Raw genomic sequence first — 144,179 nt, forward strand, 5'->3', positions numbered from 1 at the left:
AAGGCACTCTTTAACTCACCACACGAGACCCCAAGCGACTTACCACCTCCAAGTTCCCACGGTGAACCGGTAAAGCGGCCCGTGAGTGCACGAAGGGCAGCAGCATATACCCGCGAGAGCATGCGGCCTGGTATGTGCCGGGCGGGAGAGGCGGCCGACCTCCCAACCTGGAGCCATCCGGAGACTACAAGCTACGAACGGGCACCCCGCAACCCCCCCCCCTGGACCGGTGGGGGTGATCCCGGTCCACCCCAGGGGGTCTCCCCTGACACAGCGCTTATGCCAGAGAGAACAACTAGAGAGACGAAGGGCTCACCCACAATGGCGGAGACCACGAGAGCCCCAGGCAAGCAAGGGGCCAGGCCCGCATCGGAGTCCAACCTGGACCGCATCTTCATGGATTTCTGGCTGAAACTTGAACAAGTGCTGCAACTACACGACACTCGTCCACCCAGCTCAAATCATTCACCTCGACAGTCGCCCCCTGATCCTCAACGGCGGGGAGCTGAGCCAGCGAAACACTCGACAACCAAAAAATGGCGTCCGAAAAGAAAGCGTGTACCTCGTACAGAACAACCCCACAACAGAAATCAAGCAAGGGCTCGCTCCGGGCACCCGCAGCCGCAGGGACAACCCCACGAGGACACCAAGGTACCAACCGCCCCCACCCACTCCCGATCACTTACCGCACCCAGGGGGAGATCCACGGGCATCCACAGCAGGGAAAGACGAGGCATCGGGTGAACCAGCCAGGACGCACGGCAAACCGAGATCCATGACCGGGAGACCAAATAGGTCGCATGGCAAGGCAAACAATCTTACTGAAGCCGACCCGGCCAAAGAGGGACTCAGTCCTGGGGAACCCCAGGGGACTTTATTGTATTAACGTGCCCTACACTAGACACACACAAGTTTAGTTAACTTACTCAATATCACATTATGTATTAATTGTTCCACCGAGTATGCAACGTGGCATAGTGCTGCATAAATCAACAGCTAGAGATATATTTTAACTTGTTATATGCCTAAGCCTGTTTAACCCTCACAATGCTCTGGACTTGTATGAGCCCACCTAAACCTTACTAAACTGCTTCACAAGCCTGTTCCACCTATGTTGGACTTATATTATACACATAAAAAAGTGCAAGATTTAACATATACCCTACTGTTTCAAATGTTAATGAAAAGCATGAGGAATGCCGTTGGGGTACCACATGCTCGCTTGTTATTTTTTCACGCACTGCAAAAATAAAGAATTAAAAAAAAAAATATATATATATATATATATATATTATATCCTAAAATGAATGGCAATTAAATATTTTTATTATGGTAAAATTATATGAAATACTCTAAACCAATGAATTAATGCAGTTACAAATCCTTAAAGGAAAGATATTACACAGTGTTAAAACTTTAATTAAGATAAAGATTTAGGTATACCAATTTTACTTTTAATTATCATGGATATCAAATGGGGGATATATAAATAAATTATATATATATTGGCCCCATATGAAAAAAATATGTTTATATAAAGATGATTTCCATAGAAAATATATTTCACTGATTTTTTTAAAATGTAAAATTAAACCTATAGGGCACGGATAGGCAACCTTCGGCACCCCAGATGTTGTGAACTACAACTCCCTTGATGCTTTGCCAGCATTATGGCTGTAACAGCATTATGGGATATGTAGTCCAAAACATCTGCAGTGCCGAAGGTTGCCTACCCCTGCTATAGATAGTGTTTCCATTTTCAAAATCCTTTGAATTTCCAATTTGCTCAATTCTTTCAAATTGTCTCTCTATAATTGTTTTCTTTTTATAGCTAACCATGAATGAGAAGGATCCCCCTCATGCTCTATATCATATATGAGCTGGAACACTGTGACTCATATACTTTTTTTATATTGCCCATGTGCTCTACTTAACAAGCTTTTAAGCTTCTAATGGTGATATCTATATACTGCAGATCACATGGGCATCAATGGAGGTATACTATAACACGTTATCTCTTTGCGTATTTTACATGTTTCTTTATTTGAATCAGTTCTAAATGTTTTCTGAGGAATCTTGTTAAAATGAGTGATTCTCCAAGCTGCAGATGCTTTACAAGAAAAAACCCCCCCAAAAAAACCTTTTCTTGATTAAAACCCGTATCCTTTATTACCACTTATTTTTTTGTTTCACTTTGGTAGCACTATGTGCACTTAGTTTTGTCTTGTATTTTTTGTAGTCTTAGGGATATTTTGGTTCAGATAGACACTAGCCTTGTGTGGTATCAAGGTAAATTGGGCTAAGGTAGCTATTTTCACCTATTCTGACCCTGTGTCCTTAGATGGGATATAGGATTTAGGCTAGCTGATATTCCTCTAGATTTCCCTCCAGTTGATCAAAAGTAACCTCACACACTCACTTAAGGGCTTGATTACATATCCAAATCCAAAGAGAGTACCATTTTATTACTAAACTAAACCGTTATAACAATCCTCTTTGGTTATTATTTAAATAATTTAACAACTCATTTAAAGTTCCACACTGCCATCTTATAAAAAATAATGTCGATGTATCTGCGTTAGAGGACCAGATTTGACGCCCAGTCTTCACGATGCAAAATCACACAGCACAATGCCACAGATGTTGCAAGTTTTGAGGGAGCGTGCAATTGGCATGCTGACTGCAGGAATGTCCTCCAGAGCTGTTGCCCGTGAATTGAATGTTCATTTCTCTACCATAAGCTGTCTCCAAAGTCGTTTCAGAGAATTTTGCAGTACAACCAACTGGCCTCACAACCGCAGACCATGTGTAACCACACCGGCCCAGGACCTCCACATCCATCATCTTCACCTCCAAGATTATCTGAAACCAGCCACCTGGACAGCTTCTGCAGCAATCAGTTTGCATGACCAAAGAATTTCATATTTTAGAGCGGCCTTTTATTTTAGCCAGCCTAAGGCACACCTTTGCAATAATCATGCTGTGTAATCAGCATCTTGATATCCCACACCTGTGAGGTGGATGGATTATCTCGACAAAGGAGAAGTGCTCACTAACATAGATTTAGACAGATTTGTGAACAATATTTGAGAGAAATTGGCCTTTTGTGTACATAGAAAAAGACTTAGATCTTTCAGCTCATGAAAAATGGGGGAAAAAACAAACGTGCTGTGTTTATAATGTTGTTCAGTGTAATTGTATAGAGACTATTAACATCACGCTACAATTATATAATAATCATCCTGCTGGGCAACAGACATGGCCGGTCGCACACTTTAGGAGCTCCTGCAATGACAGGCAAAAGAAAGATACAACCGGGTGACCCAAAAGCGCCAACGGCAAACGGTGACCGGGTACGAGCAGAGCATGTCAAGAGCAACTGAATGGTACATGACCGGCATCGGTGCGCCGCTGATAAACCTGCTCCGGCCATTCGGTCAAACCCGAAGCCTGGTGCCCAGGGGAGACGGCCGATCTCCCGGCACTGGATGAGCTCCTAAGCGAGAGCACACTACAGCCCTGCTATCTCCTCCTCTGTACCGGCGTGGGATATCCCGGTCCTCGCAGGGGACGAATAGCCCCATAAATCTAACTGCCCAGGTGACACACTCCCTGTCCACATGGGACCACCAGGGCCCAGCTAAGATGGCGGCGCAGACGCAGCGCAGAACAAGGCACACGATGTACAAGCCACCCAAACATATAATGGTGTTCTTCGACCAGCTCTGCGCATACCTTTGGATGAAGTGTAAGGCCAAGAGACAGCCTTCCAACTGGCGGTGAAATTGGTGGTGGCATTGATCCGCCCGGCGGTCCGGCGCTGCCTGCAGGGAAATCCCCCACATGGCCCCGGAACAGACTACCGACAGCAACGAAACCGGGGAGCGGAAAGGCGGGAGATGGCGCAAAGTCACCCGGATGACGACACAGGTACCCGCCGGCGACCACACAAAAACGGGCCCTCCACAAAATCGGCACCTAAAAAGGCATCACCAAGCCTCCTTCCCAGCACCCGGCAAAGCAAGCCCCAGCTCCCAGCAGACAAAGCAACAAAGCTAGAAAACGAGCGGCTGCATACTCCTCAGAGTGGTATTGGAGCTGGCCCCTGTCACAGAAAGACTATGCCCAAGGGATCGGAATGTGCTGTGCCCCTGGCTGGCATAGGCTGACCGGGGCTCCGAAACTGAGCTGTGAGTAAGGCCTCTGGCCGCTCGCTATCACAACATGGCAGCGCTGGGGCTTATCATATGTATAAATTGTCGGAAACCCCAGTATTATCTACCAGGCTTAACTACCACACGCACACCTAACGGGGGGGGGGCCTCCTGGGGGCATACGCTAGAACACATCTGACTGTGCATACTGTTTAAACCCTAACCTTAGGCCTACCAACCTATTACTATCAAATGGGCAGACCATACACACCAATCCTCAGCCCATCCGCTATATACATTAACTCTTACAAGCCATATGACCAATAATTTAGTCAGTTCAATGCATATCAAAAATGATGACACTTAAGCATAAATGTGTCTAAGACAGGATGTAACCTTTCATGCAACTACCATGTCTTATATCTTGTTCGGTTAAACCATTACAGTTAAATGTTGAATGATCTACGGGCAGTAATTGTTGAACCTTGTTTGTGCATAGAAAAAAATAAATAAATGTGCGACTACGCATGCCACTGTTAAACTCTTTCATATGTCGATATGTGTTGATAAACACTGTTGTGGCGTTTGTGGAAACTTTGTACCTACCCGCACAACAACAAAAAAAGAATTAAAAATAAAAATAATTATCCTGCTTTAGATTTTTTTTAAATGTTTGGAATCTTTTAACCCCTTAAGGACCAAACGACTGGAATAAAAGGGAATCATGACATGTCACACATGTCATGTGTCCTTAAGGGGTTAAAACAGCCCTGTCACTTTGTATTTTTAATGTGTTGGCATGTGCAAAGTCACCCCTTGGCTGACTCCTTTCTTTTTATTTTACGTTTCCTCATATATAACGTTTAGGTTGACAAAGAGTGGACCTTTAGAGCAGCTCCATTGCCTTCAAGATCAACTTTGTCATTGGCTGTCCTGTCCTTTTATTCACCACCATCCAGTATCATTTCACTTCAGGGAGCATTGTGTCACAGATCTTCTGTGTTGACTTTCACTCAATCATGAGAGAAATAGGCCTTCTACTTTCCATTCAATCAATGACTAGTTTTAGTAGCAACATTTACTATCCTATTTCTAATGTATATGTATTGTTTATTTGTTTCATAGCCTCTTGATAAATATTATTGGATTGCCAAAAGCAAGGAGTATGGACTCTGACTTTACACTCGGTTTTTAAGTTATTTTTAGTTGTTCATTTTATTATTAATTCCAAGTTTACTCCAACTAGCGAGTAAAGTTTGCTTCACAGAGCTATTTTAACATAATGATTGTTCTATAAAATAGACTTTTGATTTTTGATGTATAATGAAAGACAGCTTAATAATGAGCAAAGAAAAAGACAGGAAGAATACTGTATATCTCAAGGTCGAATAGTGGGAGTCGATTAATATCTAATATATACCAAGGACAAAGTGGAAGAATTGTTCCTTTAACTAACAAGAAACTGAATATATATAAAACTTAGCTTTTAATACATATAATAAAAAGGTGAGAATGATCACCTAGTAACGAGAGGGAAATAAAGGAAGTTACATGAAAAAATACAAAACATAATGCAAAAAATATATATACCAGGTGTAGGTCAACTAAATGGTGCCAAAGTATATTAAGGAAAGATTGTTTATATACTAATAATAAGGCGATCAGTGAAGTATATATGTAGTAGACAACCTAACACCCCGATTGAGTATAAAATAATATGGAGGTATCTAACCTCTAAAAAATCAGATCGCCAGTAGAGTTGAACGGACATCAGGATGTTCGGGTCTGGCGGGTTCGGCCGAACTTTGAAAAAAAGTCCAGGTTCGGGCACAAAAATGGCTCTAAAATGGCTCTAAAAAACTCCTGGAAAGGGCTAGAGGGCTGCAAAAGGAAGTAAAATGGGGGTAAGAGTAGGACAAGTGCCCTGCAAACAAATGTGGATAGGGAAATCATTTAAAATAACATAAAATAAGCAGCCGCTTAGTAGATAACTCCCTAATTCCCACGGTATTAGAGAGCTATCTACCAAAAGGCTGGTCTTTTAGCCACATTTACTAATACTAAGTAAAGATTACTTAGTATTAGTAAATTCAGCCCCTACTCGCTATACCGCTATACGAGTAGGGGCGTGTCTAGTAAACAGTGAGCAGCCAGAAAAAAACCTATTGCCCCCACCCCTGTGCCACGGGTGGGGGCCCTAAAAAGGAATGTGGAGGGGGGGACCTACTGTCCTCCCCCCCGGCTCCCAGCCCTGAGCGGTGGGGGGAACCTACTGTCCTCCCCCCCGGCCCCCACCCCTCCGCGGCGGGTGGGGGCCCTAAATAATAATAAGGGGGGGGACCTACTGTCCTCCCCACCGCCCACCACCCCTGCGCGGCGGGTGGGGCCCTAAATAACAATAAGGGGGAAGCCGAATGTCCTCCCCCCCCGACCCCCACCTCTGAGCGGCGGGTGGGGGCCCGAAGTAAAAATCCCCCCCCCAGTGACACAGCGTGAGAAAGTTCTTTGGAATTTTCCCATGCTGTGTAATTTGACTCATAACACTCTGATTGGTTACTTAATCCATCAATCCGAGTGCGCTGTGTCATTTTACACAGCGTGGGAAAGTTCTTTGGAATTTTCCCACGCTGTGTAAAATGACACAGAGCACTCTGATTGGTGGATTAAGTAACCAATCAAAGTGCTCTGTGTCATTTTACACAGCGTGGGAAAATTCCAAAGAACTTTCCCAGGCTGTGTAAAATGACACAGAGCACTCTGATTGGTTAACTTGAAATCCAGCCAATCAGAGTGCTCTGTGTAATTTTACACAGCGTGGGAAAGCCACAGGCTGCTCACTGTTTAATAGACATGCCCCTAGTAGCTGGGTCACATTAGTAGGCATGGCTGTGATGGCTTCTAAGGGCACACAAGTCAAATGCTTATTGTTTGGCTGCCCTGCAGCCTTTCAAAACGCACGAACATGCAGTGATATGTCTGTGTTCGGGGTCCAATAAACTTGATGTTCGGTACGAACCCGAACTTTTCAGTTCGGGTTCGCTCAACTCTAATCGCCAGTGTTGTGATCGAATTTCTCAAAGCTCACTTGAGCAATGCTTGGGCTACAGCTGCAATCCGTGGGATTCTTATGTTTACAGGGGCGATACTGTTGCTTAACCTCGTATAACAATGTATCTCTAATGATATTATGTATCATATAATACCTTGGTAGAATGAACGTCGGAGGGAAAAAACAGGGTAGCGTTAGTACGATAGGCCTACTGTTATATTGTCCTGTTGTGCATTCAAGGGCATCCCTTAAAAAATATACTGTCCCTGAAAAGCCACCCAACAGATCCCCCTACTTGCAGTGACATGTGGATAAGTTGAGCTATTGAGCCCCTGACACACGTTTCACCTTTCTGCTCATTTAAAGGAACACTGTAGTTCACTATAGTCACCTAAATTACTTTAGCTAACTAAAGCAGTTTTAGTGTATAGATCATTCCCCTGCAATTTCACTACTCAATTCACTGTCATTTAGGAGTTAAATCACTTTGTTTATGTTTATGCAGCCCTAGCCACACCTTCCCTGGCTATGATTGACAGAGCCTGCATGAAAAAAACAAACTGTTTTCACTTTCAAACAGATGTAATTTACCTTAAATAATTGTATCTCAATCTCTAAATTGAACTTTAATCATATACAGGAGGCTCTTGCAGGGTCTAGCAAGCTATTAACATAGCAGGGGGATAAAAAAATCTTAATTAAACAGAACTTGAAATAAATAGGGTTCTCTTTACAGGAAGTGTTTATGGAAGGCTGTGCAAGTCACATGCAGGGAGGTGTGACTAGGGTTCATAAACAAAGGGATTTAACTCCTAAATGGCAGAGGATTGAGCAGTGAGGCTGCAGGGGCATGTTCTATAAACCAAAACTGCTTCATTAAGCTAAAGTTGTTCAGGTGACTATAGTGTCCCTTTAAGGGGTGCACTTGAAGGCACAACAGGGATAATATAACACTAGGCCTATCGTACTAACACTACCCTGCTTTTTTCCTCCGACATTCATTCTACAAGTCTAAAAGAATGATATTTCAGAAAACAGATTTTGGACACACTCTGACACTCCTGAGCAGGGCCAGTGGAAGGATTTTTGACGTGAGAAATTGAAGCGGCTTCGCACTGTTGCGACAATGGGAGTCCCAGTGGGGGGCCTGACTGAGCACGCTGATGTGGATGCTGCCGGACCAGTGTTACACTGGGCGCTAGTCAGCAGCCATGTAAGTGCTCCCTGGCAACCGGTTACATGGCCGGCGGCACGATTTGTATAATTATTCAAACATAGAGGGGCAGCCAAACGAGCAGAGCAGTAAAGCTCCTGCCGGCGCCCCCTTTAAGCAGCGCCCTGGGAGGCCACCTTGTTGGCCTATAGTAAGCGCCGGTCCTGTTCCTGAGCCATATCTTAGAGCAGGGTTGGCCAAACAGTAGATCACCAGATGTTGTAGAACTGAAATTTCTATAATACTTTGCCTTTGTCAAGGCTGACAAAGCATCATGTCATTTGTAGTCCTGTAACACCTGAGGATATTTTTTGAGATTAATAAATGTTAATATCTTATGTGCAAAATTGGGTGGTCTTATGCTACATTTATAGATTAAAGGGTTACTCCAAGCACCATGGTTATTTCTCTAAATTAAAGTGGTCATAGTGCAAGACCTGATATATGCAGAAGGTTAAATAAGATATATATATATTATATAATATATGATATTGCTAGGTCACCTTTCTGGTAGCTGTACATAATAAAGGCCTTCTGAAAATTAAGTGGATATCGAAATTTATTTTTTTATCACTGTGTGCCTTTCTGCATAATATCTATGTAATAACTTGGTGTCACATTATAATATAGCTGCAGCAGATTACAATTTTCTTCATGTAATTTAAATAAAATTTAAGTTTGCATGTCTAAAATCAACAGCATGCTACCACATTTGTCCTTATCTGAAACCATGAGAACATAAGAAGTTAAAAGTAATGAGTTACTCCATTAAGCAGTACTCTATTGAGCCCCTGGAAAAAAAAAGTTTTAATTGAAAAGTTAGTGCCGATACACTATTCTCTTGGAGGCTTTGTATTTATAGCCATACATATGCCATTTTCTATCTGTTGGTCTTTTATCTTTGCTGGCTATTTGTTTTTAATGTTAATAGTGGTTTCCAGAGAAACAGATGCTTAACTGAAGAATATAAAAAGAATAGCAGGCACCACTTAAGAATGCTCTCCCGCTGCAGGACCCCTTCCCCCCCCCACCCCCTCCCCCTCTCTCCCCCCCCCTTTTTCCCTGCACTCTTCCTCTACTCAATCTTCTCTTCTGCCCCTTACTCGTATACTTAACTTCCTACTCTTCTTAATTCTTTCTCTATATACTCATGGTGACAACATAAATTAAAATATGCTAAGCAAAAGTAGGTTATAAGCCTACCTGTACACTATATTAAGCCCACGTTCGAGGTCGGCAAATGTGACACATTTATTGATTTTCATTGTTTATTATACATATTAATGATAAAGCGCTTACAAGTTATGTATGATATTATTCAGTTATTGTTTATTTAAAAAAAAAAAACCTTGACACGGAGACAAGAGGACTTACAGCTACACAGTTTAAGGTTTATATTATGGAAAAGCACATGCTGGTCAGAACCGTGATTACTTCGGCTTCTGCGAAAGCCATGATCCAACTGTGTGTATCCATGTTGGCAAAAGCCATATTGCAACTGTGTTTTATCTATGTCGGTGAAAGCCGTAATGCAACTGTGTTCACCTAAGCTCTGTCAAGAGGTCCAACCTCTTAAAACCAGAACAAATAATTAAGTTTGTGTGTAAACAATATGTTACAGCGACCTGCAATCATGTTATAAGTTGATATATTAAGGTTCCTTTTATTTTCCACAAGGCTTGAGACAGTTCCAGTTGAGTCACCTAAATTATTCCATTATTATTCCAAGTGCACAGAGGTTCACAGCCAGCTCAATACACTCTAACTTCAGTACTGCAATCTGCAATCTGACAGTTTATGCATTTACAATTTGAAACATTTACTGATGTATTTGATACATTCTATAATTTATGCCTATTACAGAGCCTTTTCTTTATCGTGTTAATCTAGGCTCCCTATATTTAGGTACTATTCAACATCTCCTCTCAATATATATATATATATATATATATATATATATATATATATATATACATTTAGGACTTTTATCCTTCATATTCCTAAGCATTTCCTTTTCCAATACCAATCTTATCCTTCCCCTAACAATATTCAATGCTTATCAGATACAGCTTCCCGGTGAGCACAGACGTGTGCTCCAGCGCCTAATATATACAGTGCAACTTTAGAATTTCTTGATTTCGAGTTATCAAGCCATGCATTTCTTTTATTACATTTCTAATTATTTATTTTAGGTTTTTCACTATTTATTTAGTTTGTGTGCAACACTCTGGGTGATTGCTAATTTTTTGGCAATTTTTAACATTATACTTTATTAATAAATTATTTTTTTTTTTCTTTTTAAGCCTTCCATTGGCATTTCAGCAAACTTATAGTACTCCTTATGTGTTTCTAGTACCCTTGCACTGGTACACTACCTCTACACCTTTTTGTACATAAAATGGTGTTTTAACATATGTCACTATTGTGGCTTTTTCTTTCCACAATTTTAAAGCATGCTGTGTTATATTGTGACTTTAAAAACATTAATAATGCTATGTTTATATTAATGGATAATTAATTTAATAGAGAGAGAGAATACACCACAGTGAATCATGTGTTATGGGAAAATAATGCTTTCAAGCAGCTTTGCAGGCATAATGATAAACTACTAGGCTGAAGGTCAAGTGCTTTGTAAATGTCTCCAGTATGCTACTGTGAAATTATTTTCCCGAATACATATTTCACCACTGTGTATTTTTTATATCACATGTTTTTTTTTATTAATGCTAATGTAAACACTAAGGTTAAGGCTAGAGTTCTTTTACTCTTAGGACAGCATTGGCATAAACATGTACTGGCCATACCAAGATAACTAGGAGTTCCATTCCAGTGCATCTGCTGCTATCAGCTGCTAATGTCTTTAACCTCTTAAGGACCAAACGTCTGGAATAAAAGGGAATCATGACATGACACACATGTCATGTGTCCTTAAGGGGTTAAATAAGCAACTCTCCATTTAGTGATATGCACCGAGAGCAGCTGGAGAGATAGAATCATACTGTCCTTGTCTTCCCAACTCCTCTGCTGGTATATATATATACACCGGTATATCCTTATTGTGAAAGAGCTAATTGAAAATTGTGAAACTATCCTGGGAAAATAACCAGCAGATCATATACTCTCTGTCTATCTTCTTTTGGCCTTTGTTACATATTTTGTAGTCCTGTTCTTGAATTTACACATCAAAAGAGCAAAGTTAATGTTTGCCAATGGTGCCCAGGCAAATATGTAGACAGAATATGCGTTCATTCAGTCCCCCTGAGTATAAGGGAATAAGTTTGCATTAAAAGAGGCTTGGGGGGTATTTGCCCTTACATTGCTTCCCGGTGCAATGCTAGTTACAACCTGAAAGCAATGGCCTCTGCAAAATAAAAAATAAAATAAAAAATCAACATGTTTGCTGTGAAAAGTAGTTTTAAACAAATTGAAAAAAACTTTAGAGTCTCTCTTTCAAAATGGAAAACATTTATGGTTTAAAAGTGTAAATCAGTAATAAGAAATGGATGTTCCTGTATTACGTTAGCATTCAATCCAGTTAGAGAAAAATCTATTTTCCATTTTTGTATACATGCTTGGAAATGATGCATTTTAATGAGGGTGGAGCATTTTTATTAAAATGAGTCATTCTGATGCAGGCTTACAACATTTTGTGCCCTACATATGTAAGTAGCAGGAGCAGACCAATCAGGTTGTAAGTTAAGAGAAATGTAATTACGTGCACTGCTCTCGCAATGTGTCCTGGGCCGATGAGCACTGTACTCAATAGTAAAAAAAACTGGCCTTATCGTGACCAAGGCTACATTGTGTAAAATGACTCAGACTTTTGTTAGAAAAAGTGAAAATGAAATTGAAAACAAAGTAGTGTCATATGAACTTGCAAATTATGGAATGATCAAGGCTTGTGTCAGAACGATGGAGTTAAAATAATATACACACCCTTTACATAACAATACTTTTCTCGGAATATCCTTAGAAGGCTATCAAGACTAGAGTGATGGAGATATTAACTTTAAAAAAGTTCTCTCAGTAGAATTGTAGCTAAAATTGTCAATATGCAAGGAGACCAAGACACACCAGAGCTTAATACGAACGTAACAAAATGGACAGGGCTATTATTTTCACAAGTGATCTGTACTTTTCCATTTTCACTTTTCTGACTATACTCACACCCCGGTGGATTTGGGGAGCCCTTGAGCAGTTTGCAGTCTGTGAGTTTGAAAGACATGTCACTTATAACCTCTTTGGGGCCTATGATGTTAGAGCACAACTCTTTGATTTGTATACCATTTGTATCATGGATAAACGTGTTCCGTCGTCTACATTCGTTTCGAAACTTGAGGTTTCGATCCTTTATGGTGACATTACAATTGATTTTGGCATGGTCTTGTACAATATGTTTTTCCATGAAGCTTTTGAGATTCTGACACTGACAGAAAACAGAAAAACTGAGAATTATTCCAAGTGTAATGAACGAAAATGGAGACATCATGAAAACCAAGATCTGGAAAGAAAAATAAACAGAGAAAAAGGTCAAAAGTCATCCATTTGGTCTCTCTGCATATCCTGATTAAGATACTAAAGTCATCTCAAAGTGGTTTGGGTGTAGAGGCCCTATAGTTTTAACCCAGAAATGCAAAACATTTTAGTTTTGTAGAATTTGATGGTGCTTGGTGAAAACATTTCACCTGGTTTCTAATCTTTTCTCATTTGAGTATTTTTGAATAACTCATTTGACTATATATTCACATATATGTACAGCTGTTATTTGCTATTCATTAGTACAGATTTTCTCCTACTATTCATGTATTTTTTTAATGGCACTGTACATATACTTTTGTTGCTGAAGTAATTCATATATATTTCCAGGGCTGGCGCGTCCATAAGGCGGCACAGGCGGCGGCCTTAGGGCACACCGGCTCTGGGGGCGCAAAATTCCAGTGACCGGCAGTGCTCCCTCCTGCCTGGTCACCTCCTGGATCCCCAGAGCGGCGCGGCGTGCGGCTGAATTGGATTAGGATGCAGCGAGGGAGCTCTGATCTCTCTGACCGGCTCCCTCGTGCGCCTTTTGCTGATGCCCGCAGCATCAGAAAACAGCCTGCGAGGGAGCAGATCAGAGAGATCAGAGCTCCCTCACCGCCTCCTAATCCAGTTCAGCCGCACGCCTACCACTGGACCACCAATGAGAGACCTATGCCAGCTCTCCAGGTAGGGAAGCTGGGTGGGAAATTTTAATTTAATTTAGATTATTACTGTGTATGTATGTGTGTGTGCATGTGAGTGTGCATGTCAGTGTGTATGTGTGTCTGTGAGTTTGTGTGTGTGTGAGTGAGTGTGTGTGTGTGTGTGCGTCTGTCAGTGTGTGTGTCTGTGAGTTTGTGTGTGAGTGAGTGTGTCTGTCGGTGTGTGTGTGTGTGCGCATGTCAGTGAGTTTGTGTGTCTGTCAGTGTGTGTGTGTGCATGTGAGTGTGTGTCTGTCAGTGTGTGTGTAAGTGTGTCTATGAGTTTGTGTGTGAGTGAGTGTGTCTGTCAGTGTGTGTGTTCGAGTATGTGTGTCTGTGAGTTTGTGTGTGTGTGTGCATGTGAGTATGTGTGTCTGTGAGTGTCTGTCAGTGTGCGTGTCAGTGTCTGTCAATGAATGAGTGTGTCAGATAAGTGAGTCTGGCTGTCAGAGGCGTCTGTGTGTTTGTCTTGGAGTGTGTGTGACTGTCAGTGTTTATACACCCCTGACTGTACCGTGGTACAGGAACTTCTGTTTCCTGTACCTGGCAGGACTGACAGGAAAAGCTCACAGTACCGGGATTCGCTCCGCTCAGCCACGCTACAAGAAAGGTAGGAGGCACACCAGGAAGGGGAGGGGACCACTATGGGGGTGGGTGGCGCACCAAGGGACAGGGAGAGGAGGGGAGAAATACCCTGAGGTACAGGAAAAGGAGGGAGGGGGGAAAGGAACACTAAGCGACAGGGAACAGAGGGGGGAGGGGAGAGGAACACTAAGGGACAGGGAAAGGAGGAGAGGGGAGAGGAACAGTAAGGGTCAGAGAAGGGAGGGGACCATTAAGGGACGGGGAGAGGGGCTCGATGTGAAAGAAACACACATCGGGGCTTGAGAAGGAAAGAGACACACACAAAGGAGCTGGGAAGAGTAAAAGACACAAGGGCTGGGAGAAAAGGAGTCACACAAAGGGTCTGGGAGGAGTAAGACACACAAAATGTGGGAGGATGTAAGAGTCCTACAAAGAGGAGACATAGGAGACACACAAAGGCAAAAATAGGAGATAAAATACACTAAAGGGAGTCAGATATTTAAAGACACAAACACAAAAAGGGAGGTTAAGAGGCACACAGGTGCAGATGTTTTTGGGGGGGCGGAAAAATGCATCTTCGCCTATGTACCCAAAATTCTTTGCACCGGCCCTGTATATTTCTATTCATCATGATAGGCATTCATTGATTATATATGCATTGTGTAAATTTTCCTTTGATTTACTATCGGTAAGAGATTACTAGTTCTGACTTTTTTTTTCTCCTCATGTTTTTGGATTGATATTATGAATGGGTTAATCCCGTCTCAATATGTTTATATTACCTCCTCCCTCTTTTTCTTTGCCTTTCATTAATTATATGCAACTGTGTATATAAAATGGGAATTGAATTATATTGTGTCCAGCCTTTGAAAAAGCAAGAATACACAAGGAATGCATTAAACTAAGGAGGTCATTTTTCTGTAGAATTTTCTCTCTCTCTCTCTCTCTCTCTCTCTCTCTCTCTATATATATATATATATATATATATATATATATACACATACACTGATCAACCACAACATTAAAAATGCTTGCCTAATATTGTGTAGCTGCCCCTGGTGCATTTTATTCTAATCACAGTGGGCCAGCGAAGGGGGGTGGACCAGATAGCAGTGATGCTTGTCATCACCAATGACAAGCATGGCAGCTCTCAAAGTGTGAAATTTGGTTCAATGCTCTTCCAGATAGGGGCGGATCCAGAACCAAATCTCAGGAGAGGCACTGGTGGTTAGCTGCAGTGGAGGGATAAGGGGCTCTAGTGTAGGGGATAGGACGCTGTAAACGTATGCGGCCACACACAGGGACATGGAAACACAATAACACACAGACTCACACTGACACATACTCAGATACACAGTGACACACACAAATACACACATACACACAGATGTATACTCAGATACACACTGACAAACATCAGTACTCACAGATACACTGACACAAACACACATATGCACACACATACTCATAGATATAGACTGACACACACAAACACACTTACACATACACACATACTCATAGATACACACTGACACATACCTAAACATACACACTGGCACACCCACAAATTGCCATTAACATATTGTTAGCCACCCCCCTGATTCCATACCTTTTGAATGAGATGGATGTTCCTGATGGGAGTCTGAGCTAACTGCATGCAGAGCTCCCTCCTCCTCTCTAAATTGCTTCTTCATCATTCCTTCCAGCACGCGTGGTCTAAATGCTGGGAGGAAGTAACAGTCACTTCCTCCCAGACACTCCCTGCAACATTAAAGGGACCCAAAAGGGGCTGCAGCACCCGACCCGGCCCCTGATAAGGTAGTTCCTCTACAGGGAGAGAAATAGCCCCATTACACCCCTACCCCTCCCCCCCACCCTGGATCCGCCACTGCTTACAGGGTAGACCATGCGCAGAGCCCTGTTAGAGAGCTCTCACATGAGAAAAAGGCCATGTATTTGTTTGCGCTGTGTTTGCTTGTGACGTTTCTCTGGTGTTTCCATAAGTGGAATGTCAGAGTACAAAAAAGGTCCAGTAAAGCGTATTGTGCATGTGTTTGGAGATCTTGTTTGTTGGATTGCGTGTGTAGAGAGCTGATTGTGGTGTGTCATTTTCTGTAAATAGGTCGGTTTCCGTCGTGTTGTGGTGTTATATGTGTAGAAGAATGTTACACTGTATACAATTTAATAAAAAAGTATACAAACATAGACAAGATTCAGCTGTAAGCGTTTGCAACACTTACAACAATCAAGTAACACACATTCATATAAAATGTAAGTTACTTAGCCAGTCAGTGTAATGACAGGAATGAATAAGTAGATAACTCCCTAATTCCCACGGTATTAGGGAGCTATCTACTAAAAGGCTGAAAGACCTAAATTGGTCTTTCAGACAAATTTACTAATACTAAGTAAAGATTACTTAGTATTAGTAAATTATGCCCCTACTCGCTATACCGCGAGTAGGGGCATGTCTATTAAACAGTGAGCAGCCTGTGGCTGCTCACTGTAAAAAAAAAAAAAAGGTCCTATTGTAATTTGACTCATAACTCTCTGATTGGTGGGTTAAGTAACCAATCAGAGTGTTATGAGTCAAATTACACAGCGTGGGAAAATTCCAAAGAACTTTCCCCTCGCTGTGTAAAATGACACAGAGCACTCTGAATGGTGGATTTCAAACCAACCAATCAGAGTGCTGTGACAGGTAAATGTAGAGACTTACCTGTCAGTCTCTTCATTTACCTGTCAGAGCACTCTGATTGGATGGCTTAAACCCACCAATCAGAGTGCTCTGTGCCTAATTGCAGGGCAGGGCAAGGCTTTATAAGCCTTCCCCCGCCCTGCAGAGCTCAGTCTGCGCGGAGCCCTCACCGGGTGAAGAAGGATTTATCTTTTTGCGCTTGTTTTTTGTTTTTTTTAATTGCGTTGGTTATTATTGATTTTTATTTGGCCTTTTTTGGGGCTGAAAAAAAGAAGATTTTAGAAGAAAGAAAACATCGAATGGTAAGTTTATTTTTATTTTTACAGGTACTTAGTTAAATGGTCCCCCCTCATTATTTTAAGGGTGAGGGGGGTAGGTAGGAGTTTATTTGTTTGGGGAGGGGGTGACTAGGGGTTTGGGGACCTCTAGTCACCTGGGGGGAGGGGGGTTACATTTTCATTTAGGGCCCCCACCCACCGCTCAGGGGTGGGGGCCAGTGGGGAGGACAATAGGTCCCCCCCTTATTCTTGTTTAGGGCCCCCACCTACCGCTCAGGGGTGGGGGCCAGGGGGGCAATAGGTTCCCCCCCCAGTTTGTATTTAGGGCCCCCACCTGCCACTCAGGGGTGGGGGCCAGGGGGAGGACATTAGGTCCCCCCCAATTTGTATTTAGGGCCCCCACCCACTGCTCAGGGGTAGGGGCCAGGGGGGAGGACATTAGGTCCCCCCCAATTTGTATTTAGGGCCCCCACCCACTGCTCAGGGGTAGGGGCCAGGGGGAAGGACAATAGGTCCCCCCTTATTCTTGTTTAGGGCCCCCACCCACCGCTCAGGGGTGGGGGCCAGGGGGAGGACATTAGGTCACCCCCTTATTCTTGTTTAGGGCCCCCACCCACTGCTCAGGGTGCTCACTGTTTAATAGACATGCCCCTACTCGCGGTATAGCGACATAGCGAGTAGGGGCACAATTTACTAACACTAAGTAATTTTTTACTTAGTATTAGTAAATTTGGCTGAAAGACCAATTTAGGTCTTTCAGCCTTTTGGTAGATAACTCCCTAATACCGTGGGAATTAGGGAGTTATCTACCAAGCGGCTGCAACAAAAGTCCCAAAATGCCGAAGTTGGCGAAGTTCCGAAGTGTCTAAGATCCGAAGTGTTCAAGTGGCGAAGTTGCCGAAGTTCCAAAGTGTCAAATTGCTGAATTGCCGAAGTCCCGAATTGATGAAGTCCCGAATTTCGGAATGCCGAACCGAGCCGAATATTTTCCCCATGCACATGCCTACGTGTGAGGTTGTAGAAAGTGTGTGTGTACAAGCGATCTAATGTGTGAATAGGGGATTCAGAGTATGTATGTCAGGCACGCAGTGTGTTTAGGTGATGTAGTGTGTGTCTACAAGGGATCTTTTGTGTGTGTACAGGATCCTGTGTGTATAGGGGATCTAGTGAGTGTGAGTGATACAATGTTTGTGTGAGGGGTGCAGTGTGTGTGTGATTTTTTTATTTATTTGTTTTTAACTCGAAGGAAAAATATTAACTTTGAAATGCAGTGATGTCAAATATATATATGTTCTTAAAATATTGGAAAGGAGTAGGCACTCACAGGACTTTTTTAATGAAAAAGTAAAAAAGTTTTTAATTGTGCAGCGTCAATGTTTCGGACCCACTCGTGGTCCTTTTCTAAAGAGGTCTGGCGCATACACCTGAATGCTTCAGATCAGCAAACTGCTAAACCTTTGGCTTTTATAGAGGTTGTCACACTTGCTGATGATCAAGTGTATCAGCACCTGTCTGCTTAATTCCCATGGAAGCAGTAAGAGTCTACTTAGTTTTCCGCACATGGCAGCGACGTACATACCGCGGTCGCAGGTGTCGCAGCTGCGACCGGGCCCGCCACTCCAGGGGGCCCCCTGTGACCGGGTATCTGCCGCAATCATCGTCTGCGGCCCCGGCCCGTGCGACATACCACTGGGGCCGCCATCCAATGGGTCCATCGGGTGGCCCATGCTGTCTGGGCCACCCATGCTGTCAGGGCCACCAAGTGGGAACTCTGACTCCCATCCACCTGAGCCACCACTGGACCCCAGGGAAAATCACCCTCCTGCACCTAAAAGGTAGGAAACAGGAGGGTGACTTAACCCCTTAAGGACACATGACGTGTGTGACACGTCATGATTCCTTTTTATTCCAGAAGTTTGGTCCTTAAGGGGTTAAACATTTTGTGTGTTTGTGTGTGTGTGTGTGTGTGTGTGTTTGTATGTATGTATGTGCCTGTCTGTCTGTATGTGTGTCTGTCTGCGTGTATGTATGTCTTTGTATGTATTTGTGTGTGCTTGTCTGTATGTGTCTGTCTGTATGTGTGTGTGTGTCTGTATGTGTGCCTGTCTGTTTGTATGTATGTGTCTGTGTGCCTGTATGTGTGCATGTGTCTGTGTCAGTCTATATGTATGTGTCTGTGTGTGTCTATATGTATATATGTGGGCCTGTCTGTTTGTATGTATGTGTATGTGTCTATGTGTGCATGTGTGTCTCTATGTATGTGTGTGTGTGTGTCTGTCGGGGGCCCACGGATCATTTTCGCACTGGGACCCCATGGTTTGTGTGTACGCCACTGACACACGACCTCTCTATTTTAGAGATAGAGATATAGATACGCACATATATATATATATATAAAAATAGAAAAAAAACCTGCACTCACGCTTTAAATAACTCCAATACCAGGTACATACGCCAAAGCTCCAGCAGACACAAATAGCAGAAAAAGATGGCTGCTCACCGGATTTTTTAAAAAAAACCAAAAAAATGTATTGAGACATATTTAAAAAGACCAACGTTTCAGTCCCAGCTCGGGACTTTCCTCCGGGTCTAAATGATCTGCTATTTAGACCCTGAGGAAAGTCCCGAGCTGGGACTGAAACGTTGTTTTTTTTAAATATGTCTCAATACATTTTTTTTTTTTTTTTAAATCCGGTGAGCAGCCATCTTTTTCTGCTATATATATATATATATATATATATATATATATATATATATATATATATAAAGCGAAGTGAAAATGGAAAGCACTCCAAGGACTTCTTAAAATATTACTTTTATTCGGTCAAAATAAAACGGTCAACGTTTCAGCCCGATATACTCAGGCTTTCCTCAGGACACAGCACACAACAAACAATAACCCCATGTTATATAGCATAAAACATAATGCTTACTTACCCCCACCTGTGTTGCATCCGACTCTCAGGGCGACCGGAACGAGACTGCCGCGGGCTGATGACGCGAGTCGCAAGCCACGTGGTGTCGCGCTCAATGACGCAACCCCGGAGTCGTTGCCATGGATATCTGTATATACAAATAATAAAAACTTTAAAAACAACCCTGTAAATGAAATTATGATAGAAGCTGCAACTGTACTGTCGATAGGGATCCTAAACAGGCAAAATTAGATCTTTAAATATATTCAAGATCGAAATGACCACATTCTAATACTCATCAAAGAAGATAGTCGTAATGATACTGTGCGAGCATACATAACGGTTAATGCAAAACAAGAGATCCAAATACATTGAATAATGATTTAGTGCACTATATAGATAGTGAAATAATTTAAGGAAAAACTGTCAATGTTTTATACTGGCTGTCACGATGCTGCAACCAGACCAAACCACGGACTCCTACTCCCATGATTCCCATCATCTCAAGAAGTACTAATTAACTATCCATTAATCCTCAAACAGTTATCCTAGAACCACAAATTCAACGTGAACCAGTAAATACAGACTGCATATCAATACCAGACATTGGTCATTACCATATAGTGGCAATATCCTTGTAATGCATACTAAACACAGATAAATATACATCCTATTCCATACTCTACTCCAAAAAATTAAATGTAGAATGATCCAAATAAATAGACCATTCTATACAACTCTTAACCAATTTACATGATATGAACAATATGGAGGATTGTGTATTCGATATGGTCTCACAAGGACTACTTGATAATACTATTATAAAGAAAGGTAAATCTGCATGACACATATTCTTAATGTCAGACAATAACGATCAATATCACTACTACCAAGTCACTAAAGGTAAGTGATCGGCCTCTCCCCAAGGGTGGGCTCACAATCACCCCTTACTCGTGACCATCAATCCTTGTATATAGTACAAACAGGTACAGTGGAGACATTTAAACATGTATGCCTATCCCCCAGGGTGAGCATCACATGTTGTCCACATATTATAGAAATGCCGATAAGCTGTATTTCTCATTAAGGCCGTTTGGATATACGGTTCTCAGAGTCCTTATCCAAAAAAGTTCACGTTGGAGCAACATTTTTTTCCTGTCCCCTCCTCTCCGTGGAACTGGAACGTGATCAATGGCCATCAATTTTAAAGTTGGTAACGTATGTCCCTGTTCCAAAAAATGTTTAGCCACAGGAAGGTCTGACTTCTGGTCCCTATATGCCACTCTGATACTTGACCTATGATTACGGATACGTTCACGTAATGGTAGGTCGGTTTTTCCAATGTACGTTAACCCACAAGGGCAGCTTAGTTTGTACACTACAAAGTCGGTAGTACAAGTCAATCGATGCCTGATAATGTACTTTTTTCCAGTGTGGGGGTGGGTGAAGAATTTCCCGGGTAGCATGTGTCCACAAGTGACACATCCTAAACATCTGTAACAACCTGGGTTCATCACTTTTTCTTCTTGTAGGTAACAGTGCGTGGGATCCGTTCTGACCAATAGGTCCTTAAGGCTTTTGTTACGCTTGTAGCACATCATTGGCGGGTGCCGAAACTGCTCCGGCAGTGTGACGTCATTTTTCAAAATTCTCCAATTTTGGTTAATGATTTCTTTAAATTGTAGGGAAGCCGTTGAATAGGTTGTTGGGAACACCAATCTTTCCATGGTCGATTTATCCGATGTAGGACAAATTTGTTGGCATTTGTCCAATGCCTTCTGTAGTGTGTAGTTGCTGTAACCACGTTGTCGGAACTTTTCCCACATATCACTCAATTGAGCTTCAGCCTTCACTTTGTTGGAGTTGTTCCTTAACACCCTAAGGAATTGCGAATATGGTAGAGATTCCCTCAATGCTTTGGGATGGAAACTACTAGCTTGTAGAAGCGTATTCCTATCCGTAGGTTTTGAATATAGTGTATAAGCCAACTTATTGCCTTCTTTGTAAACTCGTACATCCAAAAAGTCTACAGTCAACGGATCGACGGTCATGGTCAATTGCACATTAGGCGTACAGGAGTTGATATTTCGTACCATACTCTCTGCGGTACTAATGTCCCCCCTAATGATCATGAAAATATCATCGATATATCGTCCGTATAATATGATGTTGTCAAGAAAGGGTTCCAGAATATATCGTGATTCAAAGCAAAACATATAGCCATTGGCATACATTGGAGCCATGGATGCTCCCATGGACGTGCCCGCTATCTGTCTATACCAACTTGACTCGAAACGAAAGTAGTTTTGAGTGAGGACTAATTCCAAAATTTCCAACACATAATCAATGGAGGGTCCCTCGTATTTCGTTGAATCCTGAAGTATTTGTCTCATAGCTTGTATCCCCCCCATATGGGGTATGATGGTATAGAGACTTTTAACATCACATGTTACCAGAGCAGTCGGTTCTATTGGTAACTCCACAGAGGAAATGAGTTTAATGAAGTTAGGAGTATCCTTAATGTACGTTGGTAACAACTCTATAGATTCTTTAAATAGAAAATCCAGCCATCTTGCCAAAGGCTCCAAGATGCCCCCAACCGCCGAGACGATTGGCCTTCCCGGGGGTTTTTGGAGGTTCTTGTGGACCTTCGGGAGTGTATAGATCACTGGTGTTCTGGGGTTGGACTGATGCAAAAATTCCCAGAGATCCCTGTCAATTAATTCATTCTCCAAGCCCTTCTGCAGAGCATTTTCAATCAACGTGTTAACTTGAATGGTAGGGTCTCCCTGTAGTTTCAAGTAAGTGTTGGAATCAGATAGTTGGTCTAAAATTTCCAATCTGTAGTCACTGTAGTCTTGGATGACGATCCCGCCACCCTTGTCCGCTTGTCTGATGACAATGTTCCTATCGGTAGCCAAGGACTTGATAGTCTCCCTATCCTGTTTAGAGCAGTTGGAACGGTATGGGTGTATGGTTCCCAAATGGTCTGTAGTTTCCTTGCATACTGATCTCAGAAAGGTTTTTATAGTGGCTTGATTGGGCATAGGGTCAAAGGTGCTTTTCTTCTTGAATGGTACCGTTGGATTCACCAATGGAGTTGGTTTATTTTTGAAGTAGTCCTTGAGTCGCATTGATCTTCCGAATTTATACAATTCAACTTCCCAATCTAATGCATTCGGTCTGGCTGTGGGTACAAACGACAACCCCTTGCTTAATAATTTCATTTCTGCTGCCGTCAAGACCCTAGAGGATAAATTGAAAATCGGTATTATCTCCTCTGGCGTGGAGGTTTGCCTCTTGCCCCAGAAGGTTCTCCCCTTCTGTCCACGTCTAGTGATCGTCCGTCTTCTGAGGTTGTGATTCTGTTCCGATAACGTGTTTGTATGCCCAAGTGATCTTGGACTGTACTTTCTAAAAAAGGTTGCACTTGTGATGTTCTTGCAATTCTCTCCTCTCCAATCTCCCTGTTGTGGTCAGATTCAGAGCTGGATTCCCCAGAGGTTTTGTCAATTGTAAATTGTTTAGGTTTCTGTATATATCTTTTCTTTCTCGCAAATCCGGGACGGTCACTAGTGCCGCTTCGCTTATATTTGTATATACAGATATCCATGGCAACGACTCCGGGGTTGCGTCATTGAGCGCGACACCACGTGGCTTGCGACTCGCGTCATCAGCCCGCGGCAGTCTCGTTCCGGTCGCCCTGAGAGTCGGATGCAACACAGGTGGGGGTAAGTAAGCATTATGTTTTATGCTATATAACATGGGGTTATTGTTTGTTGTGTGCTGTGTCCTGAGGAAAGCCTGAGTATATCGGGCTGAAACGTTGACCGTTTTATTTTGACCGAATAAAAGTTATATTTTAAGAAGTCCTTGGAGTGCTTTCCATTTTCACTTCGCTTTATATTTCCATGTTTGGATTTAGCACCGGGCAGTATATCGTTTTGGTTTGGGTGGAGTGCAGGAATTTTTGGTATTTGGATTTTTATATATATATATATATATATATATATATATATATATATACACACACACACACACACACACACACACACACACGGAGGAATGAGACACATGAGGGGTCTGGAGGAATGAGACACATGAGGGGTCTGGAGGAATGAGTGACATGGAGGGACGGCTGGGGTGGGGAATGAGTATGTGGAAGGGTTTCGGGGGAATGAGACATGTGGGGGAGATGGGATGCATGGAGTAGCTGGGACAGAGAGGCTGGGGAAGGGGCAAAAGAGGCTTTTGCTAAACCCATTTGATTCTAGTCATATCGACTAAAATCTACTGAAGATTTAGTTAACTTGACTAAAACTAAAAACAATTCAGATGCTTAATACGACTAAAACTAAAATGAAATTTGACATCAAAATTAATACTGTATTATAAACACACACCCAGAAATAAAAAATGTATCGATTACACACCAAAACACATTGTATGTTTTCCTTACTTACACACACTTCATCCCACACACAAACACTACACTCCCTACACAAACTGGATTCTCTATACACTACATTCCATAAACACAAATGACATTGTTTACATTAATAACGCTCAACACAAACTCCACTTCCTGTGAACAGACTCAGGTGTGGTCTCTGTGGGTGGAATCAGTGGCAGCAGGCCCAGGCATTGAGCTGTGTAAAGGAACCCTAACATTGATTTGTACTACCACTATCAGGGCTCAGAATTTTCAGTGGCCACTAGCCATAGGCAAGTGAAAGTGAGTAGAAATTTACCCCTGGTGGGCATGCTATGGAGCCTCCAGGCTTGCAGTCGTGTTACCATAAAGGTCTTGAAATTTTAAACATTGCCATCATATGCCAGAAATATCCCAAGCATACATGGCCATCATATCCCCACTATCCTCTGAATATGCATGTGCTGAGAACCATGGGGTTTTATTTTGCTTGGCTTTGACAAAGCTGTCCAGCATTTGATCCAAATTCTGTTTTTAGTGTTGCCTGATAATGCAGACCTGCATCCTGGATACTTTTATAACAGTTTTCACACACACGTGGATAGCTGCTGGGAAACTACTCTGCTAGCTTTTCTAAAGAGTTGAACGTATCAGTGAGGAGGAGACGTGATGGTGTCACATAGAGATAAAATGTACACTTCTGTTACATGTAGCCAAGTATGCTGTTAGTAATCAAATAACAACTTCCATATATGGCACTCACAACGTTCTAATTGTAAAGCAGGATAGAACAAAACGATATTGAATGTTAGAAGAAAGTCTGTGCTCTGTATGGAAGTCACCCACACATTCCGTGGCGCAGTACACTTACTGGAGACTCTGTGCAGGCTGATTGTTGCAGTCTAGGCCACTGGGAGTCAGGAGGATCTCTGTTTATTATTAAACTGATATGACGATTTCTTTGGTACAGCCCTTCAGTTATCCCCCTGTCCAGGACAGACTTAGATCCAGACTTCACAGCGTTACTGGTTGTTTTTAGAAGGTCACTTCCCGGTATGGCTTCAATATGGCCCCTTTTACTCTATACAGCTCGCTATTATTATCTCACCATCCCAGCATTCCCAGTCCTTCTTAGTATATACAGGAACACAGCAGGGATTTTTTTTTTACATTTTGTTTTATAATTCCCATTCTCCCTCTAGTGGTTGTTTTGAGGCAGTGCAGAGAGAGACCAAACAATGACAGCTGTATTACCCATGTACAGTCTAAGAATCTATTAAGTTGTGATTTTGGGATACAGATAAAGCGTATACAGTCTTGTACATTATAAAAAAAATCCTATACGTAAACCTAACATGACACATGATGGAAAATTTCCACCAGGATCCCCCAGGTTGCCCAGATATAGTTGTGACAAGTGGTACAATTGTCTGGGACCTAACTGACTCTTACTAAAAATGGGATCTTGTTCAAAAAGGCAAATGCTGAATTGAAGTGTACATTTCTGACATTTCAGTTGATTTTTAGGCAGCATGACACAGTGAGAAACCATCAGTGGGGTTTGACAGCACTAGACTTGAGGCAGGTCACTTCCCGAAAAATAAACAAGAAAAGTTGCAGGGTGTGTTAACAGATGGACAGAAGAACCAAAACCATTTTTTACTGCCCTGATTGCCCCTCTTAGCCTGGCCTTTACATTGGGAACCGTTATAAAGTTTACCACACGCAGAGTAAATAAGTTGTGGCACTGTATGCAATTAATTTATTTTAATTTTGTTGTTAAATTTCTTCTGTTTAAAAGTTATAGATGCTAAGAACGTTAAGGGCGATGGAGGCTGCTAAAATTCTAAACGCTTACTCTGACTATTTTATTATTATATTTATGTACATATTTGAAGTGGGAGGTAGTGTGTGGGTAGTTGGAGAGTTTAGTGTTATGTAGGGTTAGGAGCTAAAAGACAAAAAAATGAAAAAATATTTTTTTAATATAGAAAAGAATTTGTAAAAATAGCTTATAGCATTATTTAGATAAAGTTCTTGTGTATATAGTTCAAAGCCGAGGAGGCCTACAGAATTCTGACAGTGGACAGAGGTGACAGACAGTGCCTCAGAGTTTGACCCAGGTTATTGCAATGATTACGTTTTGCCTGATTCTGCAGGGTTCACAGCATAAAGACAAGATTCCTCTAGTGGTGCCTGTGATGCAGATGATTAGGCAGTCCCTAATAATTGTATGCAAAATACCCCCCATTCACAGCAAATAGTAACATGCTCGTTTGTAATTTAAATTGACGAGCTGCTTATATTTAAAAATAGATGGGGTATTTGGGAGGTAATTTGCAATTATACGCCGTTAAAATGCTCTAAAATGAGACATAGGCATAGCATCAAGTTTGGAAAAATATAGAATTAGTGTACCTCAAACTTTTCTTTTCAACGTCTATATGTAACCTATTGTTTCTACTGTAAGAAATGATAGGCCTTTTGGGTAGTTTGAATTAGCAACTAACTAAAAGAACACAGACCTATAAACACCATCTATGAAAATTCACACTTAAAAACCTGAAATGGTCTCATCTCACAAAATGATCATATATTGGGTATATTGTTTTACTCATAAGATATAACTGAGCATAATTTGGGAGTGGTGGTGGGGGTGAGAGGGGTTATAACAGTGGCATGTATCAAATGTACAAAATACCCAGCAATAATGCAACAGGTATGTGAATGCCATTTTCTTTTACCACAAACTTTGACATAACTGGAGAAAAAAATGGTGGTAAGTTATATGCCATGAGATATCCTGGAGTGTCTACTTTCACAAATGGTAGGCCTTTGTGGGGTTATCTGAACAGTCAAACTGCTATAAAGCATCAAAATGAAACATAGGCCCATCAAATCCGTCTCTCAAAATTCTACTGTAAAAACTGAAAAGGCCAGGTCTCCTATATGGCATTCTAGTGCCACGAAATAATGCCAAAGGAGTACATGGGGGATATTGTTTTACCCAGAAGAGTAAGTTGAGCATAGTTTGTGGGTTTGATCATATTGGTACATGTTAAAGGGAAACTCCAGTGCCAGGAAAACAATCCGTTTTTCTGGCACTGGAGGGTCCCTCTCCCTCCCACCCACCAATCCCCGGTTACTGAAGGGGTGAAAACCCCTTCAGTCACTTACCTGAGGCAGCGACAATGTCCCTTGTCTCTGCCTCCTCCTCCGCGCCGCTCCTCCCTGTGATTCTGTTGGACGGTGGGCGAGACTGATCCCGCCCACCGGCCGAGGAGACCTAATGCGCATTAGCGCTCCCCATAGGAAAGCATTGAAAAATATTTTCAATGCTTTCCTATGGGGATTTGAGCGACGCTGGAGGTCCTCACACAGCGTGAGGATGTCCTGCGACGCTCTAGCAAGGAAAATCCTTGCTATAATCCAGGAAGTGACCTCTACTAGACAGCCACTAGAGGTGGAGTTAACCCTGCAAGGTAATCATTGCAGTTTATAAAAAACTGCAATAATTACACTTGCAGGGTTAGGAGTAGTGGGAGTTGGCACCCAGACCACTCCAATGAGCAGAAGTGGTCTGGGTGCCTGGAGTGTCCCTTTAAGGCACAATATATGCCATATGTCAACGGAGTGCCTACTTTCACAAATGGAAGGCGATTGTGGAGTTATTTGAACAGCTAAACCGCCATAAAGCCCCAAAATGATACACACAGTAATGGCAAAAATAAATTATACCCTCTTTGAATTCTGTGGTTTTACATACCAGGACATAATAACAATCATGTGTTCCATAGCAGGTCTTAAAATTAGGTAAAAACAACCTCAGATGAACAACAACACATTATATATTACACCCTGTCATGATTTATTTAACAACATTTAAAACAAAATGGAGAAACCATGTGTGAAAAAAAGTACACCTTGTGATTTAATAGACTGTAGAACCTTCGTTAGCTGGATTAACTAGAACTAAGCGTTTTCTGTATGACTTTCTCAGTCTCAATGTCACAGGTGGCGGTCTGAAGACCGGGACCCCTGTATGACTGATAAAGATGGGAGTCTCAGCGTGGAAATTGACAATCAGGGTCTGGTGCAGGGTCGCATACAAAAGCCCTGATGCAGCTAAAGCGGTTGCCAGGAGCTGATAATAAGCAGATATGTATCCAGTAATAGAAACAAGGTAAGACTAGAGCAGGCACCAAACAAGAAAATAAGACAAGACTAGAAGAACCCAGAACCAGAGCAGGACAAAAAGCAGAACCCAGAACATGTACACAATACATGAGGGAAACATGAACAGGACATGGACAGGGCAGGACAGGACTGTTCATGAACTGGGAATACAAGACACATTAAAACAAGACAAGAGATACAAGGCAAAACAAGAAGAGAAATAACTAAGTGTGGCGAAACCAACTTCGCCACTGTGAACTGGAGATGCCTGGTTGCTAGCCTCCTGCCCTGTGACTATGGCCCCTGGAAAACTGGTACATTTAAAGATTTATATTTGGGCATGTTGTACTGTATATTGCTGCTGCTGGCCCTTTTAAGATCATCTATGGACATATTGGGACTTTTGGGACTACTGTCCCTTTAAGACTGTGGAACACATTCCAGTATATTGCCTTTCATATTATATATGTTATACTGTGGTCAGTTTTACCTGGGATATGTATGCAGCATTCATCTGATTGTTCGGTAGAATCACTCCATTCATTATATTGAGGGAAACTACCGAACAACCAGACCACCCAGGAATAAGTGTGCCTCCAATTACCATTTGCAACAATGTTGCAAACGGGTAATTGGCAATCCGTGCAGTGTGGTCTTTGTCCTCTGGGTGGCCGCCATTCGGGAGCCGAACACGTGGCGGCGGCCATCTTAAACTACCGAACAGCGGTGTTTTGCCGTCGAGTGTCTGGAACTAAAATCGGACACTCGGGGGCGTGGCCTAGCAGCGGAGCGGAATGGCTGCCTAATCTCTGAGCTCCTCCGTACTCGCCCTGCAAATCGCTAGAAAGCTGCCCCAAACGCAAATATGGGGAAACACACTAAGGCTGGGGGTACCCCCAAACCAGCGGCCACCCGCCCACCTGCAATCCAGGCATCGGTCAGGCAATACATGACCACACAGCCGGACCCATCATCCCAGGCCTCCGCTGAGGCCTTCCTGTACTCGGAGGCCTCATCCATGAGCCCGAACTCCCAGGCCGGTGACGCGAGTGGAGAACCCACAGAACACCCGCCGACAGACTGGATGGCCCTGCTGAGAGCACTGCCTACCAGAGCTGACCTGACCCAAGCCACATCAGCCCTCCATGCCTCGATCCGGGCCGACCTTCAACTAATGAGAGCAGACATGCAGGGTATGGCGGACCGCATGGCGCGGCTGGAAGAGGAACAGGACAACCTCACTGTGGCCCACACCACCACAGAGTCCACGCTTCACAGCCACACTACCCACTTGCAAGCCATGGCGCGCCATGTAGAAGATCTCGACAACAGGGGCCGCAGAAATAACCTGCGGATCCGAGGCCTACCTGAAGGCGAAGAATCCTCAACCCGGCTCACTGACACACTTACCATCTTATTTAACGACCTTCTAGGCCGTCCTACGGACACGCCGATTGACTTTGTCCGTGCACACAGGGCACTAAGACCCAGAGGCCCTGAAGGAGCGCCGCCAAGAGATGTAATATGCTGCTTAACTATCTTCTCCCTCAAAGAAGACATACTACAGGCGGCTCGCAATGCGGGATCCATCACCCATGAGGATCGCCCTATCCAGATATTTCCTGATCTTTGCCCGGCCACATTGGGCTACCGCAGGGCCCTGAAACCCCTCACTCGAGCCCTGACGGCTCAGAAGGTGAGATACCGATGGACTTTCCCGACCGGCCTAATTGCTCACACTCCTAACGGTCCCATGCCGGTACGCAACCAACAGGACCTGCAAGATCTCACTACCGAGCTCCAGCTACCACCCTTAAACATGCCTTGGCCGGACCCGCTAGATTTCTACGTTGGCCCACCGAGGCCGGCACGAGACGACCCGCTGCCACAAAGAAGAACCAGATCCAGAATGGAGACGGCGCGACCAGCCGGCAACACTCGTTGAGTTCCGCGGCCCTCGAGAGACTCTGAGTCCCACAGTTTGAAGTACCTGCCTATGAACTATGACCCGCTGGGGAGCTTCCCATAAGGTATCCCACACACCACACTGAACTGCCGGACTCCCTCTCTTGTTTCACTTTTGGGTGGGGGGCTGAAACGGGGGATTTGACGACTCTGCGGCTCACGCTGTGCCCCGACTACCACTCGGATGGGGAACATTCTTTTCACCAGCTGCGCTGCCATGGAGGGATTGACATTGCTACACCACCAACCACGAGCCGCAGAGACGTGGAGACTCGGTGCCACCGACATTTTGTGACTACCAGTAACGGAGATATAGGGTCTTTTTCGGAGGGCCCAACCTCCCCCTTTATTGAAGTAGATGGGTATATACCATGAGGAAGGGTAGGCAGGAAGGGGTCACAGCCACCACACACACGCCTGCCGCTAGAGCTCAAGGCCACACCACGACACGCCACACAACCTGACACGCCATGATGCACACACACACACACTCACGACTCACAAGGCTCGAAGCCTGGTCCATACGACACACATAATCTTTAAGATACCCCACTCACAAGATCACGGATAACCTAGGGGCTAGAGTATATTTTTTGGGCGGGGCGGGTAGGGGGTAGTCAGAGAGGCCTTCCACGTGGGAGTTTTTCTTTTTTCGTTGTCACCGCTATAGGTGACCCCACGGGGAAACACCTCGTTTCCTTTCTCTTTTTTATCCTTTCCTCTCACCTCTCTGAACCGGGACCCCGGAGAGGGACCGGGTATATCCGAGAGGCATTTAGTAACCAGTAGGCCACGTTCCCACCTGGTCGGGGTGTCTGGAAGAAAGGCAAGGGGACTCGACCGCACCGCTAGTACGGACGGGACGACTCCACCTCGGCCTACACCCGAGCCATTACTTTGTATATTGTTGTCAATTGTTTATTGTTTACTTATTGTTTACATAGTGTTTATTTTATTTTGTCTCTGTACCTACTCCTAGGCACTCAAAGTCCGGCTGCGGTGCCCGCGTGGGGACTCGAGAAGGGGCCTCATCGAGGACCACCCGTCCAGGTAACACCCTTTCCCTGTACCTCCGACACGCTCCTCCCCTGAACCCACCCAACACCGGAGTAGTACTGCAACCCGTAGGCCCACCACTTATCTGCCCACACCACCCCTCCCGGAGTGGTCCACAGGAACTCCGTCATGCAGACCCCAAAACCGCTAGCCAGAGCAGACATCAACATTATCTCTATTAACGCCAAGGGCCTTAACCAACCCGAGAAACGATCACAGGCGCTCCGCCACTTTCACAGCCAAAGAGCCCACATAGTATTCATACAGGAGACGCATTTCAAGGAAGGTCTGACACCTAGAATGACTGACAAAAGGTTCGCCCAATGCTACCTCAGCAACAACCCCTTAGGGAAATCCAAAGGCACGGCCATCCTCCTTCATAAATCCCTACATTTCACTCCCACAGCAACCCTGAAAGATGACTGGGGAAGGTATATATGCATTAAGGGAACGATAGCTGACCGTACGTACACGCTAGCAAACCTGTATGCTCCTAACACTGCGCAACACCGCTTTATAACTAAATCACTGAAAGCCATCATGGCCTTTACGGAGGGTTGTCTGATCATGGGAGGAGACCTTAATGTGGCCCTACAACCGAGCCTAGACACCTCTACGGGCACCTCGACGATACCCAGACATGTGTTGACTACTATCAACAAATCCCTTAGAGACCAACGCCTGACCGACTGTTGGAGAGCGACACACCCTGACGACAGAGACTTCACCTTTTATTCTAATCCGAACAAGACGTACTCCAGACTGGACTACTTTTTCCTACAACACTACTACCTGACAGATGTTAAGTCTGTGACGATCGGAACCGCGACATGGTCAGACCACGCACCACTCACCATGACGCTGACGTCTCCCCTCTATAAGCCGACGTGCAGCAACTGGCGACTGAACGAAGCCCTACTTAACGACCTAACAGTAACCACGGAATCCCGAACCACACTTACTCAATACTTCACTGACAATGTTACCCCAGATGTGACACCCCTCTGCGTGTGGGAGGCCCACAAATGCGTTATACGAGGCTACTTCATAGCTAAAAGCGCAGCCATGAAAAAAGCAAAGGCTGCCAGACTGGCGACCATAATCACGGAGATACAGGTGGTGGAAGCCAGACACAAACTTACACGGCTCCAGAGCGATGGTGCCAAGCTACTGACACTACGCAGGGAACTGGCATCCATCATGAATGCCTACCACCAAAGGGCACACCTGCGCACCAAAGCCTTCTTTCACACACACGCCAACAAATGCGGGACCTTGCTGGCCCGTATGATTGCCAAAAAGAGAGCAGAATCCTACATACCTAAAATTCGAGACAAAGACGGACGACTGAAACAACTCCCGGGAGACATGGCGGAGGCTATACGGGAATACTATGCGGAGCTTTATGCCATACACCCCGACAGGGAACCACCGCGCCAAGGTGACGCCTCACCAGAGACTAGACAATACCTACACACACGCATACATAACCGACTTCCCAGGGAAGCTACGAATGCCCTTGACGAACCGATCACACCTCGCGAGCTAGCCTGGGCCATAAAAGAGTCGAAATTGGGCAAATGCCCGGGCCCTGACGGTCTCCCCTCTAGATACTATAAAAAATTTGCCGACGTATTATCCCCACATCTCCTGACTGCCCTTAACACCTTACGTGACGGAGCCAGCCTACCTACGCAGACTCTAGAGGCCAACATCTCCCTAATCCCAAAGGAAGGTAAAAACCCGGAACTCTGTGCAAGCTACAGACCTATCTCCCTACTAAATTGTGACCTTAAACTCTTCACAAAAATACTGGCCCGCAGACTACAAAACTACCTCCCTAATCTCATACATAGGGACCAGGCAGGGTTCACGCCCCAGAGAGAAGCAAGAGACAACACTATCAGGACACTAGATCTCATCCACAGGGCACAAGACGGTCGGGAAGGCCTCCTCTTGCTCTCCACAGACGCGGAGAAGGCCTTCGACCGCATAGATTGGGGCTACATGCTGGCGGTATTGGAAGCGATAGGTCTGGGCCCGCACATGATGAGCTGGATACGAGCACTGTACTCTAAACCCACAGCAAGGGTATGCGTGAACGGGTTGTTCACAAACCCGTTCCCCATCCGGAACGGCACAAGACAGGGATGCCCCTTGTCCCCATTGCTGTTTGTACTGGCGCTGGAGCCCTTTCTTAACTCTGTCCGGGACAACCAAGCCATAAGTGGGATACAAATAGGACGGACGAGACACGTAGTGGCGGCCTATGCAGATGACCTGCTGTTTTATGTCACCCGGCCTGAAACATCAATGCCAGCAATCATGGCAGAGTTCCAGCTCTACGGCCAATTATCGAATTTCAAGGTTAACCTCGCCAAATCTTCGGTTCTGAATGTCTCGATCCCACCCAATAGAGTTGAAGCCCTGAAACACACGCTCCCATTCCAATGGTCTGACACTACTATAAGATACTTAGGCACCTCCATACCAAGAGACCTGTCACAAATATACACCGCTAATTTTCAACCCCTCCTAACCACAATACGCAGAGACCTGGAGGAATGGACCAAAGTCAGTCTCTCCTGGTTTGGACGCATTGGAGTGTTAAAAATGAACATTCTACCCAGGCTGCTCTACTTGTTCCAGACACTACCAATCCACATACCTGAGGCATACTTCTCAACACTGCGCTCCATGGCACTCAGATTCACATGGCACAACCTACAGGCACGGGTCAAACACGACACTCTCACTTTACCAAAACGGAAGGGCGGCCTGGCCCTCCCAGACTTCCAGGTCTATTACAAAGCAACCCATCTCCAGAGGGTGATGGAATGGTCCAAATCGGAGGTCCACAAGTTATGGAAAGAAATAGAGTCAGACCAAATATCCAGACCAATAGGGCTCCTACCGTGGCTAGACCACCAACAGGGCAGACAGCTGGCTAACCCACACCCGCTAATTAGAGCGACCTTAATGGTTTGGCATAAAGTGGGGACACCCTCCTCCCTCACCACGCCCATTTCACCACTCTTACCCCTGACACATAATGACGCCTTCCCACCTGGACTGGACGCAGGCCCGTTCCAACAAATGTTAGGAAACTCGCTACCTAGACTCTGCCACGCTACCACCAATGGCACGATACGGACTCTTGAGTCCCTGATGCCCGTAGAGAGACCGACGTTCATGGTACAGTTCAGGTACAAACAACTATCCGCCTACCTACTAACAATCACCAAAGACATCCATGCTCACAGGACGCTCACGGACTTTGAAAGGCTCTGCCATGACCCAAGCCCACTGGCCAGGGGACTGTCCACTCTTTACAGCCTCCTCATGGACGCAAGGAGACTTCCCCCACCGAGCTTCATGAGTAAATGGGAAACCGACCTGGGAATTACACTCTCGCCAGCCCAATGGGAAAAGATCTGTACCCTGTCCCTTCACTGTTCAATATCCAGTAGCACACAAGAAACGGCCTATAAAGTACTGTCTGTCAGGGTACCTGAGGCCTCTACCTCTAAGGGAGGTAGAGACTTGGTGGTTTGCCCGTCCAGGCGAGCTGTTTCCTTCGTTCCTCGCGGTTCATCCAGTCACTTAAACACCGGCCGCGAGGAATCCACGTCCTTTTCTAGCAGGACGCTCAATACGTGACGTCATGACGCTATCACGAGCGACCTGTCACTCAAGTGTCCGATATCCAATCGGTACTTGTCAGAGGCGTGCTTACCATCCGGAGCCAGGGTATTTAAGCTTACTTCTCTCTTCAGCTCATTGCCCTGTCGTGGTTCTAGCTTGTCTAGTCACTCAGTGCTCTGGTATTCTAGTTTGCTCTCTTTGGTTTTGACTCGGCTTGTTGTACTACCCTGCTTCTCTGTTATCCCTTGACCCGGCTTGTCTCTCGCTTATCTGTCTTCTCGTTCCCTCGACCTCGGCTTGTCTCTGACTATTCTCTATTACTCTCGGTACGTTAGTCCGGCCATTCTAAGGCCCGGTATACGTACCTTTCCACTCTTTGTACTCTGCGTGTTGGATCCCTGTCCCGATCCTGACATTACGACAGGGCCAATGGATCCTGCAGGTACAAACAGTCAGCTTGGTTCTTCGGATCCCAGGTTTGACGCCATGGAGCATAGGATGGATCAGATGGCTTTGGCACTACAGGCACTTTTGTCTCGTGCTAGTAATCCACCTGAGGAGACACGTACTCCTTCTATTTCTCCTGCAGTCTCAGGTCTAGAGGTAGCCACTGTAGGCGCTTCTTCCCGTATCACCCCACCAGTACGTTATGGCGGGTCACCGGAGAGGTGTCGTGGCTTTCTGAACCAGATTAGCATCCATTTCGAATTACAACCCCGCTCTTATCCTACAGATAGAGCGAAGGTTGGATTTGTTATTACTTTACTCATTGAAAAAGCTCTGAGATGGGCCAATCCTTTATGGGAGAATGATAATCCACTAGTCTATAATTATAATGCCTTTGTAGCTGCGTTTAGAAGAACTTTTGACCCTCCTGGTAGAAAGGTCAATGCAGCTAGATTACTGTTGCGCCTTAGACAGGACAATCGAACACTTGTGGATTATGCACTAGAGTTCAGGTCCTTGGCGGCAGAAGTTAAGTGGAACGAACAGGCTTATATAGATGTGTTTCTGAATGGGTTATCAGATGTAATTCTTGACGAGGTCGCTACTAGAGAACTCCCTGAAAATTTGGAGGATTTAATTTCTTTTATATCTCGTATTGATGAACGCTTAAGAGAGAGGCAGAACACTCGAGATAGGACCCGTAGACCCTCCTTTAAACTAGCGCCTACCTTTCAAAATTCTGAGTTCGAGGACTTACGTATTCCTGAACCTATGCAGATAGGCAGTACTCATCTCACAGAGAGGGAGAGACAGTACAGGAGAAGGGAGGGTTTATGTATGTATTGTGGAGTCAGGGGTCATTTACGCCTAAATTGTCCCAATCGTTCGGGAAACGCTCGCACCTAAGTTCCTCTAGAGGACAGGCCTTGGGTGTTTCTACTTTGTCCTCTATTCACAACTACAAAGAGCTCAGGCTTCTGTTACCCGTTTCTTTAAAGTGGGAAAAGGGAGTAGTTAAGACTATGGCACTAATCGATTCTGGAGCTGCTGAGAGCTTTATAGATCAGGGTTTTGCTGCCAAGCATGCTATTCCATCCCAATTAAAAGAGACACCACTGGCTGTTGAGGCCATCGATGGTAGACCGTTACTTGAGCCTGTTATTTTTCATGAGACCATACCGATTAACTTAACTGTTGGCATCCTACATAGAGAGGACATATCCTTACTGCTCATTTCTTCTCCGTCTATTCCCATAGTCCTGGGGTACTCCTGGTTGAGGAGACATAACCCTATTATTAATTGGGAGTCAGGGGAGATAGTTTCGTGGGGACAGAATTGTCAAGAGAAATGCTTGCGGAAGGTCTCACCTCTCGGCTTAACCAACACATCGGCTAACTCTGACAATCCTACAGAGACACAAATTCCGTCTCAGTATCTAGATTTAAAGGCTGTATTTGACAAAAAGAAAGCCGATACCTTACCCCCACACAGGTCCTTTGATTGCAAAATTAACCTACTCCCTGGTACCATGCCTCCCAGAGGTCATGTATACCCGTTATCTACGAAAGAGAACTCAGTTCTAGAGGAGTATATTCACGAAAATTTAGACAAGGGATTCATTAGGAGGTCCTCCTCCCCTGCCGGGGCTGGATTTTTTTTTGTTAAAAAGAAAGATGGTTCTTTGAGACCTTGTATTGATTATCGAGGCCTAAATAAGATAACCATTAAAAATGCCTACCCGATTCCCTTGATCACCGAACTCTTCGATCGTTTGAAGGGCTCTACAATTTTCACCAAGTTAGACCTCAGAGGGGCATATAACTTGGTGAGAATCCAGCAGGGACATGAGTGGATGACGGCATTCAATACTCGATATGGCCACTATGAATATACTGTTATGCCTTTTGGGTTATGCAATGCACCAGCTGTATTCCAGGATCTGATAAATGAGGTTCTTAGGGAATTTCAGCAAGATTGCGTCATTGTATACCTAGATGATATACTCATTCATTCTAGTGAGATTGAGACTCATCACAAGCAAGTCAGGAGGGTTTTGCACAAGCTTCTCCAGCATGGCTTGTACTGCAAGTTGGAGAAATGTAGCTTTGATCAAACCCAGGTAACCTTTCTCGGCTATGTGATCTCTGGGGAGGGATTTAAGATGGATCCGGATAAGCTCCAGTCCATTCTAGAGTGGCCTTTACCCAAAGGTCTTAAAGCCGTACAGAGATTTATTGGTTTTTCTAATTATTATAGGCGCTTTATTAAGGGCTATTCTTCCATTATCGCACCTATCACTAATATGACCAAACAGGGGGCTGATACTAAGAATTGGACTACTGAAGCTCTCCTTGCGTTCAAAACTCTCAAGGAGCTTTTCGCTTCCGCTCCAATTTTAGTTCACCCCGACACTTCTCTGCCTTTTCTACTTGAGGTAGACGCATCAGAGACTGGTTTAGGTGCTGTCCTATCTCAAAGGTTGGGTGTTGATAAACCATTACATCCATGTGGATTTTTCTCTAAAAAATTGACCGGTACTGAAAGCAGATATGACATTGGTGACAGAGAATTACTAGCGGTTATCAAGGCTTTGAAAGAGTGGAGACATTTATTGGAAGGTACATTACATCCTGTTACCATTCTAACAGACCACAAAAATTTGTCTTATATCGGAGAGGCCAAGCGTTTGTCCTCTAGGCAGGCTCGTTGGTCGTTGTTTCTTACCCATTTCAATTACGTTCTGACTTACAGACCTGGGTCAAAGAATTCTAAAGCCGATGCGCTATCTCGCCAATATGAGCCTTCTGCTTCAGTTGAACCACTTTTGTCCTCCATTGTACCCAAATGCAATATTATTGCTAATACCAGTCTCAAAATTCATTCTCCGCTACTTGACCAGATCTTGAAGTCACAACATCTAGCTCCCGAAAACACTCCTGAGGGAAGAAACTTTGTTCCTCCTGAACTTCAACTGGAGCTCTTACAATGTTTTCACGAAAGTAAAATAGCTGGTCACCCTGGTATTCGCAAGACATACTCTCTGATATCCAAGGATTTCTGGTGGCCTTCACTTCGAAAAGATATTGAGGAGTTCGTCGCAGCTTGTGAGACTTGTGCCAAGACTAAACTACCTCATGCATCTCCATGTGGCCTGTTACACCCCTTGGACATTCCTGAGAAACCTTGGTCCTGTTTGTCCATAGACTTTATCGTTGATTTACCTGCTTCCAAGAGACAGACTGTTATTCTCACGGTGGTGGATAGATTTACTAAGATGGCCCATTTCGTGCCATTACCTAAACTTCCGACTTCTCCTGAATTGGCGGAGATTTTTGCGAGAGAGGTTTTTCGCCTACATGGGATTCCTTCGGAGATTGTTTCTGATAGAGGCTCTCAATTTGTCTCACGTTTCTGGAGATCCTTTTGTTCTCAAATGGGTATCAAATTGAACTTCTCCTCTGCCTATCACCCTCAGTCTAACGGAGCTGCTGAACGTACCAATCAAAAGATCGAACAGTATCTGCGTTGCTTTGTTTCCGAACACCAGGACGATTGGGTCGGTCTGATTCCTTGGGCGGAGTTCGCACACAATAACCTTGTTTGCGATTCAACTCGCTCTAGCCCTTTCTTCATGAACTATGGCTTTCATCCTTCGATTTTTCCTTCGGTTTCCTCTTCTCAGGGGATACCGTCGGTTGATGATCATGTCGCCAACCTGAAGAAATTATGGGATCAGACTCGGCAAATTCTGTTACATAGTTCCTCGTTGTTCAAGAAACACGCTGACAAGCATAGAAGAGCGGCTCCTGTTTTTGTTCCTGGGGATAGGGTATGGTTGAGTACTAAGAATATTCGCCTAAAAGTTCCATCTATGAAATTTGCTCCTCGCTACATAGGTCCTTACAGGGTTCTCACTCGTATCAATCCGGTTGCGTATCGCCTTGCTCTGCCACCTGCCTTACGCATTCCTAACTCTTTTCATGTCTCCTTGTTGAAACCTCTTATTTGCAACAAATTCTCCTCTAAGGCCTCCTCGCCTCGCCCTGTTCAGGTGGAGGGTCGGGAGGAGTACGAGGTCAGCTCCATCATTGATTCCAGAATTTCAAGGGGAAAATTGCAATATCTGGTCAACTGGAGGGGATATGGTCCTGAGGAGAGGAGTTGGGTACCTCAGGAGGACGTTCATGCTTCTCGCCTTCGCAGAGCATTTCACCTCCGCTTCCCATCTCGCCCCGGTTCCTTCCGCCCGGTGGGCGTATCTGAGAGGGGGGGTACTGTCAGGGTACCTGAGGCCTCTACCTCTAAGGGAGGTAGAGACTTGGTGGTTTGCCCGTCCAGGCGAGCTGTTTCCTTCGTTCCTCGCGGTTCATCCAGTCACTTAAACACCGGCCGCGAGGAATCCACGTCCTTTTCTAGCAGGACGCTCAATACGTGACGTCATGACGCTATCACGAGCGACCTGTCACTCAAGTGTCCGATATCCAATCGGTACTTGTCAGAGGCGTGCTTACCATCCGGAGCCAGGGTATTTAAGCTTACTTCTCTCTTCAGCTCATTGCCCTGTCGTGGTTCTAGCTTGTCTAGTCACTCAGTGCTCTGGTATTCTAGTTTGCTCTCTTTGGTTTTGACTCGGCTTGTTGTACTACCCTGCTTCTCTGTTATCCCTTGACCCGGCTTGTCTCTCGCTTATCTGTCTTCTCGTTCCCTCGACCTCGGCTTGTCTCTGACTATTCTCTATTACTCTCGGTACGTTAGTCCGGCCATTCTAAGGCCCGGTATACGTACCTTTCCACTCTTTGTACTCTGCGTGTTGGATCCCTGTCCCGATCCTGACACTGTCTCGCTGGTACCGCACGCCATTGGTCACCCACTCCTACGATCCAACCGCCACCAACAACTGTTGGAGATGTGAGAAAGCCCTAGGCACTCTCTTCCATATCTGGTGGACATGCCCCTTGATAAGACCCTACTGGGCAGCGATCCACACGATCATCACCAAATTTTCTGATACTCCCCCCCACTTAGACCCAGCAGCCTTCCTCCTACACCACACCTCCACCCGTAGCTCAGCTTACAAAAAATCCCTAACGATCAGGATTTTAAACACAGCCAAGAGCCTCATTCCCCTATACTGGAAACAAAAGACCCCACCACCTGTGTCGGCCTGGTTTAAGCGCATGGAAGAGCTCAGGGCGCTAGAGGAACTCACCTCACACGCAGAGGGGAGGGAACAGTCGTATATGACGACCTGGACACACTGGATACTGACCACGACGAAACCCGACTTCCAGACACTTATCACAGACTGAGTAGACACCAATGGGAACATGACCCGAGACAATGGGTAGGGGTGACAAGGAATGACCGAAAAGACAGCGCACGTCACACATGAAGCTACCACTGACAGAAGTTAACACGACAATTCTAGCCCTGACAGAGACGAAGGACCACACAAACCTATAGGGCAGGGAGGACGCTCTCTCAAACGCTGAGGAATCCCCCCCCCCAATTCTTTCTCCCATCCCAAAACTTAATTCACAAAAAAAAAAAAAATCGGACACTCGACTAGGCAAACACCGCTGGGACCTCCAGACTTCCAGGATTTCGTGGCCTGCCGTTCGGTAGAAAGAAACTCACGAACTAGGGGATTCATGCGAATCCCCCTTAGGCTACATAACACCAGTAATTCGCCTGTTTCTATTCCCTTGTTTGTGACCGACCGCAGGGCCAAAATGCATGGAACTGTTTTCGGATACTTTACTCATGCGGTCGGTCAATACTTTAAAGTCCCATAACTCCCGAACCGTTTATCCGAATGGGCTGATTTTAACGTATGTTGTTCCTCCAGACTAGGGCTATCTGGAGATATTGGATTTGTGGATGTACCCCAAGTATTTAGGGTACATCCAAAACTTGGGTAAAACTATGTCCCTGTTAATTGTGTTAACAGATATGTTGGAGGGAGGAGATGTGTGGGTTGTACCTTAAACTGGATTGGTGTACTGTAAACCCCTCCCTTGCATGGGAGAATCTCATATAATCCTGTGTGTGAATAAATCAGTGTTGTTGCTGTTTAACCCTGAAGCTGGAGTGTTGTCTCTTTCTTGGGGGAAAGGGGACTGTATGCCGACTGCCAGGAGTGTAAGCTGTTCGTATTGCTTTTCCTGTTCGGCTGCTTCCAGGGTTCGTGTGTCGGCTGTTCGAGAGTTGGTGAATCCATGTGTTTCCAGTTCGGGAGATTGGTGCTTACAGTAGCTGCTGGTATATCTAAAGGGGATTATCGCCTAAACGGATTTTTCCCCTTTTATGTTGAAACGGTCCGTTACACTAAGTACTATATATGTAATAAACATGGAGATTTAGACATACATAAATGGGCAAGATGTACACAGCCCACCACTGCGCCAAAGTACTCCAATTGCGGTGGGTCCTAACTGCCTAGATATGCATGACCAAATAAACAACAATAAAACACACACAGTACTTACCTGCAAAGAAAGGAGCAGAGGAAATGAGACCACTGCTTACAGGAACAGACTGAAACAAAAAGGATTGATGGCAAAGGAATGGGTGTTGCAACAAAAAACAAACATTTAAAGGAACCCAGGAGACTGGGAATTCCAGGAACGGAATAAAGGAATGAACCCAGAAAACCCAGCATAAAGAAAATAGACATAGAATAGATAACCAGAAAAACCAAACTAGAATTATAAAAAGTGTACTGGATACCAGAAGCCAAGGCCAGACACCTGAACAACCATTCTGTTGTTTGTTGACGTACTTGGGATCATTGTCCTGTTGCATGACCTAATTTTGGCCAGGCTTTAGATTGCCTCACATTTGACTCTGGAATACTTTGGTACATAGAGGAGTTCATGGTTGACTCGATGTCTACAAAGTTCCAAGCTCCTGTGACTGCAAAACTAGTCAAAACAATCACCACTGTGCTTTACAGTTGGTATGAGGTGTTTCTGCTGACATGCTGTGTTTGGTTTTCGTCAGACAACTCCACTTTGTTCTTCTCTGTCCAAAGGACATTGTTCTAGATGTCTTGTGGTTTGTTCAAATGCAACTTTGCAAACCATAAGTCATTCAGCCATGTTCTTTTTAGAAAGAAGATACTTTCTCCAGGCAACCATTCCAAAGAAACCATACTTGTTCAATATTTTCCTAATTTTAGACTTATTATTTGCTTTACTTTCTTACTGAAACCTCCAGCAGCAAAGAAACAGTCATCATAATTTGAAAATAAACAACCAACCAGAACAAAGACAGGCATGTTACTCCCAGCAAGACATACCCTCTTTCTTTGCTGTTGCATCCAGGTGAGCATTCCCCAACTCAGTGTGTGTCAGCTCTAAGCTTGGTGTTTTCTATGTTCATAGTATGCTTTGACTTGTTTTTGTTTGGTTTATGTATATTTATCGCTAAAGGGATATGTTGTGGGCTTAGTTTTTGTTTTTTTTGGGGGGTGAGGGAGAGGTTTTGACTGTATTATGCCTTGCTCCTTCCCTCCAACCCACGACTGCGGTACTCTCACTTGGGTGGAGCAACAGACAGTGGCCATGGACCCCTCGCCCCAACTGCCTGCTCTGTGGGTGGCCAACTTGGAAGCTGGCACTCCTCAAGACCACCTTGCGTTGCTCCCGGCCGGCACGCCACACAGTAGGCTGCTGTGGCTATTTTGTTGGAGCCATACTGCGGTCTTAGTTTTCCCAAGGTTGTCATGACCTCACGGACAACCCACGCATCATGTTCACTGTCTGCTGGCCTCTTAGTGCCCCTTTTCTCCTTCCACAGTTTTAGGCTGAAATTTAGCTGGACTGCTACTGTCGTAACCACAACAGTCTACCAATGCTAAAGCTCAGTGATTCAAGGGATACTGGTCAATCTGGCTCTGGACCCACCCACTGTGGCCCTACCCTGGATTAGGCCACACCTACTGTCAGTCAGTAAACCCCCTGTTTCAGTTGTACACTGTTCCTCTGTTTCTTCATTGATATTAAACCTTTACGGTTCCCCTGGTGTGCAGTAAGGGTACTGTGTTAGGGTGGGTAAACCTCTCTCACGTCCCTTGGCCATTCTTACTACACTGAGGTCTGCTATACTATCCTCTGAGGGTGATCCCCTCTTTTGCATTGGGAGTGCTACTGGCTATTGGGTGACTCATGGCCTATTTCTTTCTCTGTAAGGCATTGACTTATCCACTATATCTGTTTCAGTTGTTGCTGACTATGGCTGACAAAGTTGAATTATCTGTACATGAGGGCCTCCAGGCCTGGCTATGTTCCACTCTGGTGGACTCTCTCTCACAGGCCCTGGCAGCCCTTTAAGGGGACGCACCTCCCTCTGCTCAAGCACAAAATGTTCCCCGCACCCCAGGACTTAAGGGTCCTGGCTCCCCGCACTCCTTGGAGACGAGCGCCACATGGAAATGGCCCTTGAAAGGTCAGAGTGCCTCCACTAACAAGGGAAAGGCTCCCTCCAAGTTGGCTAAATTGAGCTCAGGCACAGGATTACAGTGTACTCAAGGTTCATGATACGTGAAGGAGACGGTGATGGGCAATTGGCAACTCCCGTATGGACCTAGCAACAGCTCCACCCACTTCCAAGGACGATCCTGGGGAGATTCTGGATCCGTCCGGTCAATCCCTCTCTGACCCTAGCTGCTTAAAGTACCCACGTGCTTTTGAATGGGCTCCACCGGGCCACATTACGGAGTTTCTTTGCTTCTGGCTTTGTCGCCAGCTGAATAAGGATGTCATGGCCAAACTGCAGGCTGAGTGTCCCAGGCCCGTTCTGCCAGATAAAACAGTCAATACGCCATTTGTAATTGTAAAACAGTAATTACTTTGACGCGGTGTTTGCCAGCTATTTGACCAGGTCCGGGAAAGACCAACGGAAGAGCCTTGGACAAGGCTTTCAGTCCACACAGGATAAGCTGTTAGATATCAGCAACATGTTGATACAGATATTTCTTATGCCGAACGAAGCTCTTAATGGTGGTACAGTCGATGCACATCTCCTTTGGGAATGGGCGCAGCAAGCCATTTGCCTCCTGGGCAACGCAAACTCTTCCATGTCTGCCGAATTATGCAGAGTGGCCCTGTATAAACTGGGCCCAGATGCCAAGGGTCTTGCATTTATGAAAGAGTTGAACAGGCATATATCTATCTTTAGCTCACACAAGGCCAAACTCTGTCTCAAGAAAGTGCTCCGGTTGGCTGACTGTTTTCCTCCGGGTCTTGCTAGCAGCAGAGCTGCATTCTTGGGCATGAGGTCCCACCTTTTGTAGTCCTTCTCCTCATCATCATCATCATCCCATTTCCAGCATCACCTGTTGTTTCCCAGTCACAACTTCAAAACAGATTCACGTATCGTTCCTTATTGTGAAATGCCTCATATATGTAGGATCTAAATTAATTTCCGTAATTTAATGCTAACCCTATACCAACCCTTCCCCTTACCAGTGGCATCCCTAGGATTGTAATCATTCAGTGTGGTAATTTATGGACCTCTCCCTATACAAGACCTAATCAGCAACTGTGCTGTACTCTTAGCACATCCCGTGTATACAGAAGGTTTATACATTTTCTCTCTACTACACAGTTCCTGTGTATATAGTGTGGGCATAATGTCCTGTGTATACAGAAGCTAGTGACATTATTCTACTTTGTGCCCATGTCATGTCCCATGTATAAAGATGGAGGGGGCATAACACTACTCTGTGCCCTGGTTATATCCTGTGTTTACAAAGGGAGGCTTAATGTTGTTCTGTGTTCAGGTCATGTCCTCTGTATACAGCGGGTGGGGATATAATGCTACTCTGTTCCCAGGCACTGCCCTGTGTGATAAGGGTTTAGTGTCACCTACTTATTCACCATCAATGAACACACTGTTAACATGGGTAGCTCTCACCTGCCGCTCAAGGAGCTACAGTTCCTTCTCCATGCCTTGGCTGCCGCACTCTACACATACGGCAACTGGTCTCCATCCATGATCTGCAACACTCGCTGTCCTCCCGCTCACTTGTCTATGGAGCTGGATTCCATTCACATTGCACTCTGCTACCCCACTGAATACCCAGTGACTTGACTTTACTGAGCACCATCACCACTGCTGGCTTTAAAATCTGTTAAAATGTGAATGCACCTTTTTCTTGATGATAAAATGCTTTTGTCTTCTAATATTGTGCATGTGTTTTTAACCAGTTGGTTGCATTCTCTCCACTCAAAATGAGCTTTAATAAAACAACAAAAAACAAAACACAACAGTTTAAGACATGTTTTTTGGGGGGGCAGAATAATACATTTGCACATACACAGAGTTTGAATATGAAACTACATTTTATTTATGGTTTAAAAGAAATATACAACTAATAAACTTCATTACCTTTAAAAGGATTGTTCCTCTTTAAGTGTAGTGAATTTATGCCATTTGTATTAAAAACACTGCAAATTTGCTTAATGTTAGGTCATTATTGGTGCCCAACCTGCACTTCGTTTTAGTGCCGGTTTATTAGACCACCATTGTGCCATTTGCAAGGGCTATTAACGAACCATGAAATGTTAAGAATTCAGAAGCAAAATATATATAAATTCAAAATTACATGAAAAGAGCACAATTTTCAATTCCCCAGTCAGCACTGAATAAACTCATTTTTGCAGTCGGCATACCTGACTTTCAGATTAAATGAATACTCAAAGTGCCATAACGACATCAATACATTATGGTGCCAGAAACACTCTGACAACTCCTATTGTAAAAAGTCAACATATTTTTGAAAGGTTTGATTTTTTTTTTTTTACCTGGGGTCTGTTGGGTGCGGCCGTCCTTCCTCCACTGCTTCCTATGGAGAACCAGAAACTCCTAAGGCTGAGCTCTCTGCATGGCTTAGCTCTGGGAGAGAGGTTCTGACTATCCATAGGAAGCTTTGGAGACATGACGAGGTACACAAAGGACCCCCAGTAAAAAGTTCAAACTGTTCTAAATTGGCTTGGTTCCTTACAATGTGCAGGGACACTTCAGGCACTATAAACAGTACAGCACACTTCAGTGGTTATGGTTCTTGGAGTGAAGTATTGCCAATTTATATTACTGGATTGTGTTCTTTACTGCTGAAATGAGGACTTAATTTACCTGTAATCTCACAGGAACTGGGAAACTGGGCATGTGCAAACAGTTGCTTCTTGCGGCTATAATGCTTCTCATAGAGACAGATTACTAGTTAGTGTTCCACAAGGCTACTAAGGATGTGGAGATGGTGCCCCACAGGTAAGTATTGGGAGGTGTTACTGGGGAACAAGTCCATATATCCTTACAACAGTTCATATAAAAAGAGGAAAACAAATCATGTAAGAACTAAGTTAAGAATATAACATTGTCTGGCTAAAAATTCAATGCAAAGCAAAATGAAGGTGGAACTTTTTTTTTCAGTCAATCAAGATCGTGAATGCGGAACAACGTACAGCTGTGATAGAACACTACTCCTCAGGCGGATTGTCCGAGACGGGTCTATTGGAGGGGCCAAAGGCATATATATGGTTTCATATATATGTGTGTATGTATGTGTATGTATATATATATGTATTTATTTTTTTAATCTAAGGCGGGTTACTGTGGACTTGAGACTATTGACTGATTGAATGCCCCTGAGAAAGTCCGTGCATCAGCGGAAGAAAGTGCTTATGTGCAAATACTCATAGGACAGTAGTAGGAAGGGAGTGAAATGGTGAATGCAGAACAGATAAGACATAGGGATGAACATCATGTACATATAACATAAGTTCAGAGAAAGAACAGACTGATTTAGAAGAGACAGTTCGGGGGGGGGGGATATCTAATATGAAACCTATAAACTTGAACCTTGGAATCAAAGTAAATTCTATCACATTTGTGATCGAGGATCCTGCAATAAGCGGATTTATTGATGTGCCCTTTATCCTGAGGACCTTTGTGAGTGCAATATTATTAACATTTTTTTCAAATACAATACAATTTTGCACGATGTCTCATATTTTATTCCTTTACATATGGCACTGAGAATACTTGGATTTGGAGCACAGAGGATTTCAGCTACAGTGATTTCTGTTCTGCCTGCTAACTACTTACCTTTGTGAGTGCAATAGTTCACCATCTACATCATGGTGTTTTATTGTATCACACAATTTGTGACATTTTTATTGTAGAGTTTTTGGGTTATACGAATATATTGTTAGGTGTATTGCTCAAGGACACACTGTTAAGGTGGTATGGTTCGGATGTTATCCTTTGTTTACTCTCTCTATTTTACATTTTTCTTCTTTTCTCTCTCTTTAGATTTCACCTACATGTAATTCCCTGTTACACTTTGCAAACTAATTTACTTTCATGTTAGAGAGAAGCCAGGATTACATTAAAAAAGGCTTAAATATCTAACATTAGGACATAGTTTTGTATTTATACATTAACTGAGAATATGCAATGCCCCCATCTTGCTGTGCTTCTTTATACATGAAACGATCACAATAAAAACGTAAAAAAATGTTTAAAAAAAAAAAAAAAAAGACGTTCGAGGACGGCTAACTTGAGGAGACGCAAGTTAAAGGGACACTCCAGGCACCCAGACCACTTCTGCCCATTGGAGTGGTCTGGGTGCCAACTCCCACTACCCTTAACCATGCAACTGTAATTATTGCAGTTTTTTTTATAAACTGCAATAATTACATTGCAGGGTTAACTCGTCCTCTAGTGGCTGTCTACTAGACAGCCACTAGACGGCACTTCCGTGTCCCTAGCACCTGTGTTAGAGCATCGCTGGACATCCTCCGCTGTGTGAGGACCTCCAGCGTTGCTCAATTCCCCATAGGAAAACATTTTCAATGCTTTCCTATGGGGAGCTCTAATGCGCATGATTATGTCTCCCCGGCTGGTGGGTGGGATCAGTCTCGCCCACGCAATCACAGGGAGGAGCGGCGGAAGAAGCAGCGACGTGGGACATCGTCGCTTCCTCTGGTAAGTTTTTACCCCTTCAGCAACCGGGGATTGGGGGGTTGGAGGGAGAGGGGACCTGCAGTGCCAGGAAAACGGATTGTTTTCCTGGCACTGGAGTTGCCCTTTAACCCCTTAAGGACACATGACATGTGTGACACGTCATGATTCCCTTTTATTCCAGAAGTTTGGTCCTTAAGGGGTTAATCACATGGGGTATACCACTCTGACACTCACCTGGCATAAAATCACCATGGAGACTATCAGGCGGTCATCCCTCCTTGATTCCTCATGGAGATGGGCTTCACGACACTCGGACAATGACTGTCACCTTGTTAGCACGGGGGCGGCGGGAGGTAGAAAAGCTTCAGAATAAGCTAAGCTCACTTATCAGATGTTCTCACAGAATATTGTTATCAAGCGATCTAATAACTAAGCTAAGTGAAATGTTGGTTTACTCAGGAAAAACATTTACTCACTCATTAAGCGTCTGCTACACTGTTATATCACATTACCACCGGATAAGCCTGATTAACCTCTTACATGCACGCTAAGATTTGCACCACACTACTGTCATATAATATAAAAAAATGTGCATAGTCTATCCATGCCATAGGATTGTTTATCCATGCTTTGAAAATACTAACATTTGCTGTTGTGGCATTGCTGGCATAAATGTATTTTGTTTAACCAATGCACAACAAAATAAAGAATTATAAATAAATAAAAAATAAAAAAATACGTTAGAGTTTATTTTCTCTTTTTTTTCCCCACTTCAGACTGCTTTCTGTATTTTATTCTATATCTTCTTGCTTAGAGAATTCTGCACTACACTGAGAAACTTACTAACATTTGTTTTCGGTTCAGCACCCACAAAGACCTATTTATTTAATTTTCATTAAGATGTGATATAACATTAGAAAGACGATTGCCTCTCCCTTTATTTTGTTCTCAGGTATTAGAGACTGTGTATTCATCTTATATTTAGAGCAGGGATTCCTTATTTACACTTGGGATAATGGAACTACTGCCAAATTGCTTGTATGTGACCCCATTAGTCATCAATCCTAAAGCGAGAATCCATGAGTTGCTGTCTACGATAATATTTACGAACAGTGGGCAATGCTCTCAATAAGAGTAGAACTACCGTATATACTAGAGTATAAGCCGACCCGAATATAAGACGAGGCCCCTAATTTTACCACAAAAAACTGGGAAAACGTATTGACTCGAGTATAAGCCTAGGGTGGGAAATGCAGCAGCTACTGGTAAATTTCTAAATAAAATTAGATCCCAATAAAATTACATTAATTTAATATTTACAGTGTGTGTATTTAATGAATGCAACGTGTGTGTGTGTGTGAATGCAGAGTGTGTATATAATGCAGAAGGTGTGTTTGTGTGAATGCAGTGTGTGTATATGATGCAGAGTGCATGTAAACTGGGTGGGGGGGAGGGCATTTTTATTTTAATATGGTTATTATTTTAGTATTGTTTATGTTTTATTTTATTATTTTAATATTTATTTGGGGGGGGGGCGGCTATCTCAATCCCTGGTGGTCCAGTGGCATGGGCTGCGCAGGAGGGGGCTAGGAGCAAGTTGTAACTTACCTGTGCAGCAGCTCCGGTTAGCCCCTTCACCTCCGCTCCGTTCAGCTCAGCTCACGGTCTAAATCTCGCGGAGCGTTGCCACGGTAACCCGTGGCAACGCTCTGACGGCTGCAGGTCTTGCGAGATTTAGACAGTGAGTTGAACGGAGGTGAAGGGAGCTAACCGGAGCTGCTGCACAGGTAAGTTACAGCTTGCTGTCGGCCCCCAACAGGACCGCTGAGCTTGTAATGAGCCCGGCAGTCCTGGTCTGTATTATGGCAATGTAAGTTGCCACAATACAGACCTTGACTCGAGTATAAGCCGAGGGGGGCTTTTTCAGCACAAAAAAAAAAGAAAATAAATTTGACAAAAAAAAAAAAAACTAACCTTCCTGTGTAGTGTGTTAAATTGGAGTGGGGGACAGTATTAATTTGAGGGAGGGAGCACTATTTTCATTTGGGGAAGGAAGGGGGCCAGTGTAGTGGTGGGCAGTGTATTAAATTGTGGGAGGGGGTCAGTGTATTCAATTTGTGGTGAGGAAGAAGGGGCGGTGTATTAGATTGGGTGGAAGGTGCAGTGTATTAGAGTGGAGAGAGGGGGGCAGTGTATTTGAATGGGGGAGAGGGTAGTGTATTAGATTGGGTCTGCATGGAGGTGCTGAATGCTCCCCATTGAGATGATTACTGGCCACGCAGCTTTTTTGCCACACCTGCACAATAGCCTCCCAATGCTTTCCTTTATGAAAGCATTGGATTGGCTGAGATCAAGTTTGATGATCTCAGCCAAAGTGAAGAACACACTCATAGGACTTCAAAATCAACAAGAGAATTTATTTTATTTATTTTTTTTTTACAGCTGTGTAACAGCATACACTCCCCTTACCAAACTTTTCTTAATATGGCAAGGTAATTGGACTTAAAAAAAAAAAAAAAAAATATATATATATCTCTGCACATCTCCTTAAAATAAATTTGTGCTTTTGTTTACTTTGAAGCCCTACGAGCGTGAGGACGTCCAGTGTCAGTTAGGCAACTTTTTTTTTTTTATACTGTACTTTTCTAAATAAACCTTCATTCCTAAGAAAATCAAAGTTTTTATTTTTTTTGCGGCCCAAAAAGTTAAACCTTGTTTATTTGGCCCGTGTTAGCCTTTGATTTTGACATGCTTGATATAATGTCTCTGATTTGTACCATATTTCAAGCTCTTTGATTTAAGAGAGTTTTCTTGAACAAGACAATTAACCAAAATGAATGTAACTATCAAATGTGATTTTATTCTTTACAAAAACAAAAAAATAATAAATGTTCCTCTAAAAAGTGAGGACAAAAAAAAACCAAAAGACAAATGAGACCAAAAATAAATAATCATAATCTTAAATCTGCGTTATAAATACAACTAAAGAATGTTGGTTAACATCAAACATTTCAAGGACCTAAGGCAAAGAAGACAGTACAAACAAGACATAAAAAGAAATAAGGCTGCAAAAATTAGTAGGTATGACTGACAGCAAGGCAGAGGGGGCAGCATCTAATCCTATGATGCAAGGTGGATTCTACTGTTAATTGTTTTTGAAGAATATTCCAGCAGTGAATAGGATAGTCAAATGAGAGAGATGTAAATGCTATTGTACCAGACAAGCATTGGGCTTAGTTTTTATCCTGCAAGGCTGAAATATTTAACAGAAAATGTAAGGGGCAGAGAAAGGATTCCACCTTCTCATCCATGTGATTCACAGTACAGCTCTTACTGCACATTAATCACTCGCTCTGGGGTCTGTATGCCACCGTTGCGCTGGCCTGGGTGCTTGGTCCTTGAGGCTTGCCATTCACCAACAAACGGACAGGTGAATCCACTCGTATGCTTTGGAAAACATAAGTCTGTACAACAAGAATAAAAAAAAAATAAAAAAGGCAGTTAAATACTCTGTAAGTTATAATGTTGCTACATTGATAATTTTATCCATCCAGACTCTAGGTGATCCCTATTAACTGCTTTGGAGAAAATGCAACTACCTAGTTGCTTAAGTTTCAAAAATGGTGCATGCGCACTGCTTGCTCCAAACAGGAAGGAGGTGACTAATTGGCTCATAATTGTTTTACTTTCTACAAGACTAGAAAACACCACCGGTGCCATGCCCTACATTCAGATATAGAAAATAAATATTGATTCAGGCAATCAATGACAAAATATCAGCTTTATTTAGAGCAAAACAACAGCAACTTTACGGTCTAGCAGGGTCTTTGTTAGCTTGACAAAGACACTGCTGGGTCGAAACGTTGCTGTTTTGCTCTAAATAAAGCTGCTATTTTGGCTTTTATCCTTCATTGCCTGGATCAATATTTATTTTCTATATCTGGAAGGGAACCCTGGCCGTCCTCAGGTCCTGAGCACCCTGGAGAGTGCAGTATCCATTATCTTTTCTACATTGATGCCCCACGTTCAGGAATTATATGCTTCAGATGAAGTGCCTTGCATAGCAGGAAACACATTAGCATCTCCTCTGCCGTCTCTGAAGATTTGGTGACAATGCGGTTTTACTCATTTTTGGCATATTCAGGGCCTGTTGAGCCTGAAATCAGCAGGTAGATTATTTCCCTTCTGCTCTCTTTTTTCAGTCTCTGTTTAGAGAAATCCTTCTCACTCTACTCTTTTCACATTAATGGATTGGACGCATCATTAGAAAGAGCATTAGAAATTGTGTCCTGAGGGATACCTCTTCCATGTATTTTTAGGATTAAAATGATATTTAAATCTAAACATTTGGTTAACAAAATTGACAAATAAATGTAATTACATTGCTGCCTAAAGTGTGTTTCCTTGTTAAGTGTACTTAAACCAGCCATGTATTCCCACAATGCACCAAGGACTCCAGCAATAAAGGTGCCACACTTCGCACTGATGTGCACACAACCACTGCAAATGCTATAGTTTGAGTGTATATTACAAATGAACTGTAGGACGTTTACCTGAACTGTTCTTAAGGCAGTCAATAGGTCAAGTCTCAAGCATCAGATCTCACCTGTCCCTTGTGCTGTATGTTGTGCTGCTTCAGATATGGTTCAGGTATTGTTACAGAGTCAGAAACAAGAACTCCCCAGCTCTCCACCATGTTATATACCATTATTGCGTAACAGGAACCTTCTGCATCCACCAGACCAAAAGTACTAATGAAAAAAGAGAGACAAAATGTAAATGTAGTGTAATGTCCCCTAAGTTGTATACTTTAAAGTAAAAACACTTAGCAACTAGGTTGCCAAATAAAGGCCCCATAACAACTACTGGTTATTGAATTGGTTATGGAACCATCAAAGTGTTGTGCAGCTAACAGAAGCGGAAGAAAACCGCTCTGGCTGTCCGAATGGCAGCCAGTGAGGAGTTTCTGTCCCAATTATAAAAGTGCCGACTGCTATTAAAATCAGCAGTTTTATAAAACTTACACAAATGTGACAGATCACCGACACATAAAGCTCTTGGCTCATCACACTGAAGTAGTTAAATGTGTGTGGTGTATTCTTTTAAGTTTTCCAATAGCTAATTTGAAATGTCACATATTACTGTAGTTATTTGTTATTAGTATTAGTTGTGGTGCGTCTATTTTTCTTTTTCAACATACCAACTAAATAAACATCTGTATAATTGTGAGTGGAACATCAGTCTACATTACAGCTAGGCATCACACCCATTTATCTCAGAATATTGTTACTGTAAACAGAACAAGAACCCAGATTACATATTAAGACAGTCAAAACTAAACATTGCTTGCTAACATGAAAACAGTAATAAGGGCTCAACATTTTCACTTCCCACTATTGGGTTACAATTTAGCCCGGTTTAGTGTGTAATGGAACCCCCAAGCTTGCAGTTGAGAGAAACGATTAGGCTCTGCTTTTAGAGTAGGGCTTAATAGTGTGACCCCTGCAATAATGATCTAAGAATTTAGTCTTAAATTGATTTGCATGTTTACGAACATTCTTGGTGTCAGAGAATTTGAAAGTTTATGGATCTATACTTATACAATTATCCTTCAAATAAGGAAAATCCCAAGCCTTGTAGAAATAGAAAAAAAAAATAAAAAAAATAATAGGTAAGCATCAGGTTCAGTCTGTTTTGGAAAACGTATTGGGCCTTGCTTCCTCATATGCTTGTATAGGGTACAAAAATGTACAGTTCTTATTTATATGAACAATATGAAAGAGAAAATATCAACACATCCAAGAACAACTACACTTAGACAGAGTTACCCTATCAATCGCACTCCTGGGTGACTTTCTATTCACTAATGCAGGAATTATTGTCTTAGTGACATGAGGTAACTGTGCTATAAGCATTAGTTGACTCACAAAGGCACTCGTTCCTCGGGCATCAGGCTGAAGACAACCCTTCCCAGCACTACACAACCAGGGTTTCTCCCTGGCTGCAAAGAATTGAGAGACTTCATCTGAAGGCCGCCAGAGCCTCCATAGTGACCAAGCAGCGTGGGATTCAGGGTGCTTAGCATGTTTTGTAGTCGTTTGCCACGTATTTTTCCCTGTTGATAAATTTAAATATCTTAAGGCAAACAAAACCACAACAATTATGAAAAAATAAAAATAAAAAACAAAGCACATACCTAATATGGTTGCACTAGGGAATGTATAGAAGCACAGTAAGAATTTCTTAGAAGAAAAATAAACAAACAAAAGCATAATCTTCAAAAATTTTGTTTAGAGTAACAAAGTTAAATGGTTATACTGGCTACACAATAGATTGCCATTTATGCAATAGAACAGAGGAGTTAATATATTACGTCTGGAACAATCTCATAGTTTAACCCCTTAAGGACCAAACTTCTGAAATAAAAGGGAATCATGACATGTCACACATGTCATGTGTCCTTAAGGGGTTAAGGGATAAGTATGAAAACATAGGGCACATTCAGGACAAGCATAATGTGCAACCAACCAAGCTAAAATGTAAATACCTGCAAAATATAGGAGCTGTATAAAAATTTGTGAACGGACAAATTAGATGTATCTGTGTCCTTATTGTTAGGCAACTTGTGCAAACATTTGCTTCTTTAATAAATTAATCATTTCATATGAATCTAAATTCTTTGAATCCACACCTGAATTAACTGATTCACTCAGGAATGAATTCATTTGTTTAATCTAGATTTTAATTTGTGAGAATTAATTTGTTTAAGGATGAAACTACGGTTTGTCTAATTATTAGTAGCATTTAGTTGTTAAGTGCCAACATTTTCCCCAGCTCTTCCAACATTTGTAGTTTCTATGCGATATAAAAACATTTAAGATTAAAAGGTTTGTAAAAGCCAGAAAACGGATTCAGGTCAAGTGAATATACACTGCTTGCAAAGAAATTACCTTGTTGTTCAGAAGACCACAAAGTTTGCCAAGGTAATCAAGCAACTGCTCCTCTCTCATTACAGGTTCAGACCATGACGGTTCCAGAGCAGCAGCTCGAGAAAAGCCATCCAGTGCCCCCTGATACTTCTCCTCATACTTACAGAGCTAGGCAGAAGAGCAGTAGAACTCTATCAAAGAGACGGAGCAACAATCTGCAGATCGCTCCAGTAGGGTGAAATGCATAATAAAAAAAATAAAAATCCACAAAAACAAAAACTGCAATCACGCAAAAAAACAAAAACACAACCAACAGTATAGTGCAGATAACTACAATAGGTCAGCACTGATGAGAGGCAAATAAAATCAACAAATATAGAACAAAATAGCAAAGTTGGAAAAAAAATTTTTACATCTGCTCTTTGTACAACTATTTTGTATTACATTCTTAAATGTTTAGTCAATTCTGAATCGTTTGGTGTACATAAACACCAGAGTGCAAATGGTTGTAACCGTATCAGTGGTTTAGGTATGTCAATCACAGTGCAAGAAAAATGTGTAGTAGCAATTTGCTTTGTGTAACTTCACTAAAAATTACTTTGTAGTTAGAGCTTGAAAGTTCAGGTACAAGTAATTTATATATTCACCGTATCAGGCCTCCCAACCATGCGGATTTCCAGTGTTCTGTCCCACCAGTCCAACTTGGTGCCCCACTTTTGAGGACACCAGTGAACTGTCCAACAAGTATACTGCTTTATTTTGTGGCACTAGGACAGTGCTTCCTGCAGGGTCAGCCCTGAGATAATAGGCAGGCAGGCAGCCTAGCATGCATTCATGTCAGACTGACCTGCCAGTAATTTTGGCAGACCTTGGGACCCATTCCACCACAGGCGACCAGCTTCTCGGAAAGCTGGAGTTGAAAGGTAGGAAATATAATGTATTTACAATAATGTAAGCAGAATGACTGGGTGGAAGTGACCTATTGTACAGCGCTACAGAAATTACTGGCACCATAAAAATAATTATAAAACTAAAAGGAGACTCTAGACGGGATTATACCCCTGCTTGCTAATGAGAGATAGATAGAGAGAATTGGTTATGGCACTGTCCCAGTATAACTTGTCAAATTGTTTTAGCACGGTTAGACACTTAACTAAGACCCACAACAGGGCACACACACAGCTAATGGTCTTGTCAAGCAGTAGAGTTTGAATGCTAACGTAGGTGTCCATTATTTGGAGCTAAAATCATTTGACAATTATGCTGTTATGGTGCAAGGGCATTCACTACAGCCTGCTTGGAGTGCTCCTTTGGGGGTGGGGATGAAATATAAAAAATATGTATATAATATTTATACATGCATTTGTAATATTTAAAATTTTGGTTATTGCAAAATGTTTTAAAGATTACATTTTCAGGGCTATTCACTAAAGTGAGAATTACAGGGACTTCAAAGTGAATTTCAGTTATCCCAGTCAGCTATGCTTTCAATTCAAAATTCACTCTGAATTCCTTGCAATTTTCACTTTATTTATAGTGAATAACCCTGTTGATTTTGTTGAGTTTTAGTTTAATTGGTCTGGCCTGGTTTATGGACACAAACTATCGCTTAAATGCTTACAGTTGCTCTGTTAAGATGCAGATCTGGGTTACTGGATGCGGTCTTGTCAACTCTTTCCTAAAAAACAAAAAGAACAGCCAAACAACAAATAAGTAAAAAAACAAACAAAACCACCACTACATTTAACGTCTACATTGAGGGGAAAAAAAATAAAAATTTTTTTTTTTTTTTTTTTTTTTTAAATATGACAATTATGGATGGAGAGAGGCCGTGGGGGGACACTTACAGCCTGCACATATGCATTCAGAGCCTGTTGAGATATTTTTGGATTCTGCCCAGTGCAGAAGAACAGTGAAAGATATGCGTTTCCAAGGATGTCTGTGAAACAAGTCAGGATGGTATTATTACAACAGATTATTAAGTGGTATGTGCAAAGAAAAACTAAAGAACAGGAACATTAGAAATACATCTATTCTTAGTGTTAGAGTGTCTTCCTGACTACAACATTTATGCCCCACTCCTCCCCTTAACATAGTTAAATAAATTGAATTACTCACTTTTAGTCCCCGCCCCCCCGCATGCAGTTTTTGTTACAGCTGCCACTTCTACCCTAAATAAGAGCTCAGTCTAATGCTTCCCCCTAGTGAATCATTGCTCAACTCAGCATCGCCACAGAAAGATCAATTGGTTCAAAACAGGTCTACGAGAAGCACTCAGCATTTTAATGTAGAGGGTATACATGTCGAACGTTGGTCCTGCAGAGATTGTAGGACTGCACCAGGAAGGGCATCTATTGGCTAAGAGAGCCACTAGAGGTGGCTGTAGGAAGCAATATAAAGACTGCCTTTTCTCAAAAAGGCAGTGTTTGTATTGCTAAGATTGCAGGGACTGCAGTCTCTTTAAGAACTAGAACCACTATGTTTGGTGCAGATTGTCCCGTTTAATTGCATCTACCCATAGAAGAGAAGAACCTCCCCCCGCCCCCCCCCCCCAAAAAAAAAACCCAAAAAACTCCATCTTTACAATATCTGCATATTTCTTTAGTATAGTATAGATTCATTACTCACACCAAGATGTCCCATCACGTGGATCCATATTCACTGCCTGTTTTGCTTGTTTAACACTATCCATGATGTTCCTTGATTTCTCATCTGCATCATGTGAACGTTGCTGCCTCATTACCATTGACAGGTTACGCAAAGACACCTTGTTCTTACACTACATGTCACAAATATCAATAGAAAGTTATTAATGATTGATTTAATTACATTGTAAGCTTGTTTGAGCAAAGCCTTCTTCATCTACTGTTCCTGTATGTCAAACATGTTTTGTTAGAATTAAATGTTTTTCTTGTATACCTATTTACAGTGCTGTGGAATATGTCTGTTACGTCCAATGTACTGTAATTTTTATACAAGAGTATAGTATTTCAGGGACTGTTGTAGATGGAGGTTAATCTAGGATTCGTGAAACCAGTTTAGGCACACACACTCTCTTACGTGGTTCAGTGCTCCTACAAAGCAAGTCTTGGCAGACGTCACATCCATTTTTTTCCAATAAACCTCTCCCAGCTGGTTCCAAGCATCTACTAGACTTGGATCCAATTTTACAGCCTTAGAAAGGAGCTCTTCTGCCTCTGCGTTGTAATTTTGCGTTACATTTAATGCCTTTCCCTTTAGCATTAGGAAAAAAGCCCTGTTCTTCCAGCCATCTAGAAAAGGAGAAGACACAATTCTCATTGCATATCGTTAATAGGTACTTTGCGAGATAACCCACTAATGACACAAACCATTTAGCCTTGAAAATTGAAGTGTATGTATATTCTTCATTACCATCCATATCTTCTATGTGAGATATAGTTTTCTCCATTTCTTGTTCCACATCATACTGTTTTCGGGCTGCATCCTCCACACTGTGTGTCTCAAAGTAGTGGTCCCGAAAATGGTAAAGTTGGTCAACAAGTCCCTAAATAAATAACATCCCTCAAAACACTTCCAAATAAATAACAACATTTTTTTTATATATCTAAATCTCTCTCTCTTTCCATAAGCATGAAAGATTGAACAAACCCATCAGCAATGGGAAAGGCCTTTAAACTACTATATTGCTAATAAGAATAATAATAATAATAATAATAATCAAAAAAAGGATAATGATACTAATGTTTATAACAACTCCTCTACGCCTCCCCACCCCCTAAAAAAAAACAGAATATAATGCAGGGGCTAAAATAATAATATTTACGAAAAATACTTGGAACTTTGGGACACAGGGGACAGACACTCTCTTCTTAGAATGATGAAGGCAATCAGAAAATACACACACACACACACACACACTTAAAAATATATTTTTTATGTAATTTTCTATACAGATATGATTTACAGGAAAAGGGTTATAAAACTGTAAAGCTGGGCATCTTTATCAAATTATAAATGCAAAACTGTATTAAAAATCTCAAAATGAAGAACACCACTACCCTCATGTTGTTATAGCAACAGATTGGTGACAAGTACTACCACAAACTGTAACCCAGCACAGTCACCCAGTGCAATGATAAAACACAATGTAAAGTTATTATTTGTGAAGCACAGCCTGCAGTGCACATTATATAAAGATTCACAGCTAGCTCCTGCACGCCCACCACTACATCCCATACTAGCAGTGTACACTGTATTAATAAATATAATGAGTATAATGAAAGTGATGGACAGCAGGCACAATAACACGTGTAACACCCAGCTCCAGCCCCAGGCTATCTGCACACTGTAATGCCCTGCACACACTGCACGCCTAGCACGGGCTGTCATGGCCACAGGATGGCTCAGACCCCATACATACCTGCAGCCTGCTCTTAATCTCAGTCTCTGGATCAGCTCCCCCTTCGGCCATCACTGCAGCAGAAGCCCTGCTCCTCCCTCCCCCGCTCTCTCTCTCAGTGACCGAGTTAAAGAGCAGCGCTGCCTGATAAGGACGGGGCGCGCACACAGCGACACCCAGTGTCAGGGTGGAGATACTGCATGCTGGGAGGGCGGTGTGACGGTAATCACCGGGGAGAATGACAGTAATAACTTCGAGTGAAAAGCTGTGGTAGCCGCCGTGGCAGTGAAAGGGTTAACCCTGTGGTGACAGCGGTAGGGAGAATGGGGGGAGAGGGTCAATGCCGGCTGTCAGAAACACGTGTTACTATGGAGACAGGGTGCCTTCCTCTCACGGCAAGCACTGACGCCACATGTGAGCTGTCTGGTGCGGCCCGCCTTGACTATCCGAGTCCTCCTCTGTCACACAACGGGTTAATAATAACGGAACACCGGGCTGGAGGGAGGGGTCCGAGTAGCCACGTGACCCAAGCTGCGCCGTCCAACGAAGAAACGTGAACCGCCACTGGCAGAGGAGCTCCCCGGGGCCACAGCTAGGGTGTGTGAGAAACCAGGGGCCACAGCTAGAGGGCGTGAGAAACCAGGGGCAACAGCTAGGGTGTGTGAGAAACCGGGGGCCACAGCTAGAGGGCGTGAGAAACCGGGGGCCACAGCTAGAGGGCGTGAGAAACCGGGGGCCACAGCTAGAGGACGTGAGAAACCGGGGGCCACAGCTAGAGGACGTGAGAAACCGGGGGCCACAGCTAGAGGACGTGAGAAACCGGGGGCCACAGCTAGAGGACGTGAGAAACCGGGGGCCACAGCTAGAGGACGTGAGAAACCGGGGGCCACAGCTAGAGGACGTGAGAAACCGGGGGCCACAGCTAGGGTGTGTGAGAAACCGGGGGCCACAGCTAGAGGACGTGAGAAACCGGGGGCCACAGCTAGAGGACGTGAGAAACCGGGGGCCACAGCTAGAGGACGTGAGAAACCGGGGGCCACAGCTAGAGGACGTGAGAAACCGGGGGCCACAGCTAGAGGACGTGAGAAACCGGGGGCCACAGCTAGAGGACGTGAGAAACCGGGGGCCACAGCTAGAGGACGTGAGAAACCGGGGGCCACAGCTAGAGGGCGTGAGAAACCGGGGGCCACAGCTAGAGGACGTGAGAAACCGGGGGCCACAGCTAGAGGACGTGAGAAACCGGGGGCCACAGCTAGAGGACGTGAGAAACCGGGGGCCACAGCTAGAGGACGTGAGAAACCGGGGGCCACAGCTAGAGGACGTGAGAAACCGGGGGCCACAGCTAGAGGACGTGAGAAACCGGGGGCCACAGCTAGAGGACGTGAGAAACCGGGGGCCACAGCTAGAGGACGTGAGAAACCGGGGGCCACAGCTAGGGTGTGTGAGAAACCGGGGGCCACAGCTAGAGGACGTGAGAAACCGGGGGCCACAGCTAGAGGACGTGAGAAACCGGGGGCCACAGCTAGAGGACGTGAGAAACCGGGGGCCACAGCTAGAGGACGTGAGAAACCGGGGGCCACAGCTAGAGGACGTGAGAAACCGGGGGCCACAGCTAGAGGACGTGAGAAACCGGGGGCCACAGCTAGAGGACGTGAGAAACCGGGGGCCACAGCTAGAGGACGTGAGAAACCGGGGGCCACAGCTAGAGGACGTGAGAAACCGGGGGCCACAGCTAGAGGACGTGAGAAACCGGGGGCCACAGCTAGAGGACGTGAGAAACCGGGGGCCACAGCTAGAGGACGTGAGAAACCGGGGGCCACAGCTAGAGGACGTGAGAAACCGGGGGCCACAGCTAGAGGACGTGAGAAACCGGGGGCCACAGCTAGGGTGTGTGAGAAACCGGGGGCCACAGCTAGAGGACGTGAGAAACCGGGGGCCACAGCTAGGGTGTGTGAGAAACCGGGGGCCACAGCTAGAGGACGTGAGAAACCGGGGGCCACAGCTAGAGGACGTGAGAAACCGGGGGCCACAGCTAGAGGACGTGAGAAACCGGGGGCCACAGCTAGAGGACGTGAGAAACCGGGGGCCACAGCTAGAGGACGTGAGAAACCGGGGGCCACAGCTAGGGTGTGTGAGAAACCGGGGGCCACAGCTAGAGGACGTGAGAAACCGGGGGCCACAGCTAGAGGACGTGAGAAACCGGGGGCCACAGCTAGAGGACGTGAGAAACCGGGGGCCACAGCTAGAGGACGTGAGAAACCGGGGGCCACAGCTAGAGGACGTGAGAAACCGGGGGCCATAGCTAGAGGACGTGAGAAACCGGGGGCCACAGCTAGAGGACGTGAGAAACCGGGGGCCACAGCTAGAGGACGTGAGAAACCGGGGGCCACAGCTAGAGGACGTGAGAAACCGGGGGCCACAGCTAGAGGACGTGAGAAACCGGGGGCCACAGCTAGAGGACGTGAGAAACCGGGGGCCACAGCTAGAGGACGTGAGAAACCGGGGGCCACAGCTAGAGGACGTGAGAAACCGGGGGCCACAGCTAGAGGACGTGAGAAACCGGGGGCCACAGCTAGAGGACGTGAGAAACCGGGGGCCACAGCTAGGGTGTGTGAGAAACCGGGGGCCACAGCTAGAGGACGTGAGAAACCGGGGGCCACAGCTAGAGGACGTGAGAAACCGGGGGCCACAGCTAGAGGACGTGAGAAACCGGGGGCCACAGCTAGAGGACGTGAGAAACCGGGGGCCACAGCTAGAGGACGTGAGAAACCGGGGGCCACAGCTAGAGGACGTGAGAAACCGGGGGCCACAGCTAGAGGACGTGAGAAACCGGGGGCCACAGCTAGGGTGTGTGAGAAACCGGGGGCCACAGCTAGAGGACGTGAGAAACCGGGGGCCACAGCTAGAGGACGTGAGAAACCGGGGGCCACAGCTAGAGGACGTGAGAAACCGGGGGCCACAGCTAGAGGACGTGAGAAACCGGGGGCCATAGCTAGAGGACGTGAGAAACCGGGGGCCACAGCTAGAGGACGTGAGAAACCGGGGGCCACAGCTAGAGGACGTGAGAAACCGGGGGCCACAGCTAGAGGACGTGAGAAACCGGGGGCCACAGCTAGAGGACGTGAGAAACCGGGGGCCACAGCTAGAGGACGTGAGAAACCGGGGGCCACAGCTAGAGGACGTGAGAAACCGGGGGCCACAGCTAGAGGACGTGAGAAACCGGGGGCCACAGCTAGAGGACGTGAGAAACCGGGGGCCACAGCTAGAGGACGTGAGAAACCGGGGGCCACAGCTAGAGGACGTGAGAAACCGGGGGCCACAGCTAGAGGACGTGAGAAACCGGGGGCCACAGCTAGGGTGTGTGAGAAACCGGGGGCCACAGCTAGAGGACGTGAGAAACCGGGGGCCACAGCTAGAGGACGTGAGAAACCGGGGGCCACAGCTAGAGGACGTGAGAAACCGGGGGCCACAGCTAGAGGACGTGAGAAACCGGGGGCCATAGCTAGAGGACGTGAGAAACCGGGGGCCACAGCTAGAGGACGTGAGAAACCGGGGGCCACAGCTAGAGGACGTGAGAAACCGGGGGCCACAGCTAGAGGACGTGAGAAACCGGGGGCCACAGCTAGAGGACGTGAGAAACCGGGGGCCACAGCTAGAGGACGTGAGAAACCGGGGGCCACAGCTAGAGGACGTGAGAAACCGGGGGCCACAGCTAGAGGACGTGAGAAACCGGGGGCCACAGCTAGAGGACGTGAGAAACCGGGGGCCACAGCTAGAGGACGTGAGAAACCGGGGGCCACAGCTAGAGGACGTGAGAAACCGGGGGCCACAGCTAGAGGACGTGAGAAACCGGGGGCCACAGCTAGAGGACGTGAGAAACCGGGGGCCACAGCTAGGGTGTGTGAGAAACCGGGGGCCACAACTAGGGTGTGTGAGAAACCGGGAGCCACAGCTAGGGTGCGTGAGAAACCGGGGGCCACAGCTAGAGGGCGTGAGAAACCGGGGGCCACAGCTAGAGGGCGTGAGAAACCAGGGGCCACAGCTAGAGGGCGTGAGAAACCAGGGGCCACAGCTAGAGGGCGTGAGAAACCGGGGGCCACAGCTAGAGGGCGTGAGAAACCGGGGGCCACAGCTAGAGGGCGTGAGAAACCGGGGGCCACAGCTAGAGGACGTGAGAAACCGGGGGCCACAGCTAGAGGACGTGAGAAACCGGGGGCCACAGCTAGGGTGTGTGAGAAACCGGGGGCCACAGCTAGGGTGTGTGAGAAACCGGGGGCCACAGCTAGGGTGTGTGAGAAACCAGGAGCCACAGCTAGGGTGCGTGAGAAACCGGGGGCCACAGCTAGAGGGCGTGAGAAACCGGGGGCCACAGCTAGAGGGCGTGATAAACCAGGGGCCACAGCTAGAGGGCGTGAGAAACCGGGGGCCACAGCTAGAGGGCGTGAGAAACCGGGGGCCACAGCTAGAGGGCGTGAGAAACCGGGGGCCACAGCTAGAGGGCGTGAGAAACCGGGGGCCACAGCTAGAGGGCGTGAGAAACCGGGGGCCACAGCTAGAGGGCGTGAGAAACCGGGGGCCACAGCTAGAGGGCGTGAGAAACCGGGGGCCACAGCTAGAGGGCGTGAGAAACCGGGGGCCACAGCTAGAGGGCGTGAGAAACCAGGGGCCACAGCTAGAGGGCGTGAGAAGGGGGGGGGGGGGATAAACAGACTGGCATAGAAACACATTTTACCCCAATAACCCCATGGCTATTACCGGAGTGCTGTGTGGTGCTATTTCTAAATAAAAGCAAGCTAAGTCTGTTTATACTTTTTAAATGGGTAGAGGATTAATTGTATGGGTAATTTCCTTTACTAAAAGTTAGTTATTTTGGCCTAGATTTTGCAACTGTGAAGAAATCTTCAGATCACTTTTATTAGGAGCTTCTTTCTTTTCTTTCCTACCGTTCTCTCTCTCTCTCTCTCTCTCTCTCTCTCTCTCTCTCTCTCTCCACTTTTTATATGAGACACTTATGTACTCTGCATTCTTTTAAAAGACCTTGAAAGTACTGCCCACCATGCAGTATGTGGAAATTGTATGCTCCAAATCTAAATTACTTAGCGGGATATCTCTTAAATGGAAATTTTTTTTTTTTTTTGTAAATCTTTCTTTTATTGAGGCATATGGTTATGGTGGTACAGAATAAAGAGAGGGAGACTTGCAGGGGTTATACAGGCAAATATCGTCATAACAGGTTACAAAATCTCCTTGGATTATCAGCCTCATTTTATATTTTTTAAACAAGCTTAAAACATTGGGTTATTCAAACAGGTGGATTAAAATGTATGTCTCGGTTATCCAGCTTAATTAATGTAACGTTGATACATCGATTTACATTTTATGTAAGCACATAGGGATATCAAGCTTTATAACAATAATAGATTGGTTTAATCACGCTAAGCTTGGCAGATGTATAAGTGGTCTAGTGGACTACTAGAAATGCATCAGGATAACTGTCGTTTAACATAGCTAAGTCGGCATTCTTGCAGGGCAGATGTTGTGAGTAACATAACATAGAGCTGCGTTTTGTCGTGGGACGCGAGTTAAGGACTCTTTTAATAATGGGTTTCTGCAGGCATAAGTTTTCCATCAGGGGGCAGCAGAGCAGCAGGCTCAGGTATTGTAGTTAGAATAAGCAGAAGGATTGGGGGCTTATAATACCTAGCACAACTTTTTCAAATATACACTTTTCATAAACATTAAGGTTGTTGTTTAGACCACACAGGCTAAGGGGTTAAGGATGCTAAGCATTACTTAATAAGAGGAAACCACCAGGTCTGTTAAGAATTGTGTGACAAGCGGTAGAATGACCGAGTGGGTATAACAGTAGTATATGTATAAAACAGTATATCATAACACATGCTGCTATGCTATATCAGAGCTGTGCGTGTAAGAGGGAACAGCAAATCTTTGCCCTGACATATCAAGTGTCCCCTTGTGCTCGTACTACTCAGCCTATGCCCATGGCTGTCAGACACAGTTCAAATCCTTTTGCAGGGTAGTTGGGTTCCCTCAGTGGGTGCTTGGTCCTGGCTTGGTGTAACTGGGGTGCCTCCTGTGTCGCCATGTGGCGGTTGTCTGCAGCCCTGGGTCGCCGCGTGGTTACTCGCTTGTCCAGTGTGCCTTGCTTCGATATGTTGCAGGGCCTTTTAGTCTGCTTGGCATCCTCCTTACTGCGCTGATGCAGGTAGATGCTTGTGCCCGGGTCGGCTAGCTTCACTCCTCGCCCTCCTGCGTGTCGGGGCCTACGTGGTCGGGTGGCTGCTCCAAAGGCCCGTAGTGGGATTCCATAGTGGCGCCGGCGGGTCACCGGGCGAATCCACGAGGCCACCGTCCGAGCGGCATGGTGGTAGGGCATACCCCTGGCTCGCAGCAGCATACAGAGGGTTGAGCAGAGCCGGTCAAGAGCCTCCACGGGGTGCGTGTGGGCCTGGGCGCCCGCATTCTGCTTGCATTGCTTTCGTTGGGTAGCCATCTTGGGTAAGTTCCAGCCGTTTTTTGCTACTGCCCGTTGTCCTGGCTCTCTCTGCTCGTTTTGTGGCTTTTGCCCGCTTGTCTAGCTGGGACCGGGATGACCCCCACCGGTCCAGGGGGGGGGGGGTTAGGGAGTCGGTATCGAGTCTTGGGGTACCTTGTGCTGTAGAGAGCGGCCGCCTCTCTCCAGCTCTTACTCCTGTAGGCCTCAGGGTACGGCCCGGTCTGTGCGCCCCAACAGGCTCCAGAGAGGTATCCCCCGATTCCCCGGTGCACCCCCGACGTGGGTAGTACACTTTGGTGGGTCTTTGGGGCTGTGTAGCCGGCGATATTGCCCTATTTTCGGGTCGCCCAGCAGGAGCTCCTTCCCCACACGTCCGTTCAGCTTGGTGGTCAGACTCCCTCTTAAATGGAAATTGATATCAAATAGATTTTTACGTCACACTATTGTGTGACACATGAGTTACAGAGAGTCCTGATCACCTGACAGAGTGACACTATAACAAGGTGTGGGGAGGCCAGGGGGAAAAGTATTTATGGAGCAGAACATTTTCAGCAATGCTTTTTTCTTTACTTACATTCCAGTTCTACCTACTGCAATATTTGAACTCCTATATGGAGCGTAAAAAAGGTGCTCTGGGTACCAGTAAACTTAAGTTGAACATGCAGCAATGTTACTGTGTATAATGTCCTAAAGTGTTACATACGTGAATGTTTAAATACATATAGCATGCTAGTTTCCTACGTTTAATAGTTCTTACAGTACAACTTTATACATAGTTGACAACATTGTGATTTATGTAAAAACCAAAACTGGGCATGATAAAATCGTGCTCCTATGCTACAGTGTTCCAGAGAGAGGAGTGAAGTTCAATCCAGAAAAGAGCATTATCTTAGTTACGGAAGTGAATTATGTTGGACATCTCCTCCCTACTGATAGTAGAATAAAACCCTTTCAAAGTTGCTACTGTGAGGGACATGGAGCCACCTAAAGATAAGGGAGAACTTGAGAAGGTGTTAGGCATGATTAATTACCTCTCAAAAATTTGCACCCAGCTGCGCTGATATCAATACACCGCTGCGCCCGCTCCTAAAGGAATCATGTGACTTTGTTTGGGATGCCCAACATGACAAGGCTTTTAAAATAATAAAACAACTTCTCACATATGAACCAGGCCCAGTATTAGTCTATTTTGATCCTCACAAATATTTCAGGCTACAGGTTGATGCCTCCAAGCGTGGACTTGGGCAGTACTACTGCAAAATGTAAGACCTGTCACATATGCATTAAAGTCACTCATTGAATGTGAAATCAATTACATGCAAATCGAGAAGGAACTCTTGGCCATATTATTTGGTGGCATGCGCTTTCATCAGTACGATTATGGCTGCCAAGTCATTGTTGAAAGGGACCATAACCCCTTGAAACCGTAATGTGTAACTAGTCAAGATAGGAGCCTCAGTAAAGGTATGAACATTCAAGTGTACACAATGAACAGCAGTCTTCCTGTCAGTGACCCCATGTTGGAGGACATCAGGCTACAGGTTGAAAGGGACCTGCAGTTCCTGGCATTAAAAGGTGTCCTACAAAGAGGTTGGTCTGAAGATAGAAAACTATGTCCTCCGAGTGTTTCAGAGTTCTGGAACCATTGTGATGAACTTTCATACCTAGGCATAGGCGTGCACACGGGGTGTGCATGGGCACACCTTAATCTAGGGTGCCCAGGTGTCCCGGATCATTTTGGGTCTGTTTCGGGTACCTCCATTCCGGGACAATGTAATGTCCCGGAATGAGCTAGGCCCAATATTCGTGAAGAGGGGGCCCGCTGGCTTCCCCACTATGCCAGTGCTGTGGGCCCCCATTTGATGCCTGTCGGTGGAGATGTGTAAGCGGCAACCCTCCCTCTCTCCCTCCCAGCACTGCGAGCTAGTGAGGTCACACGCGATGATGTCACTTCCTCCCAGCGCTCTTTGCAGAAGGCCACGTGGGAGGAAAGCGAGAGGAGCTCTTAGGGCCAGGTAAGTGCATGGAATGAGGGAGGGGGGTGAAATCTTTTTTCATGGACTCATTAGAACTACTAGTGATTCAATGATAAGGCTTTTACCCCCTTTCCTATCAGTGAGTCAGCAGTTGGGGGATGGACATGAAATATGGGGGGGAATCGACGCTGAAACCCACGCTATGCTGCTGTGTCTGGTGTGAAGAAAGTGTCCCTGAATGGCATTTTTAAAATGTGGTCACCATACCCTAATCAAGCCTCAGAATTAAGACTCCGTGCTGCACTGCTGCTATTCTATTTAAAAAAATGTTATGCCGCCATTATTCGCAATGGGAAGGTGCGACTGTTGCTTTGCCTTTAAGACTCGTTCACCTTCCATTCGCTGTTCACCCCCACTCTTTGCATACCTCGTGGTCTGATGGCTGACGCCAACAGCGTCTGCTGAGCGGCGGCTGATGCGTGCTTCAGCAAGGATAAGTGAGTCGGCAGAGCAGACAGGCTCCCCAGGACCCCAGCTGAGTGATTTGTGCAGGCAACAGACCGGATGATGGATCAAGACGAGAGAAGCAAAAATGATACACTCATTCACTGCACAGTACTGTGTTATATTGCTGCGAAGCCTGTGATACACTCATTACACTGCACATTACTGTAACTGTGTGTTTATATTGTTGAGGAGCCTGTGATAGACTCATTCACTGCACATTACTGTGATAAAAACCACAGTCACACTCCACATCAAGAAGGGCACTGTAGTGCTTAGCGGACCAGGGGGAAGTGATCTTCACTGGCAGCTTTAATGCTGAGAAGACGTGTCTGTTACAATTACCTGTCTTCCCGACCCGTGTCCATGCAGTCCAGGCAGAACTTAGGCAGCCTGTTGCTGCTTGCTCTATCAGGTCTTCCCTCAAGCCTATCCTGCTGGCTATTATGTTCCATTTGTATATATAGATTATCATTATGTACTTTATAGGTATAATATAGGTTATGTTTGTCTTCATAGGTTATGAACTCTTGATATACTTGCCTCATTGTGGATGAGTGGTACGTACATACGTACATACGTACATACGTTAATTCAAGTCAGTCTGTTTAAATCTTTAAATCTCAAGATTTATCTAACATATTGAAACCCAGTCTGTTATCCTGAAAACAGTCATTGTGAGATACAGAATTCCAAATTATGGATCGATTTGTTATCAAGAAACCAAAAAAAGCCAATACCTCAGACTCGGTGGCTAACACTGTGCCTGAGCATGTTGCTGATAAAAATGCAGAAGAAGATATTTCTGTTGGTTACGATCAGTGCAGTTTACACTCAGAAGATGTACAAGTGTCAAGTCTTGATGAAACTGAGGGTGTTATTTGTTTTAGTTCAAAACAGAGCATTTCATATTTAAAGCCATAAGACATACAAACTGATGAACCAGAACCAATGAGTAGTTCCAATGAGTTTCAAGTGGCAGGTCATGACCAAACAGAATATATTACATCTTTTAGTTCAGGTCTTTCAAGCCAGAGTACTTCATGTTCAACAAAGCAATCAAACATAGCAGCTGATGATCCAGTTTGTAGTATTCCCCAAAACAGATGTGTATGTATATATGTATGCAATAATATGTGTGTGTGTGTGTGTGTGTGTATATATATACTGCTCAAAAAAATAAAGGGAACACTTCAACAACACAATGTAACTCCAAGTCAATCACACTTCTATGTAATCAAACTGTCCACTTAGTAAGCAACACTGAGTGACAATCGATTTCAAATGCTGTTGTGCAAATGGGATAGATAACAGGTGGAAATTATAGGCAATTAGCAAGACACCCCCAATAAAGGAGTGGGTCTGCAGGTGGTGACCACAGACCACTTCTCCGTTCTTATGCTTCCTGGCTGATGTTTTGGTCACTTTTGAATGCTGGCAATGCTTTCACTCTAGTGGTAGCATGAGACGGAGTCTACAACCCACACAAGTGGCTCAGGTAGTGCAGCTCATCCAGGATGGCACATGAATGTGAGCTGTGGCAAGAAGGTTTGCTGTGTCTGTCAGCGTAGTGTCCAGAGCATGGAGGCGCTACCAGGAGACAGGCCAGTACATCAGTAGACGTGGAGGAGGCCGTAGGAGGGCAACAACCCAGCAGCAGGACCGCTACCTCCGCCTTTGTGCAAGGAGGAACAGGAGGAGCACTGCAAAATGACCTCCAGCAGGCCACAAATGTGCATGTCTGCTCAAACGGTCAGAAACAGACTCCATGAGGGCCCGATGTCCACAGGTGGGGGTTGTGCTTACAGCCCAACACCATGCAGGACTTTTGCCATTTGCCAGAGAACACCAAGATTGGCAAATTCGCCACTGGTGCCCTGTGCTCTTCACAAATGAAAGCAGGTTCACAATGAGCACATGTGACATACATGACAGAGTCTGGAGACGCCGTGGAGAACATTCTGCTGCCTGCAACATCCTCCGATTTGGCAGTGGGTTAGTAATAGTGTGGGGTGGCATTTCTTTGGGGGGGTCGCACAGCCCTCCATGTGCTCGCCAGGGGTAGCCTGCCTGCCATTATGTACTGAGATGAGATCTTCAGACCCTTTGTGAGACCATATGCTGGTTTGGTTGGCCCTGGGCTCCTCCTAATGCAAGACAATGCGAGACCTCATGTGGCTGGAGTGTGTCAGCAGTTCCTGCAAGACAAAGGCATTGATGCTATGGACTGGCCCGCCAATTCCCCAGACCTGAATCCAATTGAGCACATCTGGGACATCATGTCTCGCTCCATCCACCAATGTCACGTTGCACCACAGACTGTCCAGGAGTTGTCAGATGCTTTAGTCCAGGTCTGGGAGGAGATCCCTCAGGAGACCATCCGCCACCTCATCAGGAGCATGCGTTGTAGGGAGGTCATACAGGCATATGGAGGCCACACACTAGTGAGCCTCATTTTGACTTGTTTTGAGGACATTACATCAAAGTTGGATCAGCCTGTAGTGTGTTTTTCCACTTTAATTTTGAGTGTGACTCCAAATCCAGACCTCCATGGGTTCAAAAATTTGATTTCCTTTTTTAATTTTTGTGTGATTTTGTTGTCAGGACATTCAACTATGTAAAGAACAAAGTATTTCAGAAGAATATTTAATTCATTCAGATCTAGGATGTGTTATTTTTGTGTTCCCTTTATTTTTTTGAGCAGTGTATATATATGTATATATATATTGTGATAAAGTGAAGGCAGATAGGCCTATAAAATTTAACCCCAGGGGGAGTATGTGTAGTATGTGTTGTAGGCAACACAAACCAAAGTCTAGTTATGGGCCCCTGGGGTGGAGCATTTGGAGAGCGGGGTGGAGCATTTGGAGAGCAGGGTGGGCCAATGCTCCACTCTGTAGTTTACATACAACTGGGAGAAATAAGTTCCAGGCCAGAGGATCTGTCTCCAACCCACTGCTCAGCTGCAGATAATCAGCTGCAGCAGTGGGAATAAACCCCTCCCTGCTAGGCAGGTAAAGGGGGATTGCTGGCTTCCTCCCTGGAAGCAGGTAGGAGAGACGCTGCTCTCTCCTGTGAGAGAGTCAAGGAGACTGAGCACTAGGAGTGCAGAAGGAAGCAGTTCAGGCTGGCTTGGAGCACTGGGAATGCAGAAAGAAAAGCAGCAGGCTAACTGAGAGCACTGGAGTGCAGAAAGGAGAGCAGAGTGTTGCTATCTAATAAGGTTGGTGCAACCCGACGATATGTTTTGTTAGTTTAACCCTGATAGAGAGGGATATTAAAAGTGAGTCATTTCCTCAGACGAGTTAGGTTTTTGTTTAAAGGGGAAACCTGTTATATTTATGTTTTAGTTGTGTTGCTGTGTGGACTTGCCAATAAAATTGCCTGGATTATATGAAAACCAAAGGACGGTGCCTCTTGTTTACCCTAGAGGACCGTGCTATCTGCAAACAAGGATCACAATATGTATGTATGTGTAAATATATGTATATAAAGGGCAATATTGCTGTGGTAGTAGCATAACACATAAATTCGTATACAACAGAACATAATAACACCAGTCGGTTGTGGTGTGCCGGAACCGACAATGCAGTAGGCCTGTAATATAGAGGGCCTACCTTAGAGGGTGATGTGAGTAAAGGGAGTGGTGGGAGGGGTAACTTGCCAGACCATCAATGGTAAAGTGGGAGAGGTCTGGCAGCCCTTCTAAAGGTAATTCAAAAAGAGACAACATATCTCTTGTGTCAAGCTGGCAGGGGGAAGTAAGTTTTTTTTTCTATAGTGATAAAATCGTCTAAATAGGGAATTACAGCCAGACATCTGCAGACATTAAGTAGTAACCAACACAAGGTTTCGGCAAAAATATTGAATATTTTGGGGCTGCTTTAAGAGCCGACAGTGAGCCGGGAGAAGAAATCGTATATCGCTCGCCACTTAATGCTGTGCAGATGCCAAAGTGAAGGGTGAATTGGAAGTAATTTGAAAGCATTGACAATGTCCGTTTTACTGAGCCATGCTCCTGTCCCAGCAGCTAAAATGGCCAAGATGGCATGTGGAATATTGCAGTGAACATTCATCAGACTGTATGAGGGAATTTAGACTAGGGACTGTGGAGGAATGAGGTGCCAATAAGTCGATGATTAGTCTGTCTTTATGTGATGTCTTACCCATCCCAATGGGGTTGGTTCTCCATGAAGAGAAGGGAGGGGGATTGAAAGGCCCTATCATGAAACCCTGTCCTAATTCAATGTTGATAAGATCATTAACCAACTCTGTGTCTGCCATCGCTGTCTGCAAATTATTGCACTCGAGCATACCAGGCGGTAAATGGTAATGCCTGTAGACAACCCTTCGGTAAAATCGAACCAAGTTTTGTGAGGGGTGTTGTAGTAGTAACATAGCAAATAATGTGACATTGATGCAGGTGTTGTAAGGTTTAGGGAATAGTTTACTAGTGCACATGGTTTTTGCATGTGCCTGAAAACAGAAAGCGCAGATGTGTAGCAGTCTACAGGAACTAAACCCACAAGATCCTGCATTAAAATTATTACAAATCTGGGATTTGCCCAGAAAAACAATATCTCTGCCTAGTTTATCCTTCAGACCTTCAGTTGGCGTTGCGGAGTTATGGACTGAGTGGCCATGTTCCACTTCAACTGAATTAGGGCAGAGATTGGTGGAATGTGCTGTGAATGCACAAATTGCACAAACCGGGGATCTGAGGCCTGCAAAATGCCTGCAGAATAGCTCAGCATCTAATCTGTTCCAGTTGATATTATAGTTAAACTGAGCCAGAGCTGCATCCAGCTTTGCAGAGAAGGAACGGTGGCAGTTATAAAAGGCTGCCGTAAGAACCCCCCACCGTATTTATGCCCCAGATTCACAAGCCTGTGCAAGTATACATACAATTCCTCCCCTTTCTCAGGATAACGGAGCAGTACACATCCCTGTATATGCCAAAACCTAAAACAAATTCGGGTATGGACAATTTTTTATTTAGCCTAGGATCTCTAGCCCTCAGCACTACTGATATGTCCCTATACACATATGTCCTGTTCTCAAAGACACATGGGAGGCTATTAGGAGCAAGACTAGGTTAACATCCTTGCCCTCCAGGATGTACTTCTTGAGATTGGCCGGGACCATAAGCGCTGGGTTTGTATTCTCTGGAGTTTAAGATGGGACAAGAGAGTTACCCGGCGTGGCAGGTGGACCCCCACACACTGGAATAGCTGGCCCGCTGGCATGTTAGATGAACAGACTGCGTCCAATTTTTCCAGTCCATCGCTTATCAGTCCAGTGTTGTGAGCATAGCATGAACATCCGGTTACTGGGATCTGCTAGGCCCCTCCCCTGCCCCCAAGTTGTCGCTGTTTGTATTAAGGAGTCCTAAGAGCTCTGCTTTCCTGGCAGGAGCCGGGAAAGAAATACATCATTTGCGGAGTTCAGCAGTGAGACAAGGGTTAATCCATGACTTTAAAGAAGTTGGACTAGCCGTATCAGCACCCTGGGCAGGGGTATCGGACCTAGCTGGAGTGCGAGGAAGGAATAGTTCTTCTGGTGTATCAGGAACTTGAGACATCCTGAAATATATATATATATATATATATATATATACAGTGGGACCTCGGTTTACAAACGCCTTCAGTTAACATAATTAAATTAAATAATTACAAATGAAAATCCATTGAAAATAATTCCTCGGTTTACAAATTGTTTTCACAATACAAAGCAAGTTTCCCCAGGATGCATTGCACCTGGGAGTTTTATAGCACCGCCCCCTGCATGTTGGAGCCTGTGGGTAGCACGTGGCGTCGAGTGTGGAGGTGTTGGAGCGTCTTTTGCATCGAGTTTTGGAGCCATTCTGGAAATTGTTTGCAGTTGTTTTGGGACTTTCGGAGCATTTCTCAAGCATGACTTTTATTGTATGTTCTGCATTGTGGGTTGGTTTCCATGCCAGCTGATTTTGATTTTTTTCTGACCTCCAGAACGGATTAATTGGTTTTCAATGCATTCCTATGGGAAACCGCATTTCGGTTTACAAATTTTTCAAAATAAGAAACGTCCTGGAGAATGCATTAAATTTGTAAACCGAGGTCCGACTGTGTGTGTATGTGTATATGTGTGTGTGTGTGTATATGTATATATGTATATGTATATATATATATATATATATATATATATATATATATAATGATTATCATCAGTTATAAGTCATAATCAGGTACTGGGTGGCTAGCTAAGGCCAAGTGGCAAAAAATTAACTAAAACAGAAGCGTGATAAGTGAGGCCCTGCTAAGTGCCAAGTGGCTTGAGAGGCTCTACCTATGTGTTGGCCCGAGGTGATTTGAGGCCACCGAAACATTGTGGCGGTGAGTTGGCCTCTCAGTGTTAATTAAAGCAGAAGATAGTATGGGAGTGGCAGGTGAGGCCCTCTCTATGCAAGCATGCGAGGCGAATAGTTATGTTTTGGACCTATGGGCGAAAACCTCAGAGTATGAGGATGGGTGTTGGCCTTGTGGGTCCACTAGCCTATAGCAGGAGGCCAGAAATATAACCTAGATGGGCCACCAAATCCTTAATAGCCAGTACTGTCTGCTAATAGGGGCCAAAAGAAAAATAGGGAATGCAAATGTCGTATCTGTGAAAGTTATAATAAAAAAAAATGATGATTCTTAGTAGAGATTTTTGGGGAAAGTAGGATAGGAGTGGATACGTAAGTAAACCTAAAATGAAATGTAATACAGTATCCGAGTATGTGAGATATGTATATGGGCCAGGTTGTGGACCCGATTTAATATATCACAGCTTGGTTGGGGTTTTGCCGTGTCCTACCCACCCTGGACCTACGACAAGATTCCAGGTTCCAGTGGGTGAACTTCTCTTTCTCCAGAGAGAAGCAGCAACAAGCTCTTACAAGAGCTTAGTGATTATTCAAGGGAGTATGCAGAGCATAGCAATCCCTTGTAGCAGATTCCCCCAATAAGAGAAAGGACTCTAAATTGAGAGTGAAGTAGAACTGGTTTAATGAGCACAAAGGCATTTCTTATATACAGTTTTCCCCACAAGGTTACCACCCACGTGGACCTTGTGGAGCACAGGACACAAAGTCACAACAGCCAATCAACACAGTATTGTACAGTTAGACACTCCCAGCTAATGTACACAAACCCTCCCCTCTGCCTGTCACCTGTCATACAATTACCAAACATAATGGACTAACTCAATTACCACAGGCAGAAAATATAAATTTTTACCCAAAGTCCAGAAACAACCCAAAACAACAACATTTCCCCATAAATCGTACATCCCTGGATAGCCCTGATCTGGGTGAACAACATTTAAAAAAATCACCCAGATCAGAGCAGGGGTTAAAAGGTTTTATGAAAGTCACATTTGACCGACCGCAAGCATGGCTTTCATGCCCAAAACAGTTCCACAGATTTAGGCTGTGCGGCCGGTCTATCTTCTCCTCTATCCTGGAGATAATTGGCTTAAGTGGCTGTAGTAACTTAATTCTTAAGTCAAAACTGTTACAAAAACCACATAAAAATACATAACTCTATAATACAATGTTTAACCTATATGTCCAACATATCCCCAGATAGCTTGGATCTGAGCGCTCAATATGTCCAATGCTAAAAGTACAAATAAGGGTGGGGTCAGAAAATAGCAAGGGCTGATGGGAGATTGAGGAGGGACAAAGCAGCCAGTTGAAACTGGTCTGGCAGTGTCCCTGCTGGAGAACAATAGGACAGGAAAAAGGGGGAGGGGAAGAGGCACATTTTCCCAGGGAAGTCACTTTTTAGCCTGTCTTTTTGCAGGACCCATAGTCTTGAGGCAGGAGGCTGGCAAGTAGTCCCCTCCAAAACCTCATGGCAAACTCATAAAAGGGAGTTTGTCACAAGCCACAACTAGGTGCCCTGTACAGAAACAAATCATGCCTAAGCCCTACAGTAAAGAAAAAGATTGTACAGCAAATGCTGATGCCAATCATTGATTATGGGCATGTAGTGGATGCATCTGCACCGCAATCCCAAATTAATAAACTCAATATATTGTATAACTAGTTCTGCCGATTTGTGCTACAATGTAATTACAGGACCCACCATTGTGACATGCTAAAAGAGGGCTTTAACCATTAGGGGGCACCGGTCTCGAAGTAACAGACAAATGCTGAAGACAGGCAATCTAGAAGAACTGTGCGAACAGCCTTTGTTTTAACAGCTGTTCACCTGTTTCTACCGAAATACATGACATGAATCGAATGAATGCATACGAATAAACTAAGAGTTTCTGAACGTAAAAAAGAGCCGAACCGGAGGAGGGGAGTCTTGACCGTGCGGTTGACAGAAATGAAATATCTTAACAACAAAACTAAAGTACAAGCGTATGTGAGTGTATTCAAAGTGCCGAACACATATTTAAAACGAAACGGAAAGGGCGAAAGCGAAAACAGAGACCCACACCTTGATGACGCTACCCAAGTGCGACGTGGGGCGACGGTGCGGGTCTGACTTACGTTAAACCGAGCAGTTCTAAACTGGCCTGAGGGGTAGCGGTACTGTAACGTTTTCCATAGGTCAGATAAGCAGCAAATAAACGTACACCGGAGCAAGAGTTCAGGACACGAGGAAACTGCAGGAGACCGCAAATGGCGACCGGACGTAGTCACACATCTCGCCAGACCATCAATAATGCTATAGGTTGCGCACGCCTATGTACCTAGGCATTGAAAAATGTAAGCAGAGGTTTGTAATATGTTCTGGCTCGGGACAGGAAAAATATAGAGAAGAGCAAGGTAGCAAATAGCTGCTGCTAATAATATGCACTTGATTAATTGTTTATCATCAAGTGTGACCACCTCTATAAAAGCCAAAATTTTAGCTGTTTGCTGGTCTGAAGCATGCAGGTGTGTAACACAATGCCAGGGAGGAAAGAAATCAGCAATGATCTTGGAGAAGCAATTGTTGCTGCCCATCAAATTGGGAAGGGTTATAAGACCATTTTCAAACAATTTAAGGTCCATCATTCTCCAGTGAGAAACATTCAAGACAGTTGTCAATCATCCCAGGAGTTGACATCCCAGCAAATTCACCCCTAGGTCAGATCGTGCAGTGCTCAGAGAAATTACAAAAAAAAAAAAGAGGAAAAAAGTTACATCTCAGACTTTACAGTTAGCATGTTAAAGTCAATGACAGTACAATAAGAAAAAGACTGAACAAGTATGGTTTGTTTGGAAGGGTTATCAGGAGGAAGCCTCTTCTCTCTAAAAAGAACATGGCAGCATGGCTTATTTTTGCAAAGTTGCATCTACAAGACTTCAGGAAAAATGTCCTTTGGACATACGAGACCAAAGTGAAGATGTTTGGCCATATTGCACAGCTCCATGTTTGGTGAAAACCAAACAAAGCATAGCAGCACAAACACCTCATACCAATTGTCAAGCATGGTGGTGGAGGCAGGGCCGCCATCTCATACCAATTGTCAAGCATGGTGGTGGAGGCAGGGCCGCCCACTTTCCCTCCCTGCACACATAGATAGCGAATATCGCTATCTATGTGTGCAGCCGCGGGCCCCCGGCTCCCTGTTACCGCAGAGGGGGCCCAGGCAGCACACAGCCTCTTCTCTTCTCTGCTAATAACTCTCGCGAGACCCGGTTGCCATGGCAACGCTCCGCGGGTCTCGCGAGAGTTATTGGAACAGAGGAGAGAAGAGACTGTGTGCTGCCTGGGCCCCCTCTGCGGTAACAGGGAGCCGGGGGCCCCCACCGAACCACCAGGGATGGAATCTCCCCCCTCCCTAGACACAGGTAAGCAGGGAGAGGGGAGAAACAATTGAATTTTTTTTTTTTTATTATGTTAAAATACCCCCCTCCCCCTCACCCCAGATTGCACATTTACACAACACACACACACACACACACACACACACACTACATACACTGACACAACACACACACACTACATACACTGACACAACACACACACACACACTACATACACTGACACAGCACACACACTGCATATACTGACACAACACACACACACAGTATATACACTGACACAGCACACACACTGCATATACTGACACAGCACACACACTGCATATACTGACACAACACACACACACACACACACACACACACTACATACACTGACACAGCACACACACTGCATATACTGACACAACACACACACACACACACACTACATACACTGACACAACACACACACACACTACATACACTGACACAACACACACACACACACAATACATACACTGACACAGCACACACACTGCATATACTGACACAACACTGACACAGCACACACACTGCATATACTGACACAACACACACACACACACACACACACTACATACACTGACACAGCACACACACTGCATATACTGACCCAACACACACACTACATACACTGACACAACACACACACACACACACTACATACACTGACACAGCACACACACTGCATATACTGACACAACACACACACACACTATATACACTAACACAACACACACACACTACATACACTAACACAACACACACACGCTGCATACACTGGCACAACACACACACTACATACACTAACACACACAACACAGACACTACATACACTAACACAACACACACACTACATACACTAACACACCACACACTACATACACTGATACAACACACACTGCATACACTGACACAACACACACTGCATACACTAACACAACATACATACTGCATACACTAATACAACACACACACTGCATACACTAACACACACAGTGCATACACTAACTCACACAGTGCATACACTAATACAATACACACACTGCATTCACTAATACAACATGCACTCTGCATACGTTACACACTAACACACTCACTGCATCCACTATACTGACACACACTCTGCATTCACTACACTAACACACACTCTGCATCCGCTACACACTAACACACTCTCTGCATTTACTACACATTAACACACACTCTGCATTCACTACACTAACACACACTCTGCATCCGCTACACACTAACACACTCTCTGCATTCACTACACATTAACACTCTGCATTCACTACACTAACACACACTCTGCATCCGCTACACACTAACACACTCTCTGCATTCACTACACATTAACACACTCTCTGCATTCACTACACTTTAACACACTTTCTGCATTCACTACACTAACACACTCTCTGCATTCACTACACATTAACACAGTGCATTCACTACACTAACACACACTCTGCATCCGCTACACACTAACACACTCTCTGCATTTACTACACATTAACACACACTCTGCATTCACTACACATTTACACACACTCTGCATTCACTACACTAACACACACACTACATTCATTACATTGACACACTCTACATTCACTACACACTAACACACACTCTGCATCCATTACACACTAACACACACTCTGCATCCACTAAACACATTTCATCTAGTACATACAAACACTACATCCACTACACAAACACACACTACATCACTGTACACACACTACATCCACTACTCAAACACACTCTGGGTTCACTATACACACTGTATCCGCTACAGAAACACACACTCTGCATTCACTGCACAAACTATCTAATACACACAAACACTACATCCATTACACACATTCTAATTCACTTCCACTATACACACCACATTCAGTCCCGCATCATTGTCAGCGGACTAGGTAGGGCGTGGGCGGGCCCGGGAGGGCGGGGGAGGGGGCCCAGACCTTGTGCTTTGTCAGGGGCCCCAAAATTTCTGATGGCAGCCCTGGGTGGAGGGGTGATGATTTGCGCTTGATACCATGTTTACAGCTGTCCTAAAGTTTTGCATGAGTGAATGTTTGAATACATATAGCATGCTAGTGTCCTCAGTTTGATAGTTTCTTACAGTACTAGTTTATACATGTGATGTTTAATAACCTTAATCTGTGTTCACCAAATATGCAATAATGTTGTAACTTTCATATTGTTTGAAAAATAATAAACTAAAAAGTATGGGGATATAGTACTACATTAACACACACTCTGCATTCACTACACTAACACACACTCTGCATCCGCTACACACTAACACACTCTCTGCATTCACTACACATTAACACTCTGCATTCACTACACTAACACACACTCTGCATCCGCTACACACTAACACACTCTCTGCATTCACTACACATTAACACACTCTCTGCATTCACTACACTTTAACACACTTTCTGCATTCACTACACTAACACACTCTCTGCATTCACTACACATTAACACAGTGCATTCACTACACTAACACACACTCTGCATCCGCTACACACTAACACACTCTCTGCATTTACTACACATTAACACACACTCTGCATTCACTACACATTTACACACACTCTGCATTCACTACACTAACACACACACTACATTCATTACATTGACACACTCTACATTCACTACACACTAACACACACTCTGCATCCATTACACACTAACACACACAGATCTGCCCACTGGAAGCTGGATCCCTCACTTGGGTCCAGGGTAGGTGGAGGACAGCGAGACCCCAGCCGAGCTGCGGCAGCTAAGGGTATACAGTGCTGATGGTGTCTAGTGGAGTGCTTGGCGTACTCCGTGAGCACTAGGAAGCAGTGATTGGCAGAGGTACCCAGTCGGGGTGCCAGGCAGTCCGCCACAACGTCATATAAAAGCACAAATATTGTAAACATCCCCTCCCTCTCTTGATCGCAGGCCTACCAAACTTGGCAGGTCTGGAGCACATGAATTGCACATGGAAAAATAAAACAGTACTTTCAGGCTCTTTCCAACAGGATGTACAATTCATAAGCATCCCCCAAATAATGAACAAAATGCAAGTTAAGGAACAGGACACACAAAAAGCCAAAGCATTTTAAAGTTTCAAAACAACTTTTTTTGTGTGCTTGAGTGCTGTTCCCTAATCTGTATTTTGTATATATTTAGGTCTTTACAGAAGTATCTTTGCCTCGATGGGGGCCTCTCCCAGGTGTCCAATGGGGTTCTTTTAACTGCTTCTCATTGCTCCCTCGCACGCTGGTTAGTGATGCTGGGCGCCGGAATATGACATCACAATGTCCATTGTGGGCCGCGAGTTTGACATGCTTGCTGTAAGATTTAAAACTGTATTTTCTCGTATGCACTCTGATCCTTAAGGTGTATTTTGTACATGTTTGGTACCACTGCTGAGAATTGTTCTGAGTGTGCCCCCCAGCTTATTTTGTTTTACACAAAAATATGATGACCTTAGTAGGTTGTTGCTGGTCTAACAAATTTCTGTAATATATGTGTGTATATTATTATGTTACAATATTTTTTGTGCCTCACAGGTATGGCAGTGTGTGAAGATCTTTTGTTGTGCAACTACCGCAAATGCCGGGTAAAGCTATCTGGTTACGCGTGGGTGACCGCCTGCTCACATATATTCTGTGACAAACATGGGAGCAATGAGTTCAGCCAGTCTCCTGCTGTCTGCCCAGCCTGTAATAGCACCCTTTCTGGAAAACTTGACATTGTTCGTACAGAGCTCAGTCCTTCAGAAGAATGCAAAGCAATGTTATTGGCTGGACTACGCCCCGAACTTGTTCTTGACATTTGTTCTCGTGCTTTAGCATTCTGGACCTATCAGGTAAGGGGAAAAGATTGTGTGTTCACTAAACTGGGAATTGTGTGCCATTGACAAGAGAATTGCATTTTAGGCCAAAATAATCGTGCTGGAAAAATAGCTAAATTGGTGAGTGTTTCCTGTTTGGCTATTTTAATCTAATAACTGAAAATCCCCAATTAATTCTTCACAGGTAAACAAAATATGTATAGTGACGGACCGCCTGGCACCCGACTTGGTGCCTCCGCCAATCGTTGCTTCCTTGACGCCTTGAGTACTATAAGCACCGCACCGGAGACCCTAAGCACCGTAGCCCCTTAGCCGCCACAGCTTGGCTGGGGTTTCGCTGTCCTCCACCCACCCTGGACCTAAGACAAGGATCAAACTTCCAGTGGGTGGACCTCTCCTCCTCCAGAGAGTATAGCAGGTCTGTCTGTGTAGCTCTTACAAGAGCTAGTGATTATATCCAGTATAGTAATCCAAAGCAGGTATAGCTGGTATAGCTGTTCCTTACAATCACGAAACAAGGCTGTGTGTTAAAGGGTGAAGTGGACTGATTTTAAAGGGACCACACTTGGCCTTTTATGACAATCTCAATGCAAGGGGTACTCCCACCTGGACCTGATGGAAGACTGAATTACAAAGTCACAGGCCAATGACATCAGTGTTACAATACATGACACTCCTATACATAAACAGATAATCCCTCCTCTGGGCCTGGAAGATAATTGGATCAGGACTTGTACTAATCTAATCCAATTATCTCAAAGTACAGAAAAACACACTTTTTCCCAAACATTCCAAAAGTGCACCAAAAACACATAAAACCCCACGTTACGTCCCCTGATAGCCCTGATCTGGGTGACCAACATATCCAAAAATCACCCAGATCAGTTCAGGGGTTCAGGAATTTCCTGGAAGTCATTTATCGGACCGACCGCAGGCATGGTCTCATGCCCAAAACATTTCCAGAGAATCAGGGCTTGCAAGCGGGCTAGTTCGGTAGTTTGAAAATTAACAAACTACCGAACAATAGTCTTGCCCTGGAGCTTGTTTCCCTCATCCAGATGAATGATTTCACCTAACAGTGCCCTTCTAAGTTGTATATAACTGAATGCAGACGTTGATCGAAGTCCAGCGGTGTTCGGAAGTTTCTGTGTCCTATTTTAGTTCAATGTGATTCATACCCAAATACTGCTACCTGCGTTCATGCGAGCAAGATGGCCGCCACCTAGTGGTTGTCCATAGGAATTGCGGCCACCCAGACGAACAATTAGAACACTGCGGTGAGAAACGTTCCAAGTTGTTAATAATTGTTAACAAGCTCCAGGGTGGTCTGTGGTTTGTGCGGTTATTCGGTAACCAAACCATATAATCCGAATTGCCTGAGCAGAGTCTTTTTAACGTATTTTAGCCAGGTCTATTGCACGGGCCATAGTCCTGGGGCAAGAGGCTGGCGAACAGTCCCCTCCAAGAACCAGTGGTGAGGTTCTGTTCGCCACATGGATGTTTTGAACTCTAAATGTCTACAACTGCATGCCTGTAGGACTATTGTAAAATAGAAGGGCAGGTGGTATAATGGTCTTTTCATGATCTTTATTGCATTTATTAAAATGTAAAATCAGCATATGTTTCCAATAAAATACTATTGTGTGTTATGTGAAAACAGTTCTTGTTTGATAAGCGATTTCAGTACTAATATTAACTGTATCAGCGTTTTGTATATTTTTCTGTTTTTCCCTTGGCATCGTTTGCCTTTCTAGGTATACCAGGAACGACTGTACCAAGAGTATAACTACAGTAAAGCAGAAGGGCACCTGAAGCAGATGGAGAAACTTTATGGCCAGCAAATGCAAAGTAAAGATGCTGAACTGAGTTCCATGAAGGGGGAAGTGAACTCCTTGAAGAAAATGCTGGAGGAATATAAAAGAAAATATAGTGAGCTATCAGAGAAGCTGATGGAGCGTAACCGCCAGTATCAGAAGTTGCAAGGAATGTATGATGCAATGAGGCTGCGAAATATTGCTGTGGCTAATCGAGAGTCTGCTGCAAGTGGAGAGAGGGCTCAACAGGACCAATATGGTGTCTTTGGTTTACCTGTGGGTAAGAAGAACTGAATACACACATCTTTATACTATACTGCACGTTGGTTTATCAGGATTAACATCCCACTAACATCATGCATAACATATTTAATTATTTTCCCAATTTTTTAAAAAAAGATCCTGCATCTAAAGCTTAAATGGAGGTGGCTGAGGAGCAAGACAGGACAGGAAATGGGGTAAACTTAAAGTGCAACCATTGTTGTAAAAATTATACTTTCTTAAAAAAAAAAAAAAAAAAAAAAAAAAAGTTAACTTGCTTAAAGGAACACTATAGTCACCTAAATTACTCATTAGCTAAATAATTAGCTAAATAACGCAGTTTTAGTGTTTAGATCATTCCCTTGCAATTTCACTGCTCAATTCACTGTCATTTAGGAGTTAAATCACTTTATTTCTGTTTATGCAGCCCTAGCCACACCTCCCCTGGCTATGATTGACAGAGCCTGCATGAAAAAAAAACTGGTTTCACTTTCAAACAGATGTAATTTACCTTAAATAATTGTATCTCAATCTCTAAATTGAACTTTAATCATATACAGGAGGCTCTTGCAGGGTCTAGCAAGCTATTAACATAGCAGCGGATAAGAAAATCTTAATTAAACAGAACTTGAAATAAGAGCCTATATAGGGCTCTCTTTATAGGAAGTGTTTATGGAAGGCTGTGCAAGTCACATGCAGGGAGGTGTGACTAGGGTTCATAAACAAAAGGGATTTAACTCCTAAATGGCAGAGGATTGAGCAGTGAGGCTGCAGGGGCATGTCCTATACACCAAAACTGCTTCATTAAGCTAGACTTGTTCAGGTGACTATAGTGTCCTTTTAATAGTGACCCAAAGACTGACCTTCTAGCTGTAGAAATGTTATCTAAATAACCTGTTATTCCAGCACAGGTTCGTTCAGGCCACCTCTCATCTTGTTTCTTCTTTAACCCCTTAAGGACCAAACTTCTGGAATAAAAGGCAATCATAAAATTTTACACATGTCATGTGTCCTTAAGGGGTTAACTTCTCATCTAATCACGGACGTTGAATATCAAGAACCGAACCTGACTAGATTCTCAGTTTGGAAGCAGCATCTAGTGGCTATCGTTGTACCAGTCACTAAAGGTGCATTTGGTCTTGCAATATATATATATATATATATATATATATATATATTTTTTTTTATTCTTTATTTTTCACGTGCAAAAGGTAACAAACAGGCTTGAAACGCCACGATAGCTGGATCAAGCGCGTTATAAACAATCAACATAGGTCATTAATATGGCTTTTGTATATACTGCACATTTTATGTTTAGCTGTATGCTGTAGCTAAGTTTCTGAGGAGGACGTAATGTTCCGTGGCCTGGTCTCTGTATGTTGCTGGTTTAAGTACCTATGTGGTTGCGGGTATAGCCGGTGCAGCGGGAATACGTGTTGTATATTGCTCTAAGTGTGCATTATGTTTCGGTCCCACCAAAGCCTATTATAATGTGTCTTAAGTAAAAAGAAAAAACATATAACCAAAAAACAAGGAAAAAGGCAACCTGTATGTCTTAAACTATGGTGAACCTTGGGTCAGGAAGACCATAGAGAGGTGGATGTGGCCTCATTTGCCGCCAGAGTCCTATCAGGTCATAATTGCTGCATATTTCTTTACTTCGAGCTGTCGGGGAACAAACGCGAGTGTAGTTGCTGGGTCCCCTATCCCAGGTGAGGTCGAAATTATGCGTGGTCCCATCAAAGGTATGAAGTCCTGTCGTAAGCCATGGGTGGGAAGTAGATCTCTCGCGCCCTGCATATCGTGGATGGTGTACGGGGAGTCTCCGTGATATAGTTGTAGTGCGTATGAACCCCTCCACTTGTAGTTAATGTTTTCGTACGGAGAAGAGACGTGAAGGGCTGAAGAGAGCGGCGCCAGGCCATTGTGGACCGTGACAGGTCTGTGTAGAATGAGAGCGACATGTTCTCAAATAGATAAGGAGATTGGTTTTGTGTTGCGTTCATCACCGCTGTTTTATCTCTGTTATAGGGGAAGCGTACCAGGAGATCCGTGGGTAGCATGCGTGGAGCCGTGGCAGGCCTTGGGAGACGGAAAATCCCCTCCGGGGTCACCTGTTTGGCATGTTTAGGTGTAAGAAGGGCTGTGAGGAGCCGCCTTACAAATTGGTGTTCAAATTTAAGATTCTGCCGCTGCAGTTCGGTTACCAGTTGTTGCAGGTGCTTGGTATGCTTGGTGTTCTGTTGGGAGCCGTGTTCCAGTCTATCAGTTTGTGATTTGGTCAATTGGTGAATGGTGGCCCAACTGTCAGGTAAGTTTGAGTGGTTGGTAGGTTTGAGGCAAGGCCTTATCCTGTCAGGCATTTTGCCTGATCTGGGACATTCTATGTATTGTGCAGCCATGATCAGTGCTCTATGGATTCCTCTACTCCACATGTGGTAGATGTGTTGAGAGCATTTCAGTCAGAGAGTGCTCTGGTGTGGTGTGGTTCATAAGTAGTGATTCGTTTGGGATAGTGTCCGGGTCATTAACACTGGCACTGCCGAGTCCAGTGATGCCTCTTAAGAGGGCAGTACGTACTTGTGGTATAAGGCCCTATTGGGAGTAACATGCATTTGAACCGGGCGAACCGCCATTGACTTCAATGGGCAGGCGAATTTTAAAACCCACAGGGACTCTTTCTAGCCACAAAAGTGATGGAAAAGTTGTTTCAAGGGGACTAACACCTGGACTGTGGCATGCCGGAGGGGGATCCATGGCAAAACTCCCATGGAAAATTACACATTTGATGCAGAGTCTGGTTTTAATCCATAAAGGGCATAAATCACCTAACATTCTTAAATCACAATGGATATGGATTGACACCTGACATATGACATATTGACACCTTGACATATGGATTGACACCTGTCCTCAGAGACCCTGATACACACTGACACAGAGCAGAATAGGGACTATTCCCCCTACATAGGGTCACTTGGCAGATATGGATTGACACCTATCCTAAGGATTCCTGATACAAACTGACACAGAGCAGAATAGGGACTGTTCCCCTTACATAGGGTCACTTAGCAGATATGGATTGACACCTATCCTTAGGATCCCTGATACACACTGACACAGAGCAGAATAGGGACTGTTCCCCCTACATAGGGTCACTTGGCAGATATGGATTGACACCTATCCTAAGGATCCCTGATACACACTGACACAGAGCAGAATAGGGACTGTTCCCCCTACATAGGGTCACTTGGCAGATATGGATTGACACCTATCCTAAGGATCCCTGATACACACTGACACAGAGCAGAATAGGGACTGTTCCCCCTACATAGGGTCACTTGGCAGATATGAATTGACACCTATCCTAAGGATTCCTGATACACACTGACACAGAGCAGAATAGGGACTGTTCCCCCTACAAAGGATCACTTGGCAGATATGAATTGACACCTATCCTAAGGATCCCTGATACACACTGACAAAGAGCAGAATAGGGACTGTTCCCCCTACATAGGGTCACTTGGCAGATATGGATTGACACCTGTCCTCAGGGACCCTGATACACACTGGGGGGGACCTACTGTCCTCCCCCCGCCCCCACCCCTGCGCGGTGGGTGGGGGCCGTAAAAATAATGAGGGGGGGGACCTACTGTCCTACCCCCCGGCCCCCACCCCTGCGCGGTGGGTGGGGTCCATAAATCACAATGGGGGGAGGACCTACTGTCCTCCCCCCATTGTGTTAGATTCTCTTTGTCATTTTACACAGCGTGGGGAAAATTCCAAAGAACTTTCCCACGCTGTGTAAAATGACACAGAGCACTGTGATTGGTGGGCTTGGAATCTAACCAATCAGAGTGCTCTGTGTCATTTTACACAGCGTGGGAAAGTTCTTTGGAATTTTCCCACGCTGTGTAAAATGACAAAGAGCACTCTTATTGGCTTAAACCAGCCAATCAGAGTGTTCTTAGCCTAATTGCAGGGCGTGGCAAGGCTTTATAAGCCTTCCCCCGCCCTGCAGAGCTCAGTCTGCGCGGAGCCCTCCATGGGTGAAGATGGATTATTTTTTTTGTTTTTTTTTTTATTGCGTCGGTTCTTATAGCTTTTTATTTGCCCTTTTTTGGGGCTGAAAAAAGAAGATTTTAGAAAAAAGAAAACGTCAAATAGTAAGTTGAATTTTTCTTTACAGGTTAGTTATTTTATTCGCCCTTCACTATTTTTTTAGGTGAGGGGGGTAGGTAGGGGGTAACTTTTTGGGGGGTGAGGTGACTAGGGGCTTGGGGACCCCTAGTCACCTTTGAATGGGGGGGGATTTTTATTTAGGGCCCCCACGCACCACTAATGGGTGGCGGTTGGGGGGACAGTAGGTCCCCCCCTTAGTGTTTTGGGTGGGGGCCAGGGGGGAGGACAGTAGGTCTCCCCCCCTCATTATTTTTATGGCCCCCACCCACCGCACAGGGGTGGGGGCTGGGGGGAGGACAGTAGGTCCCCCCCTCATTATTTTTATGGCCCCCACCCACCACGCAGGGGTGGGGGCGGGGGGAGGACAGTAGGTCCTCCCTCATTGTGATTTATGGCCCCCACCCACCACGCAGGGGTGGGGGCGGGGGGAGGACAGTAGGTCCTCGCTCATTGTGATTTATGGCCCCCACCGCGCAGGGGTGGGGGCCAGGGGGGAGGTCAGTAGGTCCCCCCTCTTATTATTTTTATGGCCCCCACCCACCGCGCAGGGGTCGGGGCGGGGGGAGGACAGTAGGTCCTCCCCCCATTGTGATTTATGGCCCCCACCCACCGCGCAGGGGTGGGGGCCGGGGGGGAGGACAGTAGGTCCCCCCCCCCAGTGTTTATCAGGGTCCCTGAGGACAGGTGTCAATCCATATCTGCTAAGTGATCCTATGTAGGGGGAACAGTCCCTATTCTGCTCTGTGTCAGTGTGTATCAGGGATCCTTAGGATAGGTGTCAATCCATATCTGCCAAGTGATCCTATGTAGGGGGAACAGTCCCTATTCTGCTCTGTGTCACTGTCTGGGGGGGAGTATCTGCAGTAATACAGTGTCTGGAGGGAGTATCTACAGTAACACAGGGTGTCTGGAGAGAGTATCTGCAGTAACACAGGGTGTCTGGAGGGAGTATCTGCAGTAATACAGAGTGTCTGGAGGGAGTATCTACAGTAACACAGGGTGTCTGGAGAGAGTATCTGCAGTAACACAGGGTGTCTGGAGGGAGTATCTGCAGTAATACAGAGTGTCTGGAGGGAGTATCTACAGTAACACAGGGTGTCTGGAGGGAGTATCTGCAGTAACACAGGGTGTCTGGAGGGAGTATCTGCAGTAACACAGGGTGTCTGGAGGGAGTATCTGCAGTAACACAGAGTGTCTGGAGGGAGTATCAGCAGTAACACAGAATGTCTGGAGGGAGTATCTGCAGTAACACAGAGTGTCTGGAGAAAGTATCTGCAGTAACACAGAGTGTCTGGGGGGAGTATCTGCAGTAACACAGGGTGTCTGGAGGGAGTATCTGCAGTAACACAGGGTGTCTGGAGGGAGTATCTGCAGTAACACAGAGTGTCTGGGGGCAGGGCCGGATTAAGAGCCCAGTGGGCCTGGTGCTGATAATTATGATGGGCCTAATTACAAAATCTTATTGACCAAAAACACTAAAACAGTCCTACCTCCTAAGCGTCATGTATCTGATGGAGATGATGCTGTAGGGAAACTCATAGGATGCAACTATGAGAAAACACATACCCTTTGCTAATCTCATGCTTTCATCTTTCAAGTAAACCCATACCCCCTAACAGCAGTGTCCAGTAAAGCAGGAAGTCTATGGATGCGGAAAAAGGGTGGGCTACTGACACAAATCACATAACCAGAACATCCGAAAGGGCGAACATACACAAAAAGGGGGAATGTCTGTGTCCCTATGTCTCCCAGTCCCTTAGTGTTTGTGTCCTCATGTCTCCCAGTGTCCCCATGTCACTAGGGGACATTGAGAGACATTGGGACACTGGGAGACATGGGGACACAGATACTAGGGAACACTGGGAGACCTGGTAATTCTGAGACTCTTGGGGACACTGGGTGACAGACACGGGGAGACATGGGGCACTGAGACACTGTGATATATAGGGGACACTGGAGACTTGATAAAAACCTGGGTACAGGTCAAAATGTTGCGGTGTCCAATAAACCTGCTTAAAGCTATCACAATGAGTGCCTGAGACACTACAGGCACAGAGACACTACGGGCACTGAGACACTACGGGCACTGAGACACTACGGGCACTGAGACACTATGGGCACTGAGACACGGATACACTGCCATGTCTCCTATGTCTCAAAGTCACCCAGTGTCCCCATGTCTCCCTGTGTCTCCATGCCTCTCAGTGTTTCCATGTCGCCCAGTGTCCCCTAGTGTTTGTATCCCCATGTCTCCCAGTGTCCCTTAGAGTCTGTGTCCTCATGTCTCCCAGTGTCCTGATGTCACTAGGACACTAGGGGACACTTAGAGACATGGGGACACTGGGAGACATGGGGCCACTGAGACACTAGGGACAGTGGCTGGGAGACATGGGGACACAGACTGTGGCCACTGGGAGACATGGGGCCACTGTGTCCCTAGTGTCTCAGGGTCATGGGCGTCCAAATGGGGGGGTAAATGGGGGTACTTGCCCCCCCCCCCCCCCCCCGGATTTTTCAGCTTGTGCTTCTTTTTTTCATTTTAGTGTGAGAATACAGTGCAATACCAGCGCTGGCCAGTAGGTGGCGCTGTGAATGGAGAAAGGCAGGAAGCTACAGCTTATCCCTGCCTCTCTCTCATGACTGAAACCGCAGGGGAGCAGCACAGAGGCAGCCCACAGAGCAGGTAAGTGAGGGATGGGGGGTGGGGGAGACCGCATAGAGGAAGGTAAAGTAGAAGGAGCAGAAAGGTTCTGCAAGGGGCAGGAGGGGTCAGCAAAGAATAGAAAGGGGCAGCAAGAAGCAGGAAGGGGTCGAAAGGTTTTCAAGGAGCAGGAGGGTAAAGTAGAAGGAGCAGCAAGGAGCAGGAGGGGTCAGCAAGGAGCAGGAGGGGTCAGCAAGGAGTAGAAAGGGTCTGCAAGAGGCAGGAGGGGTCACCAAAGAATAGGAAGGGGCAGCAGGAAGGGGTAGGGATGGTCTGCAAGGAGCAGGAGGGGTCACCAAGGAGCAAGAGGGGTCGGCAAGGAGTAGGAAGAGGCAGCAAGGAGTAGGAAGAGGCAGCAAGGAGTAGGAAGAGGCAGCAAGGAGCAGGAAGGGGCAGCAAGGAGAAGGAAGGGGCAGCAAGGAGTAGGAAGGGGCAGCAAGGAGTAGGAAGGGGCAGCAAGGAGTAGGAAGAGGCAGCAAGGAGTAGGAAGAGGGAGCAGGAAGAGTTTGCAAGGTGCAGGAAGGGTCTGCAAGGAGCAGGAAGGGTCTGCAAGGAGCAGGAAGGGTCTGCAAGGAGCAGGAAGGGGCAGCATGGAGCAGGAAGGGGCAGCATGGAGTAGGAAGGGGCAGCAAGGAGCAGGAGGGGTCAGCAAGGAGTAGAAAGGGTCTGCAAGGGGCAGGAGGGGTCAGCAAGGAGTAGTAAGGGTCTGCTAGGAGTAGGAAGGGGCAGCAAGGAGAAAGAAGGGGCAGAAAGGAGTAGGAAGGGGCAGCAAGGAGCAGGAAGGGGCAGGAAGAATCAAAAGGAACAGAAAGGATCAGCAAGGGGCGGCAAGAAGCAGGAAGGGCAGTAAGAAGCAGGAAGGGTCTGCAAGAAGCAGGAAGGGCCATCAAGGAGCAGAAAGGGATCAGAAAGAGAAAGGAGCAGAAGGGCGCAAAATAAGCAGAAAGGTAAAGGAGCAGAAGGAGCCTCAGAAGACAAAGAAGACTGTGTCAAATGAAGGAGAAGATAATTAGATTTGAGAAGAAAATGAGATTGGAGCACTTCATTCTGGACAGGGAAACTTTGGACCTTCTCATCTCCCCAGGTAAAAACAAACAATATCAGTGTTAATGTGTTCACTTTTATTTACTGAGTGTCAGGAAACACAGAGGGCCGCTGGGTAGGGGTGCCACTGATTGGCTAGATGGGTCAGCTAGCACTCTAAGCCAATCAGTAGCTCCCCATTCATAAAAACGTAAAAAAAATTATAAATCGGGAACTAGCGATTGGCTTAGAGTGTCAGCTGACCACTCTAGCCAATCAGCGGCACCCATGCCCAACGTCAATCTGCACTTCCTGACACTCTGTTTCAGAAGTCGAATACCACTGAGCGACCTGGAGATCTGGAGCTGAAGGAAGCCTTTGGGGGTAAACCATTTGAGAGCGGTTTCACCCCTTCAAAGAAAGAGCACCCAGGGGCCTCCTTGCATCACAGCATTTTCATTTAGATAAAGTTGTTATGGTGACCAGAATGTTCCTGTAATTTGATGAAAGGAACACTATAGTGTCAGGAATACAAACATATATTCCTGACACCATAGTTGTGAAAACGCTATTCATCCTTGCTTTATGTGAAAATGACTATGCTCCTTCCCTTTCATGACACTGTCAAAAAGGGGCCAAGCATGGATGTCATTACAATTATGCCCCCCCTCCCCTCCCCCTGGAAAAATTCCTTTGGACGTCCATGCTCAGGGTCCCCATGTTCCCCAGTGTCCCAATGTCTCAGCGTCCCCATGTCTCGGAGCTGCTGTCTGGACTCTCTGTGCAGAGCTGCTCCCCCGCGGATCAGTGAGTAGAGAGAGGCAGGGAGGGAGATGCCGTAACTTCTTATCACTGCCTCTCTCCACACAAACAGCGACCCCTACTGGCCGGCGCTGGTATTGCAGAATAATCTATGTTTATACTGAGACAGACATTTGTATTGCCGGTATTACTGCAATACCGGCACCGGCTAGGCAGCCTCAAATACCTGAGAAATACCTGGCAACCCTAAGAAATACATGAGAAATACCTGGCAACCCTAAGAGTAGTGTGTAAAAAAAAAAAAATGTAAAAAAAAAATTTTTTTTTTTTTTTTTTTTTTTTTAAAACCAATGGGCCTATTCCATGGGCCTGGGCCTGGAGCTGCAGCTCCATCAGCCCCTATGTTAATCCGGCCCTGTCTGGGGGGAGTATCTGCAGTAACACAGGGTGTCTGGAGGGAGTATCTGCAGTAACACAGAGTGTCTGGGGGAGTATCTGCAGTAATACAGGGTGTCTGGAGGGAGTTTGTGCAGTAACACAGAGTGTCTGGAGGGAGTATCTGCAGTAACACATGGTGTCTGGAGGGAGTATCTGCAGTAACACATAGTGTCTGGAGGGAGTATCTGCAGTAACACAGAGTGTCTGGAGGGAGTATCTGCAGTAACACAGAGTGTCTGGAGGGAGTATGTGCAGTAACACAGAGTGTCTGGAGGGAGTATCTGCAGTAACACAGAGTGTCTGGGGGAGTATCTGCAGTAATACAGGGTGTCTGGAGGGAGTATGTGCAGTAACACAGAGTGTCTGGGGGGAGTATCTGCTTGTAACATTTATATGCACTGAAGAAGAAAAAAATAATAAATTGAAAAAATAAATAAAATGGTTGCAGCTTCCGAATTAATCTAAAATGGATGCTGTCCAGTAGGTGGGAGGGTCTGCTAGGGAGGGTGTGCTGCTGATTGGCTGGAATGTGTCTGCTGACTGTGAGGTACAGGGTCAAAGTTTACTCAGTGATAAAGAATAGGGGGCAGACCGAACATCGCATGTGTTCGCCCGCGGTGGTGGACGCAAACATGCTATGTTCGCCAGGAACTATTCGCCAGCGAACCGTTCGGGACATCACTAATAGAAACATTTAAATACATAAAGGGAATCAACACAGTAAAGGAGGAGACTATATAGTTAAAAGAAGAAAAACTACCACAACAAGAGGACATAGCCTTAAATTAGAGGGACAAAGGTTTAAAAAAATTATCAGGAAGTATTACTTTACTGAGAGGGTAGTGGATGCATGGAATAGCCTTCCAGCTGAAGTGGTAGAGGTTAAAGGAGTAAAGGAGTAAAGGAGTTTAAGCATGCGTGGGATAGGCATAAGGCTATCCTAACTATAAGATAAGGCCAGGGACTAATGAAAGTATTTAGAAAACTGGGCAGACTAGTTCTAATCTGCCGTCACATTCTATGTTTCTATATTTCTATGTAACAGAACTTAAAGGATTATGAAAAGGGTAACAAGGGAACAAAACAATGTAGTGAAGCATAACGCAGGCATTTTTGGATCAGTTCAAATCGGGGCTCCTCGCCTCTCGTCTCCTCTGGGGATGAAGGGTGTTGTTCTTTCAGGGGGTCCCATGTAGGTGGGGTAGTAGGGTTCACGGGAGCCTGTTTTTTTTATAGGGATCCCGAGGGCCTGCAGGAAAGTGTTGGCTTCTAGTGATGCCTTCTTTGGTTACCGTCAGGGTTCTCGGTAATGTCCATCTGTATTCGATGCCAGCAGCTTTCAGTTGGCTGGTCACCGGTGTCATTGATCGGCGTTATAACAATGTGTTGGAAGAAGGTGAGTTGGGAAGAATTGAATATAAGAGGGCTTCGTCCGCATACCGCATCCATGATTCGTTTTTTGTCGGTGAGAGAGTGACAACTGATTATAGACACTCCTCACTTACCGATCGGGTTCCGTTCCTATGACCTGGTCGTAGAACAAATTGGTCAGTAAGTGAGGAGTTAAGGGATTCCCTCCTCTGGTGCGTGTGTCTATGTTCGGGGAAACTTCCCCGAACATAGATGAACGCACCAGAGCAGGAAACCCCTCTAATCTATGTTCAGAGAAATTTCCCCGAACATAGATTTGAGGGATTCTCTGCTCTGGAGCGCTTTTCTATGTTAGTGGGAAACTTCCATTGTAAAACAAGTAGGCCACTAAATGAAGACCACCTGTATAACATCTTTTGTGGCTGTAGGTGGTGCTTGCCTCGGTTTTGGGATTCGAAAGAAGACGACAAATGTAAGCTTTGTAAGGTTGCTATCTTTGTGGCAGTGGGGCGCTGTAACATGGCGCTTATATCTTGGACGTCTTTACTTGCACCTGGTTGTGGTTTTTTGGATCATCTCCCCATGGTGTCTATGTGTCTGTGGGATGTCATGTGTTGAGGGTGAGGTGAGTACTTGTCTTTCTATTTCTATTTAAATTTGCACTTCTTGTAGAAGGAAAAACAGAGGGCATACTCTTTAGATATAAAGAACTTTAGATATAAACAACCTCCTTGGGCCCTCTGTCTTGATGCTGTACATTGTCATCTCCTGGCGACTTCACTTATGCTTTGCCAAAAAGTTCTGCTGAAGCTGGTTCTACCTAAGCAATTGCTCTGCTAAATGTCAAGGAATTTGCCTATTCAAAGTTAGATAAGGATTACTTTTTTATCTCGTTAAATAAGATTTTTGATTAATCATCTAAATTCTCAGTTGCAGTAGTGCACTTAAAGGGACACTATTTAGCACCAAAACAACTTGAGCTCAAAGGAGTGGTTTTGGTGTATAGATCATGCCCAAGCAGTCTCACTGGCCAATTCTTTGCCATTTAGGAGTCAAATCACTTTGTTTATTCAGCCCTGGTGACAGTGGCGTACAAAGGGGAGGGGACGGTCCGCCCCGGGTGCCACTGGTATGGGTGCTGGAGGGGGCTGTGTGAGCTGTGGCCACACAGTGCCCCATGGTAGTTAGGGTGCCGTGCGGCCAGAACAGCTCACACACCAAAGAGCAGCTCAACTGGCCGCACCGAGGTAAATTGGGGGCGGAGCTAATTTAAAATAGGGGCAGAGCCAAATCGACCGCGGGGCGGGGCTTGATATGGCCCTTACCGGCTGCTGTCACTGCTGCACATGGAGGTGCAGCAAGATGGAATCCCTGCCTCTCCACAGGCTTCAGGGAAGGACTTCAGGGAATCCAGTCCTCTTCCAGCCCACTGTCTGTAAGTAATAGTGTGTGACTGTGACAGTGTGTGTGTGTGTGTTTGTAAAACTGTCTGTAACTGTGTGTGTGTGTGTGTAAAACTGTCTGTAACTGTGTGTGTGTGTATGTGTAAAACTGTGTAACTGTGTGTGTGTAAAACTGTATGTAACTGTGTGTGTGTGTGTGTGTGTGTGTGTGTGTGTGTGTAAAACTGTCTGTAACTGTGTGTATGTGTGTGTATTTATGTGTGTATGAGACTGTCTGCCTATAACTGTGTGTGTTACTGCATGTGACTATGTATGTGTGACTTTCTGCCTGTGACCTTTTGATGTTGCCTGTAAACGTGTGTGATTATCTGTCTGTGACTGTGTGCATGTGACTGTCTGCTGCTGCCGTGTGTGTCAATGTATATGTGACTGTCTGCCTGTAACTGTGTGCATGTGACTGTATGCCTGTAACTGTGTGTGTGGCTGTCTGCCTATAAATGTGTGTGTGGGTCTGCAGGGATTTTGTAAAAGGAGGCAGGGGTTTTGTATTGGGACAGGAGTCTTTATAAGGGGGGGATAAGCAGGGGATTTGTGGAAAGGGGTTGCGGGGGTTTTGTAGATGGGGCAGTACAGAATTTGTAGAAGTGGGCAGGACAGGATTTGTAGAAGTGGGCAGGACAGGGGTTTTAAAGGAGGGGGCGGGTAGGGACAAGGGTTTTGTAGGAGGGGCTGACAGCGGTTTTGGAAAGTTTACAAATTGTAAAAAAAAGAAAACGAGGGGGGAGCCAAGCACAGGATCCGCCCCGGGTGCCAAATGCTCTAGGTATGCCCCTGCCTGGTGATACATCCCTGCAAGTGACTTGAACATGTTCTATAAAGAGAGATTGAATGTTTAAATCTTTTTTATTGTACCTTGTGCTTAAGAATGTCTTACCTCCTGCTCTGTTAATAACCTGCAGGAGCTTCCTGTGTGGGATTTAACTTCAATCAACAGATCAGGGGCGTAACTATTAATCATAGGGCTCCTGTGCAAGAATCATAGAAGGACCCCCTTCACGCTCTCACTGGTACACATATACTTGCATACACTTACTAGCAGACACACAGCCATCGGTACACAAACTGTTTGACCAACACACATTTTTAGTGACAGAAAAACACAAGCATTCACTGACAGACACACACACACTCTCTGACACACACTGAAAGACACATGCTCTCACTGATTTGACAAACACACTCTCATTGACACTCACTGAAAGACACATGCTCTCACTGATTTGACACACAATTACAGACACACTCTCTCACTGACAAACACATTCAGAGACACACACAAACACACACTGACAGTCACACACACACTCACATCATTGTATTCATTGCTCCCTACCTTTGGGACCTCTCCCTGATCTTCTCTTGAGAGCTCAGTCTTCTTGCTCCTCACTGCTCCCATGCGCGCAGTTTAGTGATGCCGAGTGCCGGAATATGATGGCTTTACTCTCCCCCAGCCGGGTAAATGAGCAGAGTAGGCACCTGCAATGTGGGGAGAGCAGGTGCCTACTCTGCTTTAGTAAGCATGTCAAGCTTACTGACAGACACACACTTATATTTACTGAAAGGCACACTTATTTGACACAGACACACTCACTCACTGACAGACACACACACACACTCAAAAAGTAGTTTAAATATAGTTTTTTTTTTTTAAACCCACACAGCCGTCCCTACTTTTGGTCGAGCTTGTATCTATCATCGCCATGGGGTCTAGTGTGGCTGCTGTAAGCGCCCTATTCCTCTTCACCACTCCCTGTAACCATTTTTTGTTGTTGTTGTTGGCTGTGTGAGACACATTCAGGGGAAGTGTCGCAAGGGATGCATAACCGATCCTTTCCAATCTGCATTCTGTGCTCATCACTCCGTCGAAACAGCTGTGACTAAAGTATCCAATTAGTTAAATCTCATGGTCACTATTCTATCCTAATTCTCCTTGACCTGTGTGCTGCACTTGACACTGTTGATCAACAACAGCTTCTTCTCATTCTCCGTAAACTCTGTGTATGAGATACTGCTCTATCCTGGTGCTCGTCCTACCTTTTTCAGTGTTTCTTTCTCTGGCTCAGCATCTTCTCCCAAACCCCTCTCTGTTGGTGTTCCAAGGTTCTGTCCTTGTCCCCTACTGTTCTAAATCTATACAGCCTACATGGTAAACTCATTAACTCCTTTGACTTCCAATATAATTTCTATGCAGATAACATGCAAATGTATCTGTCCTCTCCTGATCTCCCGCTGCACCTCTTGACTCGTATCTCTGACTGCTTCTCTGCTATTTCCGATTGGTTGGCTGCTCATTTCCTTAAACTTAACCTCTTCAAATAGAATTTCTGGTCTTTCTGCCCTGAAGTGTTGCTACTCCCGTGTCTGTCTCCCACCAAGTCAATGGCGTTACTATCATCTGTAGCAGGCTCCCTGTCTAGGTGTTCTCTTTGACTCCAACCTCTCCTGCACCCATCATGTCCAGTAGATCTCTAAATCCTGCTGCTTCCATCTCAGAAAGATAAAGCGCATCCGCCCCTATTTACCATTTGACAAGGCAAAGGTGCTGATACATGCGTCTATTCTCTCTTGCCTTCACGTGTTCCCAACATGCCCCATTACACTCTATAATCTTTTAGTCTACTCATTGTATAGCGCTACATAACTTGTTGGCGCTTTATAAATACTACTACTACTACTAATATAATGAATGTGATGGTGGGGCTCATCTTCCTGTCTTGACAGCACCTCCTTTGCCTATCAGTCCCTTCATGTGCTGCTTGTAAGATATAGCATCCAATTTAAGATTCTGGTACTTGCTTACAAATCCCTACATAATGCTGCTCCAACCTACCTATCCTCACTAATACACAAATATGCCCCGTGTACGTCTATCCTCTGTTCACTCCCACCTCTGATGCTCACCTTCTAGACTGCCCTGGGGCTGCACTGTTCCTGTGGAATTCCCTTCCCTTCTTTGTTAGACTTTCACCTGGTCTCGATTCCTTAAAAAAATATAAGAAAAATGTTTCTCACTTTTTCAGGAAAGCATATCAATAAAACTGTTAACAGCTTTCCCTCCCTCCCTACACCCTGCAACGGTCATGAAAAATAAATAACTTACGTGTCACTATACACAACGCCCTCTAGCATAAAAACACATTGACCAGGGCTACACCTCTGTTCCTGTGCAATCAACTTATCTGGTTACAAATATGTCTGTTAGTCCACCCATTGCACAGCGCTATAGCATTTGTTGGCACTTGATAATCATAAAACCGGCTTTCTTTCTTGCAGGAAATTCTACTAAGACTGCAGTTGTTAGAACACCTCCAGTGAGAACTTATGAGGGAGATTTCCGAAAACCTTTTTTCTGCACAGCCCCCTCCGAGGAGACAGGAAACCCCATATTCTGCTCTCCTGTAAATGAAGTAGATCCACATGGACCAAGGTCCTTCAGAATTTTGAGGATGTAACGTACAATTATTTGTAGATTGACTTGCTATTGTAAACACCATTTCAGTTTTCGAGTGACATGTTCGCTAGCAAGATTTTGTATGGGTTTGGAGTTTTCCCAATATGTCAATTGTGTTAAACATTTGCATTTCCCCTAGTTTGGAGAGTACATTATAAATGGTTAAAATAAATAGTCTAACGTGTTTAGTTCAACCTACTTTAAATATTATGCTATTTCAGAGAACCGATTTGACCAATGGCTGTTGGCTTAAATTAAAATGCTGCTTTTTTTCCCTCCCCTTTTTTGTTTTTTAAAGTAACACTCCAAGCACCATATAGAATGCAGTAGTGGTTACAGTGCAATGACCCCACCGCCACTGTAAGAGCCCAAACACATTTGAATGGTCCAATTGGCACCTCCTCTACAGTAGCTAAAAGCTAATCTGCTTGAGCAAAGCCTTGTGGTGCAGGGCTTAGCTCATTGTTATGTCAGTGTCCCAACAGGAGCTCCAGCGAGAGGCACCCCTCAGATCCAAAATAAAAAGTTAAACTGCTCTGAGAGATTAACCATTTATAATGGGTGGGTGTCAGGGCATTATAACCTCTACAGCAGTTGGTGATTGGAGAGGTGTATATTTTTGCACTTCCAAGAGATACCTTTGCTGCTTCGATTTAAATGTTTGTTTTAAACTAGACACAAGCTTTTATGTATGCACTCAAATTATGTTTAAATGAACAACCCAAACACCAGAAAAAGTTGCCAGATTAGTTCTGTTGCCTGGAGTGCCCTATTAACCAGTTTAGAATATTTGATTTCTGCAGTGTACAACACAGGCATGCTGGACATCCTGAAGCATAACCTCCAAACGTGCAATTAATTCCACCAAGAGTATTTTGTAGGGATTGACTTTTTTTTTTTAGGAGATACTGCTAGTCTGTCAACTTGCAGGCCGATATTCTGTGCAGTTACCATTTGGAAGAAAAACAAAAAACATTTCTAAAGTTAAATGCACAAAATATACATGCCACACATAGTGGATGCAGTGTGTTTAGACAGGGGAGCCGTGTGTATATAATGAATGCAGAGTGTTTCTGAAGGGATGTAATGTGTAAAATGGGGAGCACTTTTATTTTAATATTTAGGTTTTATATTTTTTTTATTCCCCCCTCGCTGCTTGTTACCTGGCCAGGGAGGTGGCTATGGCATTCCCTGGTGGTCCAGTGGCATATATACTGCCGCTTGTATTGAGCCCGGCAGTCCTAGGAGGTATTATCAGCATCTATTGGCTGATACCGATATTGCCAAAAATACTGAATATCAGCCGATATCGGTCAAACCGACTATCGGACGATCCCTAGTATTTTGTTGCACCACACAAAACCAGGAAGGAGTTTCTATTGCCATAAGTTATGGGAAAGCAAGGTCACTCTGGTTTTGTCCAATGGCTGCTGTATATTCATATGTATACAGTATTGCCAAATCTGAATGTTTTAGAAACACCCATTTATTCCTGACCCTATCGTGTTAAAAACACCATCTAGCCCCTCAAGCAAGACACGGCTATGGTCAATCAGCATCTCTATAGAGATTCATTTAACAAATGCATCTGAGGAAAAATTCAGTGAATAGTGCCCCTTATCATTCACACATTTTATGCCAACAAATGACAGCAAACCCATAGTCAAGATGTAACCAAACATCATGTAAAGATCTCTATATGGTAATTATGTGTCTGATATCAATATTTTCTAATGCACATGTGCAGATCTCCTAACAGCCTGAAACAGGGACAGTCACTAAAATGATAACTGTGTTACAGTAAACCTAACATGATCCAATATTCACCAACACAATTTAAGCAGTTCTTATTTTTCAATAGCATTAGTAATTCATCCCATTAAATAAAGATAAACATAAAGCCACATGTAAAAAAAGGTATTCTTTATTTTTTAATATAGTTGCATATGTTAAACCAATTTTGATGTAAACACAGGAGACTCCATGTTCTCTTCAGAACTAGAATGGAAAGAATATATAATTAGTATAATAGAATGAAAAAACATTTCACTTTTGCACAAAAGGTGGAAAGCAATTGTCTGAGCCCGCAAAATTCAGAAGATGTGGAAAGGCAGCCAACCCACCAGCACATCCCTGAGTGAAAAAGATCATTTTTGTCTGCGACAGCCTAAAATCTCACAAGTCCATCACTCAGGACGAAGAGAGGAACGGCCATCGGTAACAAGCAATAAAAACCTCAAATCTAAATTTTTTAAAAAATATAGCATTCAAACATTGCAAAGTATATCCGATGATTCATACCTATAATGGAGTTCATTTAAGTTATAAGCAGATTTTCTGGCAAGTCTGATCGTCAACAGGTTACCAAGCCCGACAGCGTCAATGTTATCATGCACCAAGGGCAAGATTTACTATGTCCCCTCACTGGTAGAAGATGCAGGGATACCACAGATCAGGCATTTGTTCCATTTTTTTCAGGCTCCACATAATCCACAGCACCTGCAAGGGAAAACAAGGTTATGGCCTTAATGTTACAAAATATGACTGCCACAAACACTAGTATTACTACCCAGAAGCTCCAAATAATTCAGGTCTGCTTAAATTAAAACCACTGCAGCTTGTTGGATGCTTTACACCAAGCCACTAACAAAAACAGGGGCTCGAAGAACTAGTGCACGTCTTTCATAGACCAACATTGGATAAAAATAAACTGCAAGAGCGGATTTGCAAATACTAAAGGGATTATACATAAGCTATATTCTTATTCAGTTACTAGTGACCCAGTGCTCACCCCTAGTCAACATGGACAGAAAGCCTATTTATGTATAGATTTTTGTTCTTGTTTAAATAAACAAAGTTTACATTTTATTCTACTATAGTAGACTAACCAGATGCAAGAAAGTCATTTAGTAATATTCACATAAGTCACTGCTAGTTCCCGATATGTAGCAGGAAGCTTTACATTATGGGACATATATGCTTGGGGAAAATGCACCACATGCAGTAAACCTCCACAGCAGCAATTTCAAAGTAACAGCCTTTTAGAATGTCAGAATAAACCAGTCAATTACCTTCAGGTCACGTAATCAGATGTATCCATGCTGCACCTATAAATTTGAGATAGAATTTAGAATTCGGAAAACTAAACGTTTTATCTGGTCTGTCAATGCTTTAGGAAAATGAGAAGTACTGCTCAGAGCATACAGCATAATCATAGTAATCAGGTGAAACACGGACTATGCAAACTCATCAAGGTCGGATTTCACGTTATCCTTGTTTTTACAGTGAAGATAAAGTATATAGCAATACACGCTCACCTCTCCAATAACATCCGCCGATGGATTTCAGCCATATCACTTAACGGATCACTGGCACCGAGTCTAAAAACATAAATCAGTAAATTTATAGCGAAATGAACGTTAGAGTTACAGAGTATAGCCAGGTCGTTTTCATGAGATATTATACAATATCTGTACTACGGTCTACATAAATGCGTATAAAGCGTTTAAGGCAAATTATACCATATAACAAATAAAAAAGACTGCAAGCCATTTGTGGTAACATGCACCACGTTTCCCTGAACCAAGATGGCGCTGCCCTCTCCATGACCACGTGCAGCCCACAGAATCCCTTTCACAGACACTACCTAGGCCGACTTGAGTCCGCGAGGGTCTGTAGACAAATTGAGCGCTTACTACAAGCCCTGGGTTAGACATAGCAGCCCGCTCAGTGCATACATGTAATCATAGAGAATCAGGTGAAACACGGACTATGCACACTCATCATAGCGGGAGCAGCTCTGTGTGACCCACATCCCCCTCCACCAAATAACGCAGGCAGGCCCCGCAACTAATACACTAAATACTGCATGTACTCACCTAGCCATGTACTCCTCACTGCAACGCTCCAGAAAATGAGGCTTTGAGTGCGCGCTCATACTTTATATAGAGCTCCCCTCCCCGGAAGTGAGCTGTGCTGCACATGGTGACAAGGAGGGATTAACTGGGCTCATTATACAATGCATGTCCTGCAATAAGCAGGGCTGTATTAAGCAGGGCTTCATTATATAGGGCTGTATTAAGCAGGGCTGTATTAAGCAGGGCTTCATTATATAGGGCTGTATTAAGCAGGGCTTCATTATATAGGGCTGTATTAAGTAGGGCTGTATTAAGCAGGGCTTCATTAAATAGGGCTGTATTAAGCGGGGTCATAGGGAGCAGGCATTTTGGATAAAGTGATCTATATCCAGGAGCCTTAGGTAGACAGAGCTCCGGTTTTGGTATTACTACATGTTCGCATAAACTTCAGACCTGATCTGCTGTAATTAATAAACTTTCCCTGCAACAGGGAAATGAGAGACCGGTATTTACCAAGAGCATACTGCAGGGGGCGATATAGGACCTGCATTGAAATAGCTACTAAACCAGAAGGCAGCCATGTGAAGGGAGAGCCACGAGCCAGACTGTAATGGATTGCTAGCCATTGTGACACTCCCCTGCTGGACGACATGTTTAGGGATTAAAAGTAAACTCTTGTTAATAGGCGGGTACGATCAGACAGGGGAGGCGAAAACTGTCTAGGATGGGGGATAGTGATTCTGAAGGGGGAACCAGAATTTGATAGAACAAATGTGGATTGTTTGAGCTTACTTCAGTATTCATTGTATTCTTAAATTAAACTTTGTTTATTCACACGTATATTACTTAACTATGTTGTGCATTACACGTACATTTAAGTGGTAAAAATAAAAAGAAACAAACAAAAGGAGGGCTCGTCCGGGATTTGAACCCGGGACCTCTCGCACCCAAAGCGAGAATCATACCCCTAGACCAACGAGCCATATAATTCAACTCGAAAATATGAAGAAGAAATGTTGGCTGCTGGTTGCTTTAACTAAAATGTATCTTTACATTGAAATCGATATATTGTATTCACAGAGATACTTGTAATGCAGTGTTTAAAAAGAAACTATTCTATTTTATAATTGCTAAACACTATATGATTGTGGCATTGTGTATGTGGCACTATATGATTGTGTACACATTGTGGCAAAAGTAGGGCTCGTCCGGGATTTGAACCCGGGACCTCTCGCACCCAAAGCGAGAATCATACCCCTAGACCAACGAGCCATATCCACGAAACTTCCACATCTATGTATATATTCATATATAGACAGTATCGTCACTGTATATTACATACTCACTGAGTTTATGCTCACACAGATAGTATCATCACTGTATATTACATACTCACTGAGTTTATACTCACACACAGACAGTATCATCACTGTATATTACATACTCACTGAGTTTATACTCACACACAGACAGTATCATCACTGTATATTACATACTCACTGAGTTTATGCTCACACAGATAGTATCATCACTGTATATTACATACTCACTGAGTTTATACTCACACACAGACAGTATCATCACTGTATATTACATACTCACTGAGTTTATACTCACACACAGACAGTATCATCACTGTATATTACATACTCACTGAGTTTATACTCACACACAGACAGTATCATCACTGTATATTACATACTCACTGAGTTTATACTCACACACAGACAGTATCATCACTGTATATTACATACTCACTGAGTTTATGCTCACACAGATAGTATCATCACTGTATATTACATACTCACTGAGTTTATACTCACACACAGACAGTATCATCACTGTATATTACATACTCACTGAGTTTATACTCACACACAGACAGTATCATCACTGTATATTACATACTCACTGAGTTTATACTCACACACAGACAGTATCATCACTGTATATTACATACATACAGAGTTTCAGTGCTTTTGACAGAGCACCACAATAATGTGAAATTTAAATGATACCATTCCAGAGAAATAAAACTCAGTTTTGTGTGATATGAGGAAATTACTGAGTTACAGAGGAATACAATTCACAGTATTATATGGTGCAGGTTTATCGCAGAGCTCCACTGAACTATAAAACTCACAAATCAAAGTTGCCATCCAAAAGTAGGGCTCGTCCGGGATTTGAACCCGGGACCTCTCGCACCCTAAGCGAGAATCATACCCCTAGACCAACGAGCCGCACATGAGAATACAAAAGAGCGCTGAATTATTCTACAAAAAATGGTTTAAAAAATAAAAATTGCACTTTTTTTTTTTCTTTGTCACTTACGTGTACAGTACTTGAATTTATATAAGATACCAATGAAGATACACTTGAAGGGAATCTGTACTGCTTTTCTGATCCTCCACTTCCCACCACAATCTACATTTTCGAGGTGGGTGATACACTTAAGTAACTCCACTTTTGTCATTAAAGGGGGCACTTCAGTCACCAAAATCAAAGTAAATGGAAACTATAGGCTAGGAATATACACCTGTATTTCTGGCACTATAGCTCCCCCTATTGTGTCCCCTTGTTCGCACGATTCCCCCTCCCCCCACAGCGCACAACCCCTTTATCACTGTCCCTTGGCGCTGCGACAGGCTCCACCTTGGATCCTCCACCCCGACGTAGAAGCGTATTAGGACAGACCCATAGAAAAGCATGTATAATGGTTTCCTATGGGGTTTTGGGTGGTGACACTGGATGTACTTATGCACAGCATGAAAAGTCCCTCTAGTGGTTCCCTCTAGTATACAGCCACTAGAGGTGGAGTTAACCCTGGATAATAATTATTGCAGTTTCTCAATAGCTACAATAATTACTTTTGTAAGATTGTGAGAGTGCATCCAGGGAGATAGGAAGTTGGGATTGTAAGAGTGCACCCAGACCACTTCAATGAATTGAAGTGGTCCATGTGCCTATAGTGTCCCTTTAAAATCTTTATGCTGCATAAATGCTGCAGGCTTTGTAACCTTGCAAATTTCATAGAAATTGCACAACTTAAATGTTGCAATTTCCAAATCAACTAGTGACTAGCATTCAAACAGCCAATAGGGTAGGGGCTTCCAACAGAAATAGATTTACTTATTTAACATCCTGCGCCAGTATGCAAAGTGTCACGGTATGCCAGACTGTCTGCATTCAGTGCTTCTCTGTGAGAAGCATAAAACTGACAGACAACAGCAAATGTAAAATACAGTCAAAACAGCACCATATAAAATATTTAAAAATAGATTAAAACTAGTGGAGTAAAAGCTGCCAAGCACATCAAAGGTGATTTCTATAAACCTTCAAACACAAATATTCTACAAAGTGTCAGCGCTTCAAGTAGTTTTCCCCTTAATAAAAAGGGAAAACAGTTTTTAATCACGATTTGATCTAGTAAATCTAATCTTGATTCACCTCCACAGTGGTGAATATACAGTGACCAAATCAAAAAATATATTGTGGTCAGAAGTGAAATGGCGTAGAAAATCCACCGTTCAGAATTGTAGTAATGTCTTTGTGGAAATTACTTCAAACAAATGAAAGTTCTAACACAATTTATTCATCAAGTAGATTAAAATAAAAAAATATACACTGCACCCAGACGACTTCAATGTGCTGAAGTGGTCTGGGTGCCTATATTGTCCCTTTAAGTATTTCTTACATCAATACGATTTTATTAACACATTTCCATTATCCTGGTCTCCTGCAGAGGTTGTCAAAAAAAAAGTTTTCAATGGGCGCTACAAACCAATAAATCATTCTGGGCCTCTCTTTGTGCTGCTGTTGCCGACGGCCAACAGCAGAGATGCCCAGAGGAGGGTTTCACTTACAACAGACATACAAAAACACAACCTGCTTATCTCTTTTGCAATTGGCACAAACTGAATGACTGAATTAACTGACAGGCGAGAGGATAGGTTGGTTTTAGTCGCTGCTTCTAGAGATTTGTTAGAAGTTCTGCTTGCACACAGTGTTTAGATGAAATTGAATTCTATCATTTAACATTAAACCAGGTTATTAACTAAACTGATAATGTAGAGTCAATTTCAAATTTAAGGCCAGAGTAACTAAACTAAAAGCATAGCTAAGATCATGTTTCATTTGGACTTTGAATTTCCTGCAAGTTATTTATCATAACAATCATAAAAAAACTAATGGCAGTCACAGCATCTGGAAGCAGATTGAATCTCTACACACATGAAGCTTAAATAAAGAGCGTCTTCCTTATTTACAACATGTACCAGACCAGTTAGATATGTTGCCTCCAGTTCTGTAACATGAGTTAAAGCACTTTAGCTTGCTGAAACACTTTGTGTGAAGAGTGTGTCCGCATTCTTACATTCTGTAATAAGTGCAGATTTCAATAGAAATTGACACTTTATAAATTATGCTGGATATACACCCCCTTGGCTTTCAATCAGACAGCAGGTCCTGTTACTTCCTGGTTTGGTAAGCTCAGTGGAGTTGAACTCAAGAGGCAGCAATAGTTCTGAGCACTTGCCTTGTAAAGACTTCTCATTGAGCTGCATTGAAGTCTGATTGGACAGTCACAGAAAGTCGTGGTGGGGTTTATAAGGGAGGGATTACAAAGGCAGAACTGCAACTTTTGTAAGCAATTATTCCTCAATGAAAAAAGTTCTCACTTGGGTATTTCTACTAAACAGTGTTCTTTTAAACTTATTTTGTATTTGGGCAGTGGCGTGTCCCTTTAAAAAAAAGCCCTAATTAAAGATGTCGGTATCTGAGTGTAGCGATTAGCACCTATCCTGGCAGGCTGTTACTGGAAAGCCTGTAGTAAAGTAGCTATAATTTGACAGATCGCAAATGAAATACACTGCTGTGAGAACCTTTACCCATGTACATTGCCAGCACCATGTTGACAGTTTTTCCCCATTCCATAGCTACAAACACCTCTGTCTTTAATTTTGTAGCCAATAGACTGCTACCGCACAGCTGTATAGTTTCCAATAATCCTTATCCCATCTCCATACAAACATTTAAAGGAACACTATAGTGTCAGGAATACAAGCCTGTATTTCAGACACTATAGTGTCAATGTTGCCGTTTAAGTTACTGCCTGAAAAGGTGTTTACTCATTGCTCTCACGCCACACTGGTCTTGCCGCGGCTCGCCCTGCATCCATGGCAGAGATCATCATATGGATTATCTCAGCCAATCCATGGCTTTCCATTATGAAGGTACTGGGAGGCCACAATCAGCATCCCCTCAGATGCAATAAATCAGATTCAGTGCATTTCTAGAGTGTGGAGACGCTAAATGCCACTGCTCCAGACTGCATTAGGAAACACATTAAGTGGCTGTCTGATGACTGGCACTAGAGGAGTTCCTATGCAGCAATGTAAATCATGCCTTTAATCTGTTTACAGTGCTCAGGAACATTTTATAGATACCAGAACCACTATGCCAAGTTGTGGTCCTGTGACTATAGTATCCCTTTAAATATTTTTTTGTCTGGGCTCCTATTAACCCTGTTCAGTTTAGAAGATAAAAAAAAAAACAAAAAACTTTACACACTGTTCAGCAAGTAAACCTTTTTGTTTTGAGCAAATTTCTCACATATAGTCTAGAAAAAAAATGGATGTGGTACAAGTAAGCTTGTTTCTTTAAGATAACCATTGCAAATATTATTCAGCCTACAAAATTATGTGTGGGAAGAGAATAAATACAGAAACCCTTTACAAGGGTTAAGCAAATGAAAGTTATAAATAACTGTACAAACAGGTAAAAAGTCAAAGTAGCAATGAAACAGGAAAAAAAAAACAATTCAAAAAATAAAATAAACACAGCTTATTCTTGCTCAGTAGTTCAGTGGATCCTGAGTAGTTCATAGTTGCCACATGCTGGAATGTGATTTTCTTTTACCAGGACACATATTTAATCTTGAGCCAAGATGTGTAAAGTTTGTAAAATAACTCAGGATGTTTGACACTGCACACCACCCCTGGGAAGGTCATCTTCGTGGTATGCCTCTCCTCTGTAATGCTGGCTTTGCTCTCTGATGTCAAATTCTGTTAGTTCTACCATTTCCATGTCATCTGTTACCATTATCTCTTCTCGGGGTGGAAGTAAGGCCTCCAACAGGGGTAGTTTGTTCAGAGGGAGCCAGTTATTTTTAGGGAAGGTAACCTAGAGAATAAAGGTATAAAACCAGTCAGTATTTTGTGGCATTTGAAGTAATCTACCATTGGAAATGGCACGCAGGGCACCTAGGCATGTTTTACTCACAGCGATATAACAGCCACACCTACAAAGTGTGCACAAGGTTGTGATAATTTGTGGTGGTATATAAACCTTTGCTGTCTGGCACTACCATCTTCGTATCTGTGACACTGTTCTACCATGAAACTCTTTAGAATATTGGATGAATAAGGGAGAGGTGTGGGGGGAAATTAATATTCGAGGAAAGTTTGTTCTACAGACCGGTATGTTTACAAAAAGTTTGTGACAAATGAATGAGCAGTCTCTTAATGGTTCCATTGATAAAGGTTGGAACTTCTCCAGACTTGGGAAAGTGAAATGGGGCAAAGTTATCTTGATGTATTTAGCAAGACTGAATCTTTAGGTCATTACAGAGTTATGGCGGAATAGGAATAGGCAAGTATTACCAGGAATTGGATGATCAGAAGTCCCTTTTCAAATGGATCTCTCTGCAGGGGCATTCCTTCATTCTGAATACATTTCACATGGGCATGTTTTATCACTTCACCTAGAAGACACATTATTTGAACATGTAAACCATTTGATTGTTTACACAAGAAAGCCTGCCATAGTAGACGTGAATAAGCAATCACTGCCACTCATTTAAAGTGCAAGCCTGGTGCGTTATAATGAAATTAGCACTTAACATTAGTTAAAACTCTGGGCAGTACATTCCAACGCATGTCGGCAAGCTTATGAAACAATGTTTGTAGGCTTAACGCCACCCACACGAAACAAAAACACAACATGTGCTCAAAAGTATTTAAATGATAAAATTGGGGATTTTAAATAAAATAAAAACACAAATACAACCATAGCAAGTGTCATACATAAGCAAAAGAAAACTATGGCCAAAATAAGCAGTTACACTTTTGTATACCTTTATCAAGACAACTTTCATACTTCTCTGAATTTAAATTACTAGTGACCCCTAGTGCAGAGGTAGGCGACCATTGGAACTCCAGATGTGCACTATGATGCGCTTGCTCCAAAAGTATTTATGTAAATAATCCAAAGTCTCCTGATGGGGGATAAACCCCCTTCCTAAAAAATATTAAAGATTTATAGAAAAACCCACAAACATAATGTGATGCCGACACGTTCGCCTTACTGCCAGCATTTAAAAGTTCCTACCCGCCCTAATCAGCACTAATTATGGAGTTACCAACCACACTGCATGCAATATGTGGAGAGCACCTGTTTTCCCCCTTTCAATCAATTATTTAGCATAGTGTCTATTCCAAACAACCTTTATGTATATTTTTCTCCCAGTATCTACAGAATTAATGGAAAACTATAGGGTCAGGAACAACGTTTATTCCTGACCCTAGTGTTAAAAATACCATCAAATATAGTAACATCTTACTTTTGTTCAAGTCAGTAGCTGCTGATTCTGCCCCTGCTTGGCAGACAGACGTGTTGCTCTGAGCCAATCACAATGCTTTCCCATAGGATTGTCAGAGACTGTCAAGGAGGCAGAATCATCACAAATCAAACACAGCCCTGGCCAATCAGCATCACCTCATAGTAATTTGAATAAATGCATCTCTATGAGGAAAGTTCAGAGTCTCCATGCAGAGGGTGGGGGAAACTAAATGGCAGTGCAGCACCTCTAGTAGCCATCTGAGGAGTGGCCAGTGGAGGTATCTTTAGGCTGTAATGTAAACACTGCATTTTCTCTGAAAAGACCGTGTTTACTGCAAAAAGCCTGAAGGAAATGATTCTACTCACCAGAACAAATTCAATAAGCTGTAGTTCTGGTGACTATGTTGTCCCTTTAAATGCGCTTTCAAAAAAGCATAAAGTTAAAATAGGCATGAAAGGTGCCCTTTAAGGCACCAGGCAACATTTCAGTATTTCCAAAACTAGATAGACCAATATTGGCAGTTTCAACCAACAACAGATTAATTGACGCCACTTTACATGCAATACTTTTTCATGTTTACTTAAGAAAAATAAAGAGATCTTTATATGGGGCAGTCAAATTACATTAGAGCATGGTAATGCTCAAACCAGAGCTTTAGACAGTAATTTACTAACCTGGGTAAGATTTGATTAGAAGAACACGGCCATCCAATGTATTAAGTGTTTTCTTGAAGCCACACAATGCTTCAACTAGCTGGATCTCCATTTTCGTAATTAGGTTATCATCTTGCCTTTGGAAGACATCATGGTCTCTCTGATCTAGAACTACAACTACATCACCAGGTTCCAGACCTGGCTCCTGGTCCCCTTCTCCATGAAACACAACCTTTTGCCCATCTTTCATACCTGGAAGACATAGTACAAGATTATGAGTGTTGCCTAGACTAACGTATTGGCACTGCTAGTTCTCATTTAGCAGGCAGTACAATTTTATCTATAAGTTACTGTAGCAACCATCACTGTTCAGATGTCACGTATTAAAAAAAATAAATAAAGTGCATTTATTTACACACAATGGACATTAAACCCTCAAAGCGGCACTCTCATGGCCAAATCCAGTTTTGTTTTTTGAACCGCGCATCCCTGCCGACTCCACTACATCTAGTTGTCCCCTCGTCACCCCCAAATTACCTATTATTTTAATCTTTATTTTCTGTCCGGACCCAAGTCCTGGGCCCAAGCATCTTTGTGTGAGTAAACGAAGTCCCTGTGGGACACGTTATCTGCCCACACTAGACAGCGCTGTGAAATTCCTGCGCATACCCAGTTAAACACTTGGGCATGCGAATGGGAATTTTATCTATTCGTCAGAAAGACAAATAAATTAATAGAAATTTGAAAGACCACTTTGTTCGGTTTTTACAAGGAGGGAGGGAGCTACCGGCATGCAGCTCCCTCCTTGTAATATGTAAAAATAGAAGCGGCAGGGAGCAGTGCTCCCGGCCACTTCATAAGCCGCCAATGTCCTCCCTCACTCAATATGACCCCCATAATAGCATAAGGGAGTTTAAAAACTCCTGAATGCCCCTACTTGCTATGCCACGAGTAGGGGCATGTCTACTAAACAGTGAGCAGCCAGTAAGCAGACAGAAAAAAGCCCCCTCCAACAAATACCCCCATGGTGGGGCATCTATTAAGCAGGGGCTATAAAAGTAAATGGGGACATAGGGTCCCCCTTGGACCCCACCCATGAGTGGCAGGTGGGGGCCCTAATTGAAAATGTAGGGGGGCACACACCTATCCCCCCACCCCCAACTGCAGGTGGGGGACCTAAATTGCAATAAGGGGGAGGTGGGGACCTTTTGTACTTTAGGGTGAGGAGGGTAGGGAGATCTTTAGTACATTTTTTGAGGGGGGGGGATATTTACACTTGGGCCCCACCCGTCACCCCCTCCCATTTTCATTTAGGGCCCCACCCGCTGCTCAGAGGTGGGGGCAAGGACAATAGGTCCCCCTTATTGTTATTTAGGGTCCCCACCTGCGCCGCTCAGGGGTGAGGGTAAGACAATATATTCCCCCCACTCACTTCTCATGGGTGGGGGGCCGGGGGTGGACAATAGGTAGTTCTCCCCACCCGCCGCTCATGGGTTGGGGCCAGAGGGATGAAAGGTCCCCCATTGTAATTTTGTGTCCCCACCCGCCGCTCATGGGAAACTAGAGGAGAGGTCTCCCCCACACAGTCCTGGATGTCAGAGGTTGATCCAGGGTGGAAGGAAGACGGTTAGATATCAGTTAAGCTACGGCTTGTGGGTACATGTCCAGTGTTTTTTTTTTTAGTAGCCACTTAGTCAAACGCTGGCCAAAATTAGCAGTCATGTTTTTTTTGCGTTTTCTTTACACAAAAACTGCACTTTACTGGTGATATCGTCGTTATGAGTATTAAAACATTAAAAGTTATATTTGTGTTCAAAGTCTCCCAAATACAATAGTACCCCTCATGTCCAGGTTTTATGTTTTTTTTGGAAATTTACAGGGATAAACATAGGACGTGCAAATTAAATTCTCTGTGCTGCCGGGGCGAGACAGAGATAGATTCTCTGATTGCTTTAATATTTTTCTAATCTTATTTCACCAGCAGGGGGACTGCCTGTCAGTTTAGCTATACTGACCATGTGATCGCTATTTCAGAGCGATCACCTGGCCCCCGGAGGCCTAAATTGCCAAGGTGGGACTGCTAGGGCTGTCAGGCAGTCCCCAAGAAGTGGATCGCGGTGGACGCGAGTATCACCTAGCTCATGGGGCTCAAAGCCGTTCTATGCCGCCGTAACCACTTTAAAGGCCATTATAATGGGGAAGGAATAGAACGCCCTAACAGCATTAACAGGTTAATTGCACACCAATACCTACAAGATCTCCAGTTATTTACCAAATTCTGAATTAAAAATTTGACATTGCAACACTGAGGACATGAACATTATTAGCTAGTTTTTCCATTTAAGTTTTAATTTGATACAATTATGGGTTTAATGAATAACTTCCGAAGCCTTTTCAGAGATTGTGGTTGTGTGTATAAAGGATCCAGAAACTGCTGGATTCTCAACTCATACACAACATATTATCTATAAGTCGCTCACCTTTCTTAATGTGAACTTCTAGGATCTTCTTTTCAGGGATAACCTTATTGCCATTACACTGCTTGCAGCGGTCCTTGGGGTTTATGCGCTCTCCTTCTCCACGACAGTCTGAACACATGGTCTGTATTTGCTGGACCATGCCAGGTCCAAGCTGCTGTACAATAATCTGCACACCACGACCCTTACAAGTCATACATTTTTCTAATGCTCCTTTTTTACCACCTCGACCTTTAGGAATAAAGAACCAGACCAGGTAAAACACTCAAAGAGTCAATCACGTGGTTACCAAGATGAGGTGTAAATCAAATTGTACCCAAACACTGATATATGCTCCTTACCTTCACACTTGTCACAAATTACTCTCTTCTGTAGTGCAAGTCTTCGAGATGAGCCATTATACAAGTCTTCGAAGGATACAGACAACTGATGAACTACATTCTTGCCTAGGGAAAAAATGCAATGCCGTTCTTTAGTAAACGTTATGAGTCACCAGCACAATACATCTGAGAAACACTATACTTTGATCATTTATCTATAATTGTTCCTTATTTAAGGACACTTGAAGACGGCACCATTTTAGTGTACCTATTTGCCAGTCTATACAAAAAGGAATGGTCACATCAATATTTGTGTGTTTTGTTTTTTTTTACTGTTACCAATCCCCTATAGTTAGCAAATATGTTTTGAAGAGGTCTTAAAATTACCCTTAAATATAGAAATCCAAACCTTTCCTGAAATAATGTGCAGCCATCTTGCTCCCTGTCAATCATAAGGGCTGCCCTACTCTGCCTTTGAATGAAGTCCGTGTATAATATGAATGTAGATAGAATCTTTATAAAAATACTCACCATGTTAGAATTGCACAGTCAAAAGAAATCATGACAAAGAAGGGATTATTTTGTCTTATGTATTTTTCATATGCTTGACAAAACTTCAAATGGCAGGAATACCCCAGTAATAAAGGTGACAGCACTTTATTACAAATTAGTTGATTTTCAAGGTTTTGTTCAGTAGTGTAATTTCCAGAAAAGTGAACAAAAAGTTAACTCTGGTGCAGACACTGTCAGATTGTACAGAAAGCTTTCTGGTATGCATTTTATTTGTAAGTCTAGGATGGCTGAATTCCAGCATCTTACCTCTTTTCTCTCTGTTCATGCGGCTACCACCACCAAAGAACATGTCAAAAATGTCCATAGGAGAGGAGAAGTGGTTGCTAGACATTCCACCTTCTTTGATGGCTTGCTCTCCACCCTGATCATAGATGTCTCTCTTTTTTGGGTCAGAAAGCACCTCATAAGCTTGGGAGATTAGCTTAAACTGGGGAGGAAAAAAAAAATAAAGAAAGTAAGTAAACAGACATGCAAGGAAACTGTTCAGTGGCACGTTTATACATACATATACACTCATACCTTTTAAATGTGCATACCCTGTAACATACAGCAGGGAGCACCTCTAGAAAACTACCAGCTCCAAGCAGTATTGGTAATCCTGAGTTAGATAAGACCGCTATTTAAAGTCTGTCAAAGTCTACAAAACTCTTGTAAAGCCTTGTAAACCAAATGAAACGATTTGCCCTCATGAACAAAAACAAGATGATAGTGCTCGGAGTATTCACTTGTTCTAAAGTGGCAGATGACAAAACTCTCCCCTCGCCCTTGGACCATCAGATTAGCTACAACTATTGATTGTCTAATGATAACGTTTGTGATTTCACCGGTTGAGATTACCTTTTCTCCTTCATTGGGATTTTTGTCTGGGTGGTATTTTAAGGCCAGCTTGCGGTAAGCTTTTTTAATTTCATCAGGAGAAGAACTGGGTTTCACCCCGAGAGTATCATAATAGCCAGTTTCCTTCACCATTTCGCTTGCTGCAAGAAATCGAAACAATAAGTCAGTACAGATCCAAAGATCCCCTGTTTAGATATACATTGCTGATCTAAAAAAGAGCGAGAAACGCTTACTGAAGTTTAAACTAGAAGAATCAACAAGTGTACAGAAAGTTGCTGGGGGAGTGGTAGTTTATATCTGTGGATCAGCAGTGCAAGGTTCTCCAAGTTAATACCCAACTAACCCTAGCACTGCAATGCCAGTGCATCCCTTCTGAAGTGCTATGGCCTGTTTTAATATACTAAGAAAATACCGACTTGAACCATTCTAAGCACGAACAGTCTGTAACTAGCTGAACAGAGCAGAGAGAAATGGTTGAGTCTCCTCGATCGTCTCTTACTACCACAGGGAAGGAGTAACCAGTGACAGCTTTTATAATCCTCAGTATTATTTCCCTCATAAATTGCACAGCAACATTTCAAGGAACACTCCAAGCACTAACCACATTATGTCAATGAAGTGGTTATGGTGCCTGGGGTTCCATGGTCCCACCATTTAAAGTAACACTGGGCACCATAAGAACTTCATTGAAAATTAAATTGTTTTGATGCAAGGAGGTCCCTGGCACTGGCTTCGCTTTATGGGAGGAACTATTCATGAACTGTTTAATCTTAAAGTCTTTGTTCCAGCACCCAACCTCATTTCTGAAAATCTTTAAACCAGAAGGCTCTTGCAGAATCGGCAGTGGCTTGGCTGAGAGTGGTCAGCTGACGTTCTCAGCCAGTGAATCCCAATTTATAAAAAAACAGTCTTGAAAAAGGTCAAGCCAGTTTTATGAATGGGGATACACGGATTGGCTGATCATCCAGTCAGTCAGTGGTGCCCCTCCCAGATTCTGTAAGAGCCTTCTGTTTAGAAAGTTTTAGAAAATGGAAGGACAGAGATTTGGTGTTGGAACAAAGACCTACATCAAACGTTCGAGAACCATTTAATCCCTTAAACTTAGCCAGCCCCCCGGGTCCTCCTGGCACCATAACTTCACCATGCCTAGACACAGAATTAGTGTCCCTATGTGCACCCATCACATTGCTCTCCTCTGGTACTCAGACAAATGTAGAAATATTCACTTAAGGACCAATGGGAAGCAGTGAGAGAATGTTAGCCACTGTGCCCATTACAAGTATTCATATGTACAATTTAGAACTTACTCATGCTATGGGTGCCGGTGATCTGAAGAGTGCCAGCTGACCCAGTCTAAGACTTTCAATACAAATGAACCAAGTTCTGGGCTAAACACTTTAACTTCCTGGCTCCATGACAACTTGAATAAGGTAAAGTTGTTATGGAATGGAGTTTCCCTTTAAGGAATCACATCTTTTCAAAGTGCAATGTAAAATAGTTGCCACGAGTAAGAGCTTCATGAACACAGTTTGCTAAATGTTATTTTTTTTGCAGGTATAGAACTTGAAAAAAATGGAAGAGATGAATGCACTGTAAGTGACTTCAGGTAACAATATACAGATGCTGCAGTTTTGAACGTCAGACATTTACGCTAGTGATGGAACTGTACCTGCTAGGTTCTAAATGAGAAGTGGTCAACTTCAGTTAGCCACTCAGGTGTCCAGCTATATAACTCACTAAAACCTAATCATTTAACATAGGATTTGCTGTTTAGTAGACAGAGAATTTTAAACTAGAATACCATTTACGTATTAACCCCTCCACAACCTATACAGAAATCCCCCAAACATTGATTTCAACAGTTTAGCAAGAGATCCTTTGACAAATTTGGTCATTGCATACTCCATGGCAGGCAACTACTGAATGTGGTTACTTCCTGTGAGCTTAAATTAGGAAACTGAGATCATGCGTTTATAAGGAGGGAGTAGAATATTCAGGACCTATGCAGTGGATAGCCAAGGCGTTATCATGATAAAACTATAGTAAATAAAGACAGAAGTCACTAGATGTATCGTGCCTTGATAAATGATTGCTATCCACAGCATTCATAATAATTATTTTTAAAATAAGGCCAACGGGAAATACAGAAATGCTACATATAGTTTTTTTTTTTCTTCTTTTTTTTTAAAGCCAAGCAAGTTATTTTCAAGCGAGATACAGATATAATACAAAGGTACCAAGACAGCTGCCACAGATTTCCAATGCTTTGGACTACAACTCTTACATAGCTCTGCTGCAACAAGACATATGGACCCCACCACATATAATTAACCACATGAATAACATCCCCTACAAATAGAATCAATATTCCAACCCCCTCTGCACCATCACCAACTATTACCGCTTGCGAAGATCTGCTACTCAGTGAAGGTTTTGCCCTTAGTAAGGCTATGAACACTGCGATCCGCTGCGCAATACTAAGGCTGGACCTCTGATAGCATGAACACTCCAATGACTGGTGGTTCGCATGAAGCGCTGGTACTGGCTGCATGTATTTATACGCTTACACGTTCTAGACACGCCCCTTCTTGACCAGAAGGTTCTCGAGCCAATGCTTGCGTATCATGACGGCTTACTTCATTTTCCAGAAAGCTCCTGCGTTGCCCAGAGCGACCGTGTAAACTACAGGTTAAGAGCGGCTAATGGAGATCTGATTGGATGGTTCGAGAGAAGGGGCGGGCTTAAAAAGATCAAAGAGGGAAAAAATAGAACTGTCAATCATACTGTGTTGGGCCCTTGATTCTGGAAAGTTCTAGTGTGTGCATTGCATTTAGAGACTATTATTGAGGGGTTTTAATTTAATTTGAGCTTTATAGTTGTGTCACTTTGCATTGAATGTAACTCTAGTTTCTGTACAATACCTAGAAAGATAAGATGCTATCACAGGGGTAAGGCAACCTTTTTGCAGCATGGTGCCGAAATAGAATTGTAATGTCCTATTTTTATAAATTGAGGTGTGTATGTTGCGTATTCTGCTTGTGTTATTTATACTGCAGTTACTGTGTATCGTTGTATTTGTGCGGATATGAGCTATTATATTGTATATATTCATGAGGAGTAGGTGGTATCGTTTATGATACCCATGAATGGGGCCTGCTTGTGAAATTGTGTGCGTGGATGGAAATGTCACATTGTGTATTTGGTGCTGTGTGTATGGGGCTGTTTGGGGTATTAACATAGAAACAAAGAATGTGATGGCAGATAAGAACCATTCGGCCCATCTAGTCTGCCCAATTTTTTTTAAATGCGTTCATTAGTCCCTGGCCTTATCTTATAGTTAGGAAAGCCTTATGCCTATCCCACGCATGCTTAAACTCCATTACTGTGTTAACCTCTACCACTTCAGCTGGAAGCCTATTCCATGCATCCACTACCCTCTCAGTAAAGTAATACTTCTGGATTTTATTTTTAAATCTTTGTCCCTCTAATTTAAGACTATGTCCTCTTGTTGTGGTAGTTTTTCTTCTTTTAAATATGGTCTCCTCCTTTACTGTGTTGATTCCCTTTATGTATTTAAATGTTTTTATCATATCCTCCCTGTCTCGTCTTTCCTCCAAGCTATACATGTTAAGATCCTTTAACCTTTCCTGGTAAGTTTTATCCTGCAATCCATGAACCAGTTTAGTAGCCCTTCTCTGAACTCTCTCTAAAGTATCAATATCCTTTTGGAGATACGGTCTCCAGTACTGCGTACAATAGTCAAAGTGAGATCTCCATTTGTTAACGCTAAATCTAGTATAGGCTCTTTACGAGTTGGCTCCTCAACTACTTGTTTTAGAGACAATCCAGTAGGGAGTTTAGAATATGTGTGCTCCTGGCACAAGCAGCTATTTTTGTTTTTCAATTCACATCAGGAAGATTAAAGTCACCCATGATGATAACTTCCCCCTTCATTGTCATTTTAGCCATTTCAGTTACTGTGTGATTACCAAATTCTAACGGAACCCAAACGGACTCTATGTTCGCCTCACTAACTTTTATTAGGCTAGATTTTATGCTATATTTCACATACAGTGCCACCCCTCCCCCTTTCTTGCCTTCCCTGCCTTGCATGTGAGATGCTGCATGTGGGGCTGTGTGCATGTATGTGGATTGTTAGTGGTGTTACGTTAGTGCAGATTGTGTTGTGTTTGTGTGTAGGCTGTTCATATTATTTGTATGAGGGGAGGGTTATTCTGCATTTCTGTGTATATCTAGCAATGTAGGTGGCTTCCCTGGGTTCCAGTGGGGACCAGGCCGGCCAGGTATAGCTGAAGTACAGGAGCTGCAACAGCAGCTGCGGGCTGCTCTACTCCAGTGTGGATTCAAGTGCTGGAAGGAAGTGATCTGAGATCACTTCCTCTACGTGCTGCAATGCATAAATTGAGGAATGTCCTTCACCACCTCTTCGTATTAGCAGATATCTGAAGTTTCACTGGGACTCCTGATAGGCCAGAGCCTGTTTGGCTCTAGCAGCCTTGAGTGCCGTGCAAAGACACCTCGAGTGCCGTGCATGGCACACGTGCCAAAGGTTGCCTACCCCCGTGCAATCACCTTGGAATGAAAAAAAAACAACGGGCAATTGTGTAAGTTCTAGTCAAAACAAAACGTTAAATTTGGCTATATATCTGTTCAACCATAATTTGCCGCTTTCATATTAAGTGCACTCACACTCATAAATCATTTTGTTCAGGAGAAAGAGGGCTTTTATTTCACATGAAATTTTTATATATGGAAAAAAAATAATATGAATAACATCTAAAAATGTGCAAGAAATTAATACATTTTGTTATTTTACAAGTCCTGCATGACATTTTAACTGTGAATGTCATAATACAGTTAGCTTTTACTGCAATAAAACACATATTTGTATGCTGTGATGTCGCACAAGTACAACAATGCCACCTATATACAGGTTTCATGGTGTTTTGGAAACTTTACAGGGTCAAATAAAGAGTTAGCCCATTTCAGTTTTTTCACATTGAAATTTGGGAGAGAGCAGGGATCTATTGCATTCCAGCACTATTTTGTCAGTAACTGTGTTATGTACACACACACACACAAACACATGCAAACACTCTAACACACAGATACACACTAGCACACATAGAAACAAACTGACACATAGAAACACACTGACAGAAACAAACACACAGATACACACTGACACAAGCACCCTGACACGCAGATATACACACTGACACATACAAATACACCAACACATACAAATACCCTGAAACACAGATACAAACCCTTGCACATACAGACACCCTGAAACACACACTGACACATACACACACTAGCACACAGACACACTGACACGTAGAAACACTGACAGAAACAAACACATAGATACACACTGACACACAGGTACACACACTGACACATACAAATATACCTTACCGACTCATACAACTCATACAACCTTGGCATAATAAATCAACACGCTATCTGCAGAGTTGCTCCCGCTGTGCTGAACGCTCCTGGAGGAAGTCCCGCACCCAGGCAGACTATCTTCATTATAGATTCATGTTGCTTTCGTACAGCGCAGCCCTTGCCCTCGCCAAACAGTCCTACTTTTCCTCTCTCATTAGTTCATGCTCCTGCAATCCCAGACGTCTCTTTGACACTTTTAATTCCCTTCTCCGCCCTGCTGCGGCCACCCCCCAAACTAACCTTACAGCTGATAGCTTTGCATATTACTTTACTGACAAGATTGAACAGCTAAGGAAACAATTCTCCCCTCCTTGCCGTTCTCTTTCTCAACCACACATAAATCATGCTTTCCCTACCCTTCAGACTTTCTCCCCAGCTACTGAACAAGAGGTGGCTGCACTTCTCCATTCCTCTCGCCCCACCACTTGCCCACTTGATCCTGTCCCATCTTACCTCATCAGATCTCTCTCCCCTTGTCTTGTGCCTATCCTAACACACATCTTTAACTGCTCTCTCTCTTCTGGCACTGTTCCTGCTGACCTTAAACATGCCACTGTAATACCTATCCTGAAAAAACCATCTCTTGACCCGTCCTCCCCCTCTAACTATCGTCCCATATCCCTGCTCCCTTACTCATCAAAGCTTTTGGAAAGACTTGTCTTTACCCGTGTGTCTCACTTCCTTAATTCCAACTCTCTCCTTGACCCTCTTCAGTCTGGCTTCCGCCCTCTCCACTCTACTGAGACCGCTCTTATCAAAGTGACTAATGACCTAATCTCCGCTAAATCCAAAGGTCACTACTCCATATTAATTCTCCTTGACCTCTCTGCTGCCTTTGACACAGTTGATCATGCTCTCCTCCTTCAAACTCTTCAATCACTCGGTCTCTGTGACTCTGTCCTCTCTTGGTTTTCCTCCTATCTCTCCCAACGCTCATTTAGTGTCTCCTTTTCCAAGGATACCTCCTCCCCTCGCCCTGTCTCGGTTGGAGTTCCCCAAGGCTCTGTCCTTGGTCCCCTTCTATTTTCTCTTTATACTGCCTCTCTTGGAAAACTTATTGCCTCTTTTGGATTCAACTACCACCTGTACGCTGATGACACTCAGATATACCTCTCCTCACCGGACCTCTCCCCGGCCGTCCTGCAACGTGTTACTGCTTGCCTCTCTTCCATCTCTGACTGGATGTCATCACGCTTTCTCAAACTTAACCTCTCTAAAACTGAACTCCTTGTCTTTCCTCCTCCTAATACTGATCCTCCTCTCTCACTCTCCCTTCAAGTCAGTGATATCCACATAAGTCCATCCCTACAAGCGCGCTGTCTTGGCGTCATACTTGACTCTGGTCTCAACTTTGAGTCTCACATCCAGTTTGTTGCCAAGTCCTGTAGGTTCCAACTCAAAAACATAGCCCGCATCCGCCCCTTTCTTACGCAAGATGCTACCAAGGAGCTTGTCCATGCTCTAGTAATTTCCCGCATGGATTACTGTAACCCTCTCCTGATTGGTCTCCCCAAAAGCCGTACTGCCCCGCTACAGTCTGTAATGAATGCTGCAGCTAGACTGATTTTCCTATCCAGTCGGTCCTCTCACACCTCGCCCCTCTGCCAGTCCTTACATTGGCTCCCTGTATCCTATAGGAGTCAATTCAAAGTGCTAACCCATACATTTAAAGCACTGAACAATTCCAGCCCCTCTTATATCTCTTCACTGATCCAGAGGTATGCCCCTCCTCGTACCCTCCGCTCTGCCCGCAACCACCTCCTGACCGCTGCTCGCACCCGTACGGCCAACTCACGCTTGCAGGACCTCTCACGGGCGGCTCCTCTTCTATGGAATAACTTGCCTACTGCCATCAGACTCTCCCCTAGTCTTCAATCATTTAAGAAGGGCCTTAAAACCCATCTCTTCAGGAAAGCGTATGGCCTCCCAGAGTAATCTCTCCCTTACATACCTGTCTCTTGCTCTCCTATGGGATAGTGCTTTGCTCTCTCCTCCAGCTCTGCTTCACTCCTACTTGATATTTCCTATCCTAATGTTTCTAATACCCCACCTCCTATAGACTGTAAGCTCATTTGAGCAGGGTCCTCTTCAACCTATTATTCCTGTAAGTTTTCTTGTAATTGTCTTATTTATTTTTACATCCCCCCCTCTCAAAATATTGTAAAGCGCTACGGAATCTGTTGGCGCTATATAAATGGCAATAATAATAATAATACAAATACCCTGACACTCAGATACACACATTAACATGCACACGCTGGCACAAAGATACACACACACATAGATAAATGCATGCATATATATCAGAATTTTTATATTTGTAGACATCTACCTGTTAACATATCTTTCATGTACAGGATGGTGGTATGTCCGGGGTCATGCTGCTGGCTGAGTCTGATGGGAGTGTGCGTCTGGAGCTGGGTCTATCCTTGCTTCTCCTCCTCCTCCTTTTGTACTGCCTCCTTCCCCTCATCCTGTGTCACATTTCCTTCTCGTGTGGTTGTTCTTGTAGATTTGACAAAGTGATCTGAACTTACTTCGGGCTGTCGATATGAAAGGGGCCAGGTTGTACTGTTTAAGTGCCTTGGCGCCTGAGTAGGCCCTTGTTCAGCAATATCTGTAGGGTGGCCCTAGGTGCATGGGCCACCTAATAGACTTCCTCAGTCATGTGTGCCTCAGTGCAGCTGGGTCCCGTCGCTGGCAATGGGTCTGATTGAAACACCTGAATTCAATAGTTAAGAGGTTCCAATACTTTTGTCCATATAGTGCATGTCAAAAGGAGGACATTTAATTATTTTGCAGTCTCTGATACTTCAAAATTACATGTGTGCTCACACTGCATGCCCAACTTCCGCCTGCTTACCTAGTGCGAGCTTGCACAGTGTGCATCTGCTCAATTCACTGTCACTTAAGAATTAATTCCCTTTTGTTTCTGTTTTTGCATCCCGAGCCACACCTCCCCTGTCTGTGGCTGACACAGCTTCCATGAAAGCAAAATGCAGGGCCGGACTGGCCTACCGGGATACCGGGAAATTTCCCGGTAGGCCGCCAGCCCTGGGGCCGCTTTAACATTTGGCTGCCCTGGGGCCGCTTTAACATTTGGCTGCCCTGGGGCCGCTATAACATTTCTGTTACCCTATGCGGCCGCGCTATGCTGCTTCCTGTCAGCCGCCGGATGTGAGCGGCAAATGACGACATGACGTCACATCCGGCGGCTGCGCGGCGGCGGCTCTACTGAAACTGCATCGCATTTTTCCCTGAGCTGTTGGAACTTGTAAAGGTAAGAATAAAGGGGTTTGGGGGACCTAATTAATTAATTAATGTATTGGGGAGGGGAGGGGAGAGGAGGTGGTCATTAATGTATTAGGGAGGGGGGTGGTCATTAATGTATTGGGGAGGGGGGGTGGTCATTCATGTATTGGGGAGGGGGGTGGTCATTAATATATTGGGATGGGGGGGTGGTCATTAATGTATTGGGGAGGGGGGTGGTCATTAATGTATTGGGGAGGGGAGGGGGGTGGTCATTAATGTATGGGGGAGGGGAGAGGGGGTCATTAATGTAAGGGGAAGGGGAGGGGGGTCATTAATGTATTGGGGAGGGGAGGGGGGTCATTAATGTATTGGGGAGGGGAGGGGAGAGGAGGTGGTCATTAATGTATTAGGGAGGGGGTGGTCATTAATGTATTAGGGAGGGGGGGTGGTCATTAATGTATTGGGGAGGGGGGTGGTCATTAATGTATTGGGGAGGGGTGGGGGGGTGGTCATTCATGTATTGGGGAGGAGGGTGGTCATTAATATATTGGGAGGGGAGGGGGGTGGTCATTAATATATTGGGGAGGGCAGGGGGGGTGGTCATTAATGTATTGGGGAGGGGAGGGGGTGGTCATTAATGTATTGGGGAGGGGAGGGGGTCATTAATGTATGGGGAAGGGGAGGGGGGTCATTAATGTATTGGGGAGGGGAGGGGGGTCAGTAATGTATGGGGGAGGGGGGGTGGTCATTAATGTATTGGGGAGGGGGGGTGGTCATTAATGTATTGGGGAGGGGAGGGGGGTGGTCATTCATGTATTGGGGAGGGGGGTGGTCATTAATATATTGGGGAGGGGAGGGGGGTGGTCATTAATATATTGGGGAGGGGAGGGGGGGTGGTCATTAATGTATTGGGGAGGGGAGGGGGGTGGTCATTAATGTATTGGGGAGGGGAGGGGGTGGTCATTAATGTATGGGGGAGGGGAGAGGGGGTCATTAATGTATGGGGAAGGGGAGGGGGGGCCATTAATGTATTGGGGAGGGGGGTCAGTAATGTATGGGGGAGGGGGGTCATTAATGTATAGGGGAGGGGGGTCATTAATGTATAGGGGAGGGTAGGGGGGTGGTCATTAATGTATTAGGGAGGGGGTGGACATTAATGTATTAGGGAGGGGGTGGTCATTAATGTATTGGGGAGGGGAGGGGGGTCAGTAATGTATGGGGGAAGGGGGTCATTAATGTATGGGGGAGGGGAGGGGGGTCAGTAATGTATGGGGAGGGGAAGTGGGGTCATTAACATAGGCGTGCGCATGGGGTGTGCCGGGTGTGCCTGGGCACACCCTAATCCCCGCGGCACGCCTATGGATTGAGTCCTGCAGGAACGGAGTTCCTGCACTTTTTTGTGTGCAAGAACGCCTTTCCTGCAGGCACTTAGTGCCCCCCTTCCTCCCCCCATGTCCCCCCTGTCAGTACCCCACCCCCGTCGGCTCTCTCAATATCAGCCGCGGTGAGGGAGCTGTGAGCTTTCTGCTCCCTCTCGCCGCGTGCTGCTTGCTGATGCTGGGAGCCGGAATATGACGTCATATTCCGGCTCCCAGCTACAGCAGACAGCCCACGCGGCGAGAGGGAGCAGAGAGCACACAGCTCCCTCACCGCGTCTGAGATGGACACAGGCATCCGACCCACTGGACCCCAGGGACAAGTCCACGCCAGCACTCCAGGTAGGGAGGCTGGATGGACATTTTTTTAATTAAAAAAAATAATCATTTGTGTGTCTGTGACTGTGTTTGTGTCTGTGTGTGTGTGTGTGTGTCTTTGACTGTGTATGTGTGTGTGTATGTGAATGTGTGTGTGTGTGTCTGTGAATGTGTGTGTATATGAATACGTGTGTGTGTGTGTGTGTCTGTGAATGTGTGTATGTGTATCTGTGTATGTGTATCTGTGTATGTGTATCTGTGAATGTGTGTCTGTGAATGTATGAGTGTGTCTGTGAATGTGTGTGTGTTTGAGTATGCGTGTCAGTGTGTGTATATATATATATATATATATAAATATATATACACACACACACACATATACATACACACACTGGAGTGTATATTATTTTTTTGGGGGGGTGGGAATCTTGGTTCCCACACTTTATTCCCCAGGACTTTATTCTCCCCTGTCGGCTCACGCAGAACCGGCGCTGAGTGTCGGCTCTGCTCTAAGCCTCTATGGGCCGGCGGGGAGATCAAAGATCTACCTCACCGGCCCACAGCAGCATGAAGGGAGGCAGGAGAGGACCCGGGGAGCTCTAGACAGCAGCTCCGCCAGGTTCCTCTGGCGAGATCTGAGCGTTGCCGCGGCAACGCTCAGATCTCACGAGAGTTAACTCTAGCCCCGCAGGCTAGAGTTCACTCTCCACTGGACCACCAGGGATGGCACATGGCAGCAAGGATCCCCCCTCCCTACATAAGGTAAGAAGGGAGGGGGGATATTTACTAATCTGCCCCCACCTCCACAATCTGTCCAAACATACAGCACACACACACACACACACACATACAGCACCCACACACAAAAAGCACCTACAGACATACAGCACTCTCACACAAACAGCACACACACAGCACCCTCACACACACAGCACCCAAACAGCACCCTCACACACACAGTACACTAACCGCACCCTCACAAACACACACAGAACCTTTACAAACACACAACACCCTCACACACAGCACACTAACAACACCCTCGCAAACACACACACACAAACAGCACCCTCAGAAATACACGACACCCACACACATCACACAAACAGCACCCTCACACACACACATCACACAAACAGCACCCTCACACACACAGCACCCTCACACAGCACACTAACAGGACCCTAACACACACACACAAACACCCTCACACACAAACAGCACCCTCACACACACACACACACAAACACCCTCACCCACATAGCACACTACCAGCACCCTCACACATACACACACACAGCAGCACCCTTACACACACCACCCTCACACAGCACACTAACAGCACACACACACACACACACACACACACAGCAGTGTATGTATATATGTGTGTGTGTGTGTGTATATATATATATATATATATATATATATATATATATATATATATAAATAAAAAGAATTTTACCGGCACTCGTGGATTTTCTTTTCCAGTTTATTACGATAGGTACTATTACAGTCAACGTTTCAGCTCCCGATCGGAGCTTTCATCAGGACACCAAAGACATTATGTATCATGCAAAGCACACTTATAAAGGACATCTAAAATAACATAACCAATAGACACTCACCTGTTCAGCTGAAATCAGTTCATTCCGATTTTCGGCGTGCACTCAGCGTTACTGCGCATGTCAGATACCCGGCCTGTACTTCCGTGTCACATGACCGAGAGGAGGTTCAATCACTGGGTGCGTCACGGTTTCTAGGCAACCGCTGATACATTCAGTCCGGTTTGCCTACTATGTGATCAGCCGCTCTCGTAAGAGCTTTCCCCCATGTTAGAATACTCCACCCGATGACAACGGATTGCATTGCTCGATCGGCTGGTGCAGGACGAAAATATCAGATTAAACGAACTGATGACTCTAAAGTCCAATTTCTAACAAATTTAGACAAATCCTATCATCATAATATTGGACAAAACTCAGACTAAACAGTCTGAAAAACAAAAGAGAGGGAAAGAAAAATTGTATATACATCTTGTAGTGACGTGACAAAATTATTGTATGCAAATGATGTGTCGAAATGTGTAAGTAAACTAAGTATTGAAGAAATTAACTTGCCATATATACAATCTCTTAATGGCTATGTGTCAAAATGTGACTCTATGCGATATATAGAGTGTATAAAACATGTGCCTAATGTGTAGTAAAAATATGTATAAGGTAGGCTGTGTACAATATTTGTATATAACTGGAGTGTACCTGTAGTGAAAAAAAGGCTAAGGGAGAAACTCCTATATATGTGAATGTGCATAAGGGACATGTCTATTGAGAGTAGTGATTGCTCTAGATGGACATATGTTGAAAAATCAGCATGAATAGAACAGGGTGAGTGTCTATACTATAGTTATAACCATTTACTATACATATCCTCTTATTCTTATGGACAAAAGAATTGTCCAATATTAACATAAAACATATAATTAAAATTATAATAAAAAGATATACCCCTGAGCCACATACAAGAGTGACAACCAGGTGTATTTCTGTTCCATATACTCGATGTGAGAGGAAAAGAATATTAATAAATTGCTCAAGGTAGTGTGAAACCAGATATAGACATAATTATAAAAAAGGACTGAAAGAACATTTTTCATTTAACCCTCTAGGGGAAACAGTGTCTAGTTCTACAATCCAGTGTGTTTCTCTTTGCAACAGGAGTTTCGCTCTATCCCCTCCTCTAGCTGCCACCGGCACATGGTCAAATGCCACACAGCGCAAGGCTGAGAGTGGGTGTAGTTTTTCCAAGAAATGTCGGGCCACAGGTTTGTCCGACTTGCCATCACGATAGGCAAGTCGGATACTTGATCTGTGGCCCCTTATTCTTTCGCATAGAGCAGTTTCTGTCTTACCAATATAACTCAGTCCACAAGGACATGTGAGTTTATATATCACGAACTCTGTGCGACAATGTATCCTGTGTCTGATTTTATATGTTTTGCCTGTATGGGGATGTGACAAAATTTTAGATGGAATGATGTGTCCACAGGTGACACAGCCTAGACACCTGACACAGCCATTATTTGTTTTCACTGTTACAGGGGGGGTATAGCAATGAATAGGGTCTGTTTTTACTAATAAATCTCTAAGATTTTTATTCCTCCTATAGCAAAACATAGGCTTATTCGTCAGTTCTGTTGGAAGTGTAGGGTCTTGTCGCAAGATGTTCCAGTTCCGGTTAACAGATTCAGTAATTTCTTTGCTCGCGGTGTGTAACTTCATTGGAAAAACAATCCGGTGAGTTGATTCTTTTAAGGAGTCGTTTCCCTTCTGATATCGTTCTCTGGCTTGGCCCAGTGCTTTTTCCAATACTGGACGTCTATAACCTCTCTTCATAAATTTAGAGTACATCATTTTGAGTTGTTCCTCCCGTTGATCTTCCTGGGAATTGTTTCTGTGTACTCTAAGAAACTGAGAGAGGGGCAGAGACTCTTTAAGGTGCTGTGGATGGAAACTGTCAAAGTGAAGGATAGTGTTGCGGTCGGTCGGCTTAGTATAGAGTTTAAACTCTAACCTATGGTTAATGACCATTAAGTCTAGATCCAAAAATTGGACATTTTTATGGTCAATACATGAGGTCACTTTGATTGGTGTTGGCAACTCATTGATATATTTGACAAATGTATTCGCTTCCTCTAGTGTGCCCTTCCATAGGATAAGAATATCGTCGATATAGCGATAGTATCGGGATATTTGCTCCTGGTATTGTGTGAGTATATACTTCTGTTCGAAGTCGAACATATATGTATTAGCGTACATGGGGGCCATCGCTGCCCCCATGGACGTGCCAGAGACTTGTAGATACCATTGTGTCTCAAATCTGAAGTAATTGTTGTAGAGTGTCAGGGATAGTAGTTCCATCGTATACTCGATGGGCGGGCCATGATACTGTGTAGAGGTAGAGAGAAATCGCCTCATCGCTTCGATGCCCTCCTCATGTGGAATTGATGTGTATAAGCTACTGACATCCATAGTTATCAGTAGTCCATCAAACTCTTGTATTTGTTGTAGATCTTTAATGAGGCTGTTGGTGTCTTTAATGCAGGTGGGTATGGCAGTGACCGGTAGTTTAAATAGATGATCAAGGTATTTTGCTATCGGTTCCAATATGCCGTCTATTGCAGACACAATCGGCCTACCTGGGGGGGCAGTCGGGTTCTTGTGAATTTTGGGCAATGTGTACAAAATTGGTGTACGTGGATCTTTTTTCTGCAAATATTCAAAGAGATCCATCTCAATAAAGCCAGCTTTTAGACCGAACATCAAAGTTTCTTCAATCTTCTGGGCTATGGTGTTGGTTGGGTCCTTGTCAAGCAGTTGGTAGGTCGTTGGCACAGACAATTGTTTGTGGACTTCCTCGGCGTAGTTGGAATAGTTCAGAACCACAATTCCCCCTCCCTTATCTGCAGGGCGAATTATGATCTTAGGATCTGATGATAATTGGCGTACCAATTTATGTTGTTGTTTGGAAAAATTCGAGTGCTGTGGTTCATGTACCTTTAATATCTCCTTCGTCTCATTCATGACGGTAGATAGAAAGGTCTTGATTGTAGGTTGATAAGTGGGAGGGTCAAATTGGCTGGGTTTCCGAAAGCTAAGTTTTTTCGATTCAACATTCAGGTTACTTGGAGATTTCTGATTTTTGTTAAAAAACTCCTTTAGTCTTAAAGTACGGCCAAATTTATATAATTCCACATTCCATTGGAAGTGGTTTGGAGTGTTGGTAGGTATAAAAGACAGACCTTTACTCAGAATATCCAGTTCTTGATGGTCAAGGGGTCTGTCTGACAGGTTAAAGACAGGAATCATTTCCGTGTTGGAGGTTTCCCCTTGGGTCCAGTGGAGCCTTCCTTTTTGCCCCCGTCTTGTGACAGGTCTCTTTCGCCTTTGCTTCTTGTTAGGACTCTCTGTGGGGGTACTCCCTCCTGTTGTTCCTCCTTGTCTAAAAAAGTGGCAGGTACATGAGAGGATGTGTTCTCATTTTCAGATGCAGATTCACCTGATGTGACGTCGATGGTTCTGATATTTGGTTTGACAATCCGCTTCCGAAATCTTCTGGGGCGGTTTCTATGTTCCCCAGAAAGCCATCTGTATACAGAATGTTCTGTGTAGTCTTGCTGTACTCGTTCCATTTTTTGCCTTTTGAACTTAACTAGCTGATTTTTATATTTCAATAACTCTTCATTCAGTTTGAGCAGCATAGTTACTCCTTCCTGTGAGTTTAACAATACTGCTTGTTCAATTTCAAGCTGTTGGATTTTTTTGCGGATCTCTAACAGATCTTCTTTAACATCCTGTATAGTGATTAACATAAGGTCCAGCGAACATTTGTTTAGGACTGACGTCCAATCCTTACATATTTTTGATTTAGTCCTACCGATGGTTGGTATATTATGGACCCTAAAGCCCCTCGGTATCTGCTTGGCCCTATGATAGTCAGACAGGAATAAACCGTGCAGGTCCAAATCGGTTTCTTTTTTCTTTAGTTTTAAAAGCTTGAAATATATGTCCCTCACGGTAGTTGTGGTGGGTAAGGCTAAACTGGTGGAATCCCACAGGATTTGTTCAGCTTGTTCTTCAGAGAATTGAAGAGTGTCTGCTAGTGTGGACTGAGCTCCAGACTCTTGAAAAAAATTATATATACACATATACATGCGGCGTGTGTTTGTGCTTTAGGCTGCGCACGCCTATGGTCATTAATGTATTGAGGAAGGGGTCATTAATGTATTAGGGAGGGGGGTGGTCATTAATGTATAGGGGAGGGGGGGTCAGTAATGCATGGGGGAGGGGAGGGGGATCATTACTCTATGGGGGAGGGGAGGGGGGTCATTAATGTATTGGGGAGGGGAGGGGGGGTCAGTAATGTATTGGGGAGGGGGGCAGTAATGTATTGGGGAGGGAGGGGGTCAGTAATGTATTGGGGAGGGGAAGAAGGGGGGGCAGTAATGTATTGGGGAGGGGAAAAAGGGGGGGGCAGTAATGTATTAGGGGAGGGGGGTCAACTGTGTATTAGGGGAGGGGTCAGCAGTATATTAGAGGAGGGGGGTGACAGCAGTATATTAGAGGATGGGGGGGGGGGCAGCAGTATATTAGGGGGAGGGGGGTCAGCAGTGTATTAGATAGGGGGGAGAGAGGGACGGGAAAGATCTGACTTGGGAATTTGAGATGAGGCAATAATTATATTTTTTACATTTATATTTGTGGCCCAATTAATATTTTATATATATATATATATATATATATATATATATATATATATATATGTGTGTGTGTGTGTGTGTGTGTGTGTAGAAGGAAATGTAAATAGAGGGGGCTACAGGGGTGAGGGAATTATATTTGTAATATATTTATTAGGAACTGTGGAGGGAAGGGGGTTGGATGAGAGCATTAAATATTATAGCATTAAATATTATAGTTATGGGGTAGGAACTGTATTATATATTTTTGGTTTAGTGCAGGGGTAGGTAACCTTCAACACTCCCTTTGTTTTTTGACTACATCTCCATTAAGGCTTGCAAAGCATCATGGGAGGTGTAGTCCACAACATCTGGAGTGGCAAAGGATGTCTATTCCTGGTTTAGAGCATAGGTGTATAACCATTTGGCTTCCCCAGGCCAAAATAACCCCTTAAACTCTTAAAGGATCACTATAGTGTCAGGAAAACAAAGCGGTTTTCCTGACACTTTAGTGCTCTGAGGGTGCCCACACCCTCAGGGTCCCCCTCCCGTGGCGCTGAAGGGGTTAAAATTCCTTCAGTTACTTACCTTAATCCAGCGCCAGGCTGGCGCTGGTGACCTCTCCTCCCTGTCTGACGTCAGCTCCCCCGTCTGACGTCACTGGAGCTGAATGCGCATGGCCGCGCGCGCATTCAAAGTGTCCATAGGAAAGCATTTCTCAATTCTTTCCTATGGACACTCTGCGTGATGGAGGTGAAATGTGCCTCCAGCGTCGCAGATGCGCCTCTAGTGTCTTTCCGGAAGACAGCCACTAGAGGCTGGATTAAAAGGTAATTGGCACAATACAATGACCAAAAATACTTTAATGTATATAAAAGAACACAATATTAGATATCCATAATATTATATAATATTGTGTTCTTTTATATATATTAAAGTATTTTTGGTCATTTTATTGTGCCAATTACCTTTTTTATAGACACATAATCTATTTTACCCTGGCTTTTTAGTATTATCTTATTCACCTTTTATTGGTTTTATGTAAAACCTCTGAAATACATCTTTGGAAGTTTCCTGTACCTAAAGAAATCCTTAGGTGGGGATAAATCCACCCACGCTGTCATCACAGAGCAGTTGATCTGCTCTTGTCTTGTAAGTACATTCTTTTATTCTTTTATCAATATTACCATACAGTGAGCACTATTGGTTGTCTCTTTTTATTCGAGAATTGGACAACAGTGACGGAGAGGAATCCATTTATATCCCACAAGCGGGGATTACACCGCTGTATGCGCTTCACCCCAGAGCTGGTTATTAGCTCTGGCAAATGTGAGTTTTATATTATTACTCCTTTACGTCTATATTTGAATTTTACATACTGCACCATTGGTTGTCCTTCTCTCTTTTTATCTTTCATATAAAGTGGATCCACTGCAATAGTAGAAGACCTCATCACTAAAGACCATTTGTAAGGATAATATATTTTGGACTTTTGCCTTTTAGCTGGACTTTTTATTACTGATTGTGGCGCAGCCTTTTTTATTGTTTTTCTTGTCTTATTTTAAAGGGTTTGAGGGATTCCTTTTAAGGTTGCTGCCTATAAGTAAAGTAAGCGCTGTCTCATTCTTCCATTTTTTTTAAAGTATAATGCGCATAGGAAAATTGAGTGACCCCAGCAGAGACTGTAGTTCTTTGCGGTTGCAAGTACCGAGTTGTATGTAGAGATTTATGTTGGTGAGAATGTTTTCTACCTTGGCGCGTGGCAGGCTAGCTTGCATTGTGGTTGAGTCTAGTATGACACCCAGGAATGTGATAAAGGTATCTGGTCCTTCGGTCTTGGTGGGGGAGACTGGGACACCCAACTGTTCAAATAGGCTGATGGTTTCTTTGAGGCTACTGGGAGGGGAAATATTCTCCTCGACCAGTAGGAAATCATCCAGATAATGTAGTACTGTAGGACATCTGGCTATATTTAGTAATAACCAGCATAGGGTTTCAGCGAATACATCAAAGATGGCCGAACTACTTTTAGAGCCAAAAGTTAGACGTGAGAAAAAGTAGTAGTTCCCGGCCCACTTGATGCCATGTAGGTGCCACAGTGTAGGGTGGATAGGCAGTAACTTGAAAGCATTTGTGATATCGGTCTTACTGAGCCATGCTCCGACCCCCACCTGTATGATAGCCGTAATTGTGGAATATTGTAGTGAAAATTCCTCAGAGGGTATGAGGGAGTTCAGACTAGGAGTGGCGGAGGTGTGTGATGCCGATAGATTGATGATAAGTCTCTGTTTATGGGAAGATTTCCTCATGACAATACCGATGGGGTTTGTCAGCCATGTGGTGAAAGGAGGGGACTGAAAAGGCCCCAATAGGAAGCCCTCTGCCACTTCCTTGGCTCTGAGTGTGTCAACAGCTGTAGGGTTGTGCTGTGCGGACTGTAAATTAGGAAATTCCAGGATTCCGGAAGGCATGTGTATGATACCTGTGTGGGATCCTTCTGATAGCCCCAAGATTATGAATTTCACCAGATGTCTAGACAGGTGATGTAACAGTAATGTCGTAAGTGTAGAAATGTTTATAGATGTTAAGTATTGTTTAGGATACATTTTATTAGGACACTGTAACGAGTATATACCCCTACACGCAGGATCCAGCCTAACAGAAGACAGTACAGAGGAGAGATACGTCTACCGGACCTTAGAGTGGCCGGACTCGACGTAATAGGATAAGACAGAGTCAGGAACGATCCGAGGTCAAGGGCACAAAGAGACAGCGTAAACGAAAACTAGCCGGGGACTGGTACACAGGAATCAGCAAGCCGGCAAACAGTACAGAATAGGATAAAGCGAAAACGAAGTCAGAATACAAAGCCAAGGTCAAATACGGAGAAACACAACTGAACACAACAAGCACTAAAGGGAACTGTAGCAGAAACCACGATAGGGCAAGGAACTAAGGGAAAAGGGTAAGTATAAGTAGCCTTCAAACTAATGTGATTGGCTCCTGTCACTTCCACTCCCCCAACAGGTAAGTGTATGGGGTGATTGGCATGACAGGAGCCAATGGGAGCCTTTTTGCAATTTAGGCTCCCACTGTCTCTTTAAGAGCGCGCCCGAGATTCGCGGCGCGCTCTTAGCTGCAGGCGGGACACGTGACCGCTTCCCGCGCTCACTGCCCGCCTTCCTGTCTGAACAGTCGGACGAGCCGCGCGCGGCTCGTGCAGCCGCAGGACCGCGCGCGGCTTGAAGAGAGGACCGCGTCCGGCCCCCGGATAAGGTAAGTACCGCTACAGTACCCCCCCCTGAGGACACGCCCTCCGGGCGGGCAGGACCAGGCCTGGCAGGAAAACGCGAATGGAAAGAACGTACAAGGCGGGGAGCATGAACAGCATCCGCAGAAATCCAACTGCGCTCCTCAGGCCCATAACCCTTCCAATGTACCAAGTACTGAAGCCGACCCCTAAGAAAACGAGAGTCAATAACAGCAGATACTTCGAACTCCTCATGACCCTCCACAGAGACAGGAGGGGGAGGGGGAGTATGCCGGGTATAGCGGTTGCGTACGTAAGGCTTCAACAAAGAGGTGTGAAATACATTGGGTATACGCAGATTCTTAGGCAGACCCAAGGCATAAGAAACGGGATTAACCTTATGTATAATGCGATAAGGACCAATGAAGCGGGGAGCCAATTTCATAGAAGGCACCCGGAGGCGAATATTCCGTGTGGAAAGCAAAACCCTGTCCCCCACAACATAGGAAGGAGCCGCTCTGCGATGCTTGTCAGCCTGAGCCTTCTGGCGGGCAGCAGAGTCCACCAAAGAACGCTGAACCTGCTCCCAAGTACTACGCAAACCAGCCAAATGCTCATCCAGAACTGGCATGCCCTGAGAGGAGAATGCAGCCGGAAGAACAACGGGATGCTGGCCATAGACAACGTAAAAAGGGCTTTTGCCGGAAGAATCATGAGTGGCATTATTCCGAGCAAATTCAGCCCAAGGAAGCAGGTCAGACCAATTGTCCTGATGGTGAGACACAAAACAACGGAGGTACTGCTCAAGAGACTGGTTGGCACGTTCAGCAGCTCCATTAGACTGGGGATGGTAAGCGGAAGAAAATGAGAGGGAAATACCCATCTCCGAACAAAAGGCTTTCCAGAACCTGGAAATAAATTGGCTACCCCTATCGGATACAATAGATAAGGGAATACCATGTAATCGAAACACTTCTCTAGCGAAGATAAGAGCCAATTCCTTGGAAGTGGGCAACTTGCGAAGAGACACAAAGTGAGCCATTTTGGAAAACCGATCTACTATCATTAGGATGACTGTGTTACCATTCGAAGGGGGTAATTCAACAATAAAATCCATTGATAGATTAGACCAAGGTCTCTCGGGAACGGGCAACGGATGCAACAGCCCACAAGGAACTCTACGAGAGGTTTTCATACATGCACAAGTAGTACAAGCACTTATATAGTCAGTAACATCCTTACGTAAGGTATCCCACCAGAAATACCGAGAAACGGCTGACACTGTTTTGGAAATACCAGGATGTCCAGCAGTCTTAGTATCGTGATAAAGTGACAGAATATCCCGTCTCTCGGGAATGTCAACGAACAATTTATCATTAGGCCTCTCGCTGGGTGCCATGCCTTGTTTCGCTTGTATGGCCTGCAAGAGGGACGAGGAAATAGACAATATAGTAGTTGCTATTATCCTGTCTGGGGGAATGACAGGAGTGACATCAATCTCCTGTTTGTCAATAGTCTCGAATTGTCTGGACAGAGCGTCCGCTTTGGTGTTCCGGTCACCTGGCCTATAGGTGATTATATAATTAAAATGAGACAAGAACAGTGACCACCTAGCCTGCCTTGAAGACAATCTTTTAGCTTCGCTAAGGTAGGATAGGTTCTTGTGATCTGTAAATATGAGAATAGGATCCTTAGTTCCTTCTAGCAAATGTCTCCATTCTTTGAGTGCTAAAATGATAGCAAGGAGTTCGCGATTACCCACATCATAATTCTTCTCTGCCTTGGACATTTGTTTAGAAAAGAAGCCACAAGGATGCAATGGCTTGTCAGGAGACTCTCTTTGGGATAAGACAGCACCTACCCCTATATCGGAAGCATCAACCTCAAGTATATATGGCAATGAGGGGACAGGATGCTGTAAAATAGGGGCAGAGGCGAACGTAGTTTTAAGAAAGTCAAAAGCCTGAAGTGCCTCAGTAGACCAGACACGTGTATTGCCATCCTTTTTAGTCATACGAGTAATCGGCGCTACTATAGTCGAAAAACCTTTGATAAAACGTCTATAATAATTAGAGAAACCCAGAAAACGCTGGATGGCTTTCAGACCTTGCGGCAGAGGCCATTCTATGACTGCAGCGAGCTTCTGGGGATCCATCCGAAAACCCTCGGCGGAAATCAAATACCCTAAAAACTGGACCTCGGACTGGTCGAATAGACATTTTTCTAATTTGCAATAAAGACCATTAGCAAGAAGGGTCTTCAGAACTGTTGTAACATGTCTGTGATGAGCGTGAATGTCAGTAGAATATATTAAAATGTCATCCAAGTACACAATAACAAATGAGTGAATAAAGTCCCTTAAGACATCATTAATAAATTCTTGGAACACTGCTGGGGCATTGCAAAGCCCAAATGGCATGACGGTATACTCATAATGACCTGACCGAGTGTTAAAGGCTGTCTTCCATTCGTGGTCCTTTTTAATACGTATCAAATTGTATGCTCCTCTAAGATCTAATTTGGTGAATACCGTAGCATGTTTGAGCCTGTCAAACAATTCTGTTATTAGAGGTATAGGGTAAGCATTTTTGATGGTGATCTTGTTAAGACCTCTATAATCAATGCAAGGTCTTAAATCACCTTCTTTCTTTGATACAAAGAAGAACCCCGCTCCAGCCGGAGAGGAGGATCTTCTAATAAATCCCTTGTCTAATGACTCTTTAATGTACTCCTCCATGACACGGTTTTCTTGAACCGATAGGGGGTACACCCTGCCCTTAGGAGGTATAGTACCAGGCAACAAATCAATAGCACAATCGTAGGGTCTGTGAGGCGGTAATTTGTCAGCCTCTCTTTTATCAAAGACAGTCTTTAAAGTTAAATACTGAGAGGGTATTGTCGTAGATAAAGGAGGAACAGTAGGAACGTTAATAGAATTCACAGGCGTGACTTCAATAGTACATGACTCATGGCAGGCTTCACTCCATGATTTTATCTGCCCTGTCTCCCAGTCAAAAATGGGATTGTGGGCACGTAACCATGGATACCCTAACACCAACTGTGAAGAGGGAGAGGTGATGACCTGGAACCGAATGGTTTCATAGTGTAGAACCCCTGTGTACATGTGTAGCGGTGCAGTCTCGTGAGTAACAACAGGAGATATCAATGGTCTACCATCTATGGCCTCAACGGCCAAGGGTATCTCCTTCTCTCTGATGGGAATATTGTTTCTCTTTACAAAACCAGAGTCTATAAAGTTCTCGGCTGCCCCAGAATCAACCAGGGCGTCTATGTTTTCAACTATACAACTCTCTCCCATATGTAAAGAAACAGGGAGAAGCAGTCGGTTAGGAGGCAATGTAGGAGACTTAGAAATCACACCCAAGGCCAGTCCCCTATAAGGTCTTAGGTGCGAGAGTTTTCCGGGAGCAGAGGACACTCCTTTACCATATGGTCTCTCTTACCACAATATAGGCAGAGTCCCTCCCTTCTCCTATGTAATTTCTCAGTATCTGAGAGTTTGGCAACCCCTAATTGCATAGGTTCCTCTTCAGATACTTTAACACTCTCCGGTATATTAACTCTGGGTTGAATAGGTGTAACAAAACGTCTATTCCTGTTCTTAGTATAGAGCCTGTCACGAATCCTATTATCTATATCGATGAGGTAGTCAATAAGGTCCTCTAAGGCAATAGGAAGCTCCTTAGCTGCTACCTCATCCAATATAGAGTCTGATAAACCTTCCATGAAGGCCGTAGTTAACCCATTATTGGTCCAATCGACCTGTGAGGCAAGGGTACGAAACTGTATAGCGTAATCAGCCACAGACCTAGAACCCTGTTTAACCCTCATTAATGCTCTAGCGGCATTCTTAGACCTTTTCATAGTATCAAAAGTTCTGCGAAAAGCTGTTAGGAAACTGTGAAAGTTATGCACCATAGGTCCATTAGCCTCCCAAATAGGGTTTGCCCATTCAAGTGCTTTGTCGGTAAGTTGGTGCATAAAGAACCCAACTTTAGACCTCTCTGTGGGAAATGAACGTGGATACATTTCAAAATGAAACTCTATTTGGTTAATGAACCCTCTGCATGTCTTAGAATCCCCTCCATACCTAGGAGGAGGCGTTAAATGTGCTGTAGCGTTAGGCATAGTCGATACTTCAGGAAGCAGGGGTGCAGGAGGGTTAGGTACGGTTGCTGGAATGGTTCTAGCTAAGAGCGTCTGGAGAGCCTGAGCTATTTGATCCATACGGTGATCCTGCTCTACAAATCTAGCCTCATGGGTCGCCATCTGTTGAGCTAAATCTGCGGGGTCCATGGCCCTATCGTAATGTAACGAGTATATACCCCTACACGCAGGATCCAGCCTAACAGAAGACAGTACAGAGGAGAGATACGTCTACCGGACCTTAGAGTGGCCGGACTCGACGTAATAGGATAAGACAGAGTCAGGAACGATCCGAGGTCAAGGGCACAAAGAGACAGCGTAAACGAAAACTAGCCGGGGACTGGTACACAGGAATCAGCAAGCCGGCAAACAGTACAGAATAGGATAAAGCGAAAACGAAGTCAGAATACAAAGCCAAGGTCAAATACGGAGAAACACAACTGAACACAACAAGCACTAAAGGGAACTGTAGCAGAAACCACGATAGGGCAAGGAACTAAGGGAAAAGGGTAAGTATAAGTAGCCTTCAAACTAATGTGATTGGCTCCTGTCACTTCCACTCCCCCAACAGGTAAGTGTATGGGGTGATTGGCATGACAGGAGCCAATGGGAGCCTTTTTGCAATTTAGGCTCCCACTGTCTCTTTAAGAGCGCGCCCGAGATTCGCGGCGCGCTCTTAGCTGCAGGCGGGACACGTGACCGCTTCCCGCGGTCACTGCCCGCCTTCCTGTCTGAACAGTCGGACGAGCCGCGCGTGGCTCGTGCAGCCGCAGGACCGCGCGCGGCTTGAAGAGAGGACCGCGTCCGGCCCCCGGATAAGGTAAGTACCGCTACAGACACATGGTTTTAGCATGTGCCTTGAAACATTTTAAACATATATGCAATAACCGACATCCACTGTAATTACATGATCCGACATTAAAGTTGTTACATATCTGGGACTTGCCCAGAAACTTGATAGGCCGTCCTAGTTTGTCTGTGGGCGTTTTTTCTGTAGTACCAGTGGAACTAGTGCCCTGTGAGGGGGTACATTCGTTCGCCGTGGTGGGACAGAAATTATCCGTATGAGCCATAGAGGAGCAGTATGCACAAGCCGGTGTTCTTAGACCTGCAAAGTGTCTGCAGAAAATGACTGTATCTATCTTGCTCCAGTTGGACCTTGTCCTGTACTGGGAGAAAGCGGCAGACACTTTAGCAGAAAAGGATCTATGGTAATCGTAGAAAGCTGACCCACCATATTTGTTGCCCAGGTCCACCAGCTTGTGCATATACAGATCAAACTCCTCACGCCTGTGGGGATATACTGCACAAATGACATCACGGTAAATGCCAAATCCCAACACAAACTCAGGGATAGTCAGTTTCCTATTTAGGCGGGCATCCCTGGATTTGACTACCACAGAAATATCGTCATAAGCGTAGGTCTTATGTTCCACCACATCCTGGGAGGCAATCAGTAATGAAGCCAAGTTGATATCTTTACCTTCCAGGATATCTTTTTTGAGGTGCTCAGAGATCATATGGGCAGTTAACCTCTTGATCATCAGAGGTGGTGGCTGGAGAAACTAATTGCAACTCGACCGGTGCTGGGGGGGTTGCAGCGGGCATCCCAGCCATGGTAAGGGCTGAGGTGACCGATTCGAGTTTCTCCATCCTGGAGTTGACCCTGCTCATGGGTGCCATGAGGGATGTAAGCATGCCATGTATATCTCCCAGGTTAGACTGGCTAGTCCCTTCCCCTGCATCAATGTTATCGGTTGAGGTGTGAAGTAATTTGTATAGTTCCGCTTTCCTTGCTGTTGCGGGGAAAGGGATTTGTCGTCTCCTGAGTTCGCTGGTTATGCGAGGGATTGTCCATGATCTGAAGGATGCCGGACTAGCCCCCTCTCCTCCCTGTGATGGAGTGTTTGCTCTAGCCGGAGTGCCCGGCAGGGAGAAATCCTCTACCCCTTCTTGAGACATACTATAAACAAAACAATTAATTAGTGTATGAAAACCACCAAATTGTACTGGCAGGCTAGCTAAGCCGGATGGCGAAACATTATACTTATATGGTGACAGGTGAGGCCCTACTAATTGCCAAGCGGCTTGAGAGGCTCTATCTATGCGTTGGCGCGAGGGGATTTGAGGCCACTCGTCGTAGTGGCAGGAGTTTTAGGCCTCTCGGTGACTGTAAGACAGAAAACAGGGGAAGGGAGTGACAGGTGAGGCCCTCTCTGTGCAACATGCGAGGCGGCTAGCTAACGTGTGGCCCGATGGGTGTTTGCCTCTGAAACGTTGAGGCGGGGTGTTGGCCTCGCAGGACCACTAACTGATGGCGACTACCAAGAAGGGGTAAATACCTATTGGGAAGCCTATGACCCTATTGCCAGTACTTTAACCTAGGGGGGAAGAAATTAAATGTATGGTAGAAAACCATATGAGCAGGTGTACGTACCTGGTAGTATGACAAATCTCACAGGAATACCGTGTGGTGCAAATATTTTAAGCTTGACAGCCTGAAATGGGTACAAAGAGTAGTATGATGAGTGTGGATTGTTGGAAAGAAACAGACTTGTAGCCTGTACCAGCGATGTTTTTTAAGGCTTGCTGGCGTATGATTTGTAAAATGAAATGTTGTGATATACCATGGGAATATAAATGTGTTACCTAGAAAAAGTGATGTCGTGGCTTTAACAACTAAAAGAGGAAGGGTGAGGAAGGCCGTGGCCTATGTATAAACAGCATATGTGTTATATAATAACAGTGTGTAAGGGAAACATAGAATTGATGTAAGTTATATATATATGCATATTACTGTGCAGTAAAATGACATATGATTGGTTGGATCAGAAACGTGTGATTCAACCCGAGCATGTATGAAAAGGAAACTACAACCTTATGTATATGTCATAGTTAACAATAAAGAAATGCGGCCTATAACGTAGGCTGAGTCAATTTTAAATGAAATGGATAATTATGGAAAACTCCTAGAAGCGTGGGAGTCAAATGATCCATACAGAAATGTTAGCTGGTTTCATGCACCTTAATAGAATAAGTGATACCTTTAAATAGAAATGAAATAGTCTGTCTATTAAAACAAGCAACTATTTAACCAAATGTTAAATACATGAAATGATGAACTGTAATTCATGAAACAGAACTATGCGTAAAACATAGCAGAATAACCGAACCCCATATGAAGGGAACCAGAAGTTTGGACGAATAGTTTAAGCGTATGCATTTTATGCGAACAGCAAGCGTGCTTGAATATAACATGAATAAAGTGCCGAACGGAAAATACAACCAAAATGATAATCGTTTAGTGTAGTGAGGGAACAGTTTGTGCGAAATGATCACTTCACTTAATACGCCTGATTTGGCCGAACAACCGCACGAAATGAAGCCGCGAAACGGCTTGTGTAATTTGCGACATTGCAGAGAAAAACCATAAAGCGAGGACCCGTCCTGCACCGTGCGCCGTGGAAACGAATCCTGGCGTGACAGGTAGGTCTAACTTACGGTTTAGGAGTCCCTGGGA

At 44.3% G+C, this 144,179-nt stretch overlaps 4 protein-coding genes, 1 long non-coding RNA gene and 2 other non-coding genes across 13 annotated transcripts; 1 reads left to right on the forward strand and 6 right to left on the reverse strand.

Annotated features, from left to right (window-relative positions):
• Positions 1–11,985: 11,985 nt before the first annotated feature.
• ANG (angiogenin) lies at positions 11,986–29,654 on the reverse strand. Its single transcript, XM_063456495.1, has 3 exons — positions 29,640–29,654; positions 25,415–25,624; positions 11,986–12,917 (listed from the first exon to the last, which is right to left on the reverse strand). Exons 1-3 carry the CDS (start codon positions 29,652–29,654, stop codon positions 12,426–12,428), a joined length of 717 nt encoding a protein of 238 aa, XP_063312565.1. The 3' UTR covers positions 11,986–12,425.
• A 21,803-nt stretch (positions 29,655–51,457) lies between these two features.
• On the reverse strand, positions 51,458–60,558 carry TTC5 (tetratricopeptide repeat domain 5). The gene is made up of 10 exons (XM_063454818.1): positions 60,137–60,558; positions 59,128–59,260; positions 58,795–59,006; positions 58,363–58,513; positions 57,582–57,673; positions 57,356–57,412; positions 55,756–55,902; positions 54,733–54,920; positions 53,412–53,556; positions 51,458–52,269 (listed from the first exon to the last, which is right to left on the reverse strand). Exons 1-10 carry the CDS (start codon positions 60,185–60,187, stop codon positions 52,150–52,152), a joined length of 1,296 nt encoding a protein of 431 aa, XP_063310888.1. The 5' UTR covers positions 60,188–60,558; the 3' UTR covers positions 51,458–52,149.
• CCNB1IP1 (cyclin B1 interacting protein 1) lies at positions 60,327–100,305 on the forward strand. Of its 6 annotated transcripts, none has more exons than XM_063454821.1 (4): positions 60,327–60,337; positions 82,502–82,800; positions 84,540–84,879; positions 100,074–100,305. In XM_063454821.1, exons 2-4 carry the CDS (start codon positions 82,504–82,506, stop codon positions 100,250–100,252), a joined length of 816 nt encoding a protein of 271 aa, XP_063310891.1. In that variant the 5' UTR covers positions 60,327–60,337; positions 82,502–82,503; the 3' UTR covers positions 100,253–100,305. The 6 variants fall into 6 exon arrangements, with proteins under 6 accessions (XP_063310891.1, XP_063310892.1, XP_063310890.1 ...); XM_063454822.1 differs by lacking the exon at positions 60,327–60,337 and adding an exon at positions 60,345–60,429; XM_063454820.1 differs by lacking the exon at positions 60,327–60,337 and adding an exon at positions 60,640–60,712.
• A 1,855-nt stretch (positions 100,306–102,160) lies between these two features.
• On the reverse strand, positions 102,161–104,156 carry LOC134612688 (uncharacterized). Its single transcript, XR_010090949.1, has 5 exons — positions 104,130–104,156; positions 103,569–103,631; positions 103,323–103,358; positions 102,553–102,750; positions 102,161–102,249 (listed from the first exon to the last, which is right to left on the reverse strand). It is a non-coding gene; the product is annotated as an uncharacterized LOC134612688 (long non-coding RNA).
• LOC134613197 (small nucleolar RNA SNORA79) lies at positions 102,324–102,468 on the reverse strand. Its single transcript, XR_010091219.1, has one exon. It is a non-coding gene; the product is annotated as a small nucleolar RNA SNORA79 (small nucleolar RNA).
• Positions 104,157–106,276: 2,120 nt separating the features above from the next.
• On the reverse strand, positions 106,277–106,348 carry TRNAP-AGG (transfer RNA proline (anticodon AGG)). The gene has a single exon. It is a non-coding gene; the product is annotated as a tRNA-Pro (tRNA).
• A 3,400-nt stretch (positions 106,349–109,748) lies between these two features.
• Positions 109,749–119,222, reverse strand: LOC134612689 (dnaJ homolog subfamily A member 4-like). 2 transcript variants are annotated; one of them, XM_063457110.1, is made up of 8 exons: positions 119,154–119,222; positions 116,587–116,726; positions 115,996–116,176; positions 115,198–115,302; positions 114,860–115,087; positions 112,401–112,631; positions 110,768–110,868; positions 109,749–110,288 (listed from the first exon to the last, which is right to left on the reverse strand). In XM_063457110.1, the coding sequence occupies exons 2-8, from the start codon at positions 116,716–116,718 to the stop codon at positions 110,076–110,078; spliced, it is 1,191 nt and encodes a 396-aa protein (XP_063313180.1). In that variant the 5' UTR covers positions 116,719–116,726; positions 119,154–119,222; the 3' UTR covers positions 109,749–110,075. The 2 variants fall into 2 exon arrangements, with proteins under 2 accessions (XP_063313180.1, XP_063313179.1); XM_063457109.1 differs by lacking the exon at positions 119,154–119,222 and adding an exon at positions 118,988–119,147.
• Between the last annotated feature and the right edge of the window lie 24,957 nt (positions 119,223–144,179).

The sequence above is a fragment of the Pelobates fuscus genome, chromosome 5, assembly GCF_036172605.1.
Source record: "Pelobates fuscus isolate aPelFus1 chromosome 5, aPelFus1.pri, whole genome shotgun sequence".
Lineage (NCBI taxonomy): Eukaryota > Metazoa > Chordata > Amphibia > Anura > Pelobatidae > Pelobates > Pelobates fuscus.

Bases quoted from the DNA above. Each gene is read 5' to 3' on its own strand.
- ANG (XM_063456495.1), bottom strand. The intron at 12,918-25,414 runs GTAAGTGTACTG...TTTTCTTTCCAG, and splicing joins CAGCCTGCACAGAGTCTCCA to ATCTTGGTTTTCATGATGTC.
- TTC5 (XM_063454818.1), bottom strand. From the start codon at position 60,187: ATGGCCGAAGGGGGAGCTGATCCAGAGACTGAGATTAAGAGCAGGCTG. The intron at 59,261-60,136 runs GTATGTATGGGG...TTATTTATTTAG, and splicing joins AGATTAAGAGCAGGCTGCAG to GGACTTGTTGACCAACTTTA. The intron at 57,413-57,581 runs GTAAGTGTCCCC...TTTGTTTTTTAG, and splicing joins TGAATGCATATGTGCAGGCT to GAAAGAGTTGACAAGACCGC.
- CCNB1IP1 (XM_063454821.1), top strand. From the start codon at position 82,504: ATGGCAGTGTGTGAAGATCTTTTGTTGTGCAACTACCGCAAATGCCGG. The intron at 82,801-84,539 runs GTAAGGGGAAAA...TTGCCTTTCTAG, and splicing joins TAGCATTCTGGACCTATCAG to GTATACCAGGAACGACTGTA. The intron at 84,880-100,073 runs GTAAGAAGAACT...TCTTTCTTGCAG, and splicing joins TGTCTTTGGTTTACCTGTGG to GAAATTCTACTAAGACTGCA.
- LOC134612689 (XM_063457110.1), bottom strand. From the start codon at position 116,718: ATGGTGAAGGAAACTGGCTATTATGATACTCTCGGGGTGAAACCCAGT. The intron at 116,177-116,586 runs GTAATCTCAACC...TTTCCTCCCCAG, and splicing joins ATCCCAATGAAGGAGAAAAG to TTTAAGCTAATCTCCCAAGC. The intron at 115,303-115,995 runs GTAAGATGCTGG...TTTTTTCCCTAG, and splicing joins CATGAACAGAGAGAAAAGAG to GCAAGAATGTAGTTCATCAG.